This window comes from Lytechinus pictus, chromosome 1 (genome assembly GCF_037042905.1).
Source record: "Lytechinus pictus isolate F3 Inbred chromosome 1, Lp3.0, whole genome shotgun sequence".
NCBI lineage: Eukaryota > Metazoa > Echinodermata > Echinoidea > Temnopleuroida > Toxopneustidae > Lytechinus > Lytechinus pictus.
This window is the reverse complement of record NC_087245.1, coordinates 5,850,633-5,994,811: the sequence shown is the minus strand read 5'-3', so window position 1 is coordinate 5,994,811 and position 144,179 is coordinate 5,850,633. Positions and strand designations below refer to the sequence as shown.

The 144,179-nt window shown below is 34.4% G+C and overlaps 2 protein-coding genes across 2 annotated transcripts; both read left to right on the top strand.

The window, feature by feature from the left end:
• Positions 1-35,318: 35,318 nt before the first annotated feature.
• LOC129254474 (uncharacterized) lies at positions 35,319-104,744 on the top strand. The gene is made up of 78 exons (XM_054892942.2): positions 35,319-35,325; positions 35,693-35,815; positions 39,135-39,854; positions 40,185-40,592; positions 41,289-41,399; positions 42,008-42,142; positions 42,849-42,971; positions 43,199-43,303; positions 43,914-44,033; positions 44,387-44,509; positions 44,996-45,115; positions 45,607-45,810; positions 46,251-46,376; positions 47,493-47,525; positions 48,057-48,098; positions 50,318-50,437; positions 50,963-51,142; positions 51,656-51,823; positions 52,779-52,904; positions 54,458-54,580; positions 54,999-55,150; positions 56,446-56,616; positions 56,870-57,034; positions 57,222-57,675; positions 58,459-58,638; positions 59,840-59,959; positions 60,211-60,416; positions 60,930-61,014; positions 61,582-61,764; positions 62,617-62,715; positions 63,099-63,356; positions 64,706-64,906; positions 65,532-65,716; positions 65,835-66,018; positions 66,750-66,881; positions 67,241-67,369; positions 67,846-67,965; positions 68,625-68,728; positions 69,355-69,517; positions 70,184-70,309; positions 71,676-71,798; positions 72,206-72,331; positions 73,094-73,231; positions 73,621-73,755; positions 73,969-74,091; positions 74,590-74,715; positions 75,183-75,299; positions 76,422-76,664; positions 77,619-77,759; positions 79,025-79,150; positions 79,538-79,666; positions 80,992-81,104; positions 82,341-82,581; positions 82,800-82,928; positions 84,117-84,233; positions 84,967-85,089; positions 85,465-85,590; positions 85,908-86,033; positions 86,732-86,854; positions 87,688-87,819; positions 88,183-88,314; positions 88,741-88,872; positions 90,405-90,530; positions 90,992-91,117; positions 91,517-91,639; positions 91,986-92,113; positions 92,923-93,178; positions 93,489-93,611; positions 94,351-94,478; positions 95,754-95,994; positions 96,594-96,672; positions 97,625-97,665; positions 98,138-98,207; positions 98,749-98,789; positions 99,216-99,288; positions 99,900-100,371; positions 100,683-100,862; positions 101,337-104,744. The coding sequence occupies exons 1-78, from the start codon at positions 35,319-35,321 to the stop codon at positions 101,418-101,420; spliced, it is 11,946 nt and encodes a 3,981-aa protein (XP_054748917.2). The 3' UTR covers positions 101,421-104,744.
• A 20,081-nt stretch (positions 104,745-124,825) lies between these two features.
• On the top strand, positions 124,826-129,556 carry LOC129256426 (heparan sulfate glucosamine 3-O-sulfotransferase 1-like). Its single transcript, XM_064112158.1, has one exon. The coding sequence runs from the start codon at positions 126,434-126,436 to the stop codon at positions 127,655-127,657; it is 1,224 nt and encodes a 407-aa protein (XP_063968228.1). The 5' UTR covers positions 124,826-126,433; the 3' UTR covers positions 127,658-129,556.
• The last annotated feature ends 14,623 nt before the right edge of the window (positions 129,557-144,179 follow it).

Here is a 144,179-nt window from a genome sequence, read left to right as displayed (position 1 = left end):
GTAATAATTAGTAATTTTAAGGAAAATTAAAGGTATGTGAAACTTAAAACTTTTTAATTATTTGGAGAATGGTAATAGCTATAACATATCAAACAATAAAATTTTTGACAATTTTTACCCTGTTCGCGAAATTTGACCACCGTATGACATGCGACCTAATGCATTGTTGTAACATTGGACATCGCCGCCACATTACCGGTTGTAACAGGGCCTCTGTTAGCACTTACGTTTCTGTACGGTCAGTACAGGTGGTTAAGTCGTTCCAAAGCAATCAGTAGAAGCCAACAGATGTTCTTAAAATATACTTGGTGTCCTATTTTTTATATCGAAACAAATACTTACTAAATGAAAGCAAAAATTCGTGACAAAATATTTTTGCATGATTTGTATTACAAATGAGCATAGGAACATGAACACATGTATAATTTATCAATAGTGTTTCAATTGTCTTCTTATCTCAGTTTTACAAATCAATTTGTGTAATTATATTAGAATTTTCCTTATCTTTCATTGCCAGTATTTATTCAAGGCACGGATGATATTTATGCGGAATTCGTACCTCGGAACCATTCCTAATATTTCGATTTTTATGTTGAAATAAAGTGAAATTATAGGTCAATAACTCAGTGACGTAAAAATATTGAGCGGTTTAAGGAAAGCCGCACCCTAAACAATATTCTCTTTCAAAGAGACCTTCAATATATGTCAGAATTCATTCAAACTTGACGGTTTCCCGATTTCATTCGGTATAGTTTGTAATAAAGTGTACTCTTTCTTCATCTCTTTACAAAATAGTGCTTTATGAAGTGTTAACACGTATCCGCCAGGATTGTTTCGCAATTTTTATAATCATCTTTGTTTTCTAAGGTTCCCAACATTGAAGGTAGGCGGTATGACGTCAGTAGAGGAAATTGAGCGAACAGCAGCTGCCCGTATTCAGTGGTATTGCAAAAGTTTATGAAATACAGACAACACCCTATAGTCAAATAAAAACAAAGAAAGAAAATACTTGTCTATAAGCTTTTTCTTTGGTATTTTATTGTTTCTTTCCAGAGAAGATAAATGAAAGCAAGGATGAAAAAATAGCCCATCAGTTATATCAGATCACTCCCAACGTGCATTACATACCATTCAGCAATGGCAAGGACATTCCATCTATAAATATTTTATAAGCATGTTCGATTATATTAAAAAAAAGGATAATCCACAGCATTTATATTGCGCCATATTTCTTTTCAAAACCTCCATAGGCACAGGCTCACTCCATAATGGGCGATTCAACACTAGAACTTCAAAAATATCAAAAAATTCAACGTGCTTTCAATAAATCATACGTAGTGTAATATTTTACTATGATACCTAAACTTTATGAAAATTATGAGGTTTAATTAAAACTGAAGTCAGATATAGTGTTTTTGGGGGAAACAATGGAATATTCAATTTTCAATAATTTTGCTGATTAAAAGGTCAAGTACAAACACTGCCTGAAACGCTTATTGGCAAAGCATGAGAAGATTGAAAATATTGCAGGTCAATGGAATAATGTATCATTGATGGTTCCAAATAATATCTACACATTTTCATGATCCATAATAGGGGCAGCCCTGATTTTTCCGAACCTATTTTGGCAATGTCCCGTACGACACATGAAAATGCAAGTTTTTCCTACAATTTTATTTTTGATGATTCAATTTCACAATTTCAGTTTCTCTATCTTTGACCCATGGGTGATCGATTTATCCCATAAGGATCTAATTACTGCCCTCCATTTTTCAATAATTGTTCTATTAAAAGTTGTCCCGTACGACACACAATATATACTGCATTTAATTGCAGGATTTGGATTCAGAAACTTCAAATGGAGGCCTAATTTAATTTAAGTAATTGATTTGACATAAAGTGAACTGATTTTTTTTTTTAATCTCCAAAGAACATGAATTAGGTGATTCTAACCATTTTAATTGACTTCATGTAGGCGTATTCTTTGGTGAATCCCTTCAGCTAAACTGGTAATTTTCACCGGTCGGAGCAGGTTAATTTCTTTGTCATCGAGCATGAAAAGAAAACCTTTATAATTGATTAACCCAAGTCTGGAAGATGACTTCCTCTTGCATGCTAATATGAAATCATTATAAGATAAATCATTATAAAAATTATTTACATATCAATCATCTATTTGGACTGTCCTTAATGATCACTAATTTTTGTATACAGTATTGAAACTCCTTACTTTTTTTCAAGTTGTAAAAAGGAATCTGGAAAATAAGACAAACTATGTCGTTAAAAAAACGGAAAATAAGACAAATCATATGGTTTTATGAAACGCAGAAAGGTTTGAAAAAGTAGAATCGCATTTCTTTATAATTTTTTTTGTGGAATTACAAGTGACAGTTGTGACATATAGTCATGTATATATACATTTTCTATGAAAAATCATAACATTTTAGCCCCATAATTTCCACAAACAGTTTCATTCATTCATTGTTTAAATAGTGTATTGGAAATCATCAATTCATTCACTAAAATATAACTTCACACAAAACCTCAAGTTTTTCAGCTCGTAAAAATGCTGTGAACTATTGTACATTTCCCTTCATGAAAAAATGACAATATATTGCTCCCGATATTATATATTGAGGTTTCTTAATTATATTGTCCTGAATGAATGCTTATTAAAAGGCTTTTCATTAAAAAGGAAGAATTTAGGGGCAATGCTCCCCTTAACAAGTTCGTTGATAACAAGTTCGTTGTTTTATTCAGGCTGTCCAGTACAACACGCAAGTGCCTGTTCAACGCACAGGTGTCCCGTACGACACACAAGTGTCCTGTACGACACATTATTTTGTTTATGATATATTGACAGAAATAATCAGCCAAAAGCGGTTTCTAACATAATTAATGTCTTTAGTTTAATAAGACTATCATTATCATCAGCCAAATAAAGTGATTGAAGAAATCAAAGAGACATAGTAAGAAAGTTTGGCTTCAATTTAGAGATGTCCGTCCGACACATTTTGAGTGTCCCGTACGCCACAATGTTCTCGAAAATTGTAATTTGCTTTATTTATTCATAAATGTTTATTTTGCTTTCTTTCATAGATGTGTTTGTTCTTGGGTAATTGAATATCAATTTGAGTTCGGTTTCTATGAAAATTATCTGCCCAATCCACAGACTTTAGAGTACAAACTTGAGGTTTCTAAAAAAACAATTTTTCTGCGTCCGTACGAAACATTACTATTTTAAATCTGTATTATACAGGATGTGAATTCAAGTCATGTTAAGTCTTGGTTTTCCTAACACTCTGGTAGTACTTGATGGTCACCTTTAGTTACTGGAATATTTTTTTTTTTTTTTTCAAAAAAATGTCAAATGTTCTCTAAATGTCCCGTACGACACGTATGGAATCACCCTAATTCAGTGACTATCGGCTGAAATAACTAAATTTTAAGCGATGATATGAAGAATTCAATTATCATTATGACCATAAGAACGTATGAAAAAAAGTAAAATCGCAAAATGGAAGCGATATGTGTGTTTCTTTATAGTTTTCAATTCAGAGGAACCACAATCATACAATTCACGCTTTACCTTCAAATTCCAAATCTTCTCAGTTGGATACAAATATGAATAATAATATTAATATTCCGCTTTTATACAGCGCGGTAAAAGACATCAGGGGCCCGTCTTACAAAGAGTTGCGATTGATCTGATCAATTGCAACTATAAAAAGCCAGCAAAGTCAACATATGAAGTGCATTTTTTCAAAAATTGTTCTAGATATGAATGTATATCCATAAAGTAATTGATTTCTTGAAAATTTGGTGTGTTTTCCTTTGTTTACAAAGGACATTTTGCAAATTTCCAGTAGAAAAATTACGACACTGATGGATTTCCATAGTTACGATTGATTGGATCAATCGTAACTCTTTGTAAGACGGGGCCCAGAACAACGAATCCAAGCATTTGCCGATATATCATGATGTATTATTACTTCGGCCATCTTAAATCTCGTCCAAAGCCCTAGTAAAGGTCAGTAAAGTTAGTTTTACCTGAATATGATCATCACACATTCTAATATTACAAATATGTAGTGGTCAATGAACGTTTTTTAATTATTATTATGATCAAGACAAAAATACGCAGATATTTCATTTATTTGATGTAAAATCGGTTTTCATTGTATATATATATATATATATATATATATATATACAGTGTATCCTTCATACCATAACCGTTATGAGGCACACACTCTCAAATAATCTAGTAATGAATTTAAATAGTTACATGAAACGATATACCAACAATACATACATGTATAATCTTTAGGTCTTATCTTATCAATAATGTGTAGACACCCATTTTGATGTGATGGCCATTTGGTTAATATTTGTTATTATTTCACTGCTTTTCTTTCCTAAAAATGATTATTAGCTTTGATAACACAATTAATGTTGCTAATTCCTGTTATTCCCCATAACTATCCCCTATTTTGTAGTATAATATCAATACATATGAATTATGGATACTTTTTAAATGTTATATGTATATCTTATATTTAAACTTATAATATGTCAGAATATATTTGAAAAGTTGTCGGAATCGCTGATTTTGGGACTTGCAAGGAGAACACATCCAATGGACACTCATTTTTATTTCTGCCCTAGTGCCAAAAGTCTTAACATTACGTTTAATATACTTTACTTTACTGTCTCTTGGAACAAAGTGGATGTATATAGTAAGTCGTGTTAAACTACACAGACTAACATACAAACTTTATTCTGAATTCGAGGGAACTAATGAACGCTATATTTTAAAAATTTCAAATCAGTAGATGAATGCCCATTCACTTATTTTAAATCCTTCAAAATATTATCTATTAACATTCACATTTTCTTTTCATTTTTGTCATGATTACATTTCTGTCCATGCCATATCATTACTCTGATCACTGCTTACTTAATTTTGTATGTATTATGCGATGATATAGTCCTTGTGATTTTATTTGAAATGCCTAAGTATTACTGCCATTTTTAGTGATGATGATGCATATTTTTATCTTTACTGCATTCATCATTATTACTATTATCATTAATATCACTACTAGTATAAGTGTTTCTTTTATTGCCATCATGGTTATAGATATCAATCGATCAAATCTTTAAAAATTTAGAAAACGTTATGGGTCTCAAAACATTCCAGCTTACACATTTTATTTAGAATAATATACTAAGTAAAAAGGTATGAATACATTTCCTAATCTTTAACTCCTATAAGTAAAAATAATGAACAGAGCTTTTTTTTAAAGTAGATCACTTGTCTTCGGTGTGAACCTCGCCTGGTTTTTAGTCCGGCATGTGACGTGACAGAAGTATTGAACTTATTTGACGAGGAATAATTTGTTGATTATAATTATAGTCATCACATTATTTATCAAACGGCATTATCCTGTAAGGAAACCAAGTTATGAATGGCATCGACCCTGGGACCCTGGCATTATTTGCTTAAGAGTTTACTCCACCCGAAAGCTCTATTCATTGTATTGTGTCACTCATTCATATTTGACGTAGGCATATGAACTGTGTAATTAGATCCGTTTATTTTCCACACCTGTGTTGTCCTGACGACGCACATATTATTTAGGACTGTCAGTTCACAACCTTGACCCTGGAGCTATATATATGAATTTGTATATGCATATACAAACAAGAATTATGATAAAAACAGAAAAGTAACAAAAAACAATAAAAAGGAAATTACCATTCACAACTTGCATGCAAAATACTATTTCATGTAAATTATTTTTAAAAATGCTTAGAGTGTCCCATACACTTATTGACTATTGTTTGTAATGAATACATTGAGACCCACGTAAGAACATTAAATATAATAGTGTGTATGATATGCTTGGTATTATGTCAATTATATAATTGTTAAAATGTTTATGCAAATATATGCCCTATCGGAGGGAAATAAAAAAAAACTTGAAAAAAAAATATATAATAGTTTTTCGTAACGATAACAACAATAATGAAAATAATAGCAACAGTTAAAATGTTAATGATGAGGATGATGAAGATGGTGATGGTGGTGATGATGATAATGATGATGATGATGATGATGATTATGAATATCGATGATAGAAATACGGATAATAATAATATTAATGATGGTAACAAGAGTAGCAAAGATATTGGTATACGAAACATCAATAACAAAATAACTCAGCTTAATAATTATGATAATGATAAAAAAGGTTTGTAAAAGAAAAATAATGGATAGTAACATAATGTATGTCTTGATCAAACGAAGGGCTAGTCGATACTGGGCAAAGTGTAAGGCATTCCAAAATTTATAGTATAATTTCATGAAAGAATATTACGGGTATTTGATCGGTTTGCAAAGTGTGAGCCGTTACATATGTCTTTTTTTTCTTTCATGTTGTCAAAAGCATTAAAGTTCTCGATCAAAGAATGATAGCATTTCTGGTCATAGGGTGTGACGGTCAATCACTGCATAGTTATCTTATAATTCGAATGTAATAATATTGATGGGATTTATCATGTACATTATTTCGAGAAATGTTGCGCTGCTGGTAATATCGATGAATTCATTCAACCAAACATTGAGTAACGAGTTAATTCTCCCTGAATACCAGCAATATATATTTTGTTTGGTAATTGCACTGTGGCGCAGAGCTATGAATATTATGATATAATATACCAGCCTCTATTGATATGACACACACATACACACACAACATCTCGTCTAACAACAACTTCGTCCGATAAATATTTGGTCCAATCATCACTTCGTCTAATCACCGTTTCGTCTAAGACCATTTCGTCTCATAATCGTTTGGTAAAATATCCATTTCATTTTCAGTCATTTTGCACAATTAACACTTAGTCCAATTAGACCAAATGGTATATGGACTAAATGGCTAGTGGACCAACTGGTTATTACACGAAAGGATGAGTGGAAGAATTGGCAATTAGTCCATGTGGATAGTGGACGAACTGATGGTAGACCAAATGATAGAAGACGAGTTGGCAATTGGACGAATTTTTATTAGACGAATTGGAAGTAAACCCCTATCACAATACTCTAGCAATGCCTACTCTGCAGGCAAGGACCCTTGTTTTTTGCAATGCGCAAAGTAATAGGCGGCGGAAGCGGGGGGGGGGGACACATCCCCTTCAGGAGGAAAATGAGAGAAAGACAAAAAAGGAAGGAAAGGAGAAATGGAGAAAGAAAGGAAAAAAGAAAGAAGAAAGAACGAAAGAAATGAAGGAAGAAAGAAAGAAAGAAAGAAAAGAAGAAAGGAGGAGGAAAAAGATAGCAGGTAAACCTAACAGCTAAAACAAAGAAATCTTAAAACCTATATAATGAAGAATAGTAAAAAATGAAAGTTTTACTGTGAAAAATAAACAAATTTTAAACTCGCTCCCAATTCGATTTATTTCAGAAAAACTAGACAACCAACAAAAAAGTTTTTTTCGCACCACGAAGAAGAAAATAATGTTTAAAAAAAATGAAAGAAGAGAGCAAGATAATAATAAAAAGAGAAATGTGAATAAAATAAGGGGAGGGAATAATTGGAAAATGGGAAAAAATATCGTGAAATTACATAAAAAAGAAAATTTCGCTCACACTTCGCGCTCATATTCCATATTAAGTGAGATGTAGTCATCTGCTCACCATGGATACCATGAAGCTTAGAATAGGTCTATCCACTTTTAAATTCAAAGTAAATGTAGCTCTCGCATGAAATGTTAAGTTAGATAGCCATTCTGTTCATGATTACTAAGAGTGCTCAGAATGTCCAAAATTTAGGTCAGATCACCAAAAATTTTCAGCTCGCGCTTCGCACTCGCATCAGATACCCATCCTGTTCATGGTCGCAAAAGTGCTTAAAATGTCCAGTTTTGGGTTGGAATAAAAAAATGTTTAGCTCGCGCTACGCGCTCGCATGAACTACTTAGTTAGATGCCCATCCTACTCAAGATGACCAAAAGTGCTTAGAATGTCAAAATTTTAGGTCAGAAAATCTATATTTTTTTTAGCTCGCGCTTCGCGCTCGATTCAATTGTTCAGATAGATACCCACCCTGTTCATGGTCACAAAAGTCCTTAGAATGTCCTGTTTTGGGTTGGAATAATAAAACTTTTTGAGCTCGCGCTACGCGCTCGCATAAACTTTTTAGTTAATCGCCTATCCCCTTCATGGTAACAACAAGTGCTTTATAATATCAAGTTTTGGTTCGGATCTGTACAAAAAATTTCAGAGCATTATAAGTAAATTTCATAAGAATGACCCAATGTATTGATATCAGTATATTATTTGTTTTAAATGATACATGACAAGTGTCGCTATTATTGAATTGAGAAATATTTAGTTACAGCTTATTATAAATTCTGATTGAGTGCATTATCTAAAGCAAATACGTTGAAATGTTCAAGTAAATGATGAAAAGAAGTGGAAAATGACCAAACTTTGTGTAAAAAAACCCAAATGGATTGTCAAAATTTTAGCATAATCACAGATTTCACACCATGGGCGGTGGGCAAAGAATATGCCAATTGGTCGCCACCTTCACTAAATAATGCAATTAACAGAAAACGCATTAAACTAGAAACAAAATTATCAGCAGGAATGTTCCTTCACCCATTTTAATCAACTCATGTCTGTGTCAAAATGTAATTTTTAAATTGTGGCATCATATATTTTAGTGAGCACGTATTGAAGGTAAAAAACTACCTTTCAAAAGTTAGGAGAGTCATTTGGGTAAGTTTTGATTGGAGATTTTACTTGAAGAAGAGATGTCAAACTATTTTCAATTTCCACCAACAGAACGAAAACGTAAAATATGATAACCTTAAGGAATAGTAAGTTCTTATGTTGAAAATTTACACATTGGTGTCATAACTTGATTATGTGCATACGAGTGGGGCGAATGAGTGAGCAAAATACCAATAGCCCTGTTTCACTATTATTTATCAGCATGACAAAGCATGAACATGGATGTTCATAAAGTGATATCTTACGTGATAAAGTACTTGTTCTTCCTCGTCGCCTCTTCTGAATAAAACTTATATTTATGTTTGCGGCAAGTTAATAATCCTTTCAATAATAAGCTTTACATCGATGGTTTCATGGTTCTGAGATAGTTCAGGTACAATAACCATGTAATGTCTATTCCACTGCGGTTTAGAAAGGTGGGGGGGGGGGGGCTTGGGCCATGGCCACTGGTTATGTTGTTGGTTAGCCAAATCAGAAATCAGTCAACATCATTCGATGCAAGCGATCTCATGATAACACAGGAATCAATGGTTATGGAGAGGACATGATGAGCGCAAACCACACAATCCTATACAGTTGAATGTTCATCTGATGGTAATCTGTATAGGATGCATTTGATATCCATGTAACACTCATCAAATATCTTTCCACGGATAATACTTTACAGAGTATTGAAATCCTTCCTCTTTCATTCGAAAACTTTCATCTTTACTGAACATTTTCACAATTTACAAAAAGTAAGCACGAAATCTAAAGTGCAAAACCTCCCCCGATATAATTATGATCGGTCGCTTCGCTCCCGAGATTTCAATTTGTTTCGAAAAGTTTGAGGCGTCTTGCCTTCCCAAGAAAAAAAAACTGCATAAGGCCATCCATTTTACAGTTTGACATGAACATTTATTTGGTTTGCGCTTTAAAGCACTATTTCCTCAAAAATTTTAACAAAACATTTTCCTTAGAAAAAAATCATGAAAATATTGTAACCCCCATTATTACTTATAAATGAAATAGAATTCAAATGTCGCATAATTCAAATACGTTAAACCCGCCATTCAGGCTGAAGCGAAAGGGACCTAAAAGCAATACGATAACATTCATGTCATCTTTTAAATAACATTTTCAGTATACTTCCTCTTCATGCTCCTGGCAAGCAATCTATACTTTTGAGTTCTATTCTCTTGGTAATGACCCATTAATTCAGAATTCAGAACTATTGTGTGATTTCTTATTCTTGATCTAGAATTCTGAAGGATGAACACTTGGCTCTGGTTTAGAATACGCACAATGACACGTTTTGGAATACCCCCACCCCCATATGCTAATGATCGAAAAGGCGAAAACCATAATGACATCAATCTGACTAATACACTATGAGGATGATTTTCTACACACTTTCAGAAATTTCTAAACAATGATATAAGGCAAGAAATGTAATTTATTATGAAGAAAACAGACCCTAAACCATGACAAAATGAGCAAAATGCGATTCGTTCCAAAATCGGATCGCGAACAGTCGTAAGGTGTGCGGTGGCCTTTAATTCCTTTCTGAATCGGTCCCCTGGAGATGAGAATAATACATTCATTGAAGGTGAACATGGTAAAGTTCAGTACCTTTGGTTTAATAAAATCGGAAAAATAAAAGACACAGAATGTCGAAAGGTTGTTGAAATTAACCCAAAGAAAACAGAATGAAGAGTTTTTAAACGTTTAATCTAATAATGTCACCTCCTATCAGCTCCCATCATGTCTTAGCAAATATAAAATTGTATTAATTGACATTTTTCCATGAAGATTTAAATGAATTATCACACACCTTATTGTACATACACTCCTGTAAGGACAATTCTTTAAAATTCCTATCACCATTAACTAATAAAAATGGATATTTGATGCAATTAACAGCAAATGACAAAGGAAAGGTCTGCTCCCATGTGACGTCATATTATAAAAACTTTGAAAAATTATAACTTCCATATTCTTTGATCGACTTCGGAAAGATTTCGTTGTCTCTTCTCCCAACAAAATTGAGGTTTGGATAGACTTCTACTGGGGTTGATTTCAGAGTACCATTTATCGGTTAATGAAACATTTTGGGTCCGTCTTGCAAACAGTTGCGATAGCTTCAAACATGTCAAATCAAACTCAGAATGAGATTGACCTCAATCCTTGATTTAAGATAGATCTTTAGTATGAGTTTGAGGAATTGGAACTAGTTGATAGGAAAGAAAATCTCAGGAACTTTGTTCAAAGTTAATTCTGATTATAACGAAGTGATTACTATTCTGTGTTAAGTAGTGTGCTATTTTTATTCATTTAATAAATTTACATAACACTATATGAATCAACCTTAAATTAAAAAAAAAACATATAAATACCAGAAAAGTGAGCATGGTAAATCGATTATAGTAATACTTTTGAAACTGTCTTCTAACTCATATATATATTGTGACTGAAAAAGTTACAGAATTTAATTAGGACGAATATGGTAAGCAATGAGTAGCAAATCCCATGATTATTTGTATATTAATCAGGCGTGTGTGTTATTCGTTACGGTTATGTTTGACTGATTATGTATAGTTTAACGACTCCTGTAAACTGTTGGGTACCTATATACCATTTTCGTTTTTTAGGGAAGAGTTGTCACGTGGGATCTCAGCCTGTTACTATATACACAGAATATTCAGTTGAAAGGAAAGAACTCTCTTTCAATGCGCTCTAACCCCTCCACACCCAGTTGGTAAATATGATTTCTTTTGTGTCTTCTTCTTGACAATGACCCATAATTCTATATTTCATTAGGAACTTTTGTCAGATTTCCATGCATGAACTACCGAGTGGTTTAATTGTTCACGTGGGAACATCAGCATGTATTGTATTCTGTTGCATTCCAAAAACTTTCTAAGTCATGGTCTATAATATATTTGGAAGGTGAATCAAAACAACTGATTTCTTTCCTGCTAGATGTGTAACGGTATATACAGAAGCGGATCTAGAGGGGGGGTTGGGGGGTTGCAACCCCCCCCAAAAAAAAATCCGGGGACCATTTTTTAAATCTTATCTTTTTTTTTTAACTTGTAATTTTATTAGATGCAAGAAAACGCCATTTTCACACACAGATTTTCAAAAATTTTCCCTACTGTGGGAGGGGGGACAACCCCCTCCCACACCCTCCCCCCTAGCTCGCTCCGCTCGCTTGGACTCGGTCGCTACGCTCCCTCGCATACCACCCCAACCCCCCCCCTTTATAAAAAGCTGGATCCGCCCCTGATATATAACGTATAATAGTAACAATACGTATAATAATACACATGTAGTACATGTATAACACACGTCAAAATCAGAAAAAATAATGTCTACGGTATATGCGACTTAGAGAAAAAATGAAGATATACTTTAATATCTCTAGAATTTTGTCGGCACTCGGGGTAAAAAGAATAGCATTGTCTGTATCGGATTTCAAGATAGTTATAAAAATATAAATGATATAGTGAACCTTGGCATGATTTATAATATAATATATACAATATTCTTCAATCACACTTATTATATGTAACGATAATACCTGTACTGGTGGGTGTTTCATAAAGCTGTTCGTAAGTTAAGAGCGACTTAAAGAACGACATTTAGCGATGGGTTAGCGCGTAAGAAAGGATCACCAGTTGTTCTTAAAGTCGCTCTTAACTTACGAACAGCTTTATGAAACGGCCCCCAGGTCATTTCTATATGAATATTGGATATAGGCATAGTAATTTTCGATGATGTAATAAGTACCCCAGGCACTCCAAATCCAAATTCTGGGAATTTCATAAAGGAGCACCTTATACGAAAAGTTATATTGAAGCTATCAATCTATTAATTCACTTACAATTCTTAAGATCGGTAAAAAAAAACTTGCCTGTTTGTATGACAATATCGGCTATATGTTTTTGTACGTACATAAAAAAGAAAAAAAAACCATTATATTGTTAACGTAGGAAACAAACGAAATGAAATGAAATGAAATATCAAGTAATTGCAATTTGTTCATGATGACTAAAGACATTTTTCTCAAATAGTCGGTTATGAAAAAGAGTATACACTCTCTGAATGCGCAGATTAAAAAAAATCTCAGAAAATGGCATTTTATGGAATTTCTATCACATGACATACGGACAGTGGCGTATCTAGATGTTATGACACCCTGCTTGGGCAAACATTGAAAGAAGAGAACATACTTAATATTTAGATAAAACAAGTAATATTGATGTATTAGGATTTGATTCAAGATTACTTCAAATAGCAGCACCATAAAGTATATTCACCAATCTTTATTTTTTTTCTCTTTAATCCTCATAAGAGGGACTTTATTTATTCATATGATATTTACAATCGTTTTTTACAAAAGTCACATATAAAAATATACATAGATGAAATAACGAAACAGGAACTAAAGGATTAAAAGAACCTTTGAGACCTGTTTTAAATCAAGTCTCTTCTGATTACATTTTCTTTTTAAATATCTTTATACAATGTGCTGATGTACCAGAAGACTGGAAATTGGCAATCACCACTCCAATCTATAAAGGAAAAGGCCCAAGGAATGAAAAAGCAAACTATCGCCCAATATATGTCTTGAGTCACATCTCTAAAATAATAGAAAAGGAAATTCAAGGGCAATTACTCCGATATCTCCTTACACACAATCTCATCAGCATGCGTTCCCACCACACCACTCAAAGGCTACGTGTCTGCAGTCATTGATGAACTTCTTGGTGCATTTAATGAAAAAGAAAAAAAAAACAGGAGCATGTTTTTTTTTAGATACATCGAAATGTTTCGATTGTGGAGATCATGAGATTCTTCTCTTTATGATGCAACAATATGGTATAGAAGGAAATACGATTAAGTGGTTTTCATTTTACCTTAAAAATAGAAATCAGGTTGTTTTTCACAAGGAAAGCTTTCTGCAAAAAAGAACTTCTGTAGGGGTACCCCAAGAAGGAGTTATTGCTCCCACGCTATAATTGATGTTTATAAATGATATCTTACAATCAATTAAGGCTGGTGTTATAGCAATTTATGCTGATGATGTTAATATATTTGAGACTGGAAAAGATGTTGAGACAATAACTTCAAAATTGCAATCACATATGGATTCCCTTAATGAATGGTATAAACTTAACCATTTAAAGATAAATGTCGACGAAACGAAATGTATATTTTTAAAAACACGCTCTCATGAAGTTATGAAATATTTATTGATGGGACTGAAATTGAGCAAGTTAAGTCAATACGTTATTTAGGTGTTGCAATACATGAACATCTTAAATGGGACATTCACGTCAATAACTTATACAAATCCATTAGATTCAAGATCCGTTCCCTTGGAAAAGTAAGACAATTTTAGGTCCTTCTTTATTGGACACACATTATAAATCTAGAATACAACCTTGCATCGATTATGGAGTACCTGTTTGGGGAAATACTACTAATAAAAACAAAAGCAAAATTTATAGATTACAAAAAAGGGGCCGCACGTTACATATCTGGAAATTTTGATCAAAACATTTCTCTTAAAAACACTTGTTAAGGACTAATATTGATGAAAGAAAAAGAATACTTTCTTGCCAACAACAAGAAATAATAATAGCCTTAATGTAGTCGCACCCGTTGTTCATCTATCAATTTTCAAACAAGCTTTGGATTTTTGGGTGCGAAACGATGGAACGACAAATGCACAAACTATCGAAACAATCAAATTGATTGATAAGAAGTTTTATTTCAATAATTAGTATTAAATAATTTGTGTTCCATTTTACTATATTTTTCTCTTCTTGGTTGTGTGAATGATTTGGGTTATCCATTATTTTATAACTAATGATATTCACATAATAAAATGCGTACTCTAAGCAAACAAGTTTCCAATAATTTGCTTAGCGATATTTATTTTGTAAATTTTCAACTTAAATCTAGTGTGCTATGCTCAATGATTATTAGACATCTAATTTCCTTCGTATATTTTGTTGAATTCTTTACTATTTCAATGATAACATACACTTAAGTTTATATTTTATTGTTATTGTGTTGTCTATAGGATAACTATTTTAAATTCACTGATTTCTCAAAAATTGAATATGTTATCTTTGAGCAGTTTTTGTGTCAGTGATAATTCTGATTTTAATGTCACTGAATTCATTAATCATTTGTATAGATCTTAAGTTACTCTTTTATTTTTTACGTATATATTGCCATTTCATGTAAACATGACCATGCTGAAAAACAGTCATTCTGAGCTTGTTATCCGGTATAAAGATATTCTAATACATAAAAAGATATGAATGAAATAAATAAGAAGTCACGAAAAAGAAGCATATGTTACTACATAACATAATAAAAGCTCGAAGCTCGAGGAAATACATTTGGTGTATATTGACTTAAAAACAGGATGTTTTTGTACCATTTAATCCTCTTGAACATGATTATTTATCTCATTAAACAGACAAGCACCAGGAGTGATGAAAATATAGGCCCTAAGCCAATTATGTTTCATAAAATTATTAAAAAATATATATGTAATATAGTATAACATAACATATTAATATCATAATATAATATAATAATGCTAAGGAGTTCAATATACCATAATATAATCGCACAAGAGAAATTTGAAATTTATGTATAAGAATATTGTATATTAGACGATAATTAGCATGTACTATGTGTTATGTAAGATGGGAACACTTCTGACTTGAAATTGTATCAAAATATAGGACCTATCTGAACTTACCTGAACTACGAAATGTACCGTTGCACGGCTTTAGGATGTGACGTCACGATACGATTCAATTCATTGCGCTCAGCAAAAAAAGAAGGTGTGATACACGTGTGGCCTGTTTAGTTGGCTAGCTGCGCACTACAGCTGCCCTAGATACCTACGCGCTTGTGGGATTTTGATTTTCGCTTTCAATAATTTTTGCTCCTTTTTCATAGATTAATGCAGGGGAAAATTCGATTTTTTTTTTCCTCATATTTTCGCTAAATTTCGAGATGTACAACACAAATAGCGAATATTTATATATCATTTATTATGCGCGAATGCGTGAAATCACACAACGCGTACAACAATGCAAAAAAAGCAGTGCGATGTGCAGCATCGAGCACAACTACGCTCCATGACGTCATGATGAACTACATGCCAGTCGCATGTCAACGACCAAAATTGATCCTATGAAGTGATAATGGCATAATGTGATAAGTGATATGACTTGTTAAATCAAATATTTTCCCGAACTATTGGAATATTTCTTGTATTCCATTCTGAGCCATCCAATATAATATAAATATAATATGATATAATATAATTATAGTTACTTCTTCTTCCCCCGCTACGTTTCTCTTTCTTTCTCCCTCTTTTACTCCTTTTCCCCCGGTTTTTTTTTTGCCAGCCGATGGGAAGGGGGGGGGGCACGTGCCCCCCCCCCCCCCTCCCCAGTAGTTACACCACTGTGTGGATGATTTGGTTTTTAATGACTGAGCGTTGGAGGGAGTAAGAGAAAAGTCTTGGAAATGGAAATAAACGAGATGGAAGATGGAGGTGGTGGAGGAGAATAGGAGGGTGGAGTAGAAGGAGTGTGAGTGTGATATCAGTCCCTCCACGTTTAGCCAGGGACTAAACCGGATTTATGACTGACATAATTAGAGTAAATAATGCCTGTCTGTGACATCATCCGTTCATTCATTTGCTCACCGCCCATTAAGTGCATATAATGTTTGTGCAAACATGTTTTCTTATTTGACATTCGATTTCGATGACATTTCAGCACGTTCGGTTTTTTTTCTTATTGAAATAAAAGTCTTATTTGGGGCTGGGCGAAAAACTTCTGAAATCGTTGTAAAATGAATGAATGTAAAAATTATTGCATTGAAAAATTTGACTTTGGTCATGTGACCTGAAACTCACAAGAGATGTTCAATGATTCTTGATTACTCTTATGTCCAAGTTTTATGAACTAGACCAATACACTTACAGAGTTATGATGGTAATTCAACAAATACCCCCAACATGGCCAAAGTGATGGTAATTCAACAAATACCCTCAATTTGTCCAAAGTTCATTGACCCTAAATGACCTTTGACCTTGGACATGTGACTCGAAAACTCAGGCATGATGTTCATTAATACCTGATTAACCTTATGTCCAAGTTTCATGAACTAGGTTCATATATTTTCTAAGTTATGATGACATTTTCAAAAACTTGTTAAGATTTTGATGTTGATTCTCCCAACATGGTCTAAGTTCATTGACCCTAAATGATCTTTGACCTTGATCATGTGAATTGAAACTCAAGCAGGATATTCAGTAATACTTGATTAACCTTATGGCTAAGTTTCATGAACTAGGTTCATATATTTTTTAAGTTATGCTGTCATTTCAAAAACTTAACCTTCGGTTAAGATTTGGTGTTGACGCCGCCGCCGACGTCAACACCTATATAGTCTCACTCTGCTATGCAGGTGAGACAAAAAAATGATTGTAACTCTTTAGTTGAAGACTGAAAAAACAAAGTTCTACGTGAAAAAAAAGGGAAGTTGAAAGTCAATGGATTTTGTATATAAATATATCCTAAAGGAAATGAACATTATTCTGTTTACATCATTGAGTGGTCAGTCTAGACAACTGGTCAAACAGTCAAGACCGTGATATTTGCGTTCCAAGATAAATTGAGCCATACGTGTGTTTATGCCTGTTTTTGTTATAAACATTTATATCAGAAGTATTACTGTTGATACAATTACCATTACTATAATCATGATTATCAATATCATAGTCATTATTATTACTATTATCATCATTATCATTATTGTTATCGTCATTATTATGATTATGATGATGATTATCATTACTCTATTATTATCATCATCATCATCTTCATCAACGTGATATCATGATCAATATCGAAGAGTAGGGAACGATCAATGACAGAATAAAATTAAGATAAACTCATGTAGATCTATTTCTGGAATTGTTTTTTTTCTCAAATCAAGGAACAAAACAATTCGTTGTCAACACCTAATCAGATTATAAAAATCAGGCAAACTATTATGATAAAATTTCAAAAGACAACATATGAACTCGGATGTAATTCCATGGTAGGGACCATGGTCATTCCATGTAATATTTGAAAACATTGATAGATATTTAGATACGAATGATCAAGAACTATTTTCATGGATATTCCTTTGAAATAATTCTCGAAATAATATCGACTTGATATTGGATTCATGTAGTGTATTTTACATAAATACACGTATATAACATTGCCTTTCCAAATTACTACGCGGTGTAGATACCTCAACTTAAAAAACCCTATGTATTATTACGTAATATCGAGACAATCAAAACCCGAAAAGATCTTGGGCGTTGGCTTCAAATTGGACAAAAGGTGATTCGTGAACCGCTTTTCTCTATTCAATTTATATATCAAAAGACGTGCACAGCGAGAGCCATCTTAAGGGGCTTTCACAATTGCTCGTGCGATCATTTGGTCACAATATCATGTTGCACAGAATCGCAACAGTTGTAAGCAGTCGCACAACCGACTGTGAAAGGGGCTTTAAGAAGGCGAGCAATGAAACGGAGGGCGCTCGTCTCTGCTCATTAGGACCTGGATACATGGGCTTCTTTAATGCGGCTGGAAAACTTTCCCTTTTTTATTTCATCCATACATAACAGTGTTGCCACCTCTACATGAACTTTGCTTAACTAGTAACACTTATATTCAACGAATTATTATTTTTCTTGAATAGATTTCGATTATTTTTGCTTCATGGATGTGATAAGTAACGCAATGAACCTGAACAAAAAATTGAGGGGCAGACATTGGGTATGGGGCAAAATATCTTAAAAGCTGCGAGCGAAGCGAGCGACCACAATGTTGACTTTTTAAAACAATTCTTTGTATAGATTTTTATACCATATTCAGAATGAAGTGAATGGGGGGGGGGGGGGGTCATGCCCATGCCCCCAATCCCACTCATCTGTACGCCAGTGAATGTGATATTCGTGTGTGTTCATAGAACCTGTTTGAAGGATAAAGCGAGTCACTTCGAATCGTCTGAAAATATTCAGATTAAATTTCATGTAAAATCTTCAATAAGATAATAATGAGTCGCCCTAGTAACAAATCCTAAAATATTTGTTTGCTACTCTCAATAGAATTCTAAAATTTTTTAATAAACTTTATCAAAACATCAGGAAATCTCTCAAACACAAAGCGGATCCAGAATTTGAAGTTAATCAAATATGAATCATGCATAGAGAAGGGGTTCAAATCCTCATCAAAAGAGTTATGAAACACCACAATTCATGAAAATATAATTTTGTATGACGCAAAATAATACCCCGACTGGAATGGCAATACCATGATTTCATTTTTCTTTTTGGTATTTGTTTCCTGCTGCCAAGGAATACACAACGCTATCCACGAGTTGAGGCAGAACAATACAATACAAATCACAGTGACATTATGGTTTAGAGGGATTCAGATAAAATGTGTTGACCTCCACAGGGAACTAGACATATCATAAAACATCTCAACGTTGATATTTTTTAATAACCTGGTTAGAAATACACAAACCAACTACAAATTAGTTCATCCGATTTACAAAATTGCTCATGATTTTAAGGAAAATGTTCAAGCTGCTACCCTCGTCCTTTGTAGGAACCCTGATAAAATTAGAAAGTGATGGTTAGTTTACAAAGTAGGCCTAACGTAAACGGAAAATATTTGTGATATAAAGTGCATTAGTGACTGAACAGGGAGTGGTGACTACCCCCAAAAAAGTTCCTTTGGAAGTATAATTATAGAAATGCATAGAGGTGGAAGTTTGATTGCAGAAAATATGGTGATATAGCGGATATTTTATGTATTTCATCGAGACCAAAGATGTGTCAATTTGAAGAAAAAACTGCATCATCTGCTTCGTCATAGGCACCTATATTCGTAACGATATCTATATATAAAATTATTTGTTAAAATTTATAAAATCTATATACTGTATCCTAGTTCAAAGAACATGTATATAAAAATTATGATAACAAATTAAAAAATATTATTTTAGCCAGGTATGACGTGGAAGCGCAGACAAACAATCTTTCAAAATAAAGTAATAAGAGTTCTTGTGAAAAGGAAGAAGGAAATAATTTCATACGATTATTTTTGGTACAGTGCGATTATGTTTTCTTCTGACGAAACTTTTTTTATATATATATTGACGGAAATATCATGCGAGACTGGTCACCAACAATTATAATTTAGTATTTTGCATTTAGGCCTATTTTTAGTTTTTTTTAAATATATTATTAGTCAGCTTCCAAATCTTAATGAGCAAACCAAACTACGTCATCGTCATCAGCTCTGTCAGGGACCATAGAGACTAATAGGTATAAAACCAAAGTGAGTTCGAGAAGTAAAGGGAAGGGGGTTTGGAAAGGCAGCACTTCCATTCGAGGGAAGATATGTACGCTTTGCACGAGTTTTTACAAGATCCTAGATGCCATGAATCAATTACTTTAATCTATTCGAATAATTATATTCAAAATAATAACAGATATCTATTTTGAGGGGAAAATATGATCCAGATAATGAAGTAGTCATTCAGCATATTGCCGAGATCTCCGACCGCAGAAGAAGAAGAAGAGGAGGAAGAAGACGAAGAAGAAAAGGGAGAAGAAAAAGAAGAGGGAGAAGAAGAAGAAGAAGAAGGAGTTCAGTCTATCAATATTTGGAAGGAATTTAAAATATAATGGCTGGTAATTCCAGAATTGATAGGGGCTAAAATTTACTCTTGTTTTTGCATGATTAAGGGTATTGAAGAAGAAGATTGTCAGACTGTCTAAAGATTCATTTTTATTAGGAATAAAAAAGAAAGCTCTCTATGAACATTCAAGGAAATGAATTTTGGAAATGAAAGAGGCTATACGGATCGTCCAATGGTTCCTTGACCCCTCTACACAAATATGTCGTGCAAGTATGTCCATTGGTTTTTATGCAAGACTGATCTCAATGACCAGAGCGTCATTGTGCAAATTTTACTCTTTCAATACCATAATCAACGGCTCATGAATTATTTCATTTGGGTATTAAGAACAAACAAAGTATGCTCCATAATTGGAGGCAAACCATAAGACAACGCTTTGTCTATTTTCTGGGTGATGTACCCTAAAGTGACACACTTGATTTTGTTTCAGTTGATGGTAACCAGTTGAATAAAGATCCATGAGTTCGTTTAATTATTGAACGGTTAATTTTATTATGTTACAGGGTCCTGATACTATACGTTTGATACGCCTTATTATTTAGTTAGTTTCTCCCACCACAGTGATTTCTGAACAAAAGTTGTGAATGACCCCCCCCCCCCCCTTTGGGCCCTCTGTAAGTTTTTAATCCAAACTTTTCTAAAGGATAAAATATAATCATAATGGGAAGGCAGACCAGTATTGTGTAAGTAATTGTTTTTAAGCTGATAGAATGCGGACATTGACGATAACAATATAAACTCACAGCTGTCACTTCAACTATCAGCTTATTTGAAGTGCAAAACATTGAAGATATTACTACACGAATAACATAATTTTAGGTGTACTGCTTTCATAATTATTTAAGTCATCAGTAATTGGAAAAAAGACCCCGTGATAATCATTGTGCGATTTTTATTGAGAGATATTTCTCACTTTCTCCCACGAAAGGTGCTGAATAACTCAAAGCACCGCAATGATTGGTCTCAAGTCGGTTACATTAGTGGAAGTCACTCCAAAAGACTCGAATTGATGGGAAAACAGAAAAGGATAACATTTGTTTAAAAAAATTACACACACACAACAAATAAATAAATATATATATCACTTCATAAAATGCAAAAGCGCCCAAATGACAAGCTCGGTCGATTCGTTCCCTCGCTCTGGAGTTTGTTCAAAAAATTTTACGCGTTCCCCCCCCCCCCCTCCCTCGGAAAAAAAAATCTGCATACGGCCAGAGTAGGGAATTAATTCCTATATTTTTTAAATAAAACATTATATTTCGTCATCGAGCAACATTGTAAACCGTCTTTTAAAGACATGGTTCGCTTCCTGATTGAACTCTACCAAAATAATGTTTCAGTCCAAATACAAAGAAACCGAAAAGACGTAAAATGGGATAGCTCCTGCTCTTTCGCTCTATTGCAGAAAAAACGAGTGGCAATAGTTCAATAACTCTAAGAAAAAAGATCACCACCGAAAGTCTGTGGCGTACTTCTCTTCGGCCGACATGCACGTACATCATCGCAAAAACCCTCACACACAAATGTACACCCTATCCCACACTGCGCGCGCACACACACACACACACACACACCCTGCTGGCTTACCATTGCGATTAGTTATATGCCGCAATTTTTGTACGGTGACTCCCAAATCCCTTTCTCAAACATAACTTTGCTATTGTTAATTCCCAATGATGCAGACTTTCTTCCCCTTGTGCGCATGATCAGAAAATCGGCGTGATTCCGAACAACTTAATACTCTCTTCACGAATGAGATAACAGGATCTTCTTCACGAAAACGTACTTGCCATTGCCGTCTTTCGTCTGTCTGAGTCGCCAAAAAGGAGATCACTTTCTACTCAAATAACAGTTTTTATTTCTCCACACTGGCAATTACAGGATAAATATGGACTGGACAAAAACTGTTACTCGACGTTAGGAATTCTCCATTTATCTTATTGGAAGGATATAAAACAAACTGTGTAACATCGATCAGACTTGCGGATTTATCTGTCATCAGTCCCGCGCAACTATATTAAGGAAATGCACTGTTAAAAGTTTGCAAGCATGGTCAGAATGGGGATATATGGAATATCAAAACTCTCCCTTCTGGGTGGGATACTCAGCCTCATACTCTTACAAAGTAAGTTCTCGCATGTTTCTTGTAATTTTCAGTCCGAATCTTTTCTCACTCACACGCTAACGTTTTATCGATTTTTTTTCTCTAGATTGCTGTTACACGCCTATAGACTATCGATTTTCAGTATTTCACTAAACATACAATATAACTAGCAGTACGCCCATGCGCTACTGCTTCTACAACTGACAATCCTACAGTATATACATGTAGGTCAAAAGTTTTACACATGTTGAGCCACTTAAAAAATAATTTAAATCTTGTTTGTTTGTCATGTTCACTTTTTATCATTGCCCATACTAACACTATTCGTGTCACCGAAAGCAAAACTGATTAAACGATTTTTATTTCATCCATTTCCCGCTTTTTCATCTACATCATCATCTTCGACATCATCACGACCGCGACATCCACCACCACCGCCATTACCACCACCAACGCCACCGCCACCACAATTTCCATCCATTATCGTCGTCATCATTGCTCCCTTTTTCGTATTATGATCATTAACTACATATATTCTGGTTTTGTTGCAGTATCTCACTTCCCTCTTCTCTAATGCATTACTTCTTTTCTGGATCTTTGCTTCTCTATATTCTTATCTCTTCATACCCCCTTCATTTTCCCTCTCCTATTATTATTAAACAGTTCATTTTCCCCGTGAGTCTTTTAATCCCCTGAATCTAATTGGGGGTAATAATGAAGGTAATTAGGGGTCAGTTGCTGTCGATAGTAGGAATTCCTCTTCTCCTTTTGTTCCAGCTCCAATACAAACCTTTTAATGGTAGACTTAGTGCATTGTTTCTTTTAAGCCAAGAAAATGTGCCGTTGCTCTTGCTATTTTTCTTCTTCCGCTATCATCTTCCATGCGCTCTGCAGCCTATTTCGAAGATGAAATTAAACTTGGATGCATTTGAATTAATTCGAAATACTTAACAGTGAAATCATAATGTTAGGAATTAATTCATTTGATTTGTGAAATTAATTTGTACAAGAATAACATTCTAAAGTTGAGAAAGAAAATATTTAAAAAGTTTATGAAGTCATATCGAAGATATCATATAGTTTTCTGATGTATTTAGCAAATGAATATGGATACATACCAGAATACGTGCTTGGCCTTATTCCGTCAAATTTAGTGCTTGCAGACATGATGTGTATTAAATGAATTATCATAACCAGTTTATTAACAAACATTTATTTTAATTAATTCTCGTAAATGGAGAGATTTGACAGAGATACAATATTGGTTAGATATGACATGACGTAAAAGATATACAGGAGAGAAGAGAGCTCGCGAGCCAGGTTAACTTAGAATAATCTAGTTAAATCCTTGCAATCGTTATATTATTACCATATTACCATTACCGAAGATCCAGGTATATCTTTCATCAAAGTTCTATCGTTAAGATCAAAATTTTAATATGTATGACATTCTTGTCCAATAGTTTCTAAGCATTTAGTGGCCAAATGTTAGAGCCTCTCCAATTTTTTACCTTCGTTAACAACAACAAATTTGTTCACATAAGTATTGTATCTATTTATTCATTCTTATTCAAAAATAAATATTCATTCATATTGATTTAGGGCAGTTTCAGATCATTAGGTAGTTACCGAATGATAAGATGTAGTTAACAAGGCAATATTAATTTAGATATGTCTATCATGGTACATGCTAAAATCCTAATAATTCTTCAATGTCTTGAAATATTAATTCCATTACTAGTTGTCATGACTGATTATAATTCATATCAAATGAACATGTTAAAGGTTCATTGTTGATACAAATTTAAGTCGTTAAGATTGTAGTAATTGAAATGGGCTTAGTTTGCTCAGAATTTTTCTTCAGACTGTCTAATTTATACTATTAGATTTATTTCCTATACTTTATATTGAGAGAAATTATGGATACATAAAGAACTACAGCGCCATCAGAAATACATGTACACTATACATACATACATATACATACATACATACATACATACATACATATATATATATATATATATAAAGCAAAATACGAGATGAATAAAACAACCATAGAGAGAAAAGTTGATCAAATTTTCGCCCATATATATATATATATATATATATATATATATATATATATATGATAAGTTTATTAATCTATGCACTGAAGATAACACTTAAATACCACACTGTTTCATTGATCCTCCATGACCACTTTGGAAAATTAGCCATACACCAGAATTTTATCAAATAGTATATTCAAAATGTTGTGAAATACACACTGGCTGTAATAGATGTTGGGTAAAATTTTAATCAGCACGGGGGTAATTATGTGTCCAACCATTTTGTTGCAGTATTTATATCAAAATGGGAAATAAGCAGGAGTTACTTTATAATGAGCAAAATTTTCATCACACTGGATAAATAAATATGCCCAAAAGAAATGCCCAATGTTGGTTGGACACAATCATAATTACCCTCATGGCATGCATGGAGCATTTGCATTACGTCATGTCGCAATGCTTTCTGCGATATGTGAATTTATATTAAATGAGAAATATAATTATTTGTAGTTTTTTCGAGGGGTGCTTCGCTTTTAACGTGTTATTTTTTAGAACAAGTAATTTGTATCGAATTCGCCCAACTCCATACAGTATTCGATTGTTGTTTTTTATGTGTGATGTGTGATATATCAGAACACTTGATATGCTTTATGGGGATGGATTTATAACGTTAATTGGTTTCAAAACAATTAATGGATTGTAGTTTAGCGATTTCACTATGTAGCGTTCTTTACAGGCTGTCAACCTATATTGTTCAGATTTGAATAGATTAGCGGGTAGCATCCACTTTTCCATGCATTTTTGTCTCATTTGTAATCATCCGCCATGGCTGCTAGTCCAATTGACCTGTCGTAGTTTTATCTCTTTTGTGTAAAAGAAAATGGGCCAAGGCTTAATTTTTCCTTTCAAATTTACGTCGATCATAATTATGCAAAATCAACTCAATTTTACAAGAGTGTTAACAATTTCAAAGAATTTTGACGTCTTTTTTTAGTACTGTGTTGATTTTGAAATGGTCACTAGGTTGGTGACTGCTTGGAACTCTAAAGAGAAAAAGTGTAAAATACAATACAAGTGTAGTTGTAGTTAGACTGCATTAAAACAGATAAATATCGTAGTAGTTAAAACGTGAGTGAATCAAGAGGTCCGTCCGTTGAAAGATAAGTGTATTAAAAACGTTATAAGGACGTTGCATACAAAACGTGGATACCGTTATTCATTTCTTCTAATAAAAAAAAAATAATAAACTTTATTTGTTAAATGCATAGCACTCATATATAGCCTCTACATGTTTTCCGCTTAAAGATAGAGATAGGTTAGAAAAGAGGATGCTTCCTACAATGTACCAAGCATAATATACATAAAGAATGAAAATAACACTTCCATAATTTGTCAACATTTCATATTTTAATCAGTAGACACGATTTTGTCTTTGCGTCTTTACTGTCAAACTGATGCTGTACCTGCTCTTTTTTATATTTGGTATAGTGTTAGTATTCAATGTCTATGTAAATGGGTAAGTATAAACAGTTGCAAGAACATAAATTATTGTATGAAATATGTAATTACTTATATACGGGTGACCGGATAGATTTTAATCCTCTGAATTCCTGTTACAGCATTATTTATGATATACCCGCTTTTTGGATACATGAAAATTAGGTTGTTGACTGTCTACTTGATGGCGCATACTTATACCGGTACATTTCTCTTTTTTCAACGTAATACATCATAAAGACGGGTTTATGAAGTTTTATTACACCCTTACGAGAACTAAGTTATGTAACATTATTAAGCTCCAGCAACTTTCCATACAGTACTTTTTTTTAGATAACGAGAAGGTACTATCTAAACTTTAAACAAACGAATGTTCAGAATAAGAGCCCTTACTAAATATTTGAAGTTGTCTGTATACTGGTACTTTTTAATCGCCTTGCATTATTGAGTCTTGACAATCTTCATTTTCCTTATGTTTGGTGAAATGACAATCTGCAGTGCATTGAAAAATAATCTGACTGAATAAGATTATTTTGAATTTTAGATAGAACTTCAGTCGACAGTACTTAGTAGTTTTATTTCATTTTTTAAAATGAGAATGGTTTTGAAATCAAGAAACTAATTATAATAGGCCTACACAAAATCACATTTTGCATTTCTTTCGAACTACCCTTAAGTGAAAGGGGTATGATGTACGAATTCAAACTCATGGACAAATTGAAATAATTATCATGTTTTCCTGTTCTTTCGATGGTAATACTGTGTATCCCAGGTACATGAAAACGGGTATCAATAGTTCAACAAAGACCATTTCGTTTTGGAATTATTTCCAATCATAAACTATTAGAAAGCATAGAGACCACTCGGAGGGGGGGGGGGGGGGTATTGATGATGACGTTGCAACTTTGTGAGGCGTGACGAGGGTCGCCCGGATTTTATTATCATGTTATCTTCATGACTGGCTGATTTTGTTCTTTACATACAGTGAATATTGTGCTTTTTTAATGGTTAAACCACAAAACAACAATTATCAATACGAAAAACGTTTGCACTTGATATATTATAATGGATATCATTAATCAAATGCGTGCATAATTATATTCGGTGAATACATGTAATCGTAATTATACTGCCTCCGAGATAACATCCCCCCAAAGATAATAATAATAAGAAAAATAGAATAAATGAATAAAATAGATAGACAAATTATAAAAAGAAATTAACAAAAAATAATGAATAAATAAATAAAAGATGAATTTGCTGGTTTCCCGTGTTAAAGACAGTCGATTTTAATTTATACATGATCTCCATATCATTTTAGACCGTTAGTAATCGAAAACTCTTATCCATCGTGAAAATGATATACATGTATAAATGTCCTATTTTGTATCAGTTTGAAATTATTTCCCTCGCAATATAATCAATAGCTATAAAAATGATTAATTTGAACTTTATCATACGGTAATAGTAAATAATTAGAGAGGAACGAATACACTACCCCGACTATTCTTGAGATCAATGAGAATATGTCAAGTTAGTTAGGGCCTATATGTAAAAGGTCTTCTCACGAAATCCCTAAAATATGAATACATCAATTTTTAGATTGCATATTATGTACATAATGTATATTAGCATGCAGTTGTAAATATGACGAAGATATCGACAAAAATTATTTGTTTATGAATAAAACAAGAAACATCCTTAGTCATATCGTCGGAATATCGGCCAGCTTCAATAATCATAATTCATCATTTTTCATACTCTTAATTTCGTAAGAAATGTAAAAAACAGAGCTTTTTAAGAAAATTCTTGTCAGTAAATGAAACAAAAGGGAAAGCTTTTTCTGAAGAATGTACCGTGGGTGTGGCTGACGTTGGTTTGTGGTATGATTGTGTGAAAGGACTATTAGGAAATATGCATTCAGCTGTTGACGTCACGAGATATGCTTTTGTCTGCTTCACGATTACCATGCGAATAAGGGTTGTTTGTTCTTATATTGCGGTTGGAAATACTAAATGAAGTGTAAATCAAAAGAAAAGAAAGAGTGGTGCCTCCTATTTGGAATATGAACAATATTAACTTACATGAAGTTAGTCAATAACAATCATTCGGAATTTTAGTCTAAAAATGTAAAGGTATATTTGGAGAAAATACTGCATTTCTACCTGCTACGTTGTAATTAGGCTTTCCATGGAATTTCATATAAAATTATGTGGCATTTCCCATCGGTTCGGACTAATGCGCCATTATTTCAATTGGTATATAATTGTACATATTGAACCAAAAAATATACGTTTTGCTTTGTCATTTAGCTTCTCCGGGTTCCCTTAACCGTGTCAATTAATTTTGTCAAAAACTATGTATATTATGTGTAGTACATGTATTTAATTGAAGAAAGATACCATTCATTAATTATGAGAACACGAATCGAATATACCTGTGAAGCAAGGGTTACACCGGAAGCATCACACTCCATACAATTCAAGGAAAATGTCATGCACAACCTACATGTATATCTTAAAAGAGTCTATTATATTATAAAGAAAATGTAAAAATTTAAAGATATGTGTTTCGTGGGGATGCGTTTATAGTTTATTTGGAGAAAAAAAAAGATTTCCACGGATGGCAGTACTTTATTTGTAGTTTTTGCTCTATAATTCAAACTGGAGTAATGATATTCCATAATTTAATATGCTATATGACAATGACAATATGAATAAAAACTGGTGATTTAACTTCCTTGCTAAAGTGTACTTTTCTAAGATAAGCGCACATCAAGGTATCCTGAAATTCATTTCATTTTGTGCTCATGCAAATAATTTTTATTTCCTAAATCGTGCTGTTTGGCTCACTTGTCAACCGAATAACAGACTGTAGGATCCAGTCGAGTTGGTTTCAACCACATTGTCTCAATTATAAGTCCACATTCGAGACTTCACGGGCAAGATTCTTTCGAAGCTTTTTGATGTGTAAAGAGTGCTATGTTTATCGTTAACAAACAAATAAGACAATAGAACATGGTGAGGAAAGACTTTAAGTAGTGTTATATTCATCACAGTCAGACGAATTTCTTAAGGCTTAAAACCACATCGATGTACATGTACCTCTGTATACAAGGGCTATGGGGGTCTAGAGGGTCTGCTGCTAGCTCCGAACATTTTATTTACTTAGATTTATCACCCTCATTATTAAGTCATTAGAAGTCAAACGTCTTTTACAAGTTTTTTATACGAATCCGAACATCATAATTACTTCTATTATCTACATAATATTGTTCAGTCTTCAACACAATACTTATAATGACTCCATATTCCCCCAAATATCAACCAATGTCACCTTCAACTCTAACTTTGTGACCAAAGTATCTGTCTTTTCTTGCAAAAAGAACTAGATGAGGTATGTTGCATTACTAATGAGGGGCTACGTATATGGTCACTCCATTTCACAGGGGTATCTGCTGTCTGATAGTGGATACATGGAAGCATAAACAGTGCAAGCATACCGAGATCGAAAGCTAAAGCGTACAAAGAAAAGAAAGTGTGTGTGTGTGTGTGTGTGAGAGAGAGAGAGAAAGAAGGGGGGGCGGGTGGTATGGAGAGGGAAAGAGATATAGAATACCCCTTTGGTGACACAAACTATATAATAAATTAAAATAACTAGGATAACGAATTTTCGCATCTTTCACTTCTTCTATCATTCAATAAACACATTCTGTAAACAAATTTTTCGAGAATTGACATTCCAGACATCTTTAAATATACTTTTCAGTGGGAAGAATAGGTTAAACGCTTAACCACTTGGAACACATTATATTTACATTCAACAAGATGGCGGTGCAAACTCAAAATGAATACCAGTGTTTATGAAAAGTACATAGTACCATGGCAACATAAACACTATTCCTTACAAGACGGTATATCCATAACCCGCATTGCATTTTTAAATGTAAAAAAAAAAGAACTCCAACTTCCACCCTTGTAGCATTACTACCACCACCATCATCATCATCATCATCATCATCACCATCATCATCATCACGATCATCACCGTCATCATATTAATTCACCATAATCATTTTCATCATCATGCACAAAGATTACTTGTAAAATTTGTAAGTGATATAAACCTGCTAACATGTGCGATTCAATCAGGCTATGCAATGTGTAAAACTTTGTTCAAAATGGTGACATGGCCGTACGCAGAAAATTTTCGCTGGGGTAGCACACGTAAACTTTTTCAAAAAAATCTCGAAAGTGAGAGAGAGAATCGACCGAGCTTATCATGGGACATTTTTGCATTTTGTCAAGTGAAATTGAAGTATTTGTGCATAGTTTTGTGAAAATTTTCAGTAAAAAATGTAAGTTTTCAAATTTCTGGGGGCCCCCTGCTGCGTACGGCCATCAATGGTGAAATGATAATAATCATCTTTATACTTGTTTGTATATAAAGCTCTTAACACTTTGTCAGAGGTCTTTAAATTGCTTTACAATAATGCACTAAAATATTCTCCTGCCTTCACCAGTGTGGCTACAATGTCATTCATGTCAGATACATCACCTGGGATCCGTTGCATGAAGCTTTTGCCATAAAAAAAAACTCTGGCAATTTTTTTGCCAGAGTTTTTAAATATGTAATTTTCAATGGTATAATTTTGTTTGCCAGAGTTTTTGTTTATTTGCCAGAGTTTTCTTTATGGCAAAAGTTGTATGCAACGGGCCCCAGGGTTGTACATGTGTAGCACAATGTGGACAAATTCCTTGCTGAAGAAAATAATACTATGGCTGAAATGAAGTCTATTCTTCAGAATGGTATGCGCCTTAAAACCCAAGATAACAACATCAACAACATAGATACATAAAAATAGTGATTTTTAAACATTGTAAAGGGGAGATGGTCAAGACTATGTGATATCAACATGATAAAGGAGTCATAATATTTCTTTAATTACTCATGTCATTATTATAGATAGATTATAAAGATTCCATCAATATTTTTTTCCACTAATATGACAACTCGTATATTCATTGATGGCTGTTAAATTAGTTGTGACGCCAAAACATGCACTCCCCCTTTCATCTCTATTTTATCATAAATCTACTAGCTTCACAGTTTCTATTGTGGTTTTTTTCCATCATATCAGATTTGTTGTACAAAATAAAAGATACGTCCCATAGGCTATGGGACGTGCTTAGGTTTTTAAGCTTTCATTGATGCATTGGAAGAATAATTGCTGAAAATAACAGCGCAAAATATTCCAAGAAGTTATCACTACTTGAAGACTCTTAAAGCGATGGTGTTTATCTTGTTCAAATAACTATAAGTGATTTGTTTGCGAATTCTTACCGGCAGGAATACACGAGAATCAATATATATCATGAAAATGTGAAGAATTCCGATATAACTTGAAATTATCTAATAAATGGAAAAAAGTAGATTAGAAGAAATTATCAAGTGGATAGGATAAATTATTGAAGAAGCCCCACTAAATCTGTTAAAGAAACAAGGATAAACTACAAGGCCAAAGGAGGAGAGTGGGAGATAAAACGTTTCTTTGACTGGGATTTTAAGTTGGGTGTGGTGCTCAATTCAACCATTGTGTATATTTACCCAGCGTGTCGGCCGTTGTTAAAAAGCAATAGCGGCGATTCATTGCTAGGAGCTTAAGGATGTACCAAATAACACACCGATTACATCCAACAAGGCGCCAAATCTTCCCTGCACATTTGAGTGAACCAGATCGCACGACCTGTAGGCCTACAATTTCTTTCTCATATGAGTTAACAGATGATTTAACAGAGCAATAAATAAGAGGGTAGAATATGTAGCATGACCAAGTAAAATATTGAATACAGGTTACTTAAAAACACCGATTTAACCCTTATAAGTCATCAAAAACATTATGAAACAAAAAAGTTTGTTTCAATTATGTTGTTTGTACATCATAAATTATGTCATATTGTCTCAATACATGTGTTTTGAAATGAATACTTTACTCTTTAAAAATTCAGGGAAATTATTAAAATAATGCTTATAGCCTATATCACACCTGATATTTTTGGATGTAAATGAACCGAATTGACTCTGAAGACTATTAATGAAGGAAAGTAAATTTAACTTTCTCCTAGAACTTGGGAATAATTTCAGATTTTTCGCCAACATATTTTGTCTTCTTTCTGAATTGAAATCTGAATTAAGGGCATGCACCATGCAGGTAGACGGGTCAACAGTGTGTTAGGGTAAGGGCAATTGGAGGTGTGGGGGGGGGGGGGGGGGAGGTCGGGAGGTAGATGGTCTGATTTCTGTTTCTGACAAAAAGCTCTTGAAAATGCATATGATCGGCTGTGGGGATAGTTTGAAGTGATTAAATTTAATGATAAAATCATCAATCATGGGACCTCACGGGATAGCCAGTCAATCTCTATCTTACATAATAAATGCACATCCTATTAAAATGAATATCGTATTTATAAGTTTATCATCACAATTTCTTGCATTGAGTGTCACTAGAGTATCCATTAAGCACATTCCCTGTAGTGACCCCGATTGATTTTAAACAACAAAACCTGTTTAATTAAAAAAACAAATCGTGATCTAAATGTAGTTAGATTTATTAGCTTGATATCTCTTGTCATAAGCTTGTTAGGTAAACTACGTGAACTGAACTGATATAACTTTGATAAAATCATGATAAATGTCATTATTTTGTCTACGTGATAATGCTTGATTTCCAGTTGAAGTTGCAAAATTACAAGATTGGGATAATTAGGCTTATGTTCTGACATATGATTTCTTCAGTAAACAGCTCTCCTCATTCTCCCGTTGTTTACCCCAATCAGTCTTAACCCTAACCAGACCGGGGCTTTTTTTTTTGGGGGGGGGTGGTGTTATATGACCGGTGGGTGAATCACCCCCTCCCCTTGAGATTTCGGCTGCCGATCGCGCGAACACCGTGAAAATTGACATGATAATTGTGTGCGATGTGATACAAGGCTGTATGTTTAATTTTTCCGAAATAATTCGATTTTGTATATGAATTGATTATGCTAATTTATGCGTAAATCACATACTTTTTGTTCTAATTCACTAAAAAATATATTCTGTTTTGAAAATTATTTTTTTTATGTATTTTAGTGTTTTATGTATTTCTTTGTTTTTTTACTCTTGTTTTTTTTCGCCAAATTTATAGCAGAACCTTTTTTGAAGCATAATTATGCTAAAATCAATTAATTTCAGCTGATGAAAGTGAAAATAACCATATCTTTATGAGTAAGGTGAGAAAATTCAACTTACGTTGACTTTGTACACAAAATCACGTTTTGGAGCAATTTTTGGTATGACATGCATTAAAAAAAAATGTTGCGTAATTTTTCATCCGCATACCTGTGCCCAATTTCATAAATGTTACTTTTATGGTAACTTTGGCATCCGATGGTAACTTCAGTGAAATCCTTAATTTTGATTGGCTGATGAGCCTTGTAACCATGGGAGTTACTATTGGATGGCAAAGTTACCATAATAGTAAATTTTCTGCAATGGGCCCCTGGGGAGCGTTTCATCAACATCTGTGTCCGACAAGTTGTCAGATCTGACAACTTTCCCTGATTCCGATTGGCTGAGAGTCTGTTACTATGGTAATTGTCGGATATAACAGGACTTGTCGGATCAAATCCTTTAAAGAAACGCTCCCCAGACGTCATGAATTTGGTCTCGAAAGATGCGCAAGACTTCAGAGTAAAAAGTCAGCGAGTGGCGCGGTCGAAAAATTTCGAGCAGCGAAACCCCCCCCCCCCCCTCCCGGCGGTTTTAGGGTTAAAACACTTCCCGTTCCCATTGTTTAAGAGGGAAGCTGATGACACATCCATTTAAGAAGAACAAGATTGAAAGGCATTTTGATTCTACCTTGACACTTTTATCTACAACCCCCAATCCACAGCCTGAGAACCTGTGGGTTGTATGGTGTAGACGCACAAAAAAAGAAAAGAATTCGATGTAACAAAGCTTCTTTTGTAAACTTAGTGTGACCGCGCCTTAAATCCATTGATTTGATGAGATTCAAAAAAGCTTTTCACTAAAGCTCGCATGTGGGATCAGGAACGGCGTGTTCATTGATGCAGGAATGACATGATCGGTGAGCGTGGACAGGTTGTACAAAATTGAAACACTGGACGTCGAGATATTCGTTACATAAAATTGTTACATTGTAGAAAGTTAACCGTAATCATTTATTCCTATAAATTATAGCACGGAAACATTTCAAGAGTCACATACATGTTAGATGCATCACATATCATTAAAAAATATAGAGAAAACTAAACTTTTTTTTATTTTTGAAAAAAAAATTGTATAAACCCGATCAATGATTCCATTTGTGATTTTCAGCTAGAGTTGAAACATCGGTTGTGAGTTCATGTTCTGACGCCTGTTGAATGAGACTGATAGTCTTTTTTCGTAACTTGCTATGCTAACTCTAGAATGGCATAGATGTCCCCATAACCAATCAAATTAAACTTTTTAGTTTTGTGCAATGGAGTCACCATGAAGCATATCTAGGCAGATTTTGCTTTTCTCATAGACTGCATGAATTTCACCCCCCCCCCCAAAAAAAAAAAATTGATTAAAGTAAAAATCATTGCCGGACATGCAATGGAACATTTCTGATACTACTTCCTGCTACATTCGAGAATACAAAATTATAACAAACATGCTCCAGTGTGAATGATACGTCTAAATATGAAACAAATACACACACCATCCGCTGTAGCTAGTAATAATTCAAAAAATTTCCTTGATTTATGTTTACTGTCTAATCATTGAATTGATATGCATGTATAGGTTTAAAATATTTATTAGTTCGCCTTGGTTTTCATAATCTGTTTTGCTATTTTCCAAACAGTTTGCAATCACAGAAAGTTTCGCGCAATTGATCATTGAGCACTGTCATCAGCCATACGCTCCCACCCGTTGAAAACTGGGCTACATTTCACAATGATTTCGTTCACCTGTGACGTATTTAAAGTTGCAAATTGTTTGCCTAACCGTGAATATTATACGAAAGTCTAGTAATATGTCGTGTACATGTAATACCGTTGTTTATCTCTTAGGGGGCCATATTAATATGAACTCTGTAATATGGTCCAATTAAAAATCAACTGGCCCAGTAAAAATATACTGCACACCAGTAAAATATATACTGCAAACCAGTAAAATTATACTGAAAACTATTTAAAAAAATACTGGTCTTACTAGTTTTTCTTATATTTTACTTGTTTTATTTACCTCCAATTTAAGTTGTAAAGCGCTGAGAAACTGTAATGTGTCAAGCGTTATAAAAGCTCCATATTATTGTTATTATTATTATTATCATCATCATCATCATCATCATCATTATTATAAGAACGAAATAAAACCATTTTACATTTTTCTGTTTCTTGTCCAAAGTTGAAGCAACTGACAAGCCATCAAAGTCGTCGGATTCAGCATGGTCATCGACGACAAACCTACGACAAGAAACATTACAGGGGGCTTCAGCAATACACACAGCAACTCATTTATCAAGTCAAAGTAAGTAATAACCCCCCCCCCCCACCACTTCTGAATGAAAAAAAAAACGATCCTTTCATTGTTGCCAACCAGAACAGGCTTTCTAGAAAAGAAATTATTGAAAGAGAAAAATAGTACGGCATGGTCGAGAAGTGTGTGTGTAGGAGATCGAGATATAGAGTGGGGGTGGGGAGGGCAGGAGGGAAGAGGGGAAGATATGATATATTTCACGACCTGTGAGGCTAAGGATAAACTTTAACCCTAAAAGGACCGGGGGTGGCATGATGGCCCCTCGATGCTTCACGCGATATTTCCGGAATGCAAAAAAGCTAGCGCCGCAAATTTTTTTGACTTTTTTTTGAAGTCTCGCGCAACTTTTGAGCCCAAATTTGCGACATACAGGCAAGCCTCGCGACGTCACATGACTCTTTACGAGACAATGTCATGCCGCAAATGATTCATTTTGATACTTTTTGTACAAAGTCTATGGGAGATGAAATTCATAAAAAGGTTATTAGTTTTAGTTCTAATTGGTCTTCTTAATCAATCTAGGGTTTGATTTTGTTGTTAAATGGTCTGTAATAATTTCCACTGAAAACAAAAGGTGAAAAAACATCTGCCAAAAAGAAGAAGTTAAATATGCAAATAATGTTTTTTATTAGGAATAGATTTGCATATTTTATTCATAATGGATAAAAAATAGTTATTTTCAGATTTTTTGTTTATACTAGCTGTACACAGTAAAAACGCTGTTTAAGATTTTATACAACGCTGTTTACTATATAAGAACCTTACAGTATTTGTTTAACCGTTTAAACAATCATGTTTAATTTATTGAAGATTAATTAAACTTTGTTGCTTAAGATTTAAACACTTGTTTAAACTGTTTAAACAATTACTGTAAGGTTCATATAGTAAACAGCGTTGTATAATTTTTTTTACTCTGTAGTTTATTAAGAATATGCGTGCCAAATTTTGGCGCGATTGCGCGAACGGCGGCCGAGATCAGAAGGGGGGGGGGGGGAATCATGCCCCCAGTCCTCAATACATCTCAAATAGCCCAGTCCTTTTAGGGTTAAAACACCCAATAACCTGTATTTAGATTCGAACTAATCTGTCCTTTTTGACAGGCTAGAGATTCATGCTTGCATACATGTATGTTGCAGAAACATCCTTACCTCTTTCCAAAAAAGAAGTGCCAAGGGTTATTGTCAATCTTTTTAACTAGTTGCTCAGATTAATCCATTTGCAACTATTCTGTCTATTGGCAATTCCATCAGACAATGCTCTTTCTGAAACTGGTTTCACTTTTAGGACTTTCATTTATTTATTTATTCATTCATTTATTTATCATTATTGTTATCATAATTGTTATCATCATCATCATCATCGTTATCATCATTATTTTTTGTATAATTCACTTTATCTAGGAGCTCGGTATTTTACCTCTTCCAATGAGGAAACTGATACAATTTGCATACCATATTCAATTCACAAGTAAAAATATACGTTTTGGGATAGGATAGTTGTACTTGTGTTACATCACAAATCTTGGTCGCATGCCAATGGGAAGAACTCCCATAGATAGCATTAGTGATTTCGACATTGAAATGATCAGAAATTCCTGATTGTTGTCCAATTGTTTTCAAACTATACGTTGTCTTTTTCTTTGATTTTTCTGTTTCAATACAAACGAACTTGTTCCATGGATTTCATCCTCCTTTAATTTCTGCTTTCGCCCATAAATGTACCTGACTAAACGTAAATTCACTTTGCTAGGGTTGTTTTATAAGTTGTTAGTGGAAGAGATATAAATGAAAAAAAAAGTATTGTAAAATTTCCTTGAACTTTCCTTGAATTCTGACCATAGTGTCCATGGTAGCATTTGCGATAGTTCATAGAGTATGATCTGCTCCCATTTAGTATAATATGTGAGCGAGTAAAGAGACAACGTAAACATATTTCATAAAGAATAAGTATAGGGGTATGGGAAATCTTTTACAGTAGATTTTATCGTGATAAAATAATGGTCAAGGATGGTCAAGTTTTGCATTCTATAAAATTCACACATTTATTATATCGAATATATAACTAATGTCATCATTCTATGTAATGTTTATTCAAATTTTGTCCTTCATGAATAAAAAAAGTTGATTTTACTTTATACTGATTTAATATGTCAGATAATCATTCCTGTAACTTATTTCGATACAAGGGAAACATATCATACAAACATGTATGAAAGTGTGAAATAATTATGGTTTCATCTAATAACATAAGACAAGGGAAACGGGGACATGCCATCATCAGCCCATCTATTGCACATTTAATTATATTAATGTATGCTATATATTTAATTGTTTTGTAAAGCGCTTAGAAACACCAGTGTATTAAGCACTATATAAATGCAATGTATTATTATTATTATTTATTATGGTGTTCACAAAATATTGCTAAATTTTACAATTCAATAACCGTATTTTCTTTTCAGCATTTTGCTCATTGAATTTTACTTTTTATTTACATATAATTCATGTTCATGCCAGAGTACTCTTTTAAAACTTACGCAGTATTACACAATCAATTTCATATTTATTAAAGCTGGTTTTAGTTAGAAAAAAATAATAATCGAGGATGAGTCTACGCCCAAGCTTAACCTTCCATGCGGCCATGCCTGAATGATGGCCAATAAATGAACTAAAAAAAAAATAATCCTCCGCTTCATTTATCAGGTTTCATCCTGCAAGAAAAGCTAGCTGTTGGCACTGTTTCTTGAATTGTAAAAGAGAGACAACAGATTCCAGAAAGGGAGTTAAAAGAAAAGAGAAACTTCTGCGGCTCGAACCCCTCCTGTGTGGGTTTATAATGACAATACAGCATTATGTTTTTTTCATCTAGATAATGCAGTATCCCTTCAAACCCCTTTTTATTTCCGCGCTTGTTTCTTCTCGATCGATTTTCTTCTAAATTATGTCCCATATCGCTCACTTTTCTGCCTGACGTCTCTTGAAAGTTTCATTTGCAAGCTGCCGTCATCCTATTTTGTTTTACTTCAAACATGATGGGGATAAGGATGGGGTTAGGATGATAATGGTGATGATGATGACGATCATGCGTGACTATGGATGTTACAACTGAATGTTGTACTTGGTATTATAGTGTAGAACGTACTTTATGGTATATACTGTATTATTGCCATGTATTGATAGTCTGAGGAACACTCTGAAATCATATCATCTCACGGGGAATATAAAAGAATGAGAATGGGTTGTTTTCTAAATTTCTACTATAGACAAAGAGATATGGAAGCATTAATACGATTAATTTCTCTTTTTAACAGGAACTCAGTCATTACCAAGAAGAGATGATGAATGGCAAGTGAATGACGAAATCTTACAAACTGTTGATAATAACAGATTAAAACAATTACAAGATGTTATATCAGATATTTATTTTAAAAAATCACCACGTGTTTCAACTGCTGCAACACCTAAAGAATTGTTAACTGAAGTTCCAAAATATGCAACGACAGAAACATCATCTTCTAAAGACTATATAACAGAAACAGACGTGAGAGCCAAATTTGGGACAACGGTGAGCGTTGAAAGTTTAACGAAAGTTAATTCAAACATTCAAACTACGACATCTTCCGAAACGCTGACGGAAGGCAATCAGAAATATTTAATGGCCACAGAAAAATCTGAAGCTGAAATTCTCACTGAACATCCTTCATTTACGACATCGGGATTGACAACCGAAGAGGCAGAGACTTTCACAGTTTCATCAGCGACGCAACAACCAAAAGTAGAAGATCTTGCGACAGAAGCAAATTTGAAGTCAAGAACGACAGCCTCTTTTTACTCTGAGGTGGTCACTGAAGGAGAACAGAAAACAGAATCCTCAACAGCCAAGTCAGCTATTTCAGATCATGTTACTATCGCAGACAGTACTGACAGCGTATTGCAAAGTGATTTTGGTGTAGAGCATTCTTCAAGAACTGATGAATCAGGAAGGAAAGAAGATGATGAAGAATTCACCACCAGTGATGAAGCCATAATAGGTAATACATTCTCTCTACCCCCTTTTTTGCTCTGACTCCCCTCTCATCTTTGCCACTTTCTCGCTCCCCCTTCTCTCATGCTCACATGTCTCTTTGAAGTTGTTTATAAAATGCATGGCTTGAGCAATATCATTGTCAGACTTATGGCATTATCATTGCATGGCTTTTCAATTTCATGGATCAAATCAAATAATAACTACCCATTTTTTGGTTTAAATTATGTACTAAATACTTCTAGCTGTTTATGATAATATTTGGAATAGGACATTCATCTACTTTCTTACTCTCTTCAATTCTTATACTTTTTATTCTGCATCGTTCCTTTCACAGACTCTACAAATCCCCCATTTCGAGTCGATTTAGTTCTTCCCGTCGGAGATGCCCCGGCACATGATGATCAAGAAAATAAAGCTGATGTTGTGAATGTGGGTGAAGACAACGCCATCCATGTTCTACAGCGGCCTGCTCCCGCCACTGACGGTCCAAGTTCTGTTAACAACATTGGCGCTATGCCATATCACCCTCAGACAACACCCAATGCTGTACGCAATGCGCAAAAAGTATTAAGGAAAGGACAGGAAAGTGAAAGTACCACAACATCAGAATTGTCTGATAAGGTCGTCACTGTTGTTTCCATGACGGGAGATGAGGTGACCACGGTCAGAAGTTCCACTGAACCGGATGTCCAAGTTGTGACAGAGAGAACTTCAGAATCTACTACAGCTGAGACTCTTGACGGTATAGAAACTTCATTATTTACTGAAAATCTGTCAGTTAAAGCATGGACCTAGTAGGTCCATGGTTAGAGAGAGGGAGAGAGAGAGATTATTTAATTCCTTCACTCTTTCCTCTCTCTCTCTTTATATAAATCTTTAATTTTCCAATAAGTGTCTTTCATTATTTTATCCCATCCAACATCTTTGTTGCACAGCTGACTTTTCAGATGGTTTTTCTTTTAATCTTCATACTTACGTCAACTGCATGATTTGTTTACGCAACCTTTATCAACGTGATGAATATTCTATTCAGACTTTTTATGAGACTAGGTGAATAGGGTGTGCTGTTGCGAGGGAAAGATTCATTGCACACATTAAACGTATAAGTTTGGTGTTCTCCCACTCCTAACTCTTTGCAAGAACATACCACACTTCACCAGCTATTGGACATGTTGGAACAGTCATTTGGGTGTTTCCTTTAGACTTTAGACTTTCATAAATACACCACTGTGTAAGAGATAATGCGAATTAGTAGTGTTTAAAGCACACACTGTATACAATAGAAAATATCGTTAATATTATGAGCTCAATAACTCATTCTTTTCAAGAGCGTAACAATACAAAGTAAAATGATAAAATTATGGTAGCACTTGCAGTTGCCAATGGATTTAAATTTACAAATAAATCGAGCAATGGAATTCTTTATATCATCCCATAGAAAAGTTATCTGGATTCTTTCGATGCACTGATGGTACACTTATCGACATTGCATCTCACTGCGACAAGAAGGCTGATTGCCCCGACTATTCTGATGAGGATTCTTGTAATGGTAAACATAATCGTCAATATCACAGTTATTTAAAAACAAATTACTTTCATATATACGGATATCATCACGATTGCAAAACTGAATATAGGACTTGAACAGTAAAGTTTTCATCCTCTTTTGATGACGATCATTGAAATATTATTAATTCTGAATTTCATTGTACGATTAAAGCAACTAAATCTTATTTCGTACTGTATAATTTCTTGAAGTGATGCCTTTCAGTTCAATTCTTAATTTGTTTTGCCCTTTTAGATTTCATTTTAACTGATAAGATTCTAGTCATAAGCAGATTTTTATTTAAAAGGCGAGATATGCCGGAATTTTGAATATGAGTGATATTCATGCTTTAAAAAAAATCATAAGCGTATTTCTTTAGTAAATTGCCTGTCGATTGTAAGACCATTTATATGGTTTTGTTTATGGTTATGTTCTTTTCCAAATAATATTAGAACATTTCCTTATGGAGGCAGTGTGAATTATAACTCAACCATAAATTTCTGCCCCTCTGTCTCTCTCCCTTTAACTTTATTTCTACCTGTCTGTCTGTCCGTTTCTCTCACCCTCTCTATCTCTTTTCCATCGTGTCTATTCATTTCTTTATAATACAGCCGATGAGAAGGCGAGCCTGACCAATGAGATTCATCGACCCTTATTCAATTGGAACGACGTAGCGTCGAAAGGGTCACGTGATGACCCGCTGATCTCATTGGACAATTCGAACGCTGGTGTGATGGAAATGGAACGTAAGGACACTGGCTAAATATACATATATTTTGAAATAGTAAACATGGCTCCTATCATAATATATCAACAATGTATATTTTTTCAAGATTTTCTATAAAACGTAATATTGGATGGGGGTATGATGCCCGGAAACTATATAATCGTTTACTCGGGATTTTCTCAAAATTCATACATTGAAATTGTGAATATTTATATGCTTTGTTATATCATCGGATATTACGATCAAAATTGATTAATGAAATATTAATCGAAAAGTTCATGAAATTACCATCTTCTCAGATCTTCTGGCATTTTGGATTATATGATTTTATTGCTGTCTTTATTTGCTGCTTTGTTACCTGACTGTACTTATAGGCCCGTATTCTCAGGTTTAAAGTTGTGGTTTAAGTATGGCGAGCAAATTGTTACATAAATCACTAACAGTAGAGATATCATACTTCAGCTCATTTGGCTCTCAAATCATTCATAATTGTCTAGGAAGTATAAAAAGAGTATTGGCTTCACCATCGATGAATCAGGAAAGAGCACAGTAAACACATGAAACATACAACTTAATAACAAATTTGATACTTTTGGCTTCCCATACTTAAACCACAACTTTAAACCTGAGTTTAACTTAAACCCGACTTCAGAATACGGGCCATAGAGTCAAAGTTTTGACACAAAATAAATTATGTCATATATATTTTTTTGTTAATCACACAGAGAGTAGAACTGAGGCACCGCTTACGTTTCGTTGTGAGGAAGGAGGCCTTGTCATTCCAATTTCTGCTCTTTGTGACAAGAGAATCGACTGTCCTGACGAATCCGACGAGTACAGCTGTGATGGTGAGAAAATTCAGAAAGAATTTGTCCAAACTGTTATTTCATAGATCTTTTGCAAACGCAACTAACGCCCTTTGACATTTTATCAAACCTGATGAAACAATTGCAACTATTATCAGATGGCCGTCTCCAAATGTGACGTCTTTCTTAAATATGGTTTATGATGGAGTTTTTCAGAGCTTCTTCCGCTACCTTTGGTAATGAATACATCTTACTTCGTTGAATTTCAGGCAAAAAGTACGTGACTGAAGCTCCCACAACCGTTGAAACCTCAACAAAACAATGGACAATGGAGCCGAAGTTTGAAAATTCACCAACTATAGAGATTCTGAACGGTACGCTTAATTCATTTAAACTTGTGAAATTTTTTGTCTATGATTATTGTTAACGTGAAATTACTCTTTATATACATTGTAGACCCTATGCACGTTCTTTAAAAAAATATTTTATCACTATCCTCTATTGCATTTATTTTCTTATTAGCCTCATGCAGTTACCCCTTAAACTCAATTCATCGCCCTATCATTGAATATCAAACATACTGAATGGTTAGCTGGGCTGCAGTTAGGGCAATATAGCCTTCGACACTGTGTAGATACGTGCATCTATGGGTTTTCTCCATCATCATAACTATCAGTATTAAGTAAAATTATATAGAATAGTTTTATTGTTAATATGTTTTTGTTATTATTTATATTTTCTCTGTGTATATAATTTTGTTCCCATTGTGTTCTTTTTAATCAATTTGGAAATAATTACTTGAATTGAAAATTGAATTGAAAAATTGGTAATCAAATTAAAGGTAAATTGACATGCTCGATAACGTAGTAATTAACAAATAAACATTATCATATGTTTTCACCAATATTCTCTCTATCTCCTTACCCCCTATACGTTTCACTCTTATTTCTTGTTGTTGGTTATCATTGATGTATCATTATACAGAGGAGAATGAAGAGACCGAGTTCTTCCGATGTCTGGATGGTAGTGCGGTCATTCCCATGAGATCAGTGTGCGATAAGAAATGGGATTGTGAGGATTTCTCTGACGAAGACGAATGTGATTGTAAGAAAACAAATTTCCTTAAATGAATCAAAACATTTATTTTCCAAATATCCTAATTATCAGAAGTACCATTAAAAGATCGAAACAGTTTTGTTGAGAGTATATTGAGTTGGGTTCAACTCCGGGGTTAACTACTTTGATCAACCGCTTAAACTCAGACTCACCTTTGCTGATTATGTTAATATCTCCCATTGGAATAATATTACATTATTGATATCCACGTCAATGCAGTCGTAATGTCCATTCATGCATGTTTCAACTCAGTACTGTTGATTATAAAGAGCTATTACGTTGTGGAAATTTATAGAAAACAATATCTAACACGCATTCTAATCCGATCTTTTGGTCCTCAGCGAAAGGTAAACTGTCTGGTGTCAAATCAAACAAGACCAAGCCAGGAATACCCTGGGCGAATCCTAAAACTCCTGCACATCTTCCAAATAGGGAACAGAATATGGTCGTCCAAGAAATATCGGGTGAGTTATAGTAATACCGCTTGGCAATCATACGAAAACATGATTCGCATTTGTTGTGACTCCTCACATAGAAAACAAAAAATTACAAAATAAGTCTTAAGCTTATCTAGGATATTTAAAAATGTTACAATCACATCGATATGATTTTCAGTTCCATCACGCATACATAAAACGTTGCAAGTGACTTTCTAAATATTGGCTGGAGTTGTTCATTTTTTGTAATGATAATCGTTGTAATCTATAAAACATGTGATTTAATAAGCAAAACAATCAATAAATAAGCAAATGAAATGATGAAAATAATAATAAATAAAAGACCGGTAGTTACTGGAAATGAGTTATCAGCTTCTTCAGATCTAATATATAAGGCAACCAGTTGGCGGCTATATATGCATTATATTTGCTAAGTGGATTCATAAAAAATTGTAGGATTATGATTTGAATCGACAGTGCATATAACATCTCTATATTGTCTTCATTTTCAAGATGAAAAGGGTGCTCTTCCAGAATTCTGGCAGTGTGAGAACGGTAACTACATCTTCATAAGCTCAGTCTGTGACAAGAAAGATGACTGTGGTGACTTTTCAGATGAAGATGACTGCAAAGGTAATTAATGGATTTCATGTCAGGATAAACTTATTAGAGTTGATTAATGATGCCAATGAAATAAGATAAAACACGCGGTATACAAGCAAAGCAAATTCTGACGAATGCAGATTTTGAACAGTTAGAATAATAACTTTGGACGCAGGGTACAGTATGTGGTTTGGGAATTGCTGTTAAATAAAATGATATATTCTCCCAGAAGAAGTGTTGTGGCTCAGTGGATAAGTCTCCGGACTTTGCACCACAAGGTCCAGGGTTCAAATTCCACCGCAGCATTCGCGTCCTTTGGCAAGGCGTTTATCTACGTTTGCCACTCTCCACCCAGGTGTAGTAAACGGGTTCCCAGTAGGAAGGAATTCCTTGAATGCTTGAGCGTCCAATCAGGGTAGCAGTACTAAAGTCGGGGCAATAGTTTTGATGGTAGTACTAACTGCAAACGGTGTTTTCACAATCAATGCCCAAAATACTGAATTCTCTATACACTTACTCAGGAAACCGGAAAGTTCCCGTCACTGAAGCCCCAGATGTTAACAAAATTGTAACAACAATGTCGCCACTATCCAACCTATCAGAAAGCGGAACACTTGCCACGACGACATACATGTCAACAACCGTCCAATCAACGGCAGCTTCTCTCACTCTCTTTCAAGTCGATGATGTGAAGTCATGGTCACAAGGGGTCACTCCTTCTATGGGTAATTCCAAATCTAAGAATTAAAAAATCAATTTCAGATGTGGTGGATTTCCATTATTAACATCATAATTTTGTTTTATCATTAGATAATAGTACGCATGTACAGTTGTTGTAAACATGTTCGCTTCATGATTTTTAGGAAATTGAATTGCTTTCGTGTTTGATTTTGAATAAAATCTTTCTAAGAAAGAAAAAAAAATATGATGATATTATTCGTTATATGATGATCATGATAATTATAATCATTATTATGATGATGATAATGATGATGACAATGGTGATGGTGATGATGGTGATGATGATGATGATTATGATAATGACCATCATCATCATCAATGACACCACCATCGTTAACAATATCGGAATTCGAAACAACAATACATTCTTTAAACTCATTTATACTTTGAAATGTTGAAGAAATATTTTCTATGACCCTTTTAGATATCGTTGAAGAGAATTATCCTGTAGCAATGTTTCAATGCGATAATGGTCAACAAGTTGAAGCGGTCAAAGTCTGTGATCGCAATGTAGACTGTGATGATGGTTCCGACGAAGACGATTGTTACGGTAAGATTCAAGTCTGTAAATTCAAGACTCCCCCTTTTATTTTACTCTGGGTGATGAGTCTCCATCATTTGAGGGCCTTTCAAACTGGAAGCATTCTCTTTTATAAATCGTGATCGAAGATTTACATCATTTTCATTTTACAGAATATTTATTTAGAATAGATTACCGGATATATCGCTCTTAATATAATGTTCTCTGTTAGCAAATGATCAGTAAGGGTTTAAACTGATTTCTCGCGTAAATGAGTCGATCGATCCTTGAAGATATCGAATACGCCATGGTTTTATTATTTTTTTCATTATCGATTAACAAAGTGAAAGCTTGAGTATGTTATGTTATGTTATAGGTTGACTCAATTAAGACTGAGCATGTAGCAAAAAGCAAGCAACATAAGCTTATCTGATGGGGATGGAACGCATGTAGTTCAGAAGTCAAATGGAATAAATAAGGCAACTAAGTAGTTCGTGTGCATGGTTCTCTCATCCCTTTCCATCTTATATCGTTGACCAAGGACCAGAACGTCAATGATCAATTTTAGCTCAAACACAAACTGTTTGCCGAAAGGGGCATTGGCTTTCGTGCAAATATGCATCTGGTCATTCCAACCCGAATCTATTTTGTGATGGACAATATGCTTCGAAGTGCACGAATCTGGAATCTTTAATGCTTCCTACAAAATTATTAATCTCCATGTCAAGCAATAATTGTGTAAATATCAGGAACAAATAAAGAATGAAAGGCCCATCACAAATAGTAATAAGTCCCGTGTCAATGTAGAATGTTCATATTTAGAGGAGGATATACACTATGCGCGATATACAAATCAATGCCTGTGTCTGATGCGATTGGGGTATATACACACACCCATACAGTCTAAAACTCTAAACATTAGTTTTTTCATGACTCTATGTATAGATTGAAGGCAAATGTGCTAAATCTTTATTAAACATTTATCTGTAAAACGTGTATTTTCTTTTCTGTTTATTTATTTTTTTCAATTGTGAAGATCGCTCAAGATATATACATAGGGTCTATATTGTTGCATATTTACATTTGTTTATTAGTAACTTACATTCACGTCATAACGACCTGATGTTTATCTTTGATTTTTGGCAGATTGGATGGAGGAACCTGGCACGAAGTTGAGATGTAAGTAGGCATATACCCCGGATACCCCTTATGACTCTGGAATGGTTTATTATACATGTATACATATATTTTCATGCGGGGGGGGGGGGGGGTGGGGGGTCAACCTATACTACGTACAGATCAATACTGACTGTTCCACTCATTCAGACTTTCAAAGTGGGACGGGGGGGGGGGGGAGGGGGCATGCACTGAACGATGTACAAGATTAAAATACACTGCTTACAAATTACTCTAGATAATTTTTTCACTCATTTTGTCAAAATTTATGAAGGCATTGCACCATATGCCATATCCTGCATGGTGATATTAATGATTGCTTGCATCTTCCATAATTTTTTCAATATATGAAATAACAGGAATATCATATTTCGGCAAAATGCATGTTACGAATGTGTCAATATATGCAGTGAGTAGGTGAGTTTTGACAATTAAAGTGAAAGAAAGAGATAACATTTTAAGCTCCAACACAATGCTTTTATTCTTGATTTTGTATGTTTATTTTATTTTTCAAAATTCAATCTCTTTACATAGTTGCCAGAGAAGCTGGATCCGGAACTGGTCCAACGCCAGTTGGTAAGGTTTTGTTGTTGTTGTTGTTAATTGTTTTGACGCATGAACTTTTACATGGTGCATGACTTTCAGTGGTTGTAATTATGTCATTTACAAAAAAATGGGTCTATATAGCTTATATAGCCATGCATATGTTCATTTCAGGCCTGTGATACGCCAGGTCAAATTGTTTATCTAATTGGATTGAATGCCATCTGACATGGAACACCGAATACTCTGGGTAATATTTTCCAAATCAAAGTTATGTAGGCCCCTAATATGATTTTTTTTTTCAGCGCAAACCAATTTATCACACACGATACAACGCCGAACCTATTAATCGGTTGTATGAATAGAAGCTCTTGGCAATATACAGGCCTACACAATAGGCCTAGACCTATATGTGTTTTTTTCTGGCGGGGGGGGGGGGAGGCTTGGGGGAGGTAAATAATGGAGGCGATATACGTGCAGTTCATCTGCATGAAGATAGCTCCATGCGCATTGATCATATCGATCGCGAATTCGAACGAGCGCGACTAGTAGTACCCAGTGGTTGTGTGTCCGGACGGGTTGGGTGTCCGGACACATGACTTTTACTCTCAATTTTGAAAAGTTTACAAGCAATGTCTTCAATTCTTTTTAGCACAGAATATAAGAAAATATTATAAAGAACAAATATTGATGGTGAAAAAAAACTATTCAACCTATATTTTTGGTTTATTCCGGAGATAAAAACAAGGCTTCATTTCTGTTACGTGTCCGGACACCCAACCCCCCATCCTACCGGTAGTAGCAGACGACGAGTTCGACTTTGTCGATTGATAGTCCACAAGCAGCTGTAATAGTGTAAACTAAAGTGTTAACGCTAGGCCTAACTAGAATAGACGAGTGAGGTAGACTCACGGCCCAAGCTTTGGCAAGTGCAAAGAAGCCTAAAGTAAAGTTTATCGTAGACGTGCCAGTGAGTTAGCGGTATTATATTTCATTATCATCGTCAGTAAAAAGGCGTTTGTAATTCCTCAATATTTATACCTAGTCCCAGGCGCTAATATTTGTGTAATGCTAGATCTAATATTTTGAAAACGTCACAATGTCAATATGCAGCCTCAGATCAATTCGCACAAAGCCAGACAGGTTATCAAATACCGGAAGGCCTCTGGTGAATTCGCACATAACTATCTGCAAGTGCTTCACTTTGGGTCAATTTATTATTGGTTCTCTAGCCTAGGCTACTAACTTTTTTATTCTTAACAAAGCAAGGCGATCAAATTACTTGTTAATGTTAGGCTCAATATTCTTATCTTATTTAATATTAGCTGTAACTTTCTCATTAATTAACGAATAACGTTAACACTAGCATGCCATTGAAAATGTTACAAAGATCAAGATGAAAATATCAACAAAGTTAGGCCTTGCTTGAAAAATGTTAAAAACATTCAATCTAATGACAATGTTATGTTTGTCAAATAGTGACACCTTTAATTTGGTTTAAAAAAAAATTGAACCACCGGCACTAGGCTACCACTAGTACGGTACCAGGTTTGAGAAGGATTGTGGAATTTTATCTCAGAAAAAATTGGCAAGTTGGTTTGGCAATTACTACTTTTTGAGTGGCAACTCCCCAAGAGAAAATATTGCCGGACCATCTGAGCATGAGCATGAATGCCTTTTATAATGGCTTGAGCCCATTAAAATTAATACTACTATAGGTATCCTTGACCCTTCTATATTATAATTGAAGCCAAAATCTAGATCAGCCTAGCTAGGTGTAAAGACGTGAAAATATTTATGGTTCGGCCTATCATCAAAGCCAGCTGGATCATAGATCGGCTGTGTGCGCGACTGCTGATTACTGCCTCCAACTAACTCGGGGTGATGGTGCGGGGGAAGGGACTTTTACCTTTTTTCCCCTATGAATATATTTTTGATTTTAGCACAAAAGAAGCCCTTTTCCATTCACAAATGGACGAGGCACCATGCATGTTGATGTGTCAATTGTTCATGTAATAGTACCCATGATAATGTCAAAATGCATAGGGTGATTATATTACATAGACTTTTGATGGTGGACCTACTCTCCATACACTTGTCCTGGTTATATAGGGTTAGGTGACTGAATGCATGATGTAGCTTCATTTTCATTCCTGTGATTTTGTGGCGATGGTCTTTGGTGCAAGGACTACCAATTGGCATGTTTACATATTCATCAATTTTTTTATTTGTTCATTTCTATTTTATTTCAGTTTGTGGTGATGGATATTTTCAATGCATTGATTGTACTTGTATTCCTCTGAATCTCACTTGCAATGGTATCAACAATTGTGCAGAAGGAGAAGATGAGGACACAGCTTCAATATGCAGTGGTATAAAGTTATTCCATTCTTGTGTTTTTGATTTTGCACGCCTTATATCATTGTAATTTGCATGTGTTTCATTTTTTGTTGTCATTGCAATTTGATGGTCATTAATTTGTATATGATGGATCCATATGTTTTATTTATCCAGTATCAAAGTAAGGTACTTCCCTGATACTCTTACCATCAATAGTAAATCTGCTCTCAAGAGTAACTGCCACAAGATAATTGCTAAGAAGTTGATCAAAATCAAAGATTTTCATGGAACTTACTGGTAATAGCAAAATGCACCCATTAATTGTAAATTTTATCCAACAATGAGAGAGTTATGTGGAAGGCTGAAGTGCTGTTAATCTAAATCAACTATAGGATTCATGTTGTGATCAAAGCATTTTTCTTTCAGTCATTTGATGAATGTTAATATTTTACATGTAAGTTTGATGACTAATGTACCTCAGTAGAGAATCCATCTAGTTATTAAGAATTTATTTGATCTGACTTTAATCAAATGTTTTATATCTGTTATATTTCCAGATTCCTGTGAATTAGTCATTACTCCTGAAAGCCGTCTTCGATTGGTTTCTATGGTTCCACAGGCTCGTTACCAGAATGGAACAATCTTGACACTAGGATGTATTGGTGGTTTCACTCTTGTTGGGGACCCTGATGTCACTTGCATAGAATCAGAATTCTCTGCACCTCCAACTTGCTACCGTAAGAATTTTGCTTTGTGTTATACTTTCAGACAAATATTGCCAGATGATGGAAATGAGACTGTTCGTGTTTCAAGATACTTTACAAGAAATGGTTAAAATGAAAATTAAAGATGTAATCGGAGGGCAAGTAGGATGAAAAATATTGTTTATTAAAAACTTCCTTGAAATTGTAAGTCAATCATCATGAATCTTTCCAAAAAGCTCTCAAGGTGGGTGGTGGGGGAAGGGAGGAGTTATTGTTTTGAATTGAGTATTAATTAGGTGTAAATAGTTATAACTTTTCATAACAAGGTCTGCACAAGACACAGCCAGGTACAACTGCTGTATACAATAACCAACATTATAGAATGAATTAGGTGAACAATACATGTATGTTTGATTTTTATGTTATTTCAGGATCCACACTAAGGAATCAATATCTTAGACAAAATTTATTTCTAATCATTGATATACAATCCCAACTTTCAAAATTAAAGCATAATTGTTGAATGATTGTATTCCTTTTAAACAGAAAACTGCCTTATAGATAGTCGACCTCAATTAATCTGTAGCTCAAATGATGTTTTACATGGTGCTAGCCCCGACTGCAGGTGTGATGCTGGATATAATTTGGAAATTGCGATGGCAGATATTACATGCAGAAATAGTATCTTTGATCCTCAACATCCACAGTGTGAAGGTGAGGCCATGGAGCATAGATCTTTGTTTTATTCAGGAGGATACTAGTAATGCAAGCACCTACTTTGAAAAAAAAATCCACTTTAGAAGAAAACTAAAGAATTGAGGGAAACATGTTTGATTGGTGACAAACAGAAAGAACATATATCTCACACTAAGAGAAAAAAAAAGGGTTTCATTATTGGCTCAGATTTTCACTATATGTCCCTTGTATATGACAGTCGGGCAATTCCATAAAATATGTACGTCCCTATGTGTGGTACCTTCATGAACTTTTCTGTCTCTGATTTGTTGTTCTTTTGACAGTCTGTAATGTTCTCAAAGGACCATGACTCGGTCAGTTTATAAAGTGAAGTAAGACTTGAGAAAATGGGGGTCGGACGTACAAAAAGGTTGATCATTTTAAGGAATTGCCAAGTGTATAACTCAGAAAAAAGGCCTTGTGAGCTATGAATAGTAAGCCTAGCCCACCTCTGCATAAAGGAGGGGGAAAACCATGAATAGATTTATTTCCCATGGCTTACGGGAAAGCTCTTTGCATGTGACTTACAAAGCGATAATCCTTAACTATTATTCTTTGATAAATTTTTATCAAACCTTTCTCAACGTGTTTATCTTTTTTCCAAGTTGATTTAAATCTTACTAAAGGTCTGGTGGAATTTCCCCTTTAAGTATATATATGGTAATGGCAGAGGCTGCATAGAGTCAAGAATCAATCAATTTTAAGAATGTTGTAAGGGCAGAGGCTGTATAGAGTCAAGAATCAATCAATTTTAAGAATATTGCAAGGGCAGAGGCTGTATAGAATCAATCAAACCTTTTTAAAAATAAATACTATGTTAATGAATCATTCACACCAAATCAAACATGTTTTCCTTTATTATTCTGTAAAGAACGAGATAGTGTCTATATTTTTATGAAGGATGATAAAATCCATGTATTTATCTTCAACACAGAAACAAACGAGTGCCTGCTGAATGTTTCACCATGCAGTGGTAATGCAGAATGTTTCAACATGCCGCTAGGGAGCTTCTTATGTATTTGCAACCCAGGATACACAGGCAATGGAACATACTGTGAAGGTCAGTTTAAGTCATCAGATTGCAGTTGTTAATGGAACACCCAACTGCAGAATCTTGGGGAAATTGAATCTTGCGACCGACCTCTTGATAAAAATACAGGAGAGCATGAATTTAATCAAACTTTCCTCATTTTCTTCAGTTGCTGATGTTTTCAAAAATTCAAAGTTCTAAACTCATTCTCAAAACAAACATCCTGCATCATGCTTACATTTTTATATGTTCTTTAAAGAGAAAATTTTTACATTTGGTTGACCCGACTGTTTGTTGAGGCTTTTAGCTGATCCTTCTCATAATCCTATTCAAATACATGGTTTTTGGCTCAAATTCTCAACTCAACAAATTTGACATTGATTCCATTTCCATCTCGCACAACAACATTCCCACATCAAAATCATGTCGCAATCTTGGTGCCATTTTTGTCTCTCATATGTCCATGTCCAATCAGATAACAAGCATTTGCAGATCAATTTGCTATCAAGTGCGCAGCATTAGCTTCATAAGGAAAAATCTCACTGGCTCAGCAACAGAGAAATTAGTATATTCACTTATTTGTGACTTGATTTTGTTTTAATGTATACATACAGTATATTGTCTTATTTGCTCTGAAGGACCTTTAGCATCAGAGATGGAAAGTGCGCTATATAAATCATATGTGTTGCTATTATTATTATTATTATTATTATTATTATTATTATTATTATTATTATTATTATTATTATCATTATCATTATCATTATTATTATTATTATTATAATTATTATTATTATTATTATTATTATTATACCTGCACTGATTATTCTAACACCCCTTTAGGCTTCCCCTGGGAGTCTACATGTACTTGTTATTTACCTTTCCAGGAGTTTGGCTGTTAGATTGACCTATTTTCAAAATGGAGTTTTGCTCCAAAGTTATTAAAGGAGAATGAAACTCTTGGAGCAAGTTAGCTTTTGTGAAAGCAGAAAAATCAAAGAATAAGATCATCAAATTTTGAGTAAAATAGGACTAGCAATAGAAGAGTTATGAGCATTTGAATGTCGAGATCACTAATGCTATGGAGATCCTCCCATTGGCAATGCGACCAAGATCTATGATGTCACAGATGAACAACTCTCCCCTTTTGGACACTGAAAATATACCCCAAAACATCTCTCTTTGCTCATTCTAATCATATGACAAACGATTCACCAATGATATAATGTTGTGAAACCTCTGTACTTGTCCTCTCATAAAGAGAACACCTCACCTTGTGATAGACTCTATAAAAGTGAGAATATAAGTGAAATAAGTACTAAAGTAATGATGGAGTTGTACGTGTGTGACATCACAGATCTTGGTCGCATTGCCAATGGGAGGATCTACATGGCATTAGTGATCTCAATATTCAAATGCTCATAACTTTCTTATTATTCATTCAATCTTGCTCAAACTTTCAACAATAGGCCTATGTTTCTTTGATTTTTCTCTTTGATATGGATTCAGCTGGTTTCAAGGGTTTCATTTTCCTTTAAGTGCAGTTATAAGCACTGACTGTTTTTATCTTTCTTGATTGGTAGATGTTAATGAGTGTGCAACAGGGAGCAACACATGCGATGAAGACTCAACATGTACAAATACACAGGGATCTTATACATGTGCCTGTAACTCTGGTTTTGAAGGAGATGGTATGACATGCATAGGTGAGTTACAACTTGCAAATAAATGTAGGCTTAGATTGAATAGGTATTTTTGAAATCTATCATAAAAAAAGAATGAAGATGATAGATAGGACTAGAAACAGGAATATAAGATGAAGATCAATTGTGTACTCTGTAGTGTAAAATACGAAATGAACTTTTCTATTCTTGTCTCCCCAACAGTTGATAACTGCATGTATGAAGTGGTATTATTATGATTTGACAATTGGAATCTTATTTTGACTGAATTAAAAATTGTGTCAGTTTTTTTTCCAAGTAAGCTTATTTATTTTGATATTTCAAAAAAATGCTTATGAAATAATATACATTTTCAGATTTTTGTTCATTTACTTGATGATTTATATCCATATTGTCCCAATGATTTGTATATCTTTTTTTGTCCTGCTTTCATATAAACCAGAACAAATTTACTATAACTATGGTCTTGCTGCTGGTGATAGTGAAATGACATCAACTGCTGGTTTCTCCTTCGCCAGTGGTTATAGTGTATCTGGAGCAATAGCACGAATGCAGTATATTCCTATTGGTGATCAGCTCTTCAATTATATCTTTGTAAGTCAAATTAATTTCCATCATTCTAGCGCTAGACTAAGGGTTATATGATATATGATTATCTTTTTCTAGGATTTGAAACCCTGAAGATTTGAAGCCAATATTCCAGAAGTGTTTAACCACAAGGCACATGCAGCCTTTTTCACCCATTTTTTTACGCAAAGTACCCATGCAGTACCCCTCTCTTGTGCCCCCCTCCCCTGTTTGAAAGTGGTAAGGAAGATCAATCAGGTTGGAATGAAGATCATTTTCTTTCATTTCTAAAAAAAATGATTTATGATGTTTATGAAAATTTGGAAAACTTCATATTTACTCAAGAATTCTTAATAACAAAACATAAAAAAAATATTAAAGGAACATATTTACAGTATGTGTTATCTTCTACAAGTACCTGGGAATGTTTCACAAATAGTAAAGTGTGACTTAGCATTCACACTGTATCTAAGACGTAACCTCATTGATGACTATACAGTAATGTTCCATCCTTTTGGCATGATTTGACTGAAAGTAATATGGTGATGTGTTAAATACCCCATGCAACAAGTAATTCAAGTGAAACATTTAGTCACACTTAAATCTTATTGAAACATCCCACAGCAGAAAAAATAAAAATATTTACTAATTGTTAGGTACAATTACAAGTTCAGACATTTAATAATAATAATAATAATGATAATAATAATAATAATACTAATAATGATTATGATAATAATTATAATTAATAATAATAGTGATAATAATATATAGCATTTATGAGGTGCAAATTGCCTGTTCGATGATCACTATATATTACCCTGGCTTTAGCTTCAGCTGCTAAATGCACTTGGTGCATTCAAGGAATTAATCCTGCTTGGTACCCATTTACCTCACCAAGGTTAAGTGCAGTACAATGTGGATCAATTTCTTGCTGAAGGAAATTGCACCATTCCTGTGATTTGAACCCATGACCCTCTGTTTTAAAGTCTGAAACCTAATCCACTGGATCACAATGCTCCACCACATTCACATTGGTCTCTTTCAGCATAACTTGCACTTGCTTGATAACACTAGTTTCAATTTATTCAAATAAAAATTATTAGGAATTTGAAACCATCTTTACAAGCACCAGAATGTACAACAGAATGATCTTGTGTTTTAAATTGCCTCATATTTTGGAGATTGTAATACAAATTCTCAAGTGTGTATTTTAAAGCTACAAGTAATGTGTTGATGACTCAAGCTTCCTCCAAATCTCTAATAAATGTTCACTAATAACTTTAAATGTAACAAATGTTCTTTTGTGTTGTATCTGATAGCTCACCAACAGTGGGGGTATTGCATTTTCAAATGAAGAGGATACGGACTTGTCTCAGTTCATCCATCCATCACCCTTCACTGACAATGCCAACAATTCCTCAATGTCAGCAGTGTATGTTTATGGTATTGAGGCTCGAACTGACGAAGCAGACTCTGGTGTCTATTATCAAGTAGGTTAACTGTAGTTGATCATTTGAGTTAGTATGCATGTTTGGTCCATACCTGAATAGGGAGAGGAAGAGGAGTAGGGGAAGAAGCAGAAGAAGAAGAAGAGAAGGAGAAGAAGAAGAGGAGGAATAAGAAAAAGAAGAAGGAGGAGAGGGAATAAAAAACATTGGAAAATAAAGAAATATACAATAATCAATTGTTTATACGGTTGATTGTATTTATATATATTTTATCTCTTATCTTTTCAATTCAAAGATATATGAGAGTACAGCCACAGATGAATCAACAGTGCAACTTTTGGCTAATGTATCTACGCAGGTCAACAGTGCTGCAAGTTTCTCTGATTATGTTGCTAAATGGGCTATGGTCATCACTTGGGTTAATCTCAGACGGTTTTTAACTGCAGCAGACTCTGTCGAGGTAAGATCAGATAGAACGGGTCAAGGTCAAGGCTTCCAAATATTTGAGTTATACAAATTATATAGTCAAGCTTGAATATTTTTATCAATTATGTTTTTTTTGTTGATACATGAAACTTCTATGGAAGTACAATACATGTGATTATTGAGTTTATTGAATATTGTATTTTTTGTTTTGACTTCATCAGACCAACACCTTTCAGGCAGTTCTGACAACAGATGGGGCTAATACTTACATACTACAGCTATATCAAGAAAATTCTTTGTTGTGGGATGCAGGCCAGTTAGCTGTAGATGAAATCCCAGTCATAGGCTATCGAACACCATCAAGTTTCTATGACCTGATGTCATCAGATAATTCCTACACGCGCAGCATGATGTTTCGACCTGATGCTCTTACTGGTAATATAGAAGCCAGTGGAATGGCCCAACTTGGACAGTTTGTCTTTCGATTGGATACAAATCCAGCTGGTTATATAAATCCAGCAGAATTCTGTCAGAACTGGTATGATACTTCTTCAACAGTTTCTTCAAATTTGGACTGTCCTTGTTCATTTGCACAAGCTGATAGGGATAACAGATACAGAGAATGTATTGCCTATACCCCTGATACTCAGTATCCTTCAATTGATTCCTACCCAAGTAAGTAAATCCTTATAATTATTAGCAGAAATAATGTTGAAGATTTCTATCAGTATGTTTGTCTTAAAAAGCAGAGATACATGTACATGTAAAGTAGATGTCAGCAGTATTGTGTCAATGAATCACCATCAGTTCTTCACATGTAAGAATGCAAAACTATTCGACATTCACCAACTTTTTTGTGTTGTAATGTCAATGTCGATGTGCATGCCAATATACAAGAAGCTGCCTTGTTGAATGGTTTGAACATAGTTCTGTCTAAAAATGAATTGAATATTGTGCAATATATATAATATATATATCCCCCACAAATATTAAACCAGAATTTTATTTGTATTTATTGTTTTGTGAATATCTTATGTATTTCTATGTGTTTTCTCCCAATTTTATTAATTGATTTTTCTATTAACTTGGTCAGGGACTCTTATCCAGCCATAAACAGCATAAAATGAATCCATTTAAACCAGCAAAAGTAAAAATAATGATTTTTAAATGAAAACACAGTTTACATGAATTGACTTTGTACATGAAATAATGTTTTGGAGCAATTTTTGGTCTGCATGCACGTACAAAATGTTACATAATTTTGAAATCATGCACCCACTCATTGCAAATTCATTCTATTTGGCTATTTGAACCAGAGAAGCCATCAATGAGCCAGCTTCAGTAGCTTAACAATTGTCAGTCTTGATATGTTCCTATATTAGAGTAAAAGATTTAGGATATGCATAATGGTAACATATTCAGCTTGCTTGAAATAATCCATTGTGTTTCTTTCTCCAGGTACAGGCTTATTATGCAGACAGCGATCTCGGCGATCCCGCAATGGACTCCGTTGTACATACAATCAAGATGGTACTTTGTTAATTGGATATGTTACCATGTGGCAAGGTAGCAATGTGCAGGAAACTGTGGCTCCTCCTTCTGTTAGCATCTTCTCAAACCCTTATCAGAGTTGGGTTGGTAAGTAATTTATGACCTCAATTTGGCCATCAATTCACAAGGTGACAGATAAACTGTTGAAAATGAGTTATTTCTACTTTGCAATTGGCTTGTTAATATTCTGTGATATTTTTGTTTATTAAAAGAATCACTTAAGTGTTCAATATTATATATATATTTCTTTCTTTGAAAACATTAATCTCATTTCACTCATTATTATCAAAACCAAATGTCTAATAGATAGAGTAACTTAAATCAAATTTATCATTGCATGTGTGTGCTTTTAAACACAAAAATGATTATTGTTTGTGTTTAAAAGCACACACAATGACCTGATGTTTCAGCACTGACAAGTTGTCAATGACAATCATTACTATAGTAATAGAGTCAGAGATATTGTATTAACTTAATCACTTAGAAAATTTTAGCACAAAATTCCTGATCTCAACTACTTAGTCTCCTCTCTCCACCCTGTGGTACTGAAACTGTTTGACAAATGAACTTTTATACTTGTCTTGCATCAAGGATTGACCATGTACTAATTTTTTTTTTCCTTTTATTAATTTATCTATCTATCTATTGTATGTATTAATTAATTATTTTATTCATTTTTGGGGGACGGGGGGGGGGGGGGGGGGTCAATGGTCACAGAGGCCTTCTTCGTTGTTCTTGTATGAGATTGTAAACAAATATCAAAGAGGGCAAAGCTGCCGAGTGCTAAGGAGTATGAGCTTGGCTTTTGCACACATGCCCTGAGACATATTCACCTGATAATGACATAACATACGATAATATAGTCACTGTCTTACGTTACAGACATTTTAAAATGATAGTTTAGACTTCCTCATGCTTAAAGGAATAGGTAACTGAGTGTGAGTTATACTTTTTTGTTGTAGTCATTCCAACCATAATGAAAACTGTCAACTTTGCTGTGAAATGGTAAAGCTTTTTTTTTATAAAGAGACAACCTGATCGGGTATTTTCAAAGTATTGAATTTTTAAAGATATTGGATCCATCTGTTTTTCTTTATTATTGTTTAACTGTTTTATCATTTGAAATCAAGACCATGACAGTACTAGAAATGATATTTAAAAGTGCTAAAATTTGTAAAAAGGGAAACGAAACCCAAAAGGAAGTAGAGATTTTAAGGAGGTTGGATTTGATATGAAAGAATTATGAAGTGACCAAAACCCTTTTATTTTTTCTCTGTTTGGCACATAGAAAATGATGTCTTGCCCCGGCATTTCTGTTGTAGTCAGTTACCCAACGTTAATTACTGTAACCTGTATCAAGAAAGACGACCTTCTCTGGATTGTTCTAATTATCGTGCCCCATGGCAAGGTATGTAGTCTCATTATTATTATTTTATGTAGGTAACTAGTTATTTCAGACTATGCAAAATGAATTCAAGATCATACGTACCAGTTCAAGATTATCTTTAACATGTTTCCTAAAAATAATGGTTATTCTGCACTGAAGAACTTACAACTCTCACTAATGTTACAAAGTTAGAGTTTTCATTGTTGCAAATATGTTTGAAATGGGGCCAAAATTTCAATATTTTTTGTCAAATAATTATTTTTCTTCTTCAGGTTGGGGTGCAGGAGATCCTCATATTACTACCCCTGATGGGGCTAATTATACCTTTAATGGCCTGGGGGAGTACTGGCTGACACGTATTGATTCTACAGGCTTTAAACTCCAAGGTCGGACAGAGAGAACCTTTGATGATAATGGGAATCTAGCTGACACTGGAACTGTCTTCACATCAGTTGTAGCCGAACAGGATGCTACAAGGGTATATAATATATATACAAGTTTTATTCACGTTCCATTGATGTCTACTTTGGTAGTTCTTGCTGCTTTTAGTATGGCCGTTTAATTTGTATTGAGGAATACTTCTCTTTTGTTAATTACATTTAAAGTATCCCTTACCAAATGTTTTAATTTCTGAAGCTTAATTTTGAATTGAGTTGGATTGAATGACTGTGTCTCTACAGTAATTAAAATGTTCTGTTTTGCCTTACAATATTGATCTTGGTGTGTTTCAAAATACTTTTGCATATTTTGTAGCGGTAATGCAAAATATAATTTAAAAAAATCTATATTATACTATGTACATGACTAATTGCAATGTATATGCATGCCCTTAAATATCTTACAAATGAGTAAGATAAACAAGAAACTATGAATTTGTAGCTGTTGTCTTTGCATGATACAATAATTTTGTAGATGGTTTGCTTAGGAGAAGAGTTTAAACATGTAGAAGAAGAGTTTCTATGTAGTCACTTGAAGTACATTTTTTTTCCAGGTTCAATTTGATCTGAATGCAGTCAGGACTCAATTGAGTATCTTAATCAATCGCACTGAGGCTACCATTGTAGATATACAGGCAGGTTAGTATAAATACATACTTTCAAGTTAAGATCTATTCAAGAGATCAATGGATAACAATGTACATACACAGACTACTGTATAGGAATACATAAAACAAATTGAGAAAGGTAATGATTAAACAGGAAGTTCACCATGTAAGAGGTTAAACCTCTAAAAGATAAACATGTACCATAGAATCACATGAACATTATTGTATACCCAGCCCCATAAACACAAGTATTAAATAGCTACCCAGCAGGACTTGTTGCAACAAATGATAGAATCCATGAAAATGTTTGATTGAAAATTGTTACCCTACAAATCAAGGAAAGCAGGAGCGAGGAATACAATGCTTGCATTGCGGAGAGCAAGGCACTGATGTTTGATAAATCATATCATTTTTTAATTAATTTCAAAACTGAGCCCTTACATTTTTTTGTGATTTCAGGCCATTATATCCAAGATATTGCAGCTGTATTAGACCTACATGTGTATCACTGTGGTGCTAATAGTTTGGTGTATTAATATTTTAAGACAAACATTGATTACCAAAGTCATTTCCTCCTCTATTTTTTTTTTAAATCCAGGTCAATATGAATCTTCAGATCCGTCATTTGACCTTAGATATTCAGGAAACAGATATCAAGCCTTGTTTACTGACAGTACTGGGAGAGAGATGTCTTTTAGCATTGGTGTCAGTCAAAGCATGATAGATTTGTCCATCCAGGTTCCAGCTGAGTACGTTGATGGAAGAACGCGTGGCTTGTATGGTATGTTCAATAATTTTGCCTCTATGCACTTCTGTGGGCTATTGTATCTTTGTCTTTAAAATGGAAGTCAGTAGAAAACAGCAACTTTGCTGTTTTATTAATGTGAATCTAGATGCTTGCCACTATACATCAACCATTTGTTGAAGGAATATACAAGTAACAAAGTTGAAAGGTTAACTTATAGCAGGTATTGTTGTAAAAATACATATGAAATGTTTGTTCCATTTAGGACACTATAGAAATTAATATTGAAATAGCTCATGAAACAATGGGGTCCTTCTGTAACATTTATAGGCAGGCAATGCATTGATTGTAAATAGGTCTTTCACTCACTGTAAAAATGTACATGTAAATGCTAATATTATGTTGTATATATTGTTCACATGTATTTATTCATTTTGCCTCCGACGAAGATTCTGCTAGGATCGAAAGCTTAGGCCCCTTTTTGACTTTCTAATGTATTTATGAAAACGAAAATGCAGTACATGTCATATGAAAATATAAAGAAATCCAAGCTATTTTTTATTGCATGATTAGAAGTACTCTTAGGACTACATGTTATATTAACTGTCTTGATTTTCTTTTTTGGGAGGCAATGAATAAAATTTGAAGGCAGCTATGTAACATTCCCTTTTTTTAAATACTATTTTAAGCCCTTAATCGTATATAATTCATTAAGTTATACTTTTTAAACATCTACCTTAATTTGGGTTGCAGACCATGTAGCATGCAATTGGTTTCATTAAAAAAAAAAAAAAACATGGGTTAATTTTCATCCTCTGGCTCATATTTTTCATATTGTAATTTTTTTTCTAGCTGTACATAGTAAATATTTTTGTTTTCATTATGTAGGTGTGGTAGATGGCGATTCCACCAATGATTTCACGTCCCCTGACGGCACAGTTTTGACAAATCCTAATGATGCTGCTATATTTCAGTATGGTCAATCATGTAAGTACACACATACTTAGATTAAACTTGTTTTATAAACATACAGATCATCAATTTAGTTCATTAGTAATTTTCAATGAAACAAAGATTGTTCAGCCCATACCTATAGTGTAAATTCTATGTCTCTGTCTACTTTAGGTGATTGCTGGAAACTCAGTCCATTCATCCTCAAAAAGAAGGAAAAAAATGCTATGGGTCAGCTAATGGATTCAATAGATAAATCAGATTTGAACTTAGTTGATGAATGAATTATATGTGTGATGATGCAATCCATGATATAAATATTGTATGCAAGCCGACAAGTTTCCATGTTGTTATTCATAGGTCAAATCATTACACTTCTTTGTCTCAATCAATAACCATCTCTTCCTCTCTTTCAACAGGGAAAATAGAATCTTCTGCATCATTATTCACGTACCAGAGTCCTAATACATATGACACGTACAACGTCAATAGCTTTCAACCAATGACCATCACTACACTTATGGCGTCTGCAAGTCAAGCAACATTAAACGCCGTCTTGTCCAGCTGCTCTGGGGATAACACCTGTATATTTGATGCCTTGGCTACAAATGATATTACCGTTGGTACCAACACAATGATGATTGGAATGGACAACATGCAGCAAGTTGTTGAGCTAGGTATGAATACAATTTATATTTACAGTTTCTCTTACAGTTCTAGTTTCTTTTAAAACACCTTAAAACACACATTTTTGAAGAATTTTAGAATTTCCCTGATTAAAAAATGCCCATACCCCTAAAAAAAGACTGCTATTTAGACGCCTAAGAAGAAGGAGGGGGGGGGGGCTGACTCAGCCACTTTTATGATCTCAGTCGTTGCAGAAAAAATTGGCCATGTGCATTACCCATTGCTTAATCTATGTAACTGGAAAATCAAATTCTTTGAAAAATCTCATAGCTAATAAGTTATACCAATTTATGCATTAATTTAAAACTTGCTGTTATTAACTAAAAGTAAAATCCACAAAATGCTATTTTGTATTCACAGAATCTTTGTAGGATTCTGATTAAATGGAATTAATGTACCCTTTTTTCTCCTGTATTTTATTGTTTAAAAATTTTCATTTGAATTATTACTCTCTTTGTTGCTTTTTCATTTTTGACTTAACTATTATTTTGATTGTTTGTATGGGTTAGTTAGGTAATTATTTCCATTTTTCTGCTTTAATTTTTGCTCAAATAATATGTTTATTTTAATTGGGTCTGCCGTGCATAAGGTTAATTTCTCCGGGGTCACCAAACCATCATTCTATTGTTATATTTAGTATTTGTATAATTATCTACATTGGTGTGTATTGATGTACATGTAATTGTTTGTACCTGATGATGGTTGAATAAATAAATTGAATTGAAAATTGAGTTGAATTTATTTTTGGCTGCTACCTTTCCAGTATAATACTTTATTTATGTATATATTTTTTTATTTATTTTTTGTTTGTACTATTTATATTGTTGTTTTTATACTGAGAAAAATAAATTGAATTGAAATGAATAATGACATCGTCAGTGAGTGTATTCTGAGCATAAACAAGATGAAATTGCACACTTATATCCATGAATTCACATCACAAAAAGAAAGCTAAGAGCGGCTTTCACACTTGGGGAAAAGTAATCCGTTGGGTAAGCTGACTAGCAATTATCATCAGATAAAAAGACATAGGTCTAAAGATATTTTACTTTTTATTCATTCACACTTTTCTATTTTGTGACATATAAGTCGATCTAGAAGAGTTGTATAAAATGAATGTGGCATGTCTTGCATCCAACCCATTGCATTCATTCAGCCTTACAGTTTCAACTACAGTTTGAACAAACCCTCAGCATCTAAAGCAACTTGGTGATTCGCCATATCTTAGATCCACCACATAATTTTTAAACTGTTGCATCTGTTCTTGATTGCAAAATTTGAAGTTTGGTCCTGAAGTTTTCATGTTGTCATTAATTATTCTCGTATTTTCTACTTACAGAAAGCTATCCTCCTATTTTGGGAAATTTGACAGAGATGAACCCAAGTGGAGATTACCCAGCTATTAATGTAGATGGTGTGGTCAATGTAATTGTTAATCGTACCTACACTTTTGTGATAACAGCTACAGACCAAAACAATGATGCAATCACCTACAGTCTTACGGGCAATGTCCCATCCAGTGCTTCTATTGATAGCTCATGTAAGTAACTTAGTAGTCTGACATTTACTGCTGGGATATTGTCACTGTTTTTATGAAGTCGCCTGATCCATGCCATCATGCTGTCTGTGTTGTTGTCACAACAGGATGTTTAGACCTTGCCAATGGTGCTTCAGTACAATATAGATTGAAATGCCTACCCAGAAATAATTTTCACACTGATCTGAAAACAAAATATGATGTAATATTAAGCTGTAAAAATCAAGTTTTTCTCCCCAAAACCCATGTGGTATTGTGAGAGAGAGAGAGAGAGAGAAAAAAAAAAAATTCTTGTTGGCATCTCTGCCTTTGTCTTAACAAAACCATGGTAAATGATGATATGTGACATTTGGTAGAATGTGTTTGATCATTTGTAAATTTGTGAAAAGTAGTAGTCAAGATAAAGCTGTGCCCAATATACAAATGTTCCTTTATTAAATAATTAATTTGTGACGTGGCATGATTTTTTAAGTCCATAGTCATTGTGATATCTCATTTTGTACTAGCAGAGGTGATTACTTGCATTTATAAGATATAATCTTAGTTCGAGTGAAATTCTAATTCATTTCTCCTTTTATTGACAATATTCCCTTAATTCTTGTTTCTCTTCAATTTTGCATCTTTGCAGCCGGCACGATCACCTGGACACCAGCAAATACTGATTCAGCTGTGATAGAAATAAGGGCCACTGATGGTACTGGTCTTTATGGTGCTCTTCAGCTTTTGATTGTTGTTTGCGGATGTCAGAATGAGGGAATTTGCAATTTTAATGACATCATGGCTGGCGACGATCTCAACAATAACAAATTTGCCGTAAGGAAATTTCTCCTTTTAAAAAAATACCTTCCTCTTTCTTCAAATTTAGATTTCTCCCATCTCATATTCATGTTAGTAAATATTTTTTAATCTTTGTTTCTTTGATGACATCCAGGTTGCCCAATGTATGTGCCAAGCTAATGGTTATAGTGGACCATTTTGTGAGAATGACAAAGATTCTTGTGAGTTTGTTAATTGCTACCCTGGTGTAACATGTATTGATCTGCCTCCACCGAGTGAGACCCCCACATGTGCTGACTGCCCCCCAAGCCTAACAGGAGATGGATTCCAATGTGCTGGTAATGTGTTTCTCTGTCATTTAATAATACTTTCGGCAGATAATACAGGGCCCTGTCGTACAAGACTTACGATTGATCTGATCAACCCCAAGTATATGGAAATCCATTGATATCATAATTTTTTTCCTCTGGAAATTAGCACAATGTCCTATGTAAACCAAAAGAAGCACAGTAAATTTTTAAGAAAATTATGAATGCATATATGAAAAAACATATCTAGAAAATTTTTGAACAAATATGAATTGTAGATTTTGACGTTGCTAGCTTTCCATAGTTGTGGTTGGTTGGATCAAGTGTTACTCTTTGTAAGGCGGGCCCTAGTATTCAAGAAACTATTTACATCATGGCGTAGGAAAAGTGTGAAAACTTTATATTTGCAGTAATCATTATCTAATAAAGTTTGTCATTATTTGTTAACCTTTTGTCTCGGTATGCTTACATACATGTACATCTTGACTGAACTTTTAAGAAAGAAAATAGATAACCATATTGAAAAGAAATGAATTTATAGATTCTGCCAAAACTTTGAAGTTTTGAAGTACAATAAAGAATGAAATACCAAGAACAACATCATTAGAAATCACAATGAATGCAGTGTCCCCCAAAATGAATTATATAGCTGTGAAATTAATCATAAGAAAATTCCAATGCTTTTGATATTCATATGTCATATTGTGTCATAGGTATGGCTAGTAATAACGGTATTTCTCCTCACTCATTTTCATAATTAGATTTGGATGAGTGTATGTCTGATGCTACAAATGATTGCGGTACCCAGGCAAAGTGTGAAAATAACGTTGGCTCATATTCTTGCTCATGTAACACTGGATATAGTTTACAACCCAACCAGAGAGACTGCATTGGTGAGTATAAGGCTTCATCAATGCTCAAATTACACTGCAATTTTAGGTTTTAGCTGCTTGATATTTGATAAAAGTGATGTCTTTTGGAAGATGGTCAATGTTGCCTAAGGCATTGATGAGGTACCGTTTTGTTAATTGAGAGGTACCACACTAGGCTGAATATTTCCAGGAATTTGGGACTAAAAAAGTGGGATTTTTTTCAAAGTTGGATTCTTTAAAGATTTATATTGTTCTTAAATCAATTGTATTCTACTAAAAACATTGTTTGTATTCTACTTAAAACACATTATTAGCTGTAAGTTCTGTATTTGGTGAACAGCAGCGAATCTAAAGTAATGAATATTGTAATCCCTTTATAGATGTCGACGAATGTGAAAGTGGAATAGATGCTTGTGATGAGAATTCTGCTTGTGTTAACAATAATGGATCTTATATCTGCATATGTAATGATGGATACCAGCTCCAATCAGACAACAGAACATGCAGTGGTAAGTGATAACCCATTGCTTTTAATTTTATGTAATCTACAGGGTGTTTTCTTTTGTTAGAGAAATGAGCGGTTTGGTTTTTGTCTTATGTATATTTATGGATAGCAAATGACTGTGCATTGATATTGATGTTACTCAGTCAATTCAGTTACACCATTTCAGTAAAATTTTCATAACTTTATACAATAGGGTTATATTTCTCCTTCTTAGGAACTTGAGTTTTGATAATAATTATATGTTCCATTTATATAGTGCAGCTACGATTATTGCATTTACTCAATTGAACTGCCCTTGATATTTGGTATCATATTACTACCCTGGCTGTAGCTGAGCTGCCGTATACATGTAGGCGCTAAAGCATTCAAGGAATCAATCCTACTGGGTACCCATTCACCTCACCTGGGCCAAGTGCAGCACAATTATGATATTTTTAGTTCTAATTAAGCTATGAGAGTTGTGTATTTTCTTGATAATAGATATTGATGAGTGTAATGGTATGCCGTGTGGTCTCCATGCTGATTGTGGCAATGTTATTGGTTCATACACCTGCTCCTGTCAGAGTGGATACATTGGTGACGGCAGAGATAACTGCACTGGTAAGCGGGATCATTCTTTCTTTCTTTTAAAAAGCGATTGTTAACACCAAAGTAGAGGGAAATAAACTTGACAATCCAGATTGTCATGAAAGGACAATATTATATATTGTTAATTTAGGAGTGGGATAGGTCACTTTGTACAACTGCTTTGTCAACTAAAATGAAAATCAATACTTATAATGATTTTAGATCCTAAATTTCAAGCTCGGGTGACATTTGTATGAGCAGTGTTGGTTAGAATGTGAAATATAAGCATTGAGTTCTATGCAAGGAATAGAAACAAATACTTAGATTTTCTGAAAATTGATATGTTTTCATCTAAATTATTGTTTTTGAAGTAACCAGATATGGCGATAGGAAAATGAAATGATGTCTTACATAGATACTTTCATTGAATTTTAAAAATATGAGACAGTTTTTAATTGTTTTTATTCCAGTGATCATTAAACTAATGGTGTCTTCATCTTTTTCTTTTATCCAAAATACCATGCATAAAAAAATGAACTATCGTTAAAAGTTTTTGAGTTACATTTCTCAATAAGCAGAGAATACAGTCTCTTACTTATTTTCATTTACATATTAAATTATATGAGTGCATGAATAAATGGTCCAGTTATGAATTTTATTGCACAAGTGAATTGTTTTTCACAATTGTTTAGATTACGATGAGTGTTTCAACCCAAACGATAATGATTGTGACGAGTTAGCTATCTGTGACAATAAAGATGGATACTATACGTGTACTTGCCAATTAGGATATGAGGTAAGGGTTTCACTATTCCGTCCCTTTATTACTATCATCTCTTTCATTTTTTTCTCCAATATCCTCGTCCTTCTCATTATGTCAGTGCTCATTGCAACAAAAAAGCTTGTGTACATGTATGTCAATAATTTCTTGTATTTCTCGTATTCATCATCATTATTTTTCTTCTTCTTTTGCCAAATACAAAGAAATACTGTTGTGCATAATATAAATTTCCTGTTCCTCAGGATACTCATAGTTCAGTCATTCTCTTAACATTAAAATTACATATATAATTCAGTTAACAATTATAAGCAAAATTTTAGTCATATTTCCTTTTACACAAATTTTTAGATTCAGTTTCCATATACTTTTAAGTTGCATCACATAATTCCCCATTGCTTCACTAAAATATAGCCATCAATGTCGTGTTTAGTTGAAGATCATATTTCATTTCTTTTTTGGTTGTCTTTTCTGTGCTTTTTGTTTTCTATTTGTATTCATTGGATTTTTTTTTGTTTCTCGATTTGTTGGTGTTATCTCGGGTGATTCTGCAGAAAGCTCAGAATATTTTTTCACATTCTCTATCTCATCACCGTTTTCTGAGTATTATTGTTATCATTATTATTGTTATTATCATTATTAAGGACAAAAACAGTACCAGTAACCCAGGTCAGAACTGCACTGATATTGATGAGTGTTTAGCAGGACAAGACAGTTGCAGTCAATATGCCAACTGTATTAACATTGAAGGAAGTTTCATGTGTGAATGTAGGCAAGGTTACAATGGAGATGGCAACACTTGTGTAGGTAAGTCTACAAACACCATGGCACTGCAAATACGGCACTTACATGGGCTTATCTCACATGCAGAACCATTGCTATGATTAACACCTAAGATAAAAAATTACTTGCTCTTCCATCCAGGTGACATTTTTTTGGAGGATTCTCTCCAGACAATGAAGGATTTAGCAGGAAGTGATATTTTTGTGACATATCTCCCCAATACTTGATGAATAGGGAGATGATAAGGAGATATGATAGTGGCAGGAAAAATCTAAAAATAATGATCGAAAAAAATATTGTGAGAACAGAGAATGGACTAAGCTTAACCCCGGACTATTAGATGGGGCTAACATGCCATTGAGCCCCACCTATAATTCAGGGTTAAGGAAAATTTGGCTTGTGAGAATGAAGTAGTAGTCTAAGAGCTATTTCCATATCGGCTGATGGAAATTCTATAATCTGTCTTGTAATTATAATTATAGAAATGCAGTGTTTATATACATGTATTTGTGATAGGAGGAAACAAATTTGATACAGATGTGATTTTTTCATGCCTATTTCATTTCTGGATTTGACTTTGTTGTACTGTACATATATTTGAATACTATCAATTATATTTTAGAGTGATATAATTCTATACCCGTTCATATCCATTGATTAATCTGCTCTAATGTTTTCAATTTTACGTAGATAATGATGAATGTCTGGATCCTTCCGACAACGACTGTGATGCGAATGCTGCGTGTTCCAATATAATTGGATCATTCTCATGTGCATGCAATGCAGGATTTACAGGGAATGGAACATACTGCCAAGGTTAGTTCAAAGGAAAAATGAATGTTTCTTAAATTGGAATAGTAGAGTTCCTTGTCTAGGGGGCGTTTCATTTCCTTTCATGTATTGTTCAACCAGTTTTTTTTTTATGTAGACATGAAAAATTACAATGATTTTTAAGAAATATAGTGTAAGAAAGCATAAAGCAAGAGTCACTTTTAAGCTTGAGTTCACAAACAAACACTGTTTAATTGGAATATAAAGTATCTCAATGTGAGTCTAAAACCATCTCTTATAGAATGTGTTTGAACAGTGATTATGCAAGCAGATCTGTGTATTAGAATTATAGCTAATGTTATATAGACATGCATTTAGGCAGAAATAGCCTTACCGAATAGCTTCATGAAACAACTCACAATTTTGCTATTGCTTGGTAACAGTCATATGTTATGTTCCTTTCATATATTTTTCAAGAGAATCTCAAATAAGTAAGTCATTTTTGCCATAATGTAATTTGTAGAGATAGGCTTTCTTTATTTTGATTGATTTGAATTGATTTCTTCATTTACCAACAATATTCACATTTTTACAGGTTTTAAAACAAATTGCATAATACTTACACATACATGTATAAAAAATAGCATGGTAAATGGGACCAGAAAATAGCACAAGTGCTAGTCGAGCCTTGCCCACAAATATTTAAATGCACATTTAAGAAGGGGGAAAAAAATGCAATTTACTCCTGGTTTATCAGTAACATTTTTTTTTAAAGTATCTTAATTGTAATAATTGTATACTGTAGATTTACATGTTGGTTTATTTTCATTTAATGATAATTTAATTGTACAAGTTTGCTTATCTTGTCAATTATTTTTTAAAGGATCTTGATTCTGTTATCTGTATGAATGGTGTAATAAAGAGGAGAAGTTTAAAAAGTGTTGATTTTTTTTTAATTTTTTACTCCAAAATGCTAACATGCTGTCTCCTAAGTTGTTTAATCCCCCAAGAAGTATGCTAGGGTATGAATGTTTTGATTCCCTTTTTATGATACCATTTTTTATAATAGTAATTATAATGGTAATGATTATAGTAATATTAATGACAATAATATTAATGATGATTATGATGGTGATGATGATGATGATGATGTGTGATGATGATGATGGTGATGTTGATGATGATGATGTTGATGATGATGATGGTGATGTTGATGATTGATTACCTGTTTTGCATATGGAAACTAATGAAAAAAAATACCCAGGGCTGAAGAAATGATATATAGTTTGGGAGAAACTGAATTTGCCATTGCCATAATCTTATTTTAAATGTCTTGGCATTTAGAGGGGATTGGAGTAATGTTATTGATTTGAAGATTTTAAAGTATAACTTTTTTTTCTTTGATGAACAGATATTAATGAGTGCAATTCAAGTCCATCAGTGTGTCATGGAAATGCTACATGTACTAATACTGAAGGAACATATAGATGTTCTTGTAATGGTGGGTACACTGGAGATGGAGTGACATGCAATGGTAAGTTGCTTATTAAGACTATACCCCACATAAAATATGTTTCTCATTATGGATTTTGGTACCCTAACCAGTGCACATTTCTCTTTATTTTTGTTATCTTTACCCCCCCAAAAATAGTACTGGTATCTAAAGCTAAGATTCTGTGTCAAATTTTGCTACTTGTGGTTGAAACATAAATTCAAACTGAGCGTTAAAACGAACTTCAGTTCAGCATACAGGCGAATCAGTACACATACTCATGTGATCTAAACTGTGGAAACCATGTCTCCACCTTTATTATTTCAGACTGAAAGATGATGGTTTATTTAATCTAAACAGGCAATATTGTATCTGATGGTGTTTATTTAAGTCTAAAATAGTGCTACGTGTTTTCTTTTCTTTCATTATTTAAATCTTGCTTTGACCAGATATTAATGAGTGTGATGAGCAGATTGATAACTGTACACAGGTGTGTAATAATAATGATGGATCCTATACTTGTAGCTGCAATCAGGGATTTGTATTGAATGAAGAAGATCAAGTCACCTGTGATGGTAAGTTTACCTGACGGAAAAACTAACTTCAAGTTTTGTTTCAGACTTGAATCCAAAATTGACTTGGTGTTTAGTCTTCTACAATACATACCTGACTCTGATATGAGTCTGAATTGACTCCAAACTGATGCTTTTGAATGAAAATGACACATTGACTGAAGAGTCCAATACCAAATATGACTTGGATGTGATTTCAAATATATTTCAAACAACTGCAAATTGGGGAGTATTTCAATAACATTTGATGTCTGACAAGTTTGCAGATCTGACAACTCTCCTTGATTTTGATTGGCCGTGAATAAAACAGGATTGGTTGAATAAAACGTCTGACAGCTACTTTCATAAAGCACTTTCCAGATTTCAAGCACACTCCTACTCTATATGAATAAGATCTGATACAAGTTGATTATGGATGATCTTTTGATATAAGCATGGATATCGCTCTTATTGATTATAATTTAAATTGATACATGTACAGTAAGCCACATGTAATATCAGATTGTACAACAGAATGGTCTCCGTTTTGTGATCACAAATCCTGTTAATGCAGTATTGCTATTCAGATTGGACTGTCATATTCATGTTGTTAACATGAAATAAACTTTCTCCAAATATGTAGGTTAAGAGTTAATGAGGAAATTAATCCCCCCCCCTACATGCTAACTTATAAATTGATGAAAAGTAATGAAGACATAAACATTGATTTTCCATGAGTCATTTGTCAAATGGATTAATATATATTTTTTGTATCTTATATACTAGTGGCTGTTGCAATGGCATGTAATGTTGATCTGGATCATTGTACAGGAGGTGGAACATGTATGAATTCCACAGGTGCAATTAATTTTACATGTACTTGTCCAAGAGGATTTTATAGCTTCAATGGAACCCACTGTGAAGGTACGTGTTTTCTCTCTCGGACATACTCTTCTCTTGTATATACATTAATTTTCTCAACTTCCAATCCTCCCCCCCCATATTTTTGCCTCAATGGGCAATTTTATTCACATAAAAGAAAACATGCACATAGAATGTAATTTTAAAAAACACTTCTATAAAAAGTTTTGTGTTGGAAATATTTTAGCTACATGTAAATGTCCATTGTGAATCTGAAAATCATCCTATTGAAATTGGGAACTTTCGTGTGATCTAAAAGATTTGAATTTTCTTGCAATAGTTTTGGCAAAACTTCTAAGCCTTGGGTGACCACTCTTTCCCAATTCCAAACTGCTACAGAATAGTTGGTGTTGAAAAATAATCTCACATTTTGTTCATCTATTCTCTTACAGATATTAATGAATGTTCTGATAATAGTTCAAATAATTGCGACTCAACAGTCGGTGTCTGTTCTAACAAAGAAGGTGGATATACTTGCTCCTGCATGGATGGGTATATGCTTGCTGTGGATGAAAGAGATTGTCGAGGTAAGAAAAAGGGTTTGTGAAGTGTGGAATGTGCTAGGAGACATTTGAGTTTATTATGATGTTCATGGTTATGAATATGTTTTTATTAGTCTCATCATTACTATATTAACTTTTGTCTTTGTCATTTTTAATATCATAACTATTGTTGTTGCTCTTATTACAGCATCAACATGCATAGCTACATTTATTGTGACTATATTTATTTTCTTTTAGATATCAATGAATGTGAGACAGGAAATAATAACTGTTCTGTGGATGCTGTGTGTAATAACTGGCCTGGCTCATTCAACTGCACTTGTAATGCTGGATACGTAGGAGATGGAACTAATTGCACAGGTTTGTAACATAAAATTCTATGATTTCTAGTATTTGAGATAAAGAGAAAATACACAAGTAATATAAAATTCTATGATTTCTAGTATTTGGGATAAAGAGAAAATACACTAGTAACATATAATTCTATGATTGCTAGTATTTGAGATTAGAGAAAATACACAAGTAATATAAAATTCTATGATTTCTAGTATTTGGGATAAACAGAAAATACACAAGTAATATATAATTCTATGATTGCTAGTATTTGAAATTAAGAGAAAATACGTAACATAATTCTATGATTGCTAGTATTTGGGATAATATGGCTGATTGCTTGTGAAATCATTCTGCGGTGCTGATTATTAAAGTAAATTCTGGTTGACGTTACTTTATGTTATATATACTTAAAGAAATGTGTAAACTTCTATGTGTTTATTCTGTCTGCATTGTTATCTGCAACACTTAATCTCATATCTCTTGTCTAATTTTTTTATTTTTTTTTTATCATGTTGCTTATAGATATCGATGAATGTGAGAATAGTTCTATTTGTGGAGAAAATACTGATTGTATAAACACTGCAGGTTCATACATGTGCCAATGCTCCTCTGGGTATTTGGCAGGAGGACCCAACTTGACTTGTCAAGGTAACCCATTCTACGTCAATCACAATTCAAATACTTACATTTAATTCTCATATTAGTTCATTTTTTATATATATTTTGATGTTTGTAATTCACTTCTTGTAATAATAAGGAATTACATGTGCATTTATTCTGACAATAGTTTTACCAAAGTAAAATGTTTTCATATAGGGTATTGATTTTTAAATATCGTAAAAATACTTTTTGCTGTAATAAAATAGAAATGTGTAATGCCATACAATTAGTCTTTATGAGTGTGAAAAAACGATTTAGCAACACATGTAGGTCGAATCTATCAAAACATGTTATTGATCTGATAATTTCGGGGAAGGTTGATACATAGTTTTTGCTCCATTTTTCTGGAAAAAACCCCTCTCTTTTAGACTACAAATAGATATTTAGGAATAAATTGAAGATTATGTTGTCGCAGAAGGGTACTTTTATCATGGATTTTCTCTTGTTTTGCACAGATATGGATGAATGTGTTTCTATGCCATGTCATGCCAATGCTAATTGCAGCAACACTATAGGATCCTATGTATGTACCTGTCTTAAAGGTTTCACTGGTAATGGATCTAGTTGTGACGGTGAGTTCACTATTGTACCACATCTTTCTATTCACTTATCAGGAAAAAAGAGGAAGGCTTTCATTCCATTATTATCATAGGGATTTTGAGGAAACTGTATTTGCTAACAATGATCTGTCATCAGCTGAGAAAGTACTACCAATGTCTATCAATGAATGTTACTTCCTTTGTTTACAAGGATACACAGAGGGCATCCCATCAGATGTAGTCTTATAATATCATTTTACAAGGATACACAGAGGGCATCCCATCAGATGTAGTCTTATAATATCATTATACAAGGATACACAGAGGGCATCCCATCAGATGTAGTCTTATAATATCATTATACAAGGATACACAGAGGGCATCCCATCAGATGTAGTCTTATAATATCATTATACAAGGATACACAGAGGGCATCCCATCAGATGTAGTCTTATAATATCATTATACAAGGATACACAGAGGGCATCCCATCAGATGTAGTCTTATAATATCATTATACAAGGATACACAGAGGGCATCCCATCAGATGTAGTCTTATAATATCATTATACAAGGATACACAGAGGGCATCCCATCAGATGTAGTCTTATAATATCATTATACAAGGATACACAGAGGGCATCCCATCAGATGTAGTCTTATAATATCATTATACAAGGATACACAGAGGGCATCCCATCAGATGTAGTCTTATAATATCATTATACAAGGATACACAGAGGGCATCCCATCAGATGTAGTCTTATAATATCATTATACAAGGATACACAGAGGGCATCCCATCAGATGTAGTCTTATAATATCATTATACAAGGATACACAGAGGGCATCCCATCAGATGTAGTCTTATAATATCATTATACAAGGATACACAGAGGGCATCCCATCAGATGTAGTCTTATAATATCATTATACAAGGATACACAGAGGGCATCCCATCAGATGTAGTCTTATAATATCATTATACAAGGATACACAGAGGGCATCCCATCAGATGTAGTCTTATAATATCATTATACAAGGATACACAGAGGGCATCCCATCAGATGTAGTCTTATAATATCAATATTTTCTTGATCCAACATGGTGTGAGGCAAATGCTAAAAGTCATATTGTTTTTATGACCTGATGTAGATATCAACGAGTGCAATGACACCAGCCTCTGCACAAACAGTAGGTGTGAGGATCTTGTTGGTTCGTATACCTGCATCTGTAATGATGGTTACCGTGGTGATGGAACAGACGATTGTGTGGACATAGACGAGTGTTTGGATAATCCAGAGAGCTGTCATCTTCGAGCTACGTGTAAGAACACAAACGCTTCATACACATGTACGTGCAATGCAGGATATGAAGGAAATGGCACCCATTGCACAAGTAAGTTGATCAATGTAATTGCTGACAATGTTTCTGGGATTGAGATTAACACCGGCACTCAGCTTTCAAAAAAATAAACGGGAGCAAGAAGTGAGTTGTTCACCGTAAGCCCTGGCATTGCGTTCACCAAATCAATAGAGAGAGAGATAGGATAAATAAAATCACTTTTGTTAATCTTGTGTATAAACATTGTTATTTCCCTTCTGTGTTCCAGCTATTCCATTTTGCAGCAGATCCCGTTTCAGATATATAACTTCTAAGTTTTCTGATATTCTAACAAACACTGCCCACTGTATGTGAAATCTTGATTCTGAAAACCATTTTACAAATCGCGTGAACAGTATAAGGATTATCATCATTCAAGCTTTTATTTCATTTACTTATTCATGAAAATTTGATTAAAATCATAGCAATGATTAGGGAAATTGATCCTGATGTCGTAGCTGGAAATTGACCAGTATGTACACTGATTTGGCCGATATTTTCACTAGTGCCATCAGTTTTTGGTGACCATTAAAAGTGAACAATGAAAGGTGGATTATTTTTCGTGATGAAATTTGAAACTGTTTCATGTTCCATAATTTGATTTACCATAATTTCTAGGCAATTATCCTGAATGAATGGATAAAATGGAAGCTTAGGTTGCAAGAATTCTAACAATTTGTACAATCATTTTCATGAATGAAAATGCCATCTGCAAAATGCAGATGGCATTTGTGACGTTAACTCACTTATTAAGAATATTAATTTATTGCTGGAAGTGAAGTGTGATATATAAATGTTACAATTTTTTTTTAATTCTTGATGAAATTTAATGATTCTATTAAAGATTGGTAACAAAATTTCAATAAAAATGAAGATATAGAACTTCAATCAGTTGTTTCTTACAGTATATAATTCATCAAGGAAGACAATAATCATTGGGAACTTACACAATTTTCTCTCAATTTACAGATATAAATGAGTGTGAACGTGGTATGATTGATTGTGATGTCAACTCCATGTGTTCTGACACAGACGGCTCCTACACATGCTCCTGTAACCAGGGTTATTTCGATATAACTGGTGGTCGTGCTAGTGTAGGGGAATGCCAAGGTAAAATATTCACTGACTTAATGCTGCAAATAAATTGACTTTTTCATGTATTTTTATGTGTTATGGCAAATTGACATGTATAGTTGTTCCTCCATACTTCTGCCAATGCGATTGTCTTATAATAATTCATGGGTATAATAAAATCTGAGGGAAGGGACTTAAGCGAATTCATATTTTTGAAATAACCCTAGCGGTAAAACCATTGGAATTATAATCAACATCAAAAGTACTCAGTTTTTGGTTTCTAGGATGCAGCTATATATTCTTAATTCAATGAAGATGGACATTTAAGGACATTCCACATTTAAAATGAAATCCATGTCACAGAGTTACTTTAGCACCTAAATATTCCAAAGATGCAAACATTAACATTGGTTCATTTGCTTGCTTTTTTGCTATCGAGCTTTGAAGTTTACCCATTTCAAAGGTCTCGAGAAATACGCAATAAAAATAATTTTGCATTTTTAGAACCCATAAGATCACAACATTGAGTTTAAACCTCTATTACTCAGTGAAAATCCATCTAGATTTCACCAAATTTCACATCATAGTTCAGAATTATATACTTAAGGCAAGGGATTCACTCATATAGCTCTTTAAAGATAAGCAGTACCTTCAGTTTTGAAAATAAGGTGTGAAAGACGACAAAACATATCTAAAAAATTTGAAATTTATTAAAAAATTTTAAGAAGTAAAATAAATGCTCCACTTTATTCAAAACCGATGTCATTTTCACCAAATTTTGTATGCTGGTAGAGAAAAATTATACTAAAGAGGTGTGAACATTAAAAAATGGGGGTTCATGTGCTTGTTTTCAAACCATCAGCACTTTTGTTGGAGCAAATGTGCTTTTTAAAATACAAAATTGCGTCAAATGGCTTGTATCTTCATAAATAAAAATTCTACATCACTATCCCATTTAATCAAACTCGAGGCCCTATTTGTCATACTTCGCAGCACTGCAGAGTAAAATATTCTGAAGAGGTAGAGGCTTTTAAAAAATTGGTCCATGGATTATTTTCAGCTAATAGCTTCGTTAAATAACACATCAAGATTTTCTGTTAAGTGCAGATGACTGGAGAAATCAGCGGTATCTGATTGCTCACCTGTTCTTTATTTTGACTTCAGCGCGCAACGTGTAAAATATGCGAAGATACATGTAGGACTGCGCACAAACATAACTGGGGAACGTCCTTAAAGCTCAATTTGTCAACATACCCATTCTGTGTACATTTATCTTAACTCGTATATTTTTTGCTTTTCAGATGTGAATGAATGTGATCTTCAAGTAGACATGTGTGATGAAAATTCCATGTGTCAGAACAACGCTGGAAATTACACGTGTACCTGTAATGATGGTTATATGGCTGTGGATCGGCTATCATGCACAGGTGTGTATTCTGTGATCCAATACATTTCGAATGGCTTTAGTCTAAGACTTTTATTATAGGCTAAGCATGCCCTGAATAATCATCTGCATTTCACAGGATCTTTGTAGAAGGCCTTGTATTTTCTTTAAGAATTTCAGCATTTTTGCTGGGATGAAAATAATGATACAAAAATACTTGTATTCTTTTTTGTTGTTATTTTTTAGAAGGAAATAAGAAGAAGATTATAATGTTTTTGTACCTTTGATCTATTTCATCAATAGAGCTATCAAAATGAACTAATATTCATTTTCTCTGATTACCCAATGTCAAGATGTTTATCTGAGTGTAAGTAAGAAAACTGCCTTGGTCATGTTGTGATCCATCAATTCATGTTCATTTTGTTTCTAGATATCTTGGAGTGTTCTCAGAATCCCAATCCATGTGACACCGGTGCATTTGAGATTTGCAAGGAGCTTGACGGTAGCTATGAATGCATATGCCAGCCTAGTACCTACAGAGTCAATGGTGTATGCTCAAGTAAGTTCTATAGCATCCATGCACTGGTTAGAGTGGGTAGAGTGGGTTGGTAGTAACTGAGTATACAAGGTAACTTTAAATATGCACATATTGATTATTGCTGCACTGCATGGGGAAGTTGTTCAAAAACAAATCTTTCCAAACTACAAAAATTACAAAATAGATATGCAAGATTAATATTAAATAAGGATTATAACACACCACAGTGTACACTTCTTACAACCCTAAATTGGCAATCCGTTGAACAAAGACTTAAATATCACTACTGTTTATTAGTATTTAAAATAATTAATGTAAAAGCCCCTAACTATTTAAAATCTCTTATTACTTATCGCACCTTTAAATATTGTACCCGCTATGCACTAAATTCTCTCCTCGACATTCCATTCCCCAAAACTGAATTCAAAAGAAAGTCATTCTCTTATAAAGCAAGCTCCCTATTTAATAAACTCCCATTTTCAGTTCAATCCACAAATTCTATAAATTCTTTTAAACGAGGTTACCTATTGGCCAAACATTTATTATAACAAAGTATCTTCTAGTATTCTTTCCTTTTTGTTTATTTGTTTTCTTTTTTATGTTTATTTTATAGATTATAACTTTTTATATTGATTTTCACTTGTATTTATATATATTATCATGTTTATGTTCTATTTTATGTTTGTAAAGGGGGGGGGGCTTCGTTGTAAAGCAGTTTTATAACTGAACCGAACTACCCTCCACCTTATTTTATAATTTGTTATAAATAAAACATGAATAAATAAATAAATAAATAATAAATATGGTTTTGATTGCAATCGCAAAGTTATAGCATGCCCACAGTTCCACCAACCCACAAGATGGATATGTGCATCATCCGTTTCATAGAACTGTGAGGTTTTATGAAAACCTTATTCGATGACATCACAATGACATTCATGCACAATAGCATGTGTATTGTGGCTATCATTGTGATTTATCGATTTATTCATGCAGTCCAGTGAAAATTCATACATAGGTAGCAATCAACCAATCAGATTGGAAGGATTTTCTCATCCGTCATATAATAGTTTATAGAGAATTATTTCCCTGTTGAATTTGTATATCTATGTAATTGACAAGATACTTGCCTTGGATTTACAGTGAAAAATTGAATTATTCTTGTTGCTATGTAGCAAAGAATATAAGTTGATATATATTCTCAGAATTTTTAAGTATGTGACGTTTGAGCAATAAATCAATTTTATTTTAACAAAAAAAACCATGGTTATTATCAATAATATGACTATATAATTTCAGTTTCTATTCATGTCTCAACCATTCTCCTTTCTGACTTTTTATTTTAGTGACAACCACTCTGTTTTTGACGACAAGGTTTGTGGACATCCAAGGTTTGATTGTCGAATTCCATTTTGATACAATTAACAATGAAGCTGATCGTCAGGGGCTTGCTAATGATGTGAGTATATAACATGATCACTACTAGCTTTACCATTTAACCTGAGTGTATTCTTTAACTAGAAAGATTTTTTATAAAGTTAGTTGGGAAGGAGCATTTTTTTTCCTTGTGGAGGAAGCTTTAGTGTTATGCAGTAGGTTAGATATAATTTTTTTAGTCATTGTGGACCTTATGTCATAGGCACGGATGGATTTGTGTGAGAGCTTTTGGTTAGAACTGATAAGAAAATCACCTTTTACAGAATATCTCTGCCCCAATCAAAATGGCTAAGATCAACATTGAGAAATCATTCCACCATGTCTTGTAGAATAGATCACATTTGTTTCCTCACCATGACTACGTGTATATCTGGCCCTTTAGCAGCGGTAGGGAGACATGTCTTATGAAGATAGACTTCCGCGCCTCAATTGGCCTAGTCTTACCTCAAGAAGGAATTATTTGCTCTGTTCCTTTATTTTAAAATGTTTACATGGTCACATTTAATGAGAATCTCTCTCACAAAATTTCCTCATCAATTCCCGTCATCAAGAGCTCCTTATATTTTGTCATCTGTCTTTTTGAACCCAAGCTCTCTTTCTCTCACCCTCTCGCCGGTTTCCAAGAATATAGAATGCTCTCTCTACTGAAGTAAGGGATGATGCTGTTCTCAATTCCTTACCTTCCTTCCTCCTTACTCTAAAACAATCCCTCTTTGCCATAAGATTAGAAGTAAGGTAAATTTTAATTTCATTTTTGTTGGGCTTCTAATATCATAAATTATCCAATTATTATATTCTTAATTATATTCTATTCTATTAGATATGCTTATATTAGTTTACTGTGTTTATCTCCACATTGCCAGATTAGATCAGAATAGTAATACAATACTCATCATTTTTTATTTCCCTAGTCTGTATTTATTAATGACCAGTAAACTACCTTTTTAATTATTACTTTCAATCATTTTCCAGTTATATTTTAAACATCAATCAGCTTCTGCATTTCATTATTTTTTTATATAAATTTTGCTAAACATTGAGCAAGATTACTTTTTGTAATTTGTATGTTATTTGTACGCAGTGCAACATGTGGGTTTGATATGCAACAGCTATTTATCATGCTTTTATCACCCCTGATCAGCATGTAGCACTGCTTCATTCCATTTTCTTTTTTTTACCATGTATAATGTCATCTATGGTTTTATGATGATTTGGTCAAATAAATAATAATGATATGAAAAATGATTTGACATTGCAGACTATGGCTCTCCTAATGAATTCAGCAACATTCTCCAATGTCCTTGATGTTTCTATTCAATCACTGACTATCCTTGATGGCGGCATGGTCGCTGAGGTCATATTCCGTGTCGATATCCCGTTCACAAACACAACCACCGAGAATGATCTTGCTATGGCCTTTGTAGCCGGTCTGACAGGTACCAGAAAGGACATCCTTAGTCCTGACAACAGAGTGTATGCCAAGTCTCTAATTGACGTTGGTAAGTTTCACCCTCTGATCATGACCTTACTACTACTCTGTGTTGCCTTGTATAGTCTCAGACAATATGTTATTGGTAGAATAACATGTAAACCTTCCCCTGTCTCTTCCATTTATGTACTCTCTCTCTTTCTTCTTGATACTGATCTGCCTTTCAAACAAATTTTTGATGATATTCTATTCCTAAGTTTCTCTGCAATTTGACGTCTCTCTTTGTAGATCTTAATGAGTGTGCAAACATGACGATATGTCCGGACCTTTCAGTGTGCATCAATACTGTTGGCAGCTACTCATGCAAGTGTGAACAAGGATATACTTTCCGTGATAGCACCAATCAGACGTGTGTAGGTGAGTCAAATGATCATGTATATACATTATATATATATTATATATATCTGAAAGAAAAATCTTTCAGAAACTGATCATACGAAGTATGAATATTAATTGATAGCATGGGTCTCACATTGTATAAATAGGTGAGAATGAGAAATATTTCTCAAAGCAACATGGGGATGCTTCTTTCCTATGTTATTTTCCTAAGAAATTTAATAATACATGTATTTAATCCAACATATATGGTTAGCATTCAGCTAGCAGCCTTCAATCCCAAAGTATAAAATTTTGCGTAATTTTGCGTGACTTTGTCATTGCAAAGTAATGTGTAGGTTAAGCTATTAATTGCAAATTAAATGTTTGTGTTGCTCAGTATGCAAAGAATGCCACTGATAATTTTCGTTTGAGGAGAGAAACATTTCGAGAACATTATCAATTAGCCACAGTTAGAATTTGACAGAAATTTTGGCAAGGGTTTAGCTGTAGTAATAATATACTCATATTACTGTATTATATAATGAAATTAGCCTGTGGTCCTGGGCCCTGTCTTACAAAGAGTTACGATTGATCCAATCAATTGTACCTCTATGGAAATCCAATAGTGTCTTATTTTTTTTACAGGAAATTTGCAAAATGTCCTTTGTTAACGAAGGAGAACAAATCAATTGTCAAGAAATCAATGAATTTATGGATATACATCAATATCTATAAATTTTTTGTTAAACAATCATGCATTTTATATGTTGACTTTGATGGCTTTCCATAGTTGCGATTGATCACGGGACCTTGGTCTTTCTGTTTATTAAAAGATATGGGGGAATATTCTGATAGCAACTGTGTAGTTAAACCAGGGTTAACTTTGATCACACTTTTATGGAGTGCCAGTAGTTAACTCATTCACCAAATAACAGTTATTCTTATTCTGCTGCAAAAAGTTGTCAAAATATCAATTCAATCAAGTCCTAAAATGGAAAGAACAGAAAATGCAAAGATATGAATTTTAATTAATTCATACATTGTGATTGCCAAGAATATGGAAGAAATATTATGAAGCCAGCATTCTATAGAAGTGTTGTTTAAAATTCTAGTTTGGGCTATGGTCAAACATGGGTTTAATTATCAGCATTGTTTATATAGAATGCTTGTGTACTGATAGAGCAATATGCCAGTATCAATATGTGTTTTTTCTGTTTGTTCATGTAGATCTGGATGAATGTGAAGCAAACGTATGTAGCGAGTACTCCAATTGTACAAACAGCATTGGGAGCTTTACATGTGTTTGTAACGATGGATTCACTGGTGATGGGATAATTTGTGATGGTAAGTAATAGCATTCCCATTTGACATGTCATGTCATGTACTTCTTTGGTTTTAAGGATTTTGAAACCAGTTCTGCAAAGGATATTTGTATTTTTCCTTAGCCATCCAAATAATATGAGAAGTGTGGTATATAACTATTACATATTATCAATTATTATTTATTTTTTATTGATTTGTTATAATTCACAATATTTTACCCATATTCATTAATATAAGACACGTGGAGAAAATGTGCTTTAGCCAAGTGAGATAACGTTTTTCTGATGTCTAACTTTAAATATTCAAATCCAAAAAGAAAGAAACATCGTATTGAGTGTATCCACTGATAAAAAACGCTGAAAGTGAATTCTTAGGTTTAGTATTAGAATAGATGGAAATAGATGTAACTATTCAGTATTGTAGTTTATTCAGAATCATTAAGATTTTATACATACATGTCTTTCTTCTTTATTTTCTTTTATTGTTAAACAAGCAACTCCATGATGTATGTACATATGACACACTATACACTGTATGTGGGATCTTCATCATGTGATTTGTTTCTGGCTACTTTATATGAATTGTATTGTTGAATTAACTTGGCTTTATTGAGTAGTTCATAAAGCGAAGAAACAATTCAGATAAATAGGGGTCCGACGTACAAAAAGGTTGATTTTTTTTATGGAAGTGCCCCAAAGCATATTTTACCGTATTGAAGATAATTAATTTATTTATATATTATTTGTTCATACAGATATAGATGAATGTCAAACAGGTGAAGCAAACTGTGGAAACAATACAGACTGTACTAATATTCCTGGTAGCTATGAATGTTCATGTGCTATTGGATATTATGGTACACCTCCATCATGTCTAGGTAATACCATCATCATTATTTCATCTTTCTTATTTTCCTTTTCATCTCTTCAATCTATTTTGTGAGCATCCTAATTAATCAAGCATATGAATCAACTCATGGGAATTTGCAAAGCTATATAGAATATGCATCGGATTTATACTTAAAATTGATTATGAGATTATAATGACACCTACCAAGTGTCCGTCAATGTCATTTTATTTACAAATATACTAGTTTTGATATGGCTAGAAGATCCAGACGGTCTGTGTATTAAGTCTATAACATGATACAATGTACCAACGATTGCTATAGCTGATAATTTATCAGTTACACAAAGTAATTTGCAAGCATATAACACATTTTTTTTTTCATTCTTTAATTTCTTGTTGGCAGACATTGATGAATGTAGTGCAGACCATACAAATAATTGTACCCAGAATTGTACCAATAACCCTGGATCATATGACTGTTCATGTACGACTGGTTATGTGTTAGATGGAGATGGAATCACCTGCAATGGTATGTAACATTATCAATTATGAATGAACTTGTGCGTTAGAAACAAAAAATGGGCCATATATTTGACATATTTTAATGAAATTCCATATTTTTTGTATTAAGAGAGTCAGAGCAAAATTGATTGAATTTGGGCGAATAATTGAGAAATTCTAATTTCAAACTTTCATAAATGCAATTCTTGAATAAGAAACCTTCATGAAACCATTTTTTTTAATGCATACACTGTACACATTACAACATTACAATATCCTAAGTGTTTTCAACAAGGAAGGAATTCCATTCCTATGCTAATTGAATGTATTTCTAATCTCTTACAGACATTAATGAATGTGAAACAGCTAATGATTGTGGAGCTAATTCAATGTGTAATAACACAGTAGGTAGCTACATATGTACTTGTGATGATGGGTACTCAGGTTCACCTCCAGGATCATTGTGTCAAGGTTAGTTTTTAGATTCATCATAATCATATTGTGTCAGATTTGTGTTTAGAGTGGATATATATTTCTACTTAAGATTAACTGAAAGGTTTTCCACTTCCATATACAGTTAGTGTAATCTGGAAAAAAATTAGGGGGGTTGTACTATAAACAAATTTTCAATCATACATAACAATGAACAACACATATATAAAGCATGACATGCATAAAGTATGAAATGATTGTTTGATTCCTATACATACATGTACATGTAGATGTGGCATCTATCAATCCTTCATTAAGAGCAATCAGAAATCATAATCAGGTGGGTGTTTCATAAAGCTGTTCGTAAGTTAAGAGCGACTTTAAGAACGACTGGTGATCTTTTCTTGTGGTAAATGGTATATTCATTGGCGATGGTTAAGCGTGTAAGAAAGGTTCACCAGTCGTTCTTAAAGTTGCTCTTAACTTACGAACAGCTTTATGAAATGGCCCCCTGGAATGTTAAATCTTGGAATAATTCCAATGTTCCCAAGGGCTAAAACATCCATTTATTCTTTGTTGCATAATTTTGTGATATGAAGTATTTCACATTAATAAAGTTAATTACCTATATACATGTAGTATTCTTGGTCTTAAAATGACTTCAATGATGATTTTTTTTTTTATTATGTAAACATTTTTTTTTTGATACTCCAACCTTATATTCTTGTTTTGATCAGACATTAATGAGTGTACAGATCAGACTGATCAGTGTTCTCAGAATTGTATCAATGAAGATGGATCGTACAGTTGCAGCTGTAATTCTGGTTTTGATCTAGACAGTGATGGATTTACCTGCAATGGTATGTATACTTCAATCCTATTAATGATCATGTTGCCTTGACAAGAAATGTGTAGGAATTGGGGCAATGGAAGAGTTTTAATGCATTTCATTTGGGGAAATTTTAGTGTTTTAGAAATTGAAATCCAGTTTGATATCATATGTGTAAATTTGTAAAATTCATGTAAAATTTTGTATTTTAATTTTAGTATTGTGTGTGTTATGTGAAGTTTATTTTTAATGTCCTAACATGTACATATAAATGTGACCCGTTTCAAGGGTGTTTCGTATTAGAAGCAACCACTTAACCTCTTCAGATTCTATATCCCAAGTCTTTTTGGAATTGAATTCATCCAAATAAGAAATGGAGATGTCACATTTATAGAATCCTTTTGAGTACCGGTATCATTTGAACAAAATACCAACTTACTGTATGTAGAAAGCTGATCTTACATTAAGAGCCAATAATGGTTACATTTTAGACAAATTATATTCCAGCTCCAATGTTACCATAGATAAGATTTTGTTTTGTTTTCCAATTAAAACTAAAGATAGCATTCCAACATAATTATGTAGGACATTTTTTAACAAGATTAGGGTCTCATTCTTTATTTTCAGTGACAGAAAATGAACCCTGCTTTTGAAAAAAATGTATTTTGCTACTTTTTTCTCAAATTCAATCCAATTGGCATTCTTAAGAATGAGAAGATAGCTAAACTGCAATTGGGTTGATATTGATTGAATATTATTTTCTTTTGAAAATTCATCATTAATGTGTGCTATACCGGTATGGAAGATTTGTAAGAGTGAAGACATTTACCTCACTTTTGCAAATTATTGTAATTTTTGCTCTAGTTGCCCCTGGAATGGATTGCGATCCTGCTCTAGATCCATGTACTGGAGGTGGTATGTGTATCAATGCTTCTTCTCCCATTAACTGTACCTGTCCAAGAGGGTTTGATAACTTCAATGTCAACCATTGCCAAGGTAATAGAAAGTTGATTTTGAAGGTTTCTCCATTGCTCATTTTTATTAATCTCTTGTGTACTCTCTTTTACTCTCACTCTCTCTCTCTTTCACAATCCCTACCCCCCTCTCATTTTCTTTCTCTTGCTTTCTCTTCTCTCAATCTTTTTCCATTTTTCTTTCTTTTGATTTTTTTAGTCATTCCTATTTAAACTTTTTATTAAATTATCTCTGACCCCTTTCTCTTGCATGTGTTGCATGTTCTCAATCAGTTGTTATTATTGCGGGGGTGGAGCAGGAATTTGTTCACATGATGGAAAAGCATATTATGGTCACTTAATGGCTATATATACGTGTATATATATTCTCATATTCATTCCTCAGATACGGATGAGTGTACAGACATGACAGACAACTGTGACAGTTCTCTTGGTGCTTGTACCAACACACCGGGTAGCTACAACTGTTCCTGTATAGACGGCTATATGCTTGAAGCAGATCAAAGAACATGCACAGGTAGATTAATTGCTTTACATGGTTGTAGAAAGTAAATAGTGCTCAATCATGTTTTACACTAGCAATGTTTGGAGCTTTCAGATAAGAAGATGATTGTATCTGTCATTTATCATTCTCGTATATTTACTTCACAAATGGAAATCAGCTTTCGCTTTTTTTTTGGGGGGGGGGAAATTTAGATTATTTCACATCGAGCGAATGAGTAAACTTATGTTGCCTTTACTTTAAATATGCCAATGTCTCCATTTGGTCACCGTACATAGTATGTGTATGATAAAATACCAATGCAGGCAATTCTTGTTTCAATTAATCAGTTCTTTTTATTAACACATGACTTGTGGGATTTACATCTATGTGTGTAAAGGTTTAATCATATTAGATGTTTTGCCTACAGTGAATTATTTCTATTCCCTTATTTTCCTGCAGATATCGATGAGTGTCTGGAAATGACAGATAACTGTGATGACTCTGGCGGTGTGTGTACTAATACACCAGGAAACTTCAGCTGTTCATGTTTAGATGGGTATAGTCTTGGCTCAGATCAACGAACATGTACAGGTATAAAGGGTTACTGATCTATTGGGCAGAATCAGTTGGTCTCTTTCCCACTATAACATCACCAGACTAACCCATTTGATTTACTTTATTTGTTCCAATTCGGTTAATTCTCGAATTATCACTGGGACTAGTACCCATGTGTACTGATTGCCATTTGGGGCTCGTTATTCAATATTTTATCAAATAGATGAAATCACTGGTAATTGAAATAAATAGATATGAGACCAACAATGTTATTATATGAAATAGGAATGGGATTTAGGGGGGGGGGGATGATGGAGTAATCTGGTAACTGCTTTAAAGCTTATGTAAAGATATGATTTTTGTCTCACCTGCATAGCAGAGTGAGACTATAGGCGCCGCTTTTCCGACGGCGGCGACACCAAATCTTAACCGAAGGTTAAGTTTTTGAAATGACAGCATAACTTAGAAAGTATATGGACCTAGTTCATGAAACTTGGCCATAAGGTTAATCAGGTATTACTGAACATATTGCCTGAGTTTCATGTCACATGACCAAGGTCAAAGGTCATTTATGGTCAATGAACTTAGACCATGTTGGGGGAATCAACATCAAAATCTAAACCTAAGGTTAAGTTTTTGAAATGTCATCATAACTTAGAAAATATATGGACCTAGTTCATGAAAATTAGACATAAGGTTAATCAAGTATCACTGAACATCCTGCGTGAGTTTCACGTCACTTGGCCAAGGTCAAAGGTCATTTAGGGTCAATGAACTTTGGCCGAATTGGGGGGTATCTGTTGAATTACCATCATAACTTTGAAAGTTTATGGATCTGATTCATGAAACTTGGACATAATAGTAATCAAGTATCACGGAACATCCTGTACAAGTTTCAGGTCACATGATTAAGGTCAAAGGTCATGTAGGGTCAATGAACTTTGGCCAAAGTGGGGGTATTTGTTGCATTACCATCATAACTTTGAAAGTATATTGGTCTAGTTCATAAAACTTAGACATAAGAGTAATCAAGTATCACTGAACATCCTTTGCACATTTCAGGTTACATGACCAAGGTCAAAGATCAATGAACTTTGGCCATAATGGGGGTATCTGTTGAATTACCATCATAAATTTGAAAGTTTATGGATCTGACTCATGAAACTTGGACATAAGAGTAATCAAGTATCACTAAACATCCTGTGCGAGTTTTAGGTCACATGTTCAAGGTCAAAGGTCATGTAAGGTCAATGAACTTTGGCCATGTTGGGGGTATTTGTTGAATTACCATCATACATGTATCTCTGTAAGTGTATTGGTCTAGTTCATAAAACGTGGACATAAGAGTAACCAAGTATCACTGAACATCTTGTGCGAGTTATAGTAGTTTTCAAAGTCAGCACTGCTGCTATATTGAATTGCGTGATGCAGGTGAGACTGCCAGAGGCATTCCACTTGTTATTAAGATAATTCAAGATATCACAATCACAGTAAATCTTAAGTTAGATTTTCAACTATAAAACACTCAATTCTATCCCAATATTGAAACTCTGTATCTTTCCCTACAGATATTAATGAATGCCTGATAGATAATGATTGTGGAGCTAATTCAATGTGTAATAACACAGAAGGCAGCTACATATGTACATGTGACACTGGATACTCGGGTATTCCTCCGGCATCTCCTTGTCTTGGTTAGTTTATAACTTATTTATCTTTAATATAAGTGTAATAGGAAGCAAGTATAAAAATTAAATCAAAGAATTCAAAATCCAAATAATTAGACCAAGATGGTCATTGGTATGACCATTTTGTAATGAAGGCAGGATTAAATTTGATTACAATTTTTTGTATTTGTTTAGATTTAATAAATCTAAAGGACAGATGGCATTAATTCCGGCAGGAATTTTGCCATTACTAAGTGGATCGTATGACTGTTCTTGCAATGCTTGACATTTGTGAGATGGAGATAGTGTCATATGTTCCAATAAAAGTGAAGTTGCTTTTGAAATGAAATTCTTAGAAATATATGCAAAATACCATTGCATTTTTATGCATTCTTATGACACATTTTTATAAAATCCTGAGATGATATTTTCAACAAGGAAGGAATTCCATTCCTATGCTAATTGAATGTATTTCTAATCTCTTACAGACATTAATGAATGTGAAACAGCTAATGATTGTGGAGCTAATTCAATGTGTAATAACACAGTAGGTAGCTACATATGTACTTGTGATGATGGGTACTCAGGTTCACCTCCAGGATCATTGTGTCAAGGTTAGTTTTTCAACATACAATGAAGGGAACTGAACATTTGAATTTTTATTATTTTTTAAAAAGAATGAAAATCCCACAATCTTCAATTGTAGTATTTTTTGTCATATAATATGAGGGCATTAATTATTTATTTTCTATATGAGGGCCGGGGGTGGGGGCCATGGAGGCTCCTTTGTACTTTGAGGGGACTTGTTGCTTATCCTTGACCGTGGAATCAACTTTTCATTCATTATAAACATATATCATATTTTATCTCAATACAATCAAACTTTTTCTTCAATTGTCCCAAATCTTTCTTTGTCTTTAAATTTGTCTAAATATGAAGATAATGAATGAATTTTCTTTGTATAGTTTACTATGCATCTTTGATAATTATATCTTTATTACTCTTTTATACAGACATTGATGAATGCGATGGTAGTAACCCATGTACTTTGGCCAATGAAGAGTGTAGCAACACATTAGGAAGTTACCAATGTGTTTGCGCTGCAGGTTTTGTGAGGACGAGTAATTATTGCCTGAGTAAGTATTAAATTCTTCACTATGTTATTGTTTTGTCTTTTATCCATATTATCTATTGCTTTATTCTTTCTGGAATTGCTTCATAGCTGACTGATTGTCAGGGCAAATGAAATAAAAGAGGTAATATTCTTTTAGATTTTAAGCATCAAAAGAGGTAATGAATATTGATTTGAAAATATTTCATCGAGGGCTTTAGCCCTATTATGGCAGCTCAGCTACAGCTTAGGTGATGATATGATATTTTCTCAAATTTATAAATATTTGCAGATAAGACAATACTATGATTATCTTTGATAATGTTCAATGAACATCTTGTTTTAAATAAACTATTGTGTTTTTATCTCAGCTAATGCCACCATCTCTGGATCCTTGACCATCAATCTTGTTGACAACCAAGTAAAGGCCTATACAGATTCTTTAGCAGACCCAACATCACAGGAATACATGAACTTGACATATACTGTCTGTTCTGCGGTAAGATTCTTACTTTATCAATGACAAACCTTACCCACCCTTGCCCCTATTCTTATATCCAGTTTAACCTATTCCATGGTCCAAAAATGTTTGCATCATGTATTTTATGTTTAATATGTTCTTTCCTCATAATTTAATGGTTAAAAGAACTATTTAAGTTTCTTTTCCCAGCAAGTGCGAGATGAGCGGTAAAAATGAACCAGTAATTTGAGAGATTTTTGGCTCATTAGGCTATCCATAGTTAAACCACAATTTTAGACCCAAGTGTTGGTTAAACCTAAGCTTTATAAGAATATGGGCCTTTTAAAAGCTTGCGTGCACTGATATTCACTGAAAATTGTAAATGGAAACGGCTTGAGAGTGCATGTATCTATTTTAATTCCAATTATATTAGACTTACATACAAAATATTTAACAGTCTTAAATGACACAGCAATGAGAAGTGTAGTTATTTTCTCTTCAATTACACATGTAACATAATTGAAAAGCAGTATATTTGAGATTTACTTGTGTTTTTTTTCTTTTGCTTGAAGAATTTGACAGGTTGAGTGTATGCTCAAATGATATTAAAGTGTATTGTATGAAATTTTAAACTTTACGTCTGAAATTGGATGTGAGACATTGATGCCATATATGCCAATAAGACATCATTTAGTTCTAATAGATGTACACCAAATGTAATTCTTGTCCAATGATACAAAAGACCTTGTGATATAGCTCTTGATACATGTATGTCATCAACCCTGGGTATCCCTTTCACATATTCCTATTTCTACACTCTTTAATTGTTCCTTCTCATTTGATAACAGTTGTTAAGTGAGGTCAACAGAATGGTTAACACGAGCACACCGTACCCAATGGCAACATGCAAGGTCACCAGCTTTGCTCCAGGCTCATCACTCGATGAAACAGTTGTGAATTTTATTCTGACTGTGTATGGGGAGAACACAGAAGCAGTAACCAATATCACTACAGAGATCATGACCAATGGCTTCTCTGACTCTCCTAGAGTTTGGACCGGTGGGGACGGCATAACCATCCAACTTTTATCTTTATTCTTTGATGGTAAGATACCTTGTTTACACTACAACCCATCCACATTTTGAAACTCTCAATATTCTGGGTCATCAGTTCTCATTTGTATTAAGGAAGAAAGAGGTTGTAGAACCTTTATTCTAGTGTGCAGTTAGCAGTTTATTCTATTTTTTGATGCGATGGAAAAAGAAAATCAATGATTACTTTCATTAACAATTGAGAATGTGGCTCTAAGGGTATACTCTCATTGGCAAGTCTGGTATATGCTAACAGAACTTATTTTACATGATGATATTGATGAACTTAAATTTTTTTTTATGCTTCTCATATTGTTCTTCAGATACGGAAGAGTGTGCTTTGCCAACATCGTGTACTGGAGTAAATGAATTCTGTGTTGAATTAGATCCAGGTTTTGTATGCAACTGCACGGAGACCACTCTACGATTCATGGGAATGTGTTTGTGTAAGTGCTCTCATTCCATCATCACTTCATGTTTGCATGTTTGCAAGAGACTCCTCCATGTTTTATAAGATGAAATGATTTGATTTCATGTTGGTATTTACATTCATTGTTGTCTGTGTAGCCTTAGTTGCATTTTCTATACAAATTCTTGAAACGATGAGATTAACAGTTCTTCTAAGAACTCTTATCTGTGTGATCATGTAACAGTCCTTTTCGGGACTACCTGACATGTTGAAACCAAAAACCATATCTAATTTTTACATTGTTGTAATGTTTTAACAATTTTTTAAGTTTCTGGTAAAAGAAAAATTGTCATCAGTTAGAATGAAATTGATTTCTCCTTTCTAAACTCAGCATTGAATCATCTTTTACAATACCACCAAATGCTGCTTTTAAAACAGATCACATTTTTTATCCCACAAAATATGGGTTGCCAGTATCTATTTGTATAATCATCCAATAAATAGCCAACATTTAATTTCTTTTCATTTATTTCCACAAAATTAAAATATATACACAACAATATACAAATACATGTGAAAATAGTGGTGGACCAAGTCAAACATAATACATACTATACATAATCATAAAAATACAAATGACACAAGATAGGAAAGGAAAAAAGAAGGAAATGAAACATACATGTGCCTCTTAGCTTTCCAGTTTCAAATAATGTTCTGTATTCACAATTTTATTTGACTATATGAATGAAAATGATTTTGTGTGCTGTATTCTACAGATAAAGCGACATTGATGGGAAGTTTCCGTTACAACCGTGTCAATGGTGTACCTGTGACATTCAGAAATAGTTTAGGAGATTCATCTACAGAAGACTATACCAATGAGACTATCATCGCATGTGGAGTGGTAAGTAATTGGATGAAATACATGACATTTGTTTTCTACTTTTACCATGGTGCCTAGTCTTTTTTCTAATGGTGTAGATTACAAAAGGCTGGAATACCATTTGAGATCGTTTTAACATCCACACTTTCACAAACACTTATGTGATATTCAAAATACTAGTATATTAATCACTGTGTAAAAATAAGCTTACCAATTTTGACCTGCCCAAGCCCACGGCCTATATCACATATTATACAATTTATTTTCATTTAAAGTCATGTTGTAATTGATGTTTAATGTAATGAAGCATACTATCATCAACTATCTACCCTATCCCTAAAAAAATATAAAAATGTATTAGGCTGTGTACATTTTAATCTTGTTTAGGGTCTTATCTTAACCCTAACCAGGCCGGGCTTTTTTGGCTGTTCTGTGGCCGGGGGGGGGGGGGTGATTCAACCCCCCCCCTGAGATCTCGGCCGCCGATCGCACGAATGCCGCAAAAATTTGCACGCTGGTAGTGTGCGATGTAATCTACAAGGCTGCATGGTAACATTTTCCAAAATAATGAGATTTTATTTTATATGAATTAATTATGCTAATTAATGCATAATTCATACTTTTTGCTCTAATTCACTAAATAAAGCTCCTAGAATGCTAATTTTTGGTAAAAATATTCTTTGTAGCATTCTTAACAATGCCAATTGAAAAAACTTTGGATTGGAAATCAATTTCTTATGTATTTTATTGTTTTATGAATTTCTTATGTATTTCTCTGTTTTTCAACCTTTTGTTTTTCTTTGTTTTTTTCACCAGATTTATACCTTTTTAAAGCATAATTATGCTAAAATCAATTGCTTTCAGCTGTTTAAAGAAAAAATAATCATATCTTTATGAATAAGATGAGAAAACTCAATTTGCATTGACTTTGTACACAAAATCACGTTTTGGAACAATTTTTGGTCTGACATGCACTTACAAAATGTTGCGTAATTCCGGAACCGCGTACCCGGGCGTCGTAAATTTGGTCTCAAAAGATGCGCGAGACTTAAAAGTATAAACTCTGCGAGTGGCGCAGTCAAAATATTTCGCGCGGCGGAATAATCGCAGAAAATGTTGAGGGGGGGGTTGATTCAACCCCCCCCGGCCATTTTAGGGTTAAAGAGATGCTGATGCAGTTTTATTGAAAGGTTCGAAAATTATCATGTCTTCCTTTACTTTCCCTAGATGTGCCAATTATACTGTATCCCTTACTCAGTAGACACAAACAGTACACATTTATTTTCTTTACTGCAGTTCACGGACCAAATAACAGCATGGGTAAATGTCAGTGTGGCTTATGAGTACATTGACTGTAGGATCACTGGTTTCAGCCCGGGAAGCATTATTGTAGATTTCATCCTTGATATCTATGGTACTAGTATGATGGAGGCCATGATGAGGGCTCAGATTGCAAGTGATAATGGATTCCAAGGTATCCCTAGTAACTGGACTGGAGCATCTGATGTCATCTATGTAGAAGAATTATTATTTGGGCGTAAGTACACAATCTTCCACACTAGAAATATACGGAATGGTTGTTTGCAGGACTTGAAAGAGTTCTTAATGCAAACATTTTTGTGTCATGATTAATCCGACAGATGGCTCTGCATACTTTCCTTCCCAAAGATACAAAATCAGAGTGCATATATCATACAAGACCTGCACTCATAAACCTAACCATGAGTCTGGTACATGTGACTAGGTTAGTGGAAAATGTGCATTCAGTTATGCTATAAAAAAAAACGTGTCAGTTTGTGAATCTATTTCTTTGCACGTTATGTTAGTTGAGTAGGAAGGGAAGCTTTGTTAAATGAATAATGTATGTTTTTTGCATATTTAGGGACCAGATAATGATAATTATAATCTACTCATCACATGGATATACAGCACTTGGTTCTGCTGACCTTATTGATGTGTATACATGGATTGTTCTTTCTCATTGTTTATGATTGATCCTCCATACACTTGTTCACTTCACTAAAATTGATGAGATGCATTTATACTTCCTCACCATTTCCTGTATAGTATACGCTGACTACAAAAGAAACATTTCTTAATGTTTTAGAAATCTTATCCCATTGTGTTTGTTTCTAGAATGCAATTCATCTACTCCTGTATGTGGGAATGGAGGGACTTGTCTCTATAACGCCTCTGCCAACATGCCATACTGCCGGTGAGTTATGTAACTCATAATCTTTAATGGTTGAATGATGTGAACCTGTAAAAAAAACAATAATTGTACTCTACACTTATTAAAATTCATATTCATAGCACATAAAATTAGTGATGCCTAATAGTATTGGAGATAAGTATCTGTGAAACAATATTGATGTTCTTGAATTTCATGTGAATGGGTATTTAGGGTATGGGTGAAGCAGGAAAAGAATCTATTCAAACATACAATGTTGAAGTTCCATTATTCGACCAGTGCACATATATATATATGTGTGTGTGTGTGTGTTTAAAGGTCCTACAACAGCTAAAGATTTGCATGCATTACCATGAATATTTGATTAATATGTTTTACAAGATACAACTTTTATAATGTATTGCCCTCATTTAATTCTGGTCATGCTAGGTTAAAAGCCTCATGTGATATGGTCTTATTTGGGCAATATATTTCTTTCAAGGCCTATACAATTTAGTTTTATTTAATACAATACATTTACAGCAAATTCATTACAAAAAGTGATGTCCCCCCTTTCCTTGATTAATCTCTAGTCAGGCTAATGTTCAATTGCATGCACTTATACATTAATGTAGATTAGCATCCCATTGCTCTTGGTAGTATGCAAGTTCATTGCAGTCTGTCTGTACATGTACAAAGTTTCATGGATGCAAAAAAGCAAGTGATGTAAATGTTATTGACCTGACTCTTTGATTGTCATAAGTTGAGTCAATGTAAATAAAATTGCTCATGCAGATCTCCTGGACTTTTATCGAACAGGTCCTGTTTTATCTGAGAGTTACCATAGTAACAATACTTATTGGCTGATTAGAATAAAAGAAATCTGTCAGATCTGACAAATTGTAGGATGAAAAAATGGCTATGAAACACTCCCCTGTTGCTTTTTAAGAGTAATGCTTTCAATATTCTATGTTTCATTTATTTTATTTTTATTCAGATGCCCTCCAGGCTACAGTGGAGATGTTTGTCAGAATAGTGGTGAGTTTATGTACAATATCAATGTGCTTCCAGTTTATGAATGAAGTTCTAGAATTATCACAATAATATAATATCACATGTCAAATATTTCTGGATTTAATGACCCACAATGTGTATATTATAATATTTCATTTAAAAGAGAAACATGAGGAGGATATTTTTGGAAAACGTGAAAAAATCTTCCAAAAGCTGAAATGTATTTACTTCGATTTGGTATTTTAATGAACATCTGTATATATTATTTAAAATTATGATTGAAAATGCGACCCAGAATTTCATCCAGTGTTTAGAGCCATAAAAATGAGTTAACCTAAATATTACTAATCTGTGTACAGTTGCAAATGCCATGACCAACATCTACCATATTAGGGTTCATTAACATTGACCGATCTATACATTGTTCATATTATTGAATTTGAATAAATTGTCAACTTGATTAAAATTATTTTAATGTAACTTTTTATCATTTCAGTCTGTGATGGCTATACATGCTTGAATGGAGGTACATGCCTAGTTGATACGATAGGAGATCCATATTGCCAGTAAGTTATCAATCAATACAGATCAGTTAAATGCTCCATGGATGTTTCCCTATGAGTATATACAGCTCTCAATTACATTGAGGAAGAAGAATGTTTCACTTACAGTACCTCATGCAAGTCAAAATTAAAACATCAATTTTTTAAACATTGATATGTAAATCTTGGTGCCTGTAAAGAAATTGATTGTCATGAGTTTATGAGCAAGATTGCAAATTATTAATTAAATAATGTGAGTAACAACAACTTCCAATCTGATTGATGTGGAATATGTGGATTTGTAATTTTATTAAGTAATAGTGTTATGCTATAGGATAAGAATAAGATTAAAATGAATTATCAGTTTTTTTTTATTGTATTAAATGGGTGTACAAATCTACCTAAAAAAGGGGGAAAAAATTACCATTATTACTGAATGATACAAGGCAAGGTTCTAATGATAAGAACTTCCTACAACTATTTTCATTGTGAAATTCTAGACAATCATCCTGATTGTTTGTGTATTCTATAATTCAATTATTTTTTTTAATTTCTTTCTCTATAGATGTCCTAGTGAGTACACAGGCACATTATGTGAAAATCCAGGTAAGATATTGTCTTTTTTTTTCTTTTTTGTCATTATCACATATTATTTATGTAATTCTATGACTTATTACTAAAGCTATTTGTCTTAATGTTTTAGAGTAATTATGTGGCATTTGGTTGAATGTATTTATACATGTAGCTAATTCACACAGGCAAATTGCAGACTGATGTGTAAGAGTCTTGTCATGTTTATGGTTTGTGTTAAAAAAAAACCATTGTGGATGTATTAGAGAATATTACTGTGGGACTCCCCTCCAAAAACCATTCAGGCTCATCAACTTATGAAAAATGAATATGAAATGAGTGTGTATATCATGTACTATGTTTAGTGGACCAACATAATATGAAGCATGAACATGTTTTAACAGAAGCCTCTATCAGTGACATATAAACTTATTTTTTTCTTTTCTTCTTTCTTTTTTTCAGTTGCCTGTGTTGAATTGGATTGTCAGAACAACAGTACATGTGAAGTAGATGACAGTGGAATAGCTTCTTGCAAGTAAGTTGGATAGTACTTCAGCAGAAACCTTGTGGTTCTTTGTTAGGATTGACAATGCACTTGTGTAGTTCCAAGACTCTTAAAGCTATGCTGTCATGAGTAATACTACTAAGCAAGACAAACTTTCTTTAAGGGTAGGATTGAGATTGCACAAGGTGATGAGCAGAACTTAGAACCTTTCTCAGGGTACAAAGCCATCAAGCAGGAGATATGTGAATTGAAATCACCTAGAAGCATCAAATTGAGTTTATTCTAGCATACTTTATTAGAAATGCAGACTCTTTGTTTTGTAATGAAAAATTCCTCATATCTCATTTGGAATTTGTCTAGCCTGTAGAATAGAGAATTATCTAATGTTATCAGTTTAATGAATGTGGTGAAATGTTGAGCATAGTCTCTTTTTTATTTCCTTTCAAACAAAATAAATGTAGATGTGTTTGGATATCTCAGATTGTGTCACTTTTGGACTATGTCTCGTTCTCGCTTTAAAAAAACTTGTTTAGTTTCCATGTAAAAATTTTCAGTTTGTGTTTTTAAGTTTTAAATCTCATCAAACAATGAAAAGCCCATGCAACAAATCTAAAGGAATGTTTTTCTCTTTTTTGTCTTAGTTGTCTGGATGGGTATGAAGGAGAAACATGTCAGCTAGAATCAACACCTGGGCTGTCTACCGGCGTCATTGTTGGTATCGTGTTGGGAGTTGTTGGCTTTGTTCTTCTTGTTGTTGTCCTCTGCTTCTGCTGTCTAATTCTCTTTGCTGCTCGCCGTCGACGACAACGCAAGCGAGAGCTTTTGGAGGGCGCGGACAATTGGGGTTACGGAGGTCGCCGTTATGCCCCTGCAGTCGCAGCTCCATCTGCCACCTCAGGGCCATCACGTGCTGTTGTTCGCAATGACCCAGTAGAGTTCTCCAGCGAATCCTCAGACAACTTCTACTACTACCAGAACACCAGAGGGAGACCTTACGGTGCAGCTGCAGGTTCTGCTCCGTCAGCTAGACCAATTTATACTGTAGATGATGATGATGATGATGATACCATTGATAGCAGATTCTCAGGCATCATTAGAAACATGTGGAATATGGTGAGCATTTCAATTCCATTTATGATCCTAATTCTTGTGTCATTACATTGTCCCTCAATCTCAATCATAAGAAATGGATTCCTTTGCAGACTGTTAGTCTTTTTCTTGAAGAACAAAGACAGTATTTATTTTCTACACCAGTACCTCATTGTCCTTCTAAATAATTTTCCAATTATACCGATGGCAGTAATGATGATCTTATACTGTGAACATAAGCGGAAAATCCCAAAATTACTGAAAATTATCAAAGTCAAGTCTGTATGCATGTCTTCATGGAGATTATTGTTATCCATGTTGCTTTTACCACTTAGCATGCTGATCAGCGCCCAGAAGCAGCAATTGACCCAAGAGAGCTTCCTTCAGCTAGTAACTTTATGGCTGGTGGCATACCTCGTGCCTCTGTACAACCAAGACATCTATATCCTGAATACAACAATGCTGGCTTTGAGAGACCGTATGTCGCTGATGGAACGGAGAGCTACCAATACTCTGTAAGTTAATTTTCTTTAGAAATATTAAACCTGAATGATATTTACACTAGCTAATTACTTCTGATGAAATAATGAGGATAAGCAAAAAAAAAAATCAATCCTTCAAACAACCGTGGGGTTCCCCATGAAAAAAAAACAGCCTTTCAGTTGATGTCTTCCCTATACCTTGAAGAGAATATTGATGTGTTGTCATGATTACTTATCAGTTACTTGAAATTACCTTTGATTCGAGACTGTAAATTGTAGATTAGTATGAGAGGTCACAATGGAACAGACCAGAGCTTGACCTACTTTCTGATATATCATAAAGAGATCTAATATTTAAAATATGTCAAGTTACTTCCTCTCATCTTTTGACTCATGATAATGTAAACACTCTCCTTTGATACAATTGAGAATTTGCTGAGCTCTGTTAAAAGTTCTTGTAGTGATATTATTTTTTAATGAAGTCTTTCAATGTATCTCTCTTACCAGGAGGAGACTGAGGATTTCCGACCGTACCGTGGAAGAAATAGAGACAAGTCACGAAGTGCTATGGAAGCCTACAATTACTTCTAATCAATCCATGCTACCTGTGAAGCATTTCATGTAGCAATTTGTGAGTGATTTTCACTGAGAATTGTTTTAGCTACTGCTCTCCTTGTATCCGCTAAGCCGAAAGCAAATTTGTCATTGGAAATCACCATCAAGATGCTTCAGGAGATGATTAGCTGACCGTATGGCTGAAGCAGCTCTTCCAGAATGCTTTGCAGGTTATACTACATGAAGATAGCTTTTTATTTTTTTATGTTGCCTCATTGAATTGAACATCAAATAATGTGTTTTATATTATAAAAATACAATATTCAATTGGTTGATTGTTTGTGTACATCTTGTTTATGACTTCAGAATATGTAGATATGCAAAATGTATGCAAATTTTTAAACCTTATATGATGTTTAAGTCAAAATGATATCGAAGTACATACCCACATTGGAATTATCACAACATTAATTAGGAATCACCTTGGCTTGTTTATTCAATCTTTCTTGGTGCGATTTGTACTTGTACATATCAGGTTCATTGATACAGCTTTAATTTCATGTACAAGTAAAATAATGTTTTAATTCATCTACTTTGATATAGTACCTGCAAGATATAACAGTACTTTTTAGAATTGAATGTATATTTATATATATATTCTTATTTTGTATGATGAAAAATTGTTATTATAAAGACTACAGTAATATGATTTCCTTAAATGTGTGTTCATTGTAATTTTTATATTAAACTGTTGTTTTCTTGTTCTCAGTAAAGTAATTTACTATCTGTCATGAAAGTTTTTTCCCATGTGTGAGTATCATGCAATTTTTATTATGGTTTAGATTAACATAGAGCTTAAAATGAATGATCCTCATCTCCACTCTTTGCCTTTCAAAGTATGTATAATTTCTTATGGACTGTTGTTAATAAATGAAAATTCATTAGTAGGCCTTAATGCACTACTGCCAAGGAACTTGCTTAGTATTATAACATAATTGTCTGCTGTTCATTCTAACAAAATTAACACCTTATAAAGTAACATAAATCAGTAATGTTTTAGGATTAACTTGTGTAGTATATTGGTATGAGTAAAGTATATGTAAATGATTATTAAAGGTATAAATATATTTACACATATTTCTTATTTCATTTTAATTACAGGGTATTCTTGTCTTTTCATGATTTATTTCATATAAACAAAAAATATAATCTATGTAAATATATCATGGTAGTGTTTGAGAGATTTTACAACTTTACGTTTTTTTTCATGGCTTCCATAGTCAAATATGAAATTATATGTCTTCTATCCTCTCACTATGCATAAAGTATGTAATATGATTTTAGCAAGAGTTCTGGTAGTCAGCTGCATGTCAAGTAATACCCACAAAAGTTTATGTGTGTGATAGTCAGTTTTCACATAGCATTTTAAAACATGGTTATATTTAAGAGTAATCTGATTTGTCATACCGCTGCTGGTCAACGAAGCATGTGGGTATAATAGTCTATCCTTGTATAATTGTAAGTCTGCAGTATAATTTATTTTTTTTGTATCAGGTTAATATATCTGCACCCACCTTGATAAAAGCATATTTCTGGATAAAAAGAATATTAGCATGAAACCTATATATTTTTGTATTAAATATCAATTTAATGAAGTTACTAAATGCTGGTGATCTGTTTTATTATCAATTTTAATGCACTTTTATTAAAAAATTATTATTCATGAGAAAGTACAAATATCTAGTCATGGCAAATGTTTGTCCTCCTGGGTTATAGAAATGAAGATGATTGGTGATCTAGTATGGTATGTCTTGGAGTATCTGTAGAAGACACATGATCTAATCACATGGTGTTTTGATGAAATAGAATGGATTATCAAGTTTATATATTAAAAGTAATTTTCTGTTTCAATCAGCACACACTGACAAAGTGGAATACATGCTTTTAGACTAAAAGATACAGAAAATATCTAAATGTTATATTCTTCTATGTGGAGAGTGATATTTTTTATTATTATATCAGGGGAATGTTATTTGGTATCCCTTGGGTTAATCACATATAAATCTGCAGTTGGAGATTAAAATCGTTTTGAAAAATATTGAAAAATAAAAAAATAATGTACACCTAAGCATTCCTCAAAAAGTGTTCATGCCAACATTACAATAAAATCTTTAAGAGTATCATTGGGACCATGATGAATTTATCAAACAAAAGTGTTTTTCATGTTTTTTTAATTCTAAACTAACATTTGTGTTCACTTTCCTCACAAAAATTAATGAATTGCTCTTTTGCAATACATTCAGATGAATGAAACAAGTATTTACAAACATGGATGTTTCTTTAAAAAGTAGCTTTGCACGATGATAATTATGCAGAAGCATTAGCTGACATATATCTGGAAATTATAATATAAAAACCTTGTGACAAAGCCATCAAATCTACTGTATCTCCAGCAATGTTTGGTATCATGTGAAAGTGCATATTTTGCTCTTCCATTTGTTTAAAAATATTTTGGCAGAATATACATTTCAACTTCAGACAATCACAAATCGGGCAAATTTATTGGATACCAAGTCTGTTCTGATAGAACCAATATTTTTTAACATGTGGTAGATTGTTTTCATTCAGGCAAAGGTACGATCTCCCTAAGTAGGCATATGTAAACTTTGACTCCAACTGTATATGATGAATGAATATTTTGTCATTGTGATATTTTATAATGCTATTGTCATCCTTAGATATCATTTTATTATTGCTACTATTATATTTATCAATGGTGGTATAATTATTGTTATTTTCATCATCACTGTTAGGATAATGATGGTGATGATGATTATTGTTATTCTTAAAGTTATTATTGTTATTATTGTTTATTCACTTATTTATTCATTCATTTCAATAGATATTTATATATTTTTTTATATTTGTTTCTATCATTGCTATGACTGCTATCTTTTCTTCTTGGACTCAAATGGTTTATGTATTAAGAAACTGTAGTTGTAATTGTTTTAAGAACCAATAGGAATACGTGATTTTATTAATTAATTGTTCTGGATGATTGTTTCTTTCACTATCTCATATGAAACATTATATTTTCAGTATCACCTCCATGCTCTGGTCCAAATGATAGTATACTCCTGTATGTAGGGATACAGTTTGATTATATGGAATAGGAGCAGTAGAATATTTCACCATAAATCTCACTTTCCTTGCACTGATCTGTGGTAGTTAAATTTTATTTACATTTTTACATGTTTTATTTATATGCAGTTAAGGACATTGTACTAATAACCAACTGATTTTTATGTGAAATTAAGACAATATTATCAATAAAATTATTTGGGAATTTTATTAAAATAATTAACAAATGTGTCATTTTTTGTATTCAAATGTGATTAAATGTCTTGGTGCAATTTAAATCTACAGTATGGGTCAAATACAATTGAAATACAATACTATATAACACTTATTATCTTGAGTGAACCAAGAATGCTCAAATTGGGACTATTGAAAAATAATGAAACCACAAAATAAAAGAAAGGAAAATGAGAGATTTTTATCTGGTTGTGGTTGGTTATGGGGTTTTATGTGGATGTGTGCAGCTGGTTGTGTATGAGAGAGGGGTATGGGTGGAAATGAAGAGAGCGATATAAGTGCTGAAGTGAGACTTTAAGTTGTCATGCGTTATTGGTTTGAGGATACGTGCCCTCCTAAAATAATTATATGCACCCAAGTTAATCACTCCTTCGGCAACCATTCGTCACGGCCATTCGTTTGGAAAAACTATATCCAAAACGATGATTCCCCTCTTGTTTTATCATCAACTCCTCTACGATTATATAGGGCAATCACGTACCCTCTAAAATATGTACCCCGACCTACCCAAGACAAAAAAAAACAAGTAGAACAAGGCCATTTAACTCCGTAGAAGTACCAACAACGATCGACCACCATGCACCACAACCAAACAGACATTACCCCAATCCCCCCCCCCCCCTTCTACAGAGAAATAAGCCTACCCTAGACAACATATAACAAGTGACAGATTGACAACTGATTAATATTTCAAGTTTACTGGATAAATCATAACATTCATGGATTTTGTCCCCCGATAAGTATCCCCTGAGTGCCAGGACGACTATAAAAAATAAAATGCTGTCGTGTGTATTTGTGAGAACGACTGTGTGACCATTTAATATGATAAAAAATGAAAATGGCTATTTCTATAAACTGTGGACGTATGATCTGTCTGTCATTTTTCTAACAATGAAAATGTATTGGCAGGCCTGTCAAAAGTAATTTGGAAGTATAACACTTTATTAAGCACATTTTTTAATCGTGAATATCTCCAGAACATGTCTCATCAAACAAATAATTTGCGCGCGAACCGCGAGTGTAACGTCAAATAAATTATGTAATAATTGATATAGACCCGAAAAGGGATATCTTGAGCACATTTAGTATTCGTGAACATGAAGAATATTTTCAGAGCCTACTCATGCGAGTGAAAAGCGCGAGCTGAAAGTTTGATACATTGACCTGAAAATCGACAGGTTTAAGGAATATTTGCCCTGGAATATTTGCATACATTAATGAACAGGATAAGTATCTCACTAAATCAGAGGTGTGTATGAACTTATTTTTATTTTAATAATTCTAAAAAAAGAAGAAGACAATTCATGAAGTCCATTACAATTTGCTTTTGTATATATCATAATAATTATTTTAGAGAAACTGACAACATTCGGCATTTGCACACCCTGAAATTCTCCCGGCCTCGACCGGCCTTGACGCGACCATTTTGCGCCGTCGAGACCCACAACGCTGCAGAAAATGAACATCTTCATCGCATCTTTAGTTATTTTGTTTTAAACAGAAAGCACATCTCCGGGGCGTATCTCGTAAAATGATCAATGATAGTGCGAGTGTGATACAAAACCTATATAATATTTGATGCCTTTCAATTTTTGTGTGTGTTCATTTTCAGATCTGATATTACCTTATTCAATATAAGAAAATACAGCTTCCAAACTGAATTGTAAATTTCACACATGGGTGAAATGTTCCAAATGACAAGTTTATTGACAAATTTTTTTTTTCTTTATTGATCAAAATATAAATCCCAATATGAATATAAAAAGATCAACAGCCTATTTACATGATTAAACAAAGCAGCACTTGAGTAGGAATATCAGTTTGTAAAGACAGTTAGAAAAGACAAATTAGATATCAAATCTCAATTTTTTCATGTACAGGTAATTTACCATTTTTCTTCGCCACAAAATATTAAATATCCCTAATACCTTTAATACGAGCTTTGAATTCTACAATATTGGGGTTTTTTGTTATTGAATTTACAAAAGTGAACATAGTATTTGAAAGCAAGGAAAATGAATGTTAAAAAGTATCACCTTGAATGCCAAATATATTTACAAAAGGGGAAATGATAATATTTGAATGTTGTTTTATTGATGAATTGTTTTTCAGTCATAATGTTAAGTTCGATGATCTCGGTTTCCCGTGGGAGGACCTTTGTGTACATATAGTTTCAGATAAACATTTGGCATTTGGTTTGCAGACCAGGTGAGTCAGAAAAAAAATGTAGACCTACACTCGAAAATTGCAGACTTAATCAGGGGCGGATCCAGCCTTCGCCAATGGGGGGGGGGGGGCGGGATTTTTTTTCAGCCACATTTTCCCCAATCAGCCGCTCGAAGTTGATTTTTGTTTGTTTGAAGGGGTAGTCTTATTAATAACTTCTAAGATTCATTCTTATGAATAAAAATAAAGTAATCTCATAAGCCTTAATTAAATAGTGCGAGCGCGAAGCGCGAGCATTTTGTTTCCCATTTCATGTATTTTGTCCTAAAATTTAAACATTCTGGGCAATGTTTGTGATCCTAAACGAGATGTGTATCCAACTGAATAATTACTGCGAGCACGAAGCGCGAGCAGAAATTTTTAATATACGTTTTGATCTGATCAAAAAAAGATCTTTTTTAGATTTCGATCTAGAATATGGACATTCTAAATACCTTTTTTATCATGAAAAACAATAAAGTGAGCGCGAAGCGCGAGCTTAAAATATTTGATATTCCGATCTGAAAAAGATCAATTTAAGCTCTGTATTTTATGCACTTTGTAGGAAAATCGTGAGGTTGATATGGATCACAGTTAAAAAAACCCTATGTTTCATTATTATTTCTTTGAGTTTTGACATAGGACCGGGACATTCTAAGAAAATTATGTCATCATATGAAAATGATGTCTATCTTCCTATTTCTCTTCCTAAGCGCGAGATGAAACGGGACAATTTGGTTTTTAAATTAATCTATTAATCTAATGAGCCTAATGAGAGCGCGAAATCTGTTAATATTATGGCCTGTAAACTGGACATTTAGAGCATTTTTGTAATTATGAATAAGATGCATGAGTTAATATATTTTTAAAAATTAATACGAGCGCAAATCAGTTGATAAACTGTCATGAAATGGGGATTTTAAGTAGTTTGCTGTAGCATTAGTATTGAGATATACATAACTCACCAATCAAGATGCGAGTGTGCAGCGCTAGCTGATACGTTTTGACAGTCTGACCTGAATAGGGATATTTTGATAACTTTATGGAATACAGGAAAATAATAGGCACCTGACAAATCAAAATTTACGAGCGCGCAGAGCGAGCAGAAAATTTTAATTTTCAGACCATAAAATATAAATTTTTACTGAGCACTTTTTTGAAAATCAAATTGTAAATCATACAAAATAATGAAAGTTCGATTTCCAAGCTGAAATGTGTTTTGTATATCGGAGACGTCAAAAATTTGATTTTTTAAGCTCCATATTGAGCAAGATATGTAAATCACCTAAAAGGCAATGCGAGCGCGAAGCGCGAGCGAAAAATTTATATAGTGACATGAAAGACTTTTAAAATTATCATTTCTAAGTCTTCCCCTCATCTAATTTTATTCACTCGTCTTCCTCCTCTTTTGTTTCCCCTTCTCTTTCTCCTCTCTTTTCCCTTCTTTTCCTTTTTTTTTCTTTCTTTCCCCCATTTTTTTTTTGCTCCGCCAGTATGGGGGTCCGGGGCCCTCGCCCCCCATGGATCCGCCTATGCTTAATCATGTCCTTGTCACGAACACATGGGGGCTGGTCTGTTCTCCAGTTGGGGTAGAGTTGCTATATAGTGTAGTGTTGTACAAATTATAAGTTGAGGCAGGGGTAGAAAATAACTAGAGTTCTAATTAGCAGTCGGGCGAGGGATGGAATGATTGGAACTCCTGAGTTGGAAAGCTAGGAATTTGGGACCTTTCGCAATACTCATGGACGCTAATATTAGGGTCCCCTAACACAAAAGTTAACGCTTAATCATACACTTGATTTTTAAGATTGAGTACATTATAGTCAATAGAATCAAACGTAGAAAACTGCTCTACAATCAATGCTAAGCTTTGTGTTACAAGGGGGGTTACAGGCCCTACAGATCTGCAAAATTCTTTCCCGCGACACTCGCACCATACATGCATGTACATTACGACTGATGGCTGGAGATATTCGAAATGCAGGACCTACTATAGATTATGACATGGATAAGAAAGTGGTTTTTCAAACAAATCGAGTACATATTGAGTGAGGAAAAAGTTACTGAATTAAGGCTTAGATATAGATCATTACAGTCCATAGAATCAGTATTACATTTAAAGTGGATTCCATTTCCATTGATGAGTGGACACCAGGCACGACCATGGGGTTTCGAAAAGCACCCTAAACAAGGGAAGCAAGTCTTTTCCAGATTATGAAAATGCATCTCTTAACAAGTATTTAGCTAATGAAACCCTACAAGTATTGAGAACATATCCTCCTTTTCAGTATTTTAAACATCGTTTTTGACACCCTTATAACGTTACATAGGCCTATACGTAACGTACTTGCCCACTCTTTCCCTTTTTACGCGTGGTCGCGCCTGGTATCCACTCTTCAATGGAAGTGGGCCACCGGGCGGCCTCTCGAGCTCTGGGAGGAACCAAATGTGGCTTCGGAATGTCGTCCTAAATCGGATATATCGCTGTTACCATAGTAGCAACCAGAGTTTTGCACACGAAACGCAGATTGAATGTTTCTGTTCCAGATGCGAAACGAAAAAGAATCGCATGTCATACAATTTGCATTGCAGGACAGAGTTTTACGACCATGACGATGGGCCCAAAAGTCTCTTCCAAAATCAACTACCGTCGCAAATAAGCGTTCGCGTTCTCCAACGAAAGGTCGGGAATGACGAAGACAAACGAGGACGTAAGGAATGACATTTAATTAACCTATATTCAGACTACAAGGGCAGTGCTGAAAAGAATTGCACATGAACTCAAGTCAAGACTGAACAGAAATGTAAAACAGGTGGAGAAGAAAACACAAGTTAAAGGAAATAAAGAAGATAAGGACAAAATAACCATCTTACATTAGCTTTATTTCTACAATTTCAATTTTCATTTCTTTTATATGTTCTCCACTTATATTTTACATGATTAACTTGAATATAAAAATAACTAAAATGAAGTGATATTCGAAAGTATTAACATAAATGGGACACACCCGGCGCTTAGTTGCGGGGAGGGTGAATAAAAAAAGGGTATTTGTCAAACAACATGAATATGGACATGTTCTTCTATAATCCTGAAATGTTCATCCTCCATTCATATTTTTTACGATTTCTGACTAAGGGAATGGTTTCAATCAATTACAAGGAAAAAGAAGTCGATGGTCATATATTATCATACGGCATTGTTTGGGGGGGGGGCAACAATAGATGTTTCCCATGAACAAAGGATAATCCTCTGCGTCAACGCCCATGCATGTACTCCCTACATAATCGTCATGATCATTCATCATAAATATTATAGTAATATTCGACGGTAAATTACTAGGGATGATACACACTGTAAAAAATATTATTATTAACACTTAATATTTATAAGTAGAATGTATTATTTGGTATAATATTTATCGATTTTTTTTTTCAGTAGATTTATGCTTCAGTCATGGGCGGAAATCCCAGGGGGACGTGTCCCCCCTACTCAAAATAGTAGGGGGGACATAATATCAAATATCCCCCTACTATTTCAGCCAGAAATTTCCCGGTCATATCATGGTATGAACAGGCGTAATGGTGTAATTTGGCGACTATTTTGAGAGGGCCAGATATTGCGTATCGGGCAGAATTTATCTTCTAAAAAAAAAAATGAGAGCGAGCGAAGCGAGCGAGCAAAAATTTTGACCTTTTTAATACAAAAATCCAATTTTGTGCTAGATTTTGACATGATATCCAGAAAATGATATATTTCACTTTTCTCTCTTTCCATTCCTTTTTTGTGGTCTGTACGCTACTGTGAACAGGATTCTTTGCGGCAGTAGCGTGAAGAGTATACAAAAAAACGAGGGGTGCAGTATGTCACATGTGGTAAAAAGCTGCTTAATATTAGCCCCGAGCGAACGAAGCGAGCGAGAGAAAAATCACCTTTTCATGAGAATCTAACTTTGAGATATTTTTTGACATTATATTCAGTAAACAAAATCATATCCTACACTTTTCCTTTGCTTTTCTTTCCTCCTTTTTGTTGTTCTTGTTTGTAGAACTTTTGGGGGCCACGGCCCAACCCTTCTATACTCATATACGGCAGTGCTGTGCGGTTGGGTCCGGGGCGGAGCCCTCGGAACTTCTTGACATCAAAGCCATTTAAACCTCGCAGATTGCCGCTATTTTAATCAAAATAAGAATCTAACTTTGAGATATATTTTGACACTATATTCAGTAAATAAAATAATATCCTACACTTATCCTTTGCTTTTCTTTCCTGCTTTTTGTTGTTTTTGTTTGTAGAACTTTTTGGGGCCATGGCCCAACCCTTCCATACTCATATACGGCAGTGCTGTGCGGTTGGGTCCGGGGCGGAGCCCCCCAGAACTTTTTGAAATCAAAGGCATTTAAACCTCGCAGATTGCCGCTATTTTAATCAAATCGCGGGTATATACAGAATATAGCTTTTACACAACACATTTTATTCAACCCACAGTTGCGTAATGAATCAAATTTATTTCTCATCATGATATTGCATAACATAGTCCTATTTCGGAATGATTTGTTCTTTTTGAAATACATTGTCCCGCTTTCCTTCCTTTTCCCTTTCTTTCTTTCTTTCTTTCTTTCTTTCTTTCTTTCTTTCTTTCTTTCTTTCTTTCTTTCTTTCTTTCTTTCTTTCTTTCTTTCTTTCTTTCTTTCTTTCTTTCTTTCTTTCTTTCTCCCTCCCTTTTTTCTTTTTCCCGTTTTTTTTTTAATTCCCCGGTGAAATCCGCCAGGGGGGCAGCTTGCCCCCCTGCCCCCCCCCCCCGCCTGTTACGCCACTGTCCCCCCTACCTTTTGGAAGAAATTTCCGCCCTCGACCTCGGCTTCAGTCATAACTCAGAGCGGCGACCGACCGATTAGTAGCCTGCTCGGGCCCCGCTGGAATTTAGGCATCGCCCAACGATCATTGTAGAAGTCGAGCGGGCTGTAAAAAGACGTAACGGTGGCCGAGCGGTGCCCTGTCGATTACCCATTATTCAAGGCCAAAACTGGGTCAAATCGTCGTCGGCGACCAACCGATGACCGCTCGACAGCCTTTGATCCAACGAGTTCAATTTTTTACCTAAATCGTTCGACGGCGACCGCTCGATTACGTCGGCGCCCGGAAGGCGACCACCCGGGCACCGAGCGAAAAGTGAGCAGGCGCCGCCAAAATTTTAACTCCGCACTAAATCTTGAGCGGCGACTGAGCGAAGCCTCAAGAACCAGTGGTGCCCGGACGGCCGCCGCTCGGTGCCCGGACGAAATTGGCTAAAAACTCGCCGCCCGGTCGCCGAGCAGGCTAATTTGGCGTTTTGTGACCTTAACTTGTCTTAATTTACTTGATTTATTTGATTTATTTTATTACGAAAATTCACGTATTGCTAGCTTGTTTCGATTAAGTAGGCCCTTAATCTAACTCCAATTAGGCAAAGATAATTATTACTTATAAAATCACATTGAATGTACTTTTATTTTTCAATTAACGCCTTAATTATGCAATACCTGAATATTCATTAAGAGCAAGTAAATGCTTAACGTATTTGAATAACTGTCATATCTTTTTGTGTTGGAAATTGTTTTGGATTAGGGTGTGCAAAATATTTTATTCTTTTGTTGAATCAAAGAAAGAGCAACATTAAATAGTCACTCATCAGTAAATTTCAGATTTCTTTTGAGGTTTTCAGAAAAAATACTAATATTATTCTCACTGTTTTAATTGTTAGGATGAACCGGTCGCATTTAAATATAAATGTCAGTAATTATCATGCACAGGTAAAGGACAATGCATAAAGTCTATTTGTAAAAAGATGCCACTGAAAGTGGGACGATGGGGGAAGCGGACTTTCGAATCACGAAAGTCCACTCCCCCATTTTAGGGTTAATATTTTAGTGATTGTTTTACTTAATTGAATTAAGTTATTGTAACTTTATTTACTCGAGTAAAATGGATGCAAAGAAAATAAATAAATTTTACAAAAAACTGCCTAACTTAAAAATAATTGAAAAAATTAAGGGATTTTTCGTCTCAATTTTATTGAGTAATTTTAAATATTTTTTTTTACAGCGTAGCGTAGGCCGTCCCTAACTGAAATATTGGAGGGGGTATTATATCCACATATTCGATACCAGGGAAATAACTTTTTAGCGAACTTGAAATAGATTCTCAGACAGATTTTTCAGATGTGATATGGTCATGATGGTATAAGGCCGCCATATAGTGATATTAGATATAATAGGTCTATATTTTTGAAGTGGGTGGGCGCACAAGGAGCGCAAATTATTTGTGTTTGTTATGTCTACGATCATATTAGAACACGTTGTAACGGCTTTGTAGAATGTTCTCATTGTAAATCAATACGATGCACATTGTCTTGTCTCTGCTATTCCATTATGTACGATTGTCTTTGAGTTGTCACGAACACTTGTATAGCTTTTTAAAGCATTTTAGAGGGAAGGATGATTCTTTAACACGGCAACAATAAATTAACAAGGCAACAATAAATTAACAAGGCAACAATAGTCATACCTGACTGTTTTGCCTATTAAAAATAACAACAACAACAACTTTCCCACATTTGAAGAGCGCCGCCGCAATTCCTACTGTTCCAATAGCAAACAATGAGAAAGGCCTCGGATAGTAGAATTGAACAGTGGTATTCAACTGCTTTCTCAACTGGTGAATATGTGATTGCATATACAGGTTTTTGCATAAATGTGCATCACGTTGCGTTTCTACTTCATTACTTTCAGTCGATGGTGGAGATATTACTTGACTTGTATCATCAGAGAAGATATACTTAAAGAATAGCAGGTAACCAGAGTCCACGATCATGATGCTATTGTAACGTTCACGGCAGTAATTAACGTGTATAGATCTAATCATTTCATCTCCCTTCTTCTTCTTCTTCAGGTTAAATCTGCCTCCTTCAGGACTGAAGATTATTGCAGATGGTTGGGATTTGAGAATCAAATTTATATTATCTCGATTAGTGACTAATTCATCTCTGAATATTCATGTTTTATTAATTTTATATTTTATTGTAGGCCAGTAAGAGTGAGTAATCAAGGGAGAAGAGAAAGAGAGAGGGATAGAGGGAGAGGGGGATGTGTGAGAGGAAGAGAAGGATGGTAAATTGTCTTTTCTGATAAAAGCAAAGTACATAATATTTTATATATTTTTAATTTAGCCTATTTTTGTATATGAAATTCATCTGGTATACATTCAGTCAGATGTCGTGTATTGATCTTGAAAAAAAAAATGTTTTTTTATTATCTTTTTAACGTTGACAAGTGTAGTGCACAAACCAACGCGTTGCAACGGTTCAAATGGCGCCTTTGTATTCAGAGTGAATGACGCTGAGAAAAGTATACACAGGCAGTGATTGAATTCATTATTGTATTACGTAACGGGTATTTTCTATTATAGGGTTGCTAGGACTTTAAACGCAACCTCAATGGCTTTGTGTGTGCGTATGTAATTTGGGTTTGTCAGACGGGTATAGAATTTATTACCAAATCTCACTGTCAGGTATAATTACATATATCGTACATCACATATGAACAAAACATTTGGTAATTGAAGCTAACATAATAGCAAGATGCTAATCGAGGTTAGACCCAAATAATGTTATTATCGTAGTTTAAACAATAATTTTTTAACTAAATGACAATATTAACAAATCAACGTCAACATTTGAAAATTTATATCAGTCACATTTGCTCTACGGCGGCCGTACGGCGAGTCGAAAACAGCCGTTTTAACATTTTTTGGTAATAGCTACATGTGCATTGGTATGAATAAAACGCTGTTTTCGACTCGCCTTACGGCAGCCGTAGAGCAAATATGACTGAGGTATTACAGCTAGGCGCACGCCGCAACGCCCAGTTAGAGTCGGTAAAAAATATATAAATTTTTCATTAAAAAAATCAATGAAAGAAATAAGAGAAAGGGAACATCGTTCAGCATTTTATCCGATTCAAACAAAAAACTTTTATCGGGGAAAACTCAGTCTGTAAGTAAGTTTTGATATAATTATCGAGCCTTGAATTACACCCCCCCCCCCTCGTGCACTTTTTCGAGAATAGATAAAAAGTCGAAAACTAGCATTGACCAACAGAAAAAGGGCAATTATTATGTAATTCATCAATTCTCAGGAATTTTAAGGCACGGGCGTGGATGTAGTATCTCGTTTCTAAACAATATCGTGTTAATATGAAATGCTACAATGTTTATAGAAAATAAAAAGAGAGAGTATTCCTGTAGCTAGCGCTCCAATCTTACTGAAAACAAACATTAAGCAGCGTTGGCAAAGGTAGGAATGATAATGGTCCATCAGAGGCGTAATAAAAAGAAACTTGAAAGGACAGAGCAAGACACATCTGAGAAAATTTCAAATAGTCGTGAGTTATCAAAGTGAATGAACGAAAATGACAGTTGTTAATCGGAAATCAAATTCTATAACATATTTTTAACATATTATCGAAGAAATCATTCCATAATCTAGCCTTTTTCCTTTAATTTTCTTCTTCTTCTCCTTCTTCTTCTTCTTCTTCTTCTCCTTCTTCTTCTTCTTCTTCTTCTTCCTCTACTTCTTCTTCTACGTTCAAACCAAGCTTTGTAATTATGATGTAATTTGATTTAATACCGTTTTGAATTTATGATCATGAATGTAATACTTTACTATGTTGAAATTTGTTTGATGAGAGAAGAGAATAAAAGATCATTTAAAAACACATTTATAAGAAGAAAAATACATTCAAAGGGTTGAATAACATCAACATTTCTTAATATTAATTTACTGAAGTAGGATATCTTATGGTCGATTCGGAAATAAGACCCCCTTGCATCATCATCGGAGGGCACTTTCAATTTCATCTAACTCTTTAAGTGTTTAGTTATTGGAATTTGAAGCTTTCATTGCCGATTCGTGTCCCATTGCGGTAGAAAACTTTTGGCGGCATCTTGGAATTTTCTTGTGTTAAAAAAAAAATGAAATTAATAGATGAATTCACTTTTCATTGTAATTTTGAGAGGAGAAACCAAATTGGTACCCTTCTGTATTATCATGAACAGCAGCAAAGAGTGCACAAACAATTTAACATTTGAAATGAAAGAGGGTATATAATGAACGAGAATAGAGTCATGTCAAACAGTAGACCACTCTATTCATATTATTAGTAATAATAATATTCATGCTGAAACAAATGGGAAAAATATATTAGTATACAGATGGTGAACAGACGTGAATGCATCAGTAGATTTTGTGAGAATAAGGTAACTATGGAATCGACTGTTTCCATAGTTGCCGCATAGAATGGGTATCGATGTAAAGTATTCGATATTGCGAAAATATGATAAAAGGCTTCAAACCGATCGATGGTGTACGTCATGCAAAATAAATCGGTCAGATAATGTTTGTGTTGAATGCATGCCATATTGTTGTACGTGCGATGCGTTGCATAGTAAAGTATATAATTTAAAAAAGATATCTATGCATCTCCCAGAAATAAACAAACCTGATCTTTTAATGTTAAAAAACCTTCTAGTTAAATATGTAATTTTAGATTCAATAATCTCACAATCGCAGTGAAGCAAGTAGGCCTATTCATTTATATAAATTTCCATTATCTGGATATAAATAAGAATCTTAAAGTTCCTGAACAAGAAATTCAGGTGAACAAAATTTTCTGAACTGCGAGCAAAAAGGGTAGGGTAATGTTTACCGATGATGCACGTTAGCCAATATTTTTTTACCCATCTCAGTAACTGGGTATCAGTCATTGAAAGCTATTATCAGGCAAGGATCAACTAGTTACTAAATTACTTGTAGGCCCATTTTGTTGTAGCAACTGAAACTACTAGTTCACATATATCAAAGAAATACATTTTAACATAGAATTTATTGTAGGCTTTACAATATGTGTATTAAATGAGACAATATTTGGTTTATATCACTTTTACTCATACATAGATAGATTATAAGCTTCAATCAAGACTGTATCACGGGCGTCAATCCGTTTTCTACATGGGAGGGAACCATTTGCTTCTGAAATTAAACGGATTATGATATACGAGCGAGCAGAGTGAGCAAGGACATGAAGGAGAAAATAGTTATTTCATCATCAAAATTAATACTTTATAATTGAAATGGGAAATATATCATACATTATACAAAGAAACGAATCCGGGATAGCCAGTTATATTTTCAACATAGCGTAATGATTTACGGTTTGTCATTTACATACTCATAAAATTAAGCTTTTCTTCATTTCGATACCAAATATGATATGAATAGTTCACGCATAGATGACCTAGAATAGTTGAATATCCAGTGTCAAATGATGTTAAATTAATTAACTAAACGTATTTAATAATTGAGATCTGGCTCTAAAGACGAGTTCTCATTTTTTGGGACGCACTGTATAATCCGATCTCGTTTTTATGTTAATCAGGAGTCAGGTTAGATTATATGTGTTACAGATTCATTTGTTCGAATGAATGAAAGACACCGAAGAATGATGTTAGATAACTGTAAGCTGTAGCACCAATATTTTTAATGAGAAAATAATTTGTGTTTTGTAAAAATACATGTGGTTCGCCGGAACTCAAACACGCTCTATAACTCAACTACCCTATTGCTTTAGCGCCCCCTTCAGATCAACAAGGAACTTCTTAGATCATCTACCGTGTGAGTAAAAAAAAAAACTTCACAAATCCAAAATTCAAGGAAACCTCACAAATCCCAAATTCAAGGACAAATAGACCAGTCCGTAGTTACTTCATGGACAATTTTTGTCAGATGACCTTTCATTTCTTTATGATAGGCAGATTTCAAAGCAAGATATTACGTAAGCTTGCCTTACATAGCAAGATGAAGAAATTGAATAGACCAGGTGACTAGAATAGCACACCAATGAACAAACCACAATTCAAAAGAATATATGAATATTCAAGACATCAAAGTTGGTGATTATCTCATTAGATTTTAAACCACCATGTCACTTTAATACAAATGACCATCCTCTGATCATGCGTAGAATCTTTTGATCATGCGCAGAAAGGAACAACGAACTGGCTTATATTATGCCATGAACACATAGTTATATATGGCGTGAAATATTATGTTCTCCAAAATTATTTGATACCATATTTTTGTGGTACGTGTTAACGCTTGGTATTCTTTGCAGCGATGTAAATTTTGTTTTGCGCGCGCCAAATTACGGCATGACTGCAATGAATGAATCCAGATATAAAGAGTTGCATTAAAATTCATTTCAACACGCCTTTTCAGTACATTGTAATTGTTTAATAAGCAGATTTTAGTATCAAGTCTAAAGTTAGTTTCGTTAAAAATGGACTAGCAAATATGTTTACTAACTCATTTAGGATTTTGACATCATTGGCATCTGGATTCATTGCAGTCTTGATTTACTTTGGCTCAAGTCAAAATTTACATCACTGCAATCAATACCAACTGATTATCAAAGCGTGAAGACTTATTTGGGAGAAGATACTTTTTTCCAGACATATACAGTGCGTCCCAAAAACTATACACTTTTGAAATGGCTGCCAAATAAAAAATGTATCATTTTAGGGGAAAAAGACTTATATATATGGAAAGCCAATAAAGTCAACTTTCAAATGACACCAAAAAGTTGGAAAACTATTCATGCTTGAGCGAGTACTGCCCACTGAAACAAAGGGTATGAAAATAAGAGTGGGCCGGAAATAGCCTTCCAATTTCTTTCAGGTTTTTTAGTTTGGTACTTGCAAAGTTGAGGGTTATTTGGTGAATTAATGATCAGTTGTGATCAGTTTGTTGTTTGCGAAAATTTCATGCGTTATTAAATTAAAATTTAATGCATGAGTGATCATGAATTGCAATTTTTAGTCCAGCATTTTGACTTTATCATGTGGATCTCAGCAATGTGTTCATGAGAATAAGGAGAATAGGGGGTAAGATAGGACTTGGGTAGGTGAAGTATACGTTGATGGGATAAAGGTCAACAGAACATTTAGCAGCCCCTCCCTCCATCTCTACCCCCCCCCCCCCTTCTCTCCTCCTGAGAGACTAAGCTCAGCTAGGCTGGGCAGGAATTAGCCGTACAGTTTTTTGAGTGGTTAGTCCTTTGGAACTTGCAAAGCTAAGGGTGTTAAGCTAAATTAATGAGTGAGATAAGTCTTGGTTTCTTAGGCAAATTTCATAAGTTACTTAATTGAAATTTAATGCGTAAGTGAACAGGAATTGTAAATTTAGTGTGAACAGGAATTGTAGATTTAGTGTAGCATTTTCTTCTTGTGGACCTCAGAAAAGTGTTCGTGAGAGTCAGAGTAATGTAATGGTACCTGTTACAAGCAAGAGGGCGAGATATGCTAAGACTTGGTTAAAAGGGCATTCCTCTTCTTTTTGTCCTTTTACAAATTAAATATCATATGTACCCTCCACCTCCATTTCCCAGCCCCCCCCCCTCTCTCTCACGGTCTCACTTCCTGGATTGAAGCCTATTTAAAACTGCCAAGTGACCGGTGGCTGATGGTCAGTTTTTTTTTTATTGAATGATTACCAAGAAATTTACTGATTATAATGATTAATGAAATAATTTATTGACAAAAAATGAAAGTTTGATTGATCACATTGCACATTAATGAGTTGATTTACTGACAAATTGTTGATTAAATGATTGATAGGAAAAAGTTGATGCCCCAATTCAGAATTTATCATTAAATCAACATTCTGCTCTGGACTTCACGCGTACATGACAATAGCCATCAGTCTCTCAACATGAGGGGAGGGCAGGAAATAGGGAGGGGGCGGGGCAGAATGTTCTGTTGACCCTTATTCCATCAACCTATTTCTCCCACTTAAGCCCTATCTCACCCAGCGGCGTAAATGGGGTCGGTGGCCAGGGGGGGGCAAGAGCCAAAAATTTCCCGGTCATATCATGGAACAGGCAATTGCGTCATAAGGCAAAAATTTTGAGGGGGCGATATGGCGTATCTGGCAAATATATATATATATATATAACTAAACGAGCGAGCGAAGCGAGCGAGCAAATCATTTTTTAACATTTTTATTGCAAAAATCCAATTTTGTGATAGATTTTGACAAAGTGTTAAAAAGATGATATCATATTCACCTTCCTCTCTTTCCTTTTTTCTCTCTTTTTTTGTACGCCACGGTGAACAGGATTTTTGTTATGATTTTGAGCATCAGGGCGAAGCTCTATATGCTCGAGGGGGCCGAGTATGGCGCTTCTGGCAAGAAGTAGCTTAATATAGGTCCCGAGCGAGCGAAGCGAGCGAGATAAAAAAAATCACATTTTCATGAGAATCTAACATGAAGATAGATTTTAACGTGATATTCAGAAAAATATAATACACTTTCCTTTCTTTCCTCATTTTTTTTTTTTTGGTAGTAGAACTTTTGGGGGCCATTGTCCAAACTCATCCATATAACAGTGCTTTATGGGTGGGGTCCAGGGCAGAGCTCCGGAACCTCTTGATATCAAAGCCATTTTAAACCTTACAGATGGCCACTTATTTTAATCAAATTGCGTGTATATTTATATAGCTTTAACACAACACATAAATTCAATGCAGTTGTGTATCGAAATCATCCAAATAATTTGAGGAGCACATCATAGCAAATGTGGGGAAAATTTGTAAAAAGTTGCCAGCGAGCGAAGCGAGCCAGAAAAAAGGCCTGTTAAAATGAAATTCTAATTGTGTGATAGATTTTTACATCATTATAGCAAATATCATGTCATATATTTTTTTTCATTCATCTCATTTCGCTGCCTCCTTTATTTTCTTTTATTTCCCCTTGGCTGTGGAACCACCCCCCGGTACGCCAGTGCTTCAACGTAAAGCTGAATGCAGGAAGGGTCCATATAGGGGCCCGTTATAGAACCCATTATAGGTTACAGATGAAGAGCCCCCACTGCACGGGGTCTTGACTCTTGGACAGAGCCTTTAGCAAGTTTATGATAGACTTTCATACGACATTATGCTATTTACCATCAATATTTCTTCCCGCTCGTTATCTCAATCCTCTGCAGCCCGGTAGTGTACGTTATCTTGTCCCTATTCTTTATTTTCCAATTTAGATTTTGGCTAATTCAATTCTGCCTTTATTTCCCGCTTTTGTTTGCCTTTTTGTCATCTTTAATTTATTTCCCTGTCTTACTAATCATGCTAATGTATTTGTATATCGGGGCGAATTGTTCTTTCTCACTTGTTTTTTTTCCCTCCTTTTCCCGTTATCTTTCCGTTTTCCATTTTTTATGTTTTCTCTTAGTTTTCTTTTTACTTTCCCTTTCCCCTTTCCCCTTATTTCTTTCTTTTCCCTTTCTTCCCCTTTTTTTTTCTTTTTCCCGTTTTTTTTTCCCGGTGAGCTCCGCCAGGGGGGGCAGCTTGCCCCCCCTGCCCCCCCCCCCGCCTGTTGCGCCACTGAATTCTCACCCCCTATTCTCCCGACTCCCTTGAACACATTGCTGAGATCCACATGATAAAGTTGGAATGCTGCCCAAAAAGAGATCCAAATGATAAAGTTGAAATGCTGCCCAAAAAGTGTAATTTGTGTTCACTCGTGCATTAAAGTTCATAGTTTCCCAACTTTTTTGTGTCATGTGAAAGTTGACTTAATTGGCTTCCATATTATGTAAGTGTTTTTCCCGAAAGCGCTATATTTTTTATTTGGCAGCCATTTCAAAAGTATATAGTTTTTTTTGGAACGCACTGTATAGCGATTATGCGTTCATATTTGTCCTTAAAATAGAGATTTGTGAGGTGTCACGTGGTCGAACCACAGATCACACGGGGGGGGGGGGCGCTGAACCCCGATTTCGTGATGGAGAATTCAATTTAAATTTATTTACTAAGCTGATTACCTGCCAAGATTATCTGAATAATCTATCAATTAAACAAACAGAGCGCATCCTACCAGGATCACGGATAATACAATTTATTTATTTGATAATATAATCACTAATGATATACATGTAGACAAAGACAGTGATAATTTACCTGTATACTCTATTAGCTGGAATTATATCAAAGCAAGGCAAAATTAGGATAAACCGCTTCGAATAATCAATCATAATAGTATTAAGGTTGTTTTTTTTTTATCCCTTCTAATGGTCAATTAATTGGTCTTGACATAATAACAGTACAAATGCTAATAACGTGTATTTTTTTGAAAAGTTTTTAAATGTATATAGCTTATTTTTCCCTAGGGGTAAAATTTTGAAGAAAAAAAACGCACTAAAATTAATAAACAATGGGCAAATTTTGATGTTCGTAAGTTGTCAAAAGTTGTAAAAGAAAAAATGTCGTTGTCAAAGAAAAAAAATGTAATTGTCTCGACTTTATCTAAAAAATCTAACACCATATCGAAAAGAAGTATACATAAAATGTCAGTAATATATGATTAAACAAGCCGCAACAAAAAAATATTTCATGGAAAGCTTTGCAACATCAAAATAAATATGAAAACACTTGGATATCGTTAATTGTGCAGTAGGTCATGCAAATAAAATGTGCAATATTGATTTATTTTGAAATCTAATGTTTAGGGATTATGATACCTCTGCTTTTGTAATGCATTTAATGAATATTTCATTAATATTGCAAATGAATTGATATCTCGTGTTGATCAAGGCAACAATTTAAATTTTGAAATTTTGTAGATATTTGTATAAAAATTCAAGGCCCTTTTTCAAACCATCATGTACCGAGATCAATTATATTGTGTCAAACATAAAAAAAGGTGATTGCAGTCCTGGGAGTGATGTTGTAAGTATTAAGGTTACAAAGAAATTCAAATTTCATGTCAACCCCTTTGTGCAATATTTAATCAATGTTTAGACCTCTGTATATTTCCTGATGAATTAAAGATTGCTCGTGTTGTCCCTGTATAGAAAGATGGTCCAGGTGAAAATGTTTCAAATTACAGACCCACATCAGTCTTGCCAATTTTTTCAAAAAAATAGAAAAGTATATAATCAATTTTATGATTAAGTGCAATATGCATGTATTATCTCTACATCAATACGGTTTTCGTGCTGGTCATTCAACTTCTTCGGCTCTTGACTGTGTCCACACTGTTACCAAGGGGCAATTCCATAAAATATTTACGTCCGATCCCCTATGTTGGACATTCATGACATTTTTCTGTCTCTGATTTCTGGTTCTTTTGACAGTCTGTAATGTTCTCAAAGAACCATGACTTGGTCAGTTTATGAAGTGAAGTAAAACTTGAGAGAAATGGGGGTCGGACGTACATTATTTTATGGAATTGCCCCAATGCTCTCGATGATAAGAAATATATGATTGCAATGTTTTTAGATTTGAAGAAGGCTCTCATACAGTTGATCACACTACAGTGCGTATCAAAAAAAAGTTTACACTTCGAAAAAGCCCTGGGATTTAAAAAATATACAATATATGGGTTATTTTTTCACATATAATCTTGGGTTTAAGTCTCATCTATCTAATGAAAGTAAAAGTTTTTGTCAGAATGTTACACTTGAGTGAGCACTGTCCATTTTTGTAAAGCTCGCAGAAATCTGTTTGCGCAGAAATGCTCGTTTTCACGCTGTGTTCAAGAGGAAAGGGCGAAATTAAACTTACCCTGTGAAACATTTTTCATACATTTCCCTTGTACTTTTAGTCAATTGAAATAAAACGGATACATTCAAGCATTTTGTAACAATCTTGCCACCCAAATTTAAATTTCAACACTTAGTAAGCACAACCTTAATACCCTTTTTGTGCCAGCTGGATCTGAGGACATACCTGAATCTGAACAAAAGTTTATATCAGACATCTCCAGCATTTTTCACTAAGTTTTTATCATTTAAAGTGGGTTTACATTTCATTTTTCATTTAATAATTGTTTCTCTACACTTTTCCCAAGCTTGGCAATGATTAACAAAATGAAAATCAAGCTTAAGCCATTCCGTGTAAATCAGAGCTCAGTGTAAAGCAAATATCGTCACGATGGCCTCGGTGTGTGGGGGAGAGGGGTGGGGCGAAATGCACTCTTCGAAGTGTTTTGGGCAAGGAAACACGTCAAAGCAGGTAAAAGATATCTTCAAATAATAATAATAATAATAGCAAATTTTTATAAAGCGCTTTTCCCAGAATGGCTCAAAGTGCGTTACAGCATATTATTACCCCGGTCATTGGATTCATTTCAATCCCGCACGAAAAGTGCACAATCAATTTTACTAGCTAAATTCCACGTGTTCTTCATGATTAAGGTCTACTTTTATTCGATAACTATTTCAAAGTTCTGCGCAAATCATTTTTCACTAACTTTTCAAAAGTAAGTGGTGCTCGCTCAAGCGGAAATATTTTTCGACAGTTATATTTTCATTTGCTTAAATGGATCTGTACCAATGTTAAAATGTGGAAAAATCTTCAGGATATTACAAATGTATAATTTTACAGGATTTTTTCAAAGTGTAAAATTTTTTTTGATACGCACTGTATATTACTGAATAAACTAGGATTGCATGACTGTGCATTAGAGATACTGTACTTAAATTATTTAAAAGTTATTAATCAAATATAAACTGAAATATCTAAATCCAAATCACAGCTTAAGACGATCTCATGTGGGGTTCCTCGGGGTTATAGTTTAGGACCGCTGTTGTTTCTTCTTTTTATTGATGATCTTTGTAAAGCATGTAAAGCATCAAACTTATTACATTGTACTATGTTTGCTGACGATACTAGTCTGTTTTATCTCACAATCTATTCAATTCCGAACTTGAATTAATATATGAGTGGTTTTACGCAAATAAAATGACAAAAAACCAATTGCATGATTTTTAGCAATTTATTTTTACCAGATGATCTTTCAATTATATTGTGCAATACAGATGTGAAGTGTGTATAGCCAGTGAATTTTATAGATATAACAATAGATCAGAAGTTTTCATTGGAAAAGCACATTGATAGTCTGTGCAATAATCTTCAAAAAAAAAAGATAGGAATTATGTATAGTTTAAGATCATTTCCCGAGGAGATTTTGAAAATGATGTATTATGCCATTGTATATCCATACCTCAATTATGGTATTCTTGCCTGGGGAAGTGCAAATAGCATTCACATCAGTAGTTTATATATTTTACAAAACTGCGTGCAATAAGAATTGTGTCTCATTCGTCTAACCTTGCCTATACGAATCTAACCCTAACTCTGTTTGTTGAATTAAATGTATAAAATTTTATGGTTTTTATGTATTTCAAATTCTTATATTTATGTATTTATGTAACATTAACGTCTTGCCAGATTATATAGAAACATTCTTCAAGCTCAATAGTGATTTTCATCATCCTAAGCAAAGACTCTGTTTTAAAATCACAGTTTTATTTGAAGGGCCTCAACCTCTCGATTTCTGTTTCTGTAGATATCAAGCAATCAGTTTCATTAAATAATTTTTAAAGTCAAAATCAAGGCAATTTATCTTAAACAGTTATTCATCAAGTTTGTTTGTAAACAAATTGTATTTAGGCATTATAGATACCACCCTCCTTTACGTTGTAGTTGAGTGATTTTTTTTATCGTTGTTATTGAAGTCTGTATAATCATATGATCAGCTAATCACAAGGCGTACCTAAGGGGGGCAGGGGCACGTCCCCTGCCTCAGTTGTGACTCATCGGGGGGGGGGGGGGCAGCCTGCCCCCCTCCCCCCCCCCCCTTAGGTACGCTAGTGGTTAACTATACATGAACAGGTAAAGGGTGTATTTTTCAATAATGTTCTCGGTAAAGCCCCTTTCCAGTTGGTGCGACTGCTTACAACCTTTGGCGATTCTGTGCATCATAATATGACCAAATGATTGCTAAGGATCTTACGAGCAATAAAAGCCCCTTTTAGCATGTTTAGGGACTGACCTCCGCGCTGCGAACACAGTTGCAGCAACAGTAGTCACATTGTTTTGAGGGCAATTGCTTATTTAAAGTAATGTATGTCTCGAGTCGAGGGGCAATCTTGCCAATATATACCACCTTTAACTTTCAAGTGAATCGTGTTCGGGTTGACATTTTTTTCTTCATACAAATATGTCAAACCATCCCGGTTATGATTTTAAATACATCAAAGATTGAGGGTGTGGTTGCAATAGCTCATTTACGTGCGCACTTCTAACGTTGTGAATGAAATGTCTGACTTCAGCAATTGACATCCTCACTGATAGAAAAGTTGGTGTTTCTCCTTGAAATCAACTCATTATTTTTTTTTCAATTGGTAAACTTAGCAATCAGCACTTTCACTTCGTCTTTCTGCAAATCATCTTTATTGACTCAAAATACAAATCTCAATTCTCTCTTTTATTATATCTTCACAGCACAGACTTTCAGAATGGATTTGTAAAACAAGACTGATCAAGGTAGGATGCAAATCGGATTACGTTTCATTTCTACATTGGTAACCCTAATTCCGTCATGACAATGGCAAGAGTTTCACTAGGACGATCAGAAGCCACTGCTGCTGCCATTACCGCATTCCTGATGCTTGGGTTTTTCGCAGTGTACCTCACATCAACTGGCTATACAGGTGAATTTCGTTACGCGGTTGAACCAAGTACCAATCACTCCCAGTGCTCTTGCAATCGTGGAAATGCCGCCATCCAAGTTCTTGAAGAACACAAGTTGGACAGAACTGCCACCGGCATCCCCATTAGAATTAAAGCACCTGTAGCGGGCAGCCTCATGTACCTACAGCCCGGAAAAGAGCCTGTCTGTGAGGTTGGCCAAATTGATCATGGATGCTACTGTAAGATAGGCTCAAATGTCTATCCACCAGAAAGGAAACTTTTAAGCAAAGATATTCGGAAGGCGAGAGGATGCAAGAAACGCAGACCCGATGTAATCATTCCTGGCTCCATGAAAAGTGGTACAACGGCTCTTAAAGCATATTTGGAAATCCACCCAGCTATTACATTTCCAGATAAAGAATTAAAATTTGCAAATCATCATAGGTTAGAAGAATTTGACCAGTACGCGGATGTCATGCCGTTTTCTACCCCCGATCAGATTGCTATGGAGAAAACTGCTGGATATTTTATCAGGATACCGATTGCAGAACGACTTCGAAAGGCCATGCCTGATACTAAGTTCATTATTATTCTCCGTGAACCAATAAAACGTGCAGTCTCAAACTACATGCATATGCTAGCGCTTAATGCTTCGCATCCAGAAACTATAACCATCGATAAACATTCTTCTGCGCCAAGATATGAAATCAAATCTACATTTCGTGACTCCGTACTTTTTCCAAATGGAACTCTCAAAACGGCCAACCGCCTCTTAGATTCAAGTCGATATTCCAAATACTTAAAACAGTGGTACAGTGTCTATCCTAGAGAGCAAATCCTTGTCTTGGACGGGGAAGAGTTTACACAGGATCCCCTACCAGGTCTCCAACGGGTCGAGGAATTTATTGGAATAGATCGCTACTTTGATGATAACAAATTTTACTTCAACGAGACGAAAGGATTCATCTGCCTTCGAGATCCTTTTGAGATGTGCATGACAAGCAACAAAGGACGGCCGCATGACGAAGTCAGTGAGGACTTGCTGAAAAAGCTAAGGGATCATTTCAGACCTTTTAATAGAAAACTAGCAAAGGTTCTTAATCGAGAACTCAGCTGGACGAATTCTTACTAAACTGTATAGTGAACTATATAGCCTGGAAATGTGAACACTGGTAGGACATAAGCGTTGCTGACATTCAGAGAGCTCCGATGGAATGTGTCTTATTTATTTAAGCCCTTTATCATTCAAGCTTGTTGACATTATGGCAACAAGCTGAGCGGCTAAAATGGCATGTATTGATAATAAGACGAAAACGATAACATCTCGAGCAACCCGAAAACTCCGGTGTAGCTGGCCCAGTTACATGCTCCATATAGATGCCTTGAATCGGGACACCATGTATCCTCATGCCACAATGATGAAAAATGTCAACTTTGTAATAACGCCGAGCATATGAAGAATGACTGCCCACAAAACAACCGCGCACTATAGCTTCACCGCTACGACAACCTACAGCACCTGGAAACCTCAAAGATAGCGATTCAACGCAGGCCGTCGATACAGCGAATCCAAGCAACATGACGCGACAAGCTCGTCTCGCGGACTTCATCAAAAAGCTCGTTCAGCAACCGTCAGAGAGCAGAGATACATCCGAAGCCATCGATCTCCGATCGCCGTTGAGGACGCGATCAGCTTTATACAGTGCTGGAACCGCGTCGGGCAATTCGCCTGGAGCAACCAACGTATTGCTTGCACGTGATCACAAGCGAAGGCGAGTGGAACAACGCCGAATCGTAACGACGAGGAACAGCGTGCACGGCAGCAAACATATGAAATACATGATGACGAAACATATAGCGTCTACTGCCGGAAAACCCAAAGAATCAAAGACCAAGAAAAGGAAAATGAAAAAAGTAAAGAGCAAGAAGAAGTGAGTTCAGATTTGAGAAAGATAGATTTGAAGCATTTGGATTTTGATAACTATACAACTTTATGACGGAGCCTATTCACGTTTTTTTTATTCTGTTTTTATTATAACAAATTAAACTCAATTACAAAATTTGCAACTGATTATTAAGTGATTGCAAATCACACTTTGTAACGTTAAACGTACGAGGAATATGTGACACACTTAAAAGAAAAAAATAATTTTTATGATTGAAACGTCAAAACTGTGACCATTACAAGAAACTTATTTTGTCAATAGATCTGGAAAATTTTATTTCAAACGAATAGAAAGGTTTAGGAATATATGACCATGGAAAGAAACACTCAAAAGGTGTAGCTATTTTAATCAGAAACGATCTTGACATTAATATTATTAATATGATATTCCAAAGGTGATGTTTTTATTATAACAAATTAAAGTCAATTACAAAATTTGCAAATGATTATTAAGTGATTGCAAATCACACTTTGTAACGTTAAACGTACGAGGAATATGTGACACACTTAAAAGAAAAAAAATCATTTTTATGATTGAAACGTCAAAATTGTGACCATTACAAGAAACCTTTTTGTCAATAGATCTGGAAAATTTTATTTCAAACGAATAGAAAGGTTTAGGAATATATGACCATGGAAAGAAACACTCAGAAGGTGTAGCTATTTTAATCAGAATCGATCTTGACATTAATATTATTAATATGATATTCCAAAGGTGATGTTTTTATTATAACAAATTAAAGTCAATTACAAAATTTGCAAATGATTATTAAGTGATTGCAAATCACACTTTGTAACGTTAAACGTACGAGGAATATGTGACACACTTAAAAGATAAAAATAATTTTTATGATTGAAACGTCAAAATTGTGACCATTACAAGAAACTTTTTTTGTCAATAGATCTGGAAAATTTTATTTCAAACGAATAGAAAGGTTTAGGAATATATGACCATGGAAAGAAACACTCAGAAGGTGTAGCTATTTTAATCAGAAACGATCTTGACATTAATATTATTAATATGATATTCCAAAGGTGATGTTTTTATTATAACAAATTAAAGTCAATTACAAAATTTGCAAATGATTATTAAGTGATTGCAAATCACACTTTGTAACGTTAAACGTACGAGGAATATGTGACACACTTAAAAGATAAAAATAATTTTTATGATTGAAACGTCAAAATTGTGACCATTACAAGAAACTTTTTTTGTCAATAGATCTGGAAAATTTTATTTCAAACGAATAGAAAGGTTTAGGAATATATGACCATGGAAAGAAACACTCAAAAGGTGTAGCTATTTTAATCAGAAACGATCTTGACATTAATATGATTAATATGATATTCCAAAGGTAATGATAGGTCCATTGCACTAAGATTCGTGAGTCATGATCTTGCTTATTTTTGCCGAATGTATAAGCCCCTGCGAAAAATACACGGAAGGAGTCAGTTTATGCGTCACTATACTATTGGGTGAATAGATTAAAGAAACAGATTGATGCTATGATCGCAGGAGGAGACTGGAATTGTGTGCAAGATAAAACGTTAGATACAAGCGGAATGTCATATACATATTACCTAAAAAATGGTTTGTTAAATTTTGAAATTGAAATATGGAGAAAAAGCTTCCCAGAGAGGAGACAATTTACTTGGAGGCAAATATCACTCAATACATATTCACGGCTTGATTATTGGTTAGTTTTCATAGCATTTGTTCCGTATGTACACTCTCTTGATATTAAACCAGTGTTAAAGTGCGATCACAATGCCGTAACGATGAAACTTCAGGTGACAACAAAAAAGATGGGAAAGGGTTTTGGGAAATTGAGCAATTCCTTGATTAACGATGAAATTTTTAAACAAGGCATAAAAAATGGGTTTTTTTTAGATCCAATTTGAATATAACAATATTGATGATCAGCTGCAGCGGGAGATGTGTAAAATAAAAACAAAGGAGTTCAGCTGCTTCTGATGTGTCAAAGAAGAAAAGGGAATAAATCATATACATTGAAAAAGATATAATCAGCTTTGTCAGAAATCAGATAAGGATCAAAGTAGCGAAGATGTAGATGAAATTAGTAGTTTAAAACATGAGATTGATAAATGGTATGAATATCAATGCAAAGGTGCGTATGTCCGATCAAGAGCAAGGTGGCTTGAGTTTGGAGAGAAATCGTCTAATTTTCTTTTTCAGCTTGAAAAAGCAAAAGGCAAAAGAAAGAAATAAACTATTGATATTAATGGGAAGATTATTAAGGAAGATAAAAAATTGTAGAATGTACATGAATTCTATACTAAACTGTATCAAAAAGATATGTAAGGGCTAATTTTAACGACTATATCTAACTTAAAATTCAATGTTTTGAATGATGAAGAAGCAAATATATGCGAGGGAAAGCTTACAGAAAATGAATGCTGGCTCGCACTGAGGTCTATGAATATTCATAAGTCACCTGGTAGTGACGGCCTAAGTGTTGAATTTTATTTAATGTTTGCTTGTACAATCACATTCAATAGTATCTTGCTCAATTCAATTATACGATATGCCAATCAATATCATGTTATCTCATGACTAACTAATAATAGGCCTACACATTATTTTGTGGCAGGGGCGGAAATCTCTCCCAAAAGGTAGGGGGGACACAGGGGCGGATCCAGCCTTCGCCAATAGGGGGGGGGGCGGAAATTTGTTTCAGCCATATTTTCCCCAATCGGCAGCTCGAAGATGATTTGTGTTTGTTTCTTTAAAGGGGTAGTCCTCAAAAGTCACTTCTTAGCTTTATTCTTATAAATTCATATATAATATCATAATCTTTATTTATATGATGCGAGCGCGAAGCGCGAGCTAATTTTTTGGAAATTTTATGTATTTTTTCCTAAAATTTGAACATTCTGGGCAATGTTTGTTATCCTGTAAAAAAAGTATGCAACTTAATAATTACTACGAACGCAAAGCGCGAGCAGAAATGAACTGATGGAAAAGATACCTGTTAAAGACTGCGTGCAGATAGCATTTAACAATCAAATAATGCGAGCGCGAAGCGCGAGCAGAAATTTTTTATATAAGTTTTGAACTGGTACCTGTTGAAAAGGTACCTGTTAAGGACTGCTTGCACTTAGCCATGAAGGCGTTACATATTTCAACAATCAAAAAATGCGAGCGCGAAGCGCGAGCTGAAAATTTCTAAAGAAAGAATGGCAATTTTTTTGTAATCGTGAACAGGATAGCTATAAAATTCAAAAATTGATGCGAGCGCGAAGCGCGAGCAGAAAAAAAATCGAGATTTAGACCTAAAAATGGGCCACTCTGTTCATGTTTTGTAAACAGCCATAGGCTGATCGAGGGCTTTTGACCGTGTTTAAATAAAATAAATCAATAAAAATCAATGTTTTGTAAATCATGAAAAGGATGAGTAATAGGGGGTCTTCTTACATTAATAATGCGAGCACAAAGCGCGAGCAGAAAAATTTTGATATTGTGATCTGAAACTGGATAATGATTTAGATAGAGAACAAGTTGATTATTTGAATATACATGCGCGCGCGTGTTTCATATTTAGACCTAGAATCTAGGCATTCTAAATACATCTTTAATCATGAAAATCATGAAACTTTGATATTCCGATCTGAAAAAAGAGTCAATTACAGCTTGATATTTCAAGCACTGTGTAGGAAAATTGTAAGGTGGATATGGATCGCACTTAAAAAAAAGAGCTAAAATTTTCATTATTATTACTTTGAGTTTTGACAAGGACCGGGATATCCTTACGACATGTCATGAAAATGATGACTATCTTCCTATTCCTCTTGCTAAGCGCGAGATGAAACAAAAGTGACAATTTAATTATTAAATTAATATCATATTTATTGATGCCTAATGAGGGCGCGAAATCTGATGATATTATGGCATAAAAACTGGACATTTCACTTTTGTAATTATGAATAGGATGCATCAGTTAATATGTATTTTTAACCATTAATGCCAGCGCAAATCGCGAGCTAACATTTTTGATAAAATATCATGAAAAGGGGATTTTAAGTAGTTTGTTGTATAATCAATATTGAAACATACATAACTCGCCAATCAAAATGCCAGCGTGCAGCGCTAGCTGATATGTCTTGAAAATCAGACATGAAAAGGGATATTTTAAAAACTTTATGGAATACACGAAAATAATAGGTACCTGATGTATCAAAATTTGCGAGCACGCAGCGCAAGCAGCAAATGTTGATAAAATTATTCAGACCATAAAACTGACATTTTTACATAGCACTTTTAAAAATCAATTTGTAAATCACACAAAATAATGAAAGTTCGATTTCCGAGGTGAAATATGTTTTGCATATTGACTTCCAAACTTGATATTTGAGCTCCAAATTGAACAAGATATGTAAATCACCTAACAGGCAATGGGAGCGCGAAGCGCGAGCGAAAATTTTATATAGTGGCGCGAAAGATTCTTTTTATTTTCCAAGTCTTCCCCTCATCTTATTTTATGCACTCGTCGTCCTTCTCTTCTTTTTCTCCTCTCTTTTCCCTCCTTTTTTCCTTTTTCCTTCTTTCTTTCCCTTTTTTTGCTCTGCCAATAGGGGAGGGGGGGGCCTCGGCCCCCTGGATCTGCCTATGGGGAAAGGGGCGGGGAAATGTGACAAGAAAAAAAAGGTTATCATCCCAAAAGTACGGTCATCTCGTCCCAACTAGTCCCAAAATACATGTTTTATTTCGATTTAGAATGATGTATTTCTTACCATCATAAAAGACCAAAAATAGTAGGGGGTACATTTGATATTGTGTAGGTGGGACACGTCCCCCCTGTCCCCCCTGGGATTTCCGCTCATGTTTTGTGGGAAGAATCATGATGAGTGGTTTACGAAGGGTGGTTCTTGGACATGTTGGCGGAAAGACACCTCAAAACATGAACCACAATGACCACGATTAGGCTTGACGCCACCATCGGCTATAGAAGGAAATGCGTCTCTGACAAGCCACTCCTACATTTTAACTATCCCCCCCCCCCTTTGTCAGCCGGTTATAAGCTAAGGCTTTTTCGGGGGGGGGGGGCGTCTATCATAATGAGATTATATATGCCGTAATACTTTTCAGAACACAACTGTGTTTGCACATTAATAGTGACATGGTTAAGAATTGCGCCATGGTAAACTGTATCGATACGGTTGAAGCTGAGTGGAACAAATAAACAATAAGTTTTCCTCTCGGAGGAAAAAGACAAAAATAAAACTTAATAGACATTCCTTTCAATACTCATTTATTCAGTTTCTGTCACTTTCTGTTCTCTTTATATTTATTAATTTGTTCCTTTTACTTAAATCATCCAAAAATAAGGTTGTCCCATGATTACCTTGCCCAATTTGGAACCTCATCATTCAAGGCTATCTGATATAACAGATATCCCCATTACACCAACGCTACTTCCATGTAGTTCTCGCTGCGTCAAGAAAAAAAAATGCCATGACGTAGTCTGAACTGCTAAGGCGTACTGAGAGCGTAGCCGAACTGTTATTGATGTGGCATAGTCTGCGTCATCTCCAGAGACCAAGTTTCCGCCACGTGGACTTTGAACATGTCCAAAGTCCACGTAGCGGGAGCGCCGTCTGAACAGAGCGTAGTAATGACGCCGTAATTAAAGACCTACAAACAGCTAGCAACGTAGCGGACACCGAAAGAACGTAACAGCTCTGCACATGTCTACTGTACTGCCCCTACGCGCCCAGTTAATTAATTGGCGCTACGTCCAAATAGACGAATGTACAGAAAGTCGCGCAATGTAGTCAGAACGTAGTGCGAACCGTTTTGACGTAGCATGGAACGCTTCTGCGTTTTTAGAAAATCAAATGAAGTTGACACCGCGTCCTATGGTTTCTTCTGAATTTCAACAACGTAGCCAGAACTTCATCTGGTGTAGAGGACGTAGCGATAACTGATTATGTGTAGCGGCCCCGCAGTAGATATGGACAGAGTTGTTCCTAATTCTTTCCGTTCCACCACATCTATGCTACGTCGTTGGAGTTGTTAGTAGGTCCTAAGACGTTCCTTGCTGCGTCATTACTACGCACTATTCAGACAGTGCTGCTGCTATGTGGACTTTGCGTTGGACGTGTTCAAAGTCCACGTTGCGGAAAATGGGTCTCCAAAGATCAAGAAGACTATGCCACGTGACTAACGTTTCTCGGTACGCTCTCAGTACGCTTCCGCAGTTCCCACTGCGTCATGGCTCGGTAATTAATGTACCTGATCACCATTGATGTGTGTATAAAACATACAAGCCTCAATTGTTTGAAATTGGAAATAATGATTGAAAATGAAATTGAAATAGTCATTTTTCTTTGACGTAGCGAGAACTGCATGGACGTAGCGTTGGTGTAAATTGAGATAAACAATACTGTTGTTTTCTACACAAGTCGCTATTTTTCCATTCTCATGCCCTATTTACAGTCTTTTCGGCATTAAAACAATTACTACCAACACGACCAGAGACCCCGAGTTTTTTTTTGACAAGTGTATTGTAGAGTTCTCTTTTTACACTCTTCTTCTTTTTTTACCCCCCCCCCCTTCTCCCCTCCTCTTCTACTCCTTCTTTATTTTTTCAGGGTTGGTCGTCCCGACACCCTGTGACACTTGTCTTTGCGTGGAGACACACTTGCTGATCAAACTTTCAATCAGGGTCTGAGCCTGCAGACTATTGTGACACTACCCATGCATTCCATATTCATTTGGTATTAAAGGTAGAACAAAATCTCGTTCAATTATCTAATGAGTCAGTGTATTTATCAGGTATGAATTTAAATGGGTGAAAGTTAGCTCCCAAGTCTAAATTACATGGAAAAGAAGAGTCACTATAGCTCAGAAAGAGGTACTTGGACGTCTTAGAGTAATTAACGGTGAACCCCCCTCTTACATGTCAAGCAATATAACACATCTTTTGCTATACCCTAAAGACACATAACAACTGAAGAAATAAGTTATCAGCTGGGTACTTAATAGAAAGTCTATCAAAAAAAATAATTGTTTCATGTCATTAAAAAAATAAAATCCAGTCATTTTAAAACTAGAAAACTTAGCAAGTGCCCCTGCTGACATACATGTTTGTTGTTGTTTCTGATAGTAAATTTAAATAGATTGAATTTATAATATCAAATTAAAATTATGTGTTTTACACAAAATATTTATCCTGATTTTTCTCGTACTTCTCTAAAGGTTCGGGCAATAGTTTTGTTCCAGAGTGGAAAAAGCTACGTCTATTCAACGCAAAATTTTAGGAAATGTCTTCAATCAAGGACAATGTGTCAGATATTGCATAGATACCGAAATAATACAAAACGTTTTTTCTGAACGTTGATGAAACGTTACGATAACGTCTAAATGATTTATGCAGGCCCTGTGGACTGGAAAGATGATGCATAAAATAGACTTAGAAAACACTAAACGTTTCAAAACGTAAAAAAAAACGTTATGAAAAATTATATCAAGGTTTTGTTGTAGGGCCTTAGACGGGAAAGTAAATTAAAAAAAAAATGTAAGACGAGCGGGTTATTCATGATAGTGCTCATATGGTTTGCACTTCCATTGATGATTAGACAGGCTGCACCAGCAAATATCAGAAAGGACCGTTGCCAATATTATATTTCTTTCCGATGCCGCCCTTTAAGCAATGCCTACCGTTCATATACCTTTCTCGCAAACAGTAGCAAAAGGTTATTTACCGACAGTGAATAAAAGAAAAACAGTCGCACATTCCCGTACAGTCTTTTTGCACTACTGAAATCAAAATGTCAGGAAGATCATGGTGAATGAAAAAGCTTACGTCACTTTCTTCTCTTCCGTTTTGTGCTTATCAATTATTTTGCAGGAAAGATCGAAAGTAAAAAAAAATAGATGTCATTTAAAAATACCTGATGCCTTTTTATAAGGATTAATTACCGGTAACTCTCCATTTGTATTTGAGTCTATTGGGAAGGGGATATTTTGACAATAGACAAGGCGGGTTCTGGCACGGTCAGAATTGCCTTGGCCTTTTTAGCAGAATCACATTTACCTTTCAACCTTTCCACTAGCTTTGTTTCTTTCTTCTCTCTTTTCCTTGAACGATCTCTGTAAGATGTCATTTTCAAAGGGGTAACATAATTATGAGAAAACGTCTCCATTTGTAGTTTAGGAGAAACACGGACTCGTGCCTTTCAAAATTTTTGCTTATATGTGCCTTGCGTGTTAGAGGGTACAAAATGCAATGCACGTTTCCAGCATACGATTTTTTTTTGTGTGTTTAAATATGAAAAAAGTAAACTTGGCTTGCATTTCTGTACCGTCTAACACGCATTAAATGTGATGGCACAATGAGGAAAACATTTTGTAAAGCCTGATATTTGGATAGGTACACTATTCAAATAGAAATTATAGAAAACGAGGAAAATACACGCCCCAAATCAATCACATTTAAATTACTGAACAACTTTGTAATAAATTTTTTGAGCAAAAAAAATAATACTATGAAAATGATGGTGGCTATTACAATCGAAAAAAATATAAGAATCATGTACATTAAAAAAACTTAGTTGTAGAACTAGATTATTATTCATGGCATAGTTATGTCATTAGTCACACAGGATGAAAAGTAAATTTTCAGAAGAAATTATCATTTTTTATTATTACTAATTCGTGATCATATTGAATTTTAAAACCATTGCATGGATATTCCCTTTAAAGCTTTTATCGAGACCGACTGGCAGCCGATTTTCAGATTTAATGCCCTGATAAAGGTATTGCAAATGAAAGAAGAAAGTAAAGATGCAGGGAGCTTATATAGGATGGACAGAAAGAGATAAAGGGGCATCCTTCTACTATATGGTCACCACGATAGACATGTCAAGTGAAAGATCTGGATTTTAGGCGTTTGAAAGATTCCAGTAGTAGAGCGTTTCATCATCATTCCTGTCTGACAAGTAGTCAGACTTGACCACTTTCTGTTCCATGATTTTGATTGGCTGAGATGTAATGTAACTAGTAATTATTGGATAAAACTGAACTGAACTAATAGGTTTTGCATCGTCTGATCCACCCCACAGGTATAGTGTCTCCATCACGAGGAATTAAGCGCATACATTCGTAATTCCGACGCTTTGTTATTCCGAAGGTTAGAATATTCCGAAGGTTCGTAATTCCGAAGGTTAGTTAGTCCGAAAACGAAATAAGGATCGTATTTCCGAAGGTTCGTTAGTCCGAAAACGAAATGAGGTTCGTAATTCCGAAGGTTCGTTAGTCCGAAAACGAAATGAGGTTCGTAATTCCGAAGGTTAGTCCCAAAACGAAATAAGGTTCGTAATTCTGAAGGTTCGTTAGTCCGAAAACGAAATGAGGTTCGTAATTCCGAAGGTTCGTTAGTCCGCAAACGAAATGAGGTTCGTAATTCCGAAGGTTCGTTAGTCCGCAAACGAAATGAGGTTCGTTAATCCCAAGGTTCGTTAGTCCGACAACTTGAACAAAATGAGGTTCGTTTATTCGAAGGTTCGTTCGTCCAAAAATGAAGTAAGGTTCGTTTGAAGTACTTATTACAGTGCGTCCCACAAAAAAACGAAACCGAGGTTTAGCGATGATTTATCATAACTTAATCACAAATACAATAGACAAATGACCTATCATTGTAAAGCTTAGAATGTCTTCTGTGAGCTGGTATAACATACAAGATTTCATTCACGCATAAGTGAGTGAAAACAATTTGAAGAAAGGATAAAAAGCTTATGCCTAAAAAGTTCAATATCTTCTTTTTAATCGCAGAAAATGGTCGAGACATAACAAAGTAATGTTTCTTCGAAACAATGCTTGTATTTCCATAATTTCATGAAACATACGTGTTTTCACCGGTTTTCCACCGAAGCTATCGCACAGCTAATATTATTGGAATTCAAGCCTTATTTCAAACAAACAGAACTTTGTTATTTCTAGACCATTTTCTGTAATTCAGGTATCAAATTAAATAGCAGATATTGAACTTTTTAAGAATGTGATTTTCTTTTAAACTCAGATACCGCCCGCCAAGTGACTTTTTGGTTTCCTTTCTGCATTTTTTTGCTCACTCATGCATGAATGAGGAATAACCTAAGTTATTTCAAATAATGAAAGAGGAGGCCTTACGTTTTACAATGATAAGTCATCTGTCTATTGTATTTGCGATTAAGGCAGGATAAATCATCTATTAATCTCGGTTTCGTTTTTTTGTGGAAAGCACTGTATTCATGTATTCCATGAAGTTCTCAAAATATTCCTTGTCAGGTCTGATCGTCAAAACTTATCAGGTGGCGCTGCGTGCTCGCATTTTCATCTGTATGTATAGGCCTACTTCTACATGAATTCTAACAAACAAATTAATAATAATGATAATAATAATTGGATTTATATAGCGCTTTTTCCAGAGGATACAAAGCGCTTAAAATCGCTCTTTATAATAGTTTATGAAAAATATCAGCTCGCACTTCGCGCTCGAAGTAATTCGTAAGTTCCATACGCGTCTTGTTCATAATCTGAAACATTGATTAGAATGTTCAATTTTTAGTACAAAATTCCCGAAATTTCTATGAAATTTTGCTCACTTCTCGCGAGCGCAATATTCAATCACCGTCGGACACTAGCGTACCTACGGTACCTACGGTACGGGGCAGAGGGGGCAGTCTGCCCCCCCCCCCCCTGAAGAGCCACAACCCATGCAAAGGACGTATCCCTGCCCCCCCCCCCCCCCCGACGAGCTTGAAGACCCTTTTTTTTTTTTTTTTTTTTTTTTTTTTGCTTGTCAAATTTTTTTGCGGACGGTTTTGCACCCCCCTGTGAAAAATCCCAGGTACGCCACTGCCGTCGGAACAAAATGCTGTTTTTCCAAAATGGAAAATTCCCTTGTTTTTTTTTCAAAATGAAATGTGCCGTTTTCGAATTGAAAAAGATTAAAGTATACATTTTAGATTAACGGATTAACGACCCTTCGGAACAACGAACCTTATTTCGTTTTCGGATTAACGACCCTTCGGAACAACGAACCTTATTTCGTTTTGGGATTAACGACCCTTCGGAACAACGAACCTTATTTCGTTTTTGGATTAACGACCCTTCGGAACAACGAACCTTATTTCGTTTTCGGATAATCGAACCTTCGGAACAAAGAACCTTATTTTGTTTTCGGATTATCGAACCTTCGGAACAACGAACCTTATTTCGTTTTGGGATTAACGATCTTTCGGAACAACGAACCTTATTTCGTTTTCGGATTAACGAACCTTCGGAATAACGAACCTCATTTCGTTTCCGGACTGACGAACCTTCGGAATAACGCCACAAATGTTCGGATTAACGAACCCTTATTCGTTTTCGGCAATTCGGCTTAACGAACATCGAACATCGAGTTATAGGAAATTTACGTGTTTCGGAATAACAAACCTTCGGAATAACGAATCTTCGGATTTACGAAGTGTAACCGGAATGAAGTCGTGACTAGGTTCGCCATTCCTTACTTGAACCTGGAGGAGTGATTCACGAAGTCCGTAGTAGAGTTTAATCATGAGTCACAGATCGGAAATGGATATGGGGTTATCCTTTGATCCCGGGGGGCAGTCAAATGTATTGCTGTACACAAGCGTGACCAAATTAAAAAACATACCATAAACACGTTTGGCTAGTCTTAAAAAAAAAGCTTTGGAAAAATAAACAAACCCTAAATGCGTTTGATCCCGCGATTGACCATTTACCAGTCTTTCAAAACCACCCTATTCTTTGAAAATCGGTGGGTTTTTTTTATCCTTAACGGGTGCTCGCGCAGCCCGCGTCCAAACTAATAACACCCCTTTAAACGCGTTTTTTGGTCACGCATGTGTACAGCAATATATTTGACTGCCCCCCACCCCCGGGCCTTTGACCGTGTGTAGAGCCATCAAGTTAAGAAAACTGTGTCTAGAATTGAGTCTCTTTTTTTACAGGTTCAGGGTTATAAAGAGTGGATGAAGAGGGTTATCTTTTTGCTAGATTTTTTTCCATTTGTGCTAATACCTCTCTTCTGGTGTAGTAAGGTAAAGATTATCCTCGCTTCATATTGGTCGCAGACAGCTAGAGATTGCTCTGCAAAGCATGCAGGATTGGGTTAGTCTTTACAACATGGGATGACTTACCTACTCGGCAATAGCGTTGGCATAGATAGGGATGGGAGGAGCGAGAGAGAGAGAGAGAGAGAATGTGTGTGTGTGAGGGTATGTGTGTGCGTGGGGGGATATGTGTGTATGTGTGTATGAGGGAGAGAGAGAGAGAGAGACCGGGCTTGCCCCTTAAATTGTCGGTGAACGGAGCAGCAAGCTGGAGGGCACCAGGCCCCACCATGGTGGAGCTAGGAATTGGGTGATGCAGAAATGTACTTTTTCTTTTTTTTTCTCCAAAAGTATCCGTTTGTATTATTTTGTAATCCAAAGGAACTGTTGCTGAGCTAGCGCCATGATCGTCTTTCGACGGTGTGTGCGCTCAATAAGACATCACCATTATTTTGAAATTATTTATATATCTTTTGTTATGTGATAAAAATACTTTCAGGTTTTAAACACTTTAAAATAAAGGAGCACAGAGGGTACAATCTATTGTGAAAAGATGCATTCTGCAGCAAAACACAAAGAGGTGTAATTTTGAGGAAAATACCAATGCGAGACTTGACATGATGAAAGTTTGCATTTTTTTTCTTTGTCTGAAAGAGATGCTGTCGAATTTTGATATATGACGATACGTAAAATGAAATTCGAGCCACAGATGGTATGAAGTTTTCGAGTTTCGATGTTATGTGATTATTGAGAGCGAATGATGTCCGAACAATTATTGACTTAGTAATCATTTTATGTATAATTTCATTATTTAGTAAATATTTCAAAATTTCAAATTGCCCAAGGAAGAAAGATTCAACATTATGCTTCAATGATTGTTTCCCAAATATCGAATGATTGTGACATTAGTCAAATTTAATCATTTTCATTGTCATTGCGAATCGAAATGTTTGATATACTGAACCAAAAAAAAGGAAACTTTAAGGGCAGTTTGTAGGAATTCGGGAAATGTATCTCACTAAACAACAGGCCAATACAATTTGATATATTCAGACCTGAATTGTTGCACTGTATGAACATGATGCCTTTTTCACTTTTCAAAGAAATGCAAGAGCAAAGCAAAGTTTTTATCATTTTCTTATTGTTTAATTCTCCCTCCACCTATTTTTATTCATATGTATTTCTCATTTTTTCTACTTTCCCTCTTCTCCTATCCGTTCTCTCTTTGTTTTGTTTCGCCAATGGGGGGAGGGGGGGGGGGCTTCCGCCATCTGGGTCTACCTATGGACAACATCACCATCAATCGTGCCAATTTTTGTGAATATTTTTTTGTTCATGTGTATGTTTAGGTTATTGTTTGACAATCAGAGATCCTGTGGTATCTACTGCTCTGATTTACAGATTTGATAATATAACAAATACTAAACAGTGGTGACAATCAATCGCTTCTACAGACTGCAACCGCTCATCAAGATACTACTTTTTCTTCGAAAATAAATTCGGTCATGCCGCAAAATCTTTCTTTTCACTGTCTCACATAATATCACCTGGTTCCTCGGTGCTATTTGAATGAACTTGAACTTCGCCCGTTTGATGCGAGGTGCACGCTCAAGTATTGAGCATTTACCAAAAGGGGGCGTTTGAACTCGGGAGTGACAACTAGTATTACAGAGCTCACCGAAAGATGAACAGGTGCAAGGAGCCATGTTCACACTACATAGTCACATTGTGCCATTACTTTACCTTATCATGATTCCAATACAGAATTACATTATAGGCCTATACTACTGTTGGATTATAAAATGTCCGATTAGTGTGGGTGTGTGTGTGGGGATGAGGTATTACATAAATGTTATAAATTAAGAGTGTTTGATTACATGTAATGAATTGCAGCATAAAGTATGTAATATGGCAACATAGTTAATTATGCTTGTGTAAGTTTACAGTTTAGTGTATACCGAAATCATACAATATTCATATTCAAGCGCAAAAAACTACAATGCTATTTCCTTATGCGTCAAATTTACGTGTGCTATATGACTGTTTATCGAGAAGTACAGCATAAATAAAATGAAAGGTAAAAGGATAAAAATGCTGAAACGATGAAAACAAAGAAAATGATAACGATGTAAAATGATAACAACAATCAATAGTCATAATAATAATGATCACGTTATGAAAATACAGAAATCGTTTGCTTCCAGCATGGATTTATTGTCGGCGTTTGTTCAATTTTCCATTAATGTGTGATAAGGATATCTTTAAACAAGTTTCAATTTATCCGACTTGCGATGCATACATAAAGGTTCTGGATTCCCAGGGATACGCTTGCGGTAATTGAATAAAAAACCAGAATAAAACATTGCTAGGAATACGAAATACAAAAAGAGAAACGAATATCACAAGAACAATGACACGTCGTTATTGTGAAAGATAAAGAAATAAACTGCGATTGATACCAATTATGACGAATTTGAGAAAGCAAAATGTTTCGACTGTAAGATGCGGAAAAATTGATTTCATTATCAGACAGGGAAGACAACTAATTGTGATTATTAGAAAGAGAGAGAGAAAGTGGGAAGGGTGAGGAGGGGAGTTCCTGAAGATGAGAAAGCACACTGCTGCATCATTACCAGCGGCAGCTTGACGTGGAAGACTAACCAATCAGTTAGCCTCTCACAACGCATTGTAGTAAATTCTTGCTCAGTAGTGCTTTAGAACTTGGATGGTGTAGGCGTACATTTATTATCCTCACGTCTCCTTGCACTCCAACGAAGCATCACAGACCTAGGATATTTCGGAATTTTCATCCCGTTTCTCCTTCATACGCCAACGTAAATCACTTCTTCTTCTTTCACATTGGTCTTGTGAGTGTAAAGATGCCCAGCCAATAAAAGGTGAGTTATTTTTATTAACACTTATTGGAAATCATACTCTCATTCAAAGCGCATCCTTTTCTATATTGTCTGCAGTTAACTGAAAAGCTTGAAATTGTTGGGTTCTGTTATCGGTTTTCAATTAGAGCAGTCCGGTCATTCGAGTCGCGTGTGGCTGTTCCTCTATAGGCGAATGCACTTTTTAAAGTTGTCAATTTAAAAGTGGTTTTGTGGAAGGTATAGACAGGTAATCATCATCGATATCAATAGATTACTTTTTTTGATCAGCGATAGCTAACTACATAAATCTATTCTTTGATGCAGAATTTATTGTATTATTAATGTAATCACATAAAATAGTATGGCTGTCTATTAAAAAAATGTTATCAAATCATTTTGGACCACGTATTTCTGCTAAATTGAGAATAAGTAAATTGTCAGTGTCGATGAAATGGTGAAGGGGGGGGGGGGGGTCCGTAACGATCGCGCTTGTTATTTTTCAAATACAGTTGTCTGCTATTCAAGAGCAATATGTAAATTAGGAAACGTCACACATGTACTCACTCTTTCAGGGCCCTAGGAACGATTTTCGAAGGGGGTGTGCTGGTTTGTAAAAAGAAATGACAAGCAAACGAAAAGGGGGTTGGGGTTCACTCCGAAATGAAGGTGATTTTTGGCAGAAAAAAATTAACCCCTTCAATATCATTAAAAAGCTCCAAAATGAAGGTGTTTTTGGTTAAATTGCTACTTTTAGC

What these genes read in the sequence shown, in the direction of transcription:
- LOC129254474 (XM_054892942.2), top strand. An exon ending in AGATGGAATCACCTGCAATG is followed by an intron (nt 85,591 to 85,907) that starts GTATGTAACATT and finishes AATCTCTTACAG; the next exon opens with ACATTAATGAATGTGAAACA. An exon ending in AGAAGAATTATTATTTGGGC is followed by an intron (nt 95,995 to 96,593) that starts GTAAGTACACAA and finishes GTTTGTTTCTAG; the next exon opens with AATGCAATTCATCTACTCCT.
- LOC129256426 (XM_064112158.1), top strand. Translation starts at nt 126,434, where the DNA reads ATGACAATGGCAAGAGTTTCACTAGGACGATCAGAAGCCACTGCTGCT.